Source organism: Rhinoraja longicauda, chromosome 37, assembly GCF_053455715.1.
Source record: "Rhinoraja longicauda isolate Sanriku21f chromosome 37, sRhiLon1.1, whole genome shotgun sequence".
Classification (NCBI taxonomy): Eukaryota; Metazoa; Chordata; class Chondrichthyes; order Rajiformes; family Arhynchobatidae; genus Rhinoraja; species Rhinoraja longicauda.
In genome coordinates this window covers 3,643,913-3,755,753 of record NC_135989.1, presented here as the reverse complement: position 1 = coordinate 3,755,753, position 111,841 = coordinate 3,643,913, and the positions used below count along the sequence as shown (strand labels likewise).

Below are 111,841 nucleotides of genomic sequence, written 5' to 3'. Positions count from 1 at the left end.
TGGGGGAGGGACGGAGAGAGACGGGATGCAGGAGTTACTTGAAATGAGAGAAGTCAATGTTCATACCACTGCCTTGTAAGCTGCCAAGCAAAATAAGAGGTGCTGTTCCTCCAATTTGCGCTGGGCCTCACTCTGACAATGGAGGAGGCCCAGGACAGAAAGTTCAGTGTGGGAATGGGAGGGGGAGTTGAACTGTTCACTAGTCATCGTCTGTTGATCTGAGTAAGTCCGTTTGTTCCCAGGATTTTCTCCAGACTCTCAACCCATGCTGGATTTTGTAATCATAATAATAATACTTTATTAGCCAAGTATGTTATGCAACATTCATTTGCCATTCAGTCATATCAGTCACTGAAAGGAAGCATGCAGGTACAGCAGGCAGTGAAGAAAGCCAATGGAATGTTGGCCTTCATAAGTTGAGTATAGGAGCAAAGAGGTCCTTCTGCAGTTGTACAGGGCCCTAGTGAGACCGCACCTGGAGTACTGTGTGCAGTTTTGGTCTCCAAATTTGAGGAAGGATATTCTTGCTATTTGAGGGCGTGCAGCGTAGGTTTACGAGGTTAATTCCCGGAATGGCGGGACTGTCATATGTTGAAAGACTGGAGCGACTAGGCTTGTATACACTGGAATTTAGAAGGATGAGAGGAGATCTTATCGAAACGTATAGGATTATTAAGGGGTTGGACACGTTAGAGGCAGGAAACATGTTCCCAATGTTGGGGGAGTCCAGAACAAGGGGCCACAGTTTAAGAATAAGGGGTAGGCCATTTAGAACTGAGATGAGGAAAAACTTTTTCAGTCAGAGAGTTGTGAATCTGTAGAATTCTCTGCCTCAGAGGGCAGTGGAGGCCAATTCTCTGAATGCATTCAAGAGAGAGCTAGTTAGAGCTCTTAAGGATAGCGGAGTCAGGGGGTATGGGGAGAAGGCAGGAACGGGGTACTGATTGAGAATGATCAGCCATGATCACGTTGAATGGCGGTGCTGGCTCGAAGGGCCGAATGGCCTCCTCCTGCACCTATTGTCTATTGTCTACCAATAACATAACATAACATAACAACACTTTATTGTCACTCGGCTTTTTACACCGAACGAAATTTCAGCAGTCACACAAAACACAGCAAAAAAGAAAAGAACACAGGACACCCGACCCCAACACAAACATCCATCACAGTGACTCCAAACACCCCCTCACTGTGATGGAGGCAACAAAACTTCCCCTCTCTTCCCCCCGCACCCACGGACAGGCAGCTCGACCCCTACCGAGGCAACCGACACGCACAGCCCCCGCAAGGGGATGGAAGGCCCCGCGGCCGAGCCGCCCCGGGCACTGAAACGTCCCGCGGCCGCACCGGGCGATGTTAAGTCCAGCGGCCGAGCCGCACCGGGCACTGAAACGTCCCGCGGCCGAGCCGCGCTGGCGATGTTAAGTCCAGCGGCCAAGCCACGCCGGGCACTGAAACGTCCAGCGGCCGAGCTGCACCGGGCACTGAAACGTCCCGCGGCCGAGCCGCGCTGGCGATGTTAAGTCCCGCAGCCGTGCTGCGCCGGGTGATGGAAGGCCCCGCGGGCGAGCTGCGCCCCGGGGAAGAGACCTAATAAAAGAAAGGTTTCCCCCGCCCCACCACCCCCCCACACCCCACACCCCCACCACACATACACAGCCAAAAACAGAAACAAAAACCATCCCAACACCGACACAAACAAAAAAAAAGAAAAAAAGACAAACAGACTACCAGAGAGCCGCAGCCGTTAGGCGCAGCCAACTCCTCCCAAAAAGCAACAGGACACACAAAATACATTTTAACATGACCATCCACCACAGTGACTCCTCCACATTCCTCACTGTGATGGAAGGTGAAAGAAAGTTCAATCTCTCCCTTCTTTGTCTTCCAGCGGTCGGGGGCCTCGAATCTTCCGTTGACGGGACGATCCTGACTCCCCTAGCCAGCGATCAAGCTCCTGTATCGGGGGGATCTCAGCTCCCCCCCGCCGGGCGATCTACCCCCGGGGCTGGATTTATTCTCCATTTGTTCCCAAGTGAAGAGGCATCTAAATTCCAGCCACATCGGTGAGTCTGGATCCGAAGTTTGTGGTCATTTGGATCGGTTGAAAATGCGTTTCGTGTGCACGATCGCAAACACAACAGTTTGACCTTGGAGACACGGAACTGCATGTGCTGGAACCTGGAGAAAAACACAAAGTGCTGGAGGAACTTGGGCAAGTACAAGGAGAGGAAAGATTTAGAGATACAAAATGATTATGTATACAAAATCATGATAGGAATAGATCGGATGGATGCACAGAGTCTCTTGCCCAGAGTAAAGGAATCGAGGACCAGAGGACATAGGTTCAAGGTGAAGGGGAAAAGATTTAATAGGAATCCGAGGGGTAACTTTTCCACACAGAGGGTAGTGGGTGTATGGAACAAGCTGCCAGATGAGGTAGTTGCGGCTGGGACTATCCCAACGTTTAAGAAACAGTTGGACAGGTACATAGATAGGACAGGTTTGGAGGGATATGGACCAAGCGCAGGCAAGTGGGACTAGGGTAGCTGGGACATTGTTGGCCGGTGTATGTGAGTTGGGCCGAAGGGCCTGTTTCCACACTGTATGACTTGATGACTCTAGGGATATGGACCAAATGTGGGGAAATGGGAGCAACTTAGGTGGGGCATCTTGGTGGGCATGGACAAGATGGGCCGAAGGGCCTGTTTCCTGCTGCATCACTTCAGCACAACTTGTCCAAGCTGACCAAGATGCCACATCTAAGCTGGTCCCGTTTGCCCACGGTCGGTTGTAGAGTCAAACGGCGCAGTAAGGGGCAAACTCAGCATGGTATAAAATAGACACACAAAGCTGGAGTAACTCAGCGGGTCAGGCAGCATCTCTGGAGAGAAGGAATGGGTGACGTTTCGGGTCGAGATCCTTCTTCGGACCCGAAACATCACCCATTCCTTCTGTCCAGAGATGCTGCCTGTCCCGCTGAGTTACTCCAGCACCTTGTGACTATCGTCAATGTAAACCATCATCTGCCGATCTTCCCTACATGACTCAGTGCGGAAAATGGCGACTCAAACTCAGCGGGTCAAGCAGCATCTGCGGAAGGAATGGACAGGCAGCTGACATTTCACATGGGGAACCTTCTTCAGACTGAACATAGAAACTCTGGTATACTGCCTGATCTGTTGAGTTACTCCAGCACTTTGTGTCTATCTTGAGCATTTCTGGAGAATAGAAACATAGAAAATAGGTGCAGGAGTCGGCCATTCGGCCCTTCGAGCCAGCACCGCCATTCAATATGTAGTGTAAGAAAATAACTGCAGATGCTGGTACAAATTGAAGGTATTTATTCCACAAAGTGCTGGAGTAACTCAGCGGGTCAGGCAGCATCTCAGGAGAGAAGGAATGGGTGACGTTTCGGGTCGAGACCCTTCTTCAATATGATCATCGCTGATCATCTAAAATCAGTACCCCGTTCCTGCTTTCTCCCCATATCCCTTGATTCCATTAGCTTGAAACCATCCAGTGAATTGGTCTCCACTGCCTTCTGAGGCAGAGAATTCCACAGATTCACAACTCTGGGTGAAAAAGTTTCTCCTCATCTCAGTTCTAAATGGCCTACCCCTTATTCTTACACTGTGGCCCCTGGTTCTGGACTCCCCCAACATCAGGAATATTTATCCTGCATCTCGCCTGTCCAATCCCTAAAGAACTTTACATGTTTCGATAAGATTCCCTGGTGTGATCTTGTTGCCCGATGCTCACAGAGTCGCTGTTTATTTGATCAAACTCTAAATCGTCGTCAGGAGGTGGGGCTGAATTACCACTGCTGTCCCTCTGGAATAAGATCCAGCGTCTGATGATGGGAAAGCAACATATTTCCAATTCAGAATGAATGAATGATTAAATGAATGAATGAATGAATGAATGAATGATACCTTATTATCACATGTGACATATCTAGGGTTGCCAACTATCTCACTTCCAAATAAAGGACAAGGTGACGTCACCGCCCCGCGCCCCACGTGACCTCACCCAGCCTGGGGCCACAGTTTAAGAATAAGGGGTAGGCCATTTAGAACGGAGATGAGGAAGAACTTTTTCAGTCAGAGAGTGGTGAAGGTGTGGAATTCTCTGCCTCAGAAGGCAGTGGAGGCCAGTTCGTTGGATGCTTTCAAGAGAGAGCTGGATAGAGCTCTTAAGGATAGCGGAGTGAGGGGGTATGGGGAGAAGGCAGGAACGGGGTACTGATTGAGAGTGATCAGCCATGATCGCATTGAATGGCGGTGCTGGCTCGAAGGGCTGAATGGCCTACTCCTGCACCTATTGTCTATTGTCTATTGTCTATTGAAACACCCGCGTTGGGGCAGTTAAAACTCACGGGTCGGGGCAGTCGAAACTCCCGCGTCTGGGCGATTGAGACTCTTATGTTGGGCGGTCGAAACTCTTGCATTGAGGTGATTGAAACTCTTGCGTTGAGGTGATTGAAACTCTTGCGATGGGCGGTCGAAACTCTTTCGTTGGGCGGTCGAAACTTGCATTGAGGTGATTGAAACTCTTGCGTTGAGGTGATTGCAACTCTTGCATTGAGGTGATTGAAACTCTTGCATTGAGGTGATTGAGACTCTTGCGTTGGGCGGTCGAAACTCTTGCATTGAGGTGATTGAGACTCTTGCGTTGGGCGGTCAAAACTCTTGCATTGAGGTGATTGAAACTCCTGCTTTGGGGGCGATCGAAACTCCCGCATTGGGTCGGTCGAAACTCCCGAGGCTTGGAGTTCCCGAAGTCGGTCTCTGACCAGAGACCGTGGGCTCCGTACACAAAACCCCACCACGCCTGCACTGTTCTGAGTGCCTTCATTCAGGAATCATCAGCACTCTTGAGTGTTCATTGAAAATATACAGCACGGTTTCAAAGAAGGGTTTAGACACATAAAGCTGGAGTAACTCAGCGGGTCAGGCAGCATCACTGGAGAGAAGGAATGGGTGACGTTTCGGGTCGAGACCCTTCTTCAGACCAAAGAGGGTTAATGGTAGTGTACCTGGCAGAATAGGTAACCACTGCTCCACTACACAGTTTCACCAACCTGGACTCAATTCTGGCCCCAGGCCCATGTGTGTGGAGTTTGCATGTTCCCCTGTGACAGTGTGGGTTTCCTCAGATGTCCCAAGGTTTAAGTTTAGGTTGAGTTTAGAGATACAGCGCGGAAACAGGCCCTTCGGCCCACCGGGTCCGCGCCGCCCAGCGATCCCCGCACACTAACACTATCCTACACACACTAGGGACAACTTTTACATTTACTAAGCCAATTAACCTACAGACCTGCACGTCTTTGGAGTGTGGGAGGAAACCGAAGATCTCGGAGAAAACCCACGCAGGTCACGGAGAGAACGAACAAACTCCGTACAGACGGCGCCCGTAGTCGGGATGGAACCCGGGTCTCCGGCGCTGCATTCGCTGTAAGGCGGCAACTCTACCGCTGCAAGTGAAAAGATAACTGGGAAAGATGTCAGGGGATGGGACTTATGAGAGAGTGCTCTGAAAGCCAGCTTACACTCAGTGGGTCAAGCCTATGTGGACTTGTTGAGTTTAGGGAGGGTGGCTTATCGAACTTTGGCCCTGTATCCTGGAATTCATTCCCTAAACCTCTTAATATTTCCATCTTTCTCCTCAAAACCCAATGCATTCAAATCTGTGTAAGAAGGAACTGCAGATGCTGGTTTAAACCGAAGAGAGACACAAAATGCTGGAGTAACTGAGCGGGTCAGGCAGCATCTCTGGAGAGAAGGAATGGGTGACGTTTCGACCCGAAACATTGTATAGATGGTGCCCACTGTGCCAACTGTGTAATGGAGTGGCAGGGGGGAAATCGTAGACGTTGTCTATGTGGACTTCAGGAAGGCATTTGATAAGGTTCCAAATGGTAGGCTACTTTGGAAGGTTAAATCACATGGGATATCGGGACAGCTAGCCAACTGAATAGAGAATTGGCCTCTTGGAAGGAAGATTGGTGGAAGATTTATTTTTGGACTAGGGGGATCAGTGCTTCAGGAATCAGTGTTGGGCCCATTGCTGTTTGTGGTTTATATCAACGATTTAGATGAGAATGAGCAAGGCGTGATTATTAAGTTTGCAGATGTCACTAAAATGATTTATGTTGAAACAAGGAACTGCAAATGCAGAAGGGTCCCAACCCGAAACGTCACCTATCCACGTTCTCCAGAGATGCTGCCTGACCCGCTGAGTTACTCCAACACTCTGTGAAACGTCACCTATCCACGTTCTCCAGAGATGCTGCCTGACCCGCTGAGTTACTCCAGCACTCTGTGAAACGTCACCTATCCATGTTCTCCACAGATGCTGCCTGACCCGCTGAGTTACTCCAGCACTATAATAATAATAATAATAATGCATTTTATTTATATAGCGCCTTTCATATACTCAAAGACGCTTTACAGAGATTTTTGAGAACATAGGGAAATGAATAAATAGATAAATAAGTAAATAAATAAATGAACAGAGAAAGGAGACAGAAGTCAAGTCAAGTCAAGTCAATTTATTTGTATAGCACATTTAAAAACAACCCACGTTGACCAAAGTGCTGCACATCTGACTAGGAAAAAAAAAGAAACATACAGTGGGAGGTGAGGTGACCTTCAGTGGTTGAAGGCAGTACTGAACAGGTGAGACTTCAGCGATGTTTTGAATGTGGTGAGTGTGGAGGAGTCTCTGACGGTTTGGGGTAGTGAGTTCCATAGGGTGGGAGCAGCGATGGAGAAAGCCCTGTCCCCCCAGGATCTGAGTTTGGTCCGGATGTGGGGGGATAGGAGATTGGCAGCGGCAGAGCGGAGGGTGCAGGTGGGAGTGTGCCTGTGGAGGAGGTCGGTCAGGTAGGATGGGGCCAGGTTATGGAGGGCTTTGTAGGTTATGAGGAGGATTTTGTACTGGATTCTCTGGGGGATGGGGAGCCAGTGGAGTTTATAAAGGACGGGGGTGATATGGTCACGGATCGAGGTGTGTGTGAGTAGACGGGCAGCGGAGTTTTGAATGTATTGAAGTTTATTGATGATTTTTGAGGGTGCGCCATAGAGGAGGCTGTTGCAGTAGTCCAGACGGAACGTCACCTATCCATGTTCTCCAGAGATGCTGCCTGACCCGCTGAGTTACTCCAGCACTATGTGAAACGTCACCTATCCATGTTCTCCAGAGATGCTGCCTGACCCGCTGAGTTACTCCAGCACTCTGTGTCTTCGCTGTATGACTTAGTTAGTTTAGACAGCCAGCATGGGAACAGCCTCTTCGGCCAATTAACCCAGTTAAGTCCTTCAGGACTCCCATCCTTAACATTGGTGCCACCGATCATTGCAGGAGAGTTGGCTTGTAGGAGTCACATACCAATATCACGAATCAAGCTGTCATACCAAACACCAAACCAGCTTTAGCCAGAGTTTACAGCAGTTTTATAAATGGAAGACATAGAAACATGGAAAATAGGTGCAGCAGGAGGCTATTCGGCCTTTTGAACCAGCACCGCCATTCATTGTGATCATGGCTGATCGTCCACAATCAGTACCCCGTGCCTGCCTTCTCCCCATACCCCTTGATTCCACTAGCCCCAAGAGCCTTGTCTAACTCTCTCTTAAATCCATCCAGTGAATTGGCCTCCACTGCCCTCTGTGGCAGAGAATTCCACAAATTCACAACTCTCTGAGTGAAAAAGTTTCTTCTCACCTCAGTTTTAAATGGCCTCCCCTTTATTCTTAGACTGTGTGTCCCCTGGTTCTGGACTCCCCCAACATTGGGAACATTTTCCCTGCATCTAGCTTGTCCAGTCCTTTTATAATTTTATACGTCTCTATAAGATCCCCTCTCACCCTTATAAACTCCAGTGAATACAAACCCAGTCTTTCCAATCTTTCCTCATATGACAGTCCCGCAATCCCGGCGATTAACCTTGTGAACCTACGCTGCACTGCCTCAATAGCAAGGACGTCCTTCCTCAAACCAGACGTTTTCTCATCTCTAAATATTATCGTCTTGAACCTGAAAGCTCAACGTCTTGCAACAAGTCTTTAGTGTTACTCATGACCAAAGTAGTTGTGATTGGGTTGAAACAAGCGCACCCATATAATTGTCTGTACACCATGGTGTGTTTTAACAGTGCTAGTCACACTTTAACCATTAGTCTAGAGTTAGGCATGCAAACAGGCCCTTCGGCCCACTGAGTCCATGCAATCACCTGTCCACACTAGTTCTTTGTTATCCTGCTAACGACAACAGGCAGCCTTTGAAGCCTATCCTCCCTAGACAAACCTCATATCAAAAACCTTGGCATGATATTTTACTTCGCTTTTAAGTTTGACAAGCAAGTCAACTTTGTGGTAAAAGCCAGCTTCTTCCAGCTTCGTACCAAAGCTAAAATCAAACCATTCCTCCAATTTGACGACATTGAAAAAATCATCCACCCATTTATTTTCTCCCGCCTAGACTACTGCAACTCCCTATACACTGGGATCAGCGAATCATCCCTGTCCCGCCTGCAATTGGTCCAAAACGCCGCAGCGAGACTCCTGACGGGTGCCCGTAAAAGGGACCACATCACCCCGATTCTGGCCTCTCTCCACTGGCTCCCAGTACAGTACAGAATCAACTTCAAGCTCCTCCTATTCACATATAAAGCCCTAAACGGGCTTGCCCCCCCCATATCAAAAATCTTCTAACCCACCACTCTATCTCCAGGTCCCTCAGGTCGGCCGACTTGGGGCTACTCACTATCCCGCGGTCTAGGCTTAAGCTCAGGGGTGACCGCGCTTTTGCGGTTGCAGCTCCTAGACTGTGGAACAGCATCCCTCTCCCCATCAGAACTGCCCTCTCCATCCACTCCTTTAACTCCAGGCTCAAAACCTATTTCTACCCCCTAGCGTTTGAGGCCCTCTGAGGGGGCGCTGTGAACTGTTTATGTATGTGCTGTTACGTTTGTGTGCCATTGTATGTTCGTTTCTTAGTACCTGAACTGATGTACAGCACTTTGGTCAACGTGGGTTGTGTTTAAATGTGCTGTACAAATAAAATTGACTTGACTTGACTTGATCCCACTTTCCCATCCACTCCTAACACAGGTAAAGGGCTAGTTAACCTACAAACACGCATGTCTTTGGATGGGGGAGGAAACCGGAGCACCCGGAGAAAACCCAGGCTGTCATAGGTAGAATGTGCAAACTCTACACAGTCTGTACGGAGTTTGTACGTTCTCCCCGTGACTGCGTGGGTTTTCTCCGGGTGCTCCGGTTTCCTCCCACACTCCCAAAGACGTACAGGTTTGTAGGGTAATGGGCTTCGTTAAAAATCTAACTTGTCCTTAGTGTGTGTAGGATAGTGCTAGTGCACGGGATCACTGGTCGGTGCGGACTTGATGGGCCGAAGGGCCTGTTTCCGCATTGTATCTCCAAATTAATCTTAATTAGTCAGGATCGAACTCGGGTCTCTGACGCTGTGAGGCAGTGGCTCTAACAGCTGTGCCACCGTGTACACCCTCTGTGTACACCCACTGTGTACACCCACTGTGTACACCCACTGTGTACACCCACTGTGTACACCCTCCCACTGTGTACACCCACCGTGAACACTCACTGTGTACACCCACTGTGTACACTCACTGTGTACACCCACCGTGTACACCAACCGTGTACACCCACCGTGTACACCCACTGTGTACACCCACTGTGTACACCCACTGTGTACACCCACTGTGTACACCCTCCCACTGTGTACACCCACTGTGTACACCCACTGTGTACACCCACCGTGTACACCCACTGTGTACACCCACTGTGTACACCCACTGTGTACACCCACCGTGTACACCCACTGTGTACACTCACTGTGTACACCCACCGTGTACACCCACTGTGTACACTCACTGTGTACACCCTCTGTGTACACCCTCCCACTGTGTATACCCACCGTGAACACTCACTGTGTACACCCACTGTGTACACCCACTGTGTACACTCACTGTGTACACCCTCTGTGTACACCCACTGTGTACACCCACTGTGTACACCCACTGTGTACACCCACTGTGTACACCCTCCCACTGTGTGGGATAGGACAGGTCTGAGGAGGACTATGCTGATGTCTGGACTAGTTGGGTGTCTGGGACACTTCATTCCTTGACCAGCTCACACTTTATTCTTCCATGGACCTTCAAGGAACAGCAGGGTCAGCTTGTGTTGTGCAGGAGAATGGAGTTAGGAGGCAGAGATAGATCAGCCACGATTGAATGGCAGAGTAGACTCGATGGGCCGAATGTCCTAATTCTATTCCTAGAACGTATGGACTTACGAACACCAATTTTGATCTCATTGGCCTGATCCTCATGGCACTTCCTAGCAGTGTGGTAACTAAGGGCATGTAGACACGTACAGGCCAGAGGTGACTGTAGGGTTCCTTCACCATTACAGCATCACACAGGCACGTTAGGGCGGCACGGTGGCGCAGCGGTAGAGTTGCTGCCTTACAGCGAATCCAGCGCCGGAGACCCGGGTTCCATCCCGACTACGGGTGCTGTCTGTACGGAGTTTGTACGTTCTCCCCGTGACCTGCGTGGGTTTTCTCCGAGATCTTCGGTCTCCTCCCACACTCCAAAGACGTGCAGGTTTGTAGGTTAATTGGCTTGGTAAATGTAAAGATTGTCCCTAGTGTGTGTAGGATAGTGTTAGTGTGCGGGGATCGCTGGGCGGCACGGACCCGGTGGGCCGAAGGGCCTGTTTCCGCACTGTATCTCTAAACTAAACTAAATTACCGGCAGTAGCCTTTTCAATTCCACATTTGCTCAATGAACTGCATTTTAATTCCCTCCCTGAGGATGTGATGAAATTTGAACTGACATGGTCTTATCTGGAGGATTATCAGCCTGACAATTACTGCGCTGCAGCATTGTTTTTACTGTAATATCTTTGTGGTGAGAGGCAGTGGCGATGACCACCAGCTTCCCCCTGGGCTGGAACATGCTGGAACTTTCTAAAGGACGTTGCGCTGCGAGGAAGTTGCACCAGCATTCACTCTTTCACGTAAAGAGCTCTTGCTCAAGCGTCTGAGCTTTCATGTTCCAGGCCATGTTGAAAGACTGGAGCGGCTGGGCTTGTACACACTGGAATTTAGAAGGGTGAGAGGGGATCTTATCGAAACGTATAAGATTATTAAAGGGTTGGACACGTTAGAGGCAGGAAACATGTTCCCAATGTCGGGGGAGTCCAGAACCAGGGGCCACACAGTTTAAGAATAAGGGGTTGGCCATTCAGAACGGAGATGAGGAAAAACGTTTTCAGTCAGAGAGTTGTGAATCTGTGGAATTCTCTGCCTCAGAAGGCAGTGGAGGCCAATTCTCTGACTGCATTGAAGAGAGAGCTAGATAGAGCTCTAAAGGATAGCGGAGTCAGGGGGTATGGGGAGAAGGCAGGAACGGGGTACTGATTGAGAATGATCAGCTATGATCACATTGAATGGTGGTGTTGGCTCGAAGGGCCGAATGGCCTCCTCCTGCACCTATTGTCTATTGCCAGCCACACTTTGACAAACTTGGGAACACCTTCGCTCAGTCCGCCTTGGCCTACGCGATCTCCCGCTTGCCAAACACTTTGTCTGAAGGGTCTCGTAGAAAATAGGTGCAGGAGAAGGCCATTTGGCCCTTCGAGCCAGCACTGCCATTCAATGTGATCATGGCTGATCATCCACAATCAGTAACCCGTGCCTGCCTTCTCCCCATATCCCTTGATTCCACTAGCCCCTAGAGCTCTGTCTAACTCTCTTTTAAATCCATCTAGTGAATTGGCCTCCACTGCCCTCTGTGGCAGAGAATTCCACAAATTCACAACTCTCTGGGTGAAAATGTTTCTTCTCACCGCAGTTTTAAATGGCTTCCCATTTATTCTTAGACTGTGTGGCCCCTGGTTCTGGACTCCCCCAACATTGGGAACATTTTTCCTGCATCTAGCTTGTCCAGTCCTTTCATGATTTTATACGTCTCTATAAGATCCCCTCTCATCCTTCTAAACTCCAGTGAATACAAGCTCAGTCTTTCCAATCTTTCCTCATGTGACAGTCCCGCCATCCCGGGGATTAACCTCGTGAACCTACGCTGCACTGCCTCAATAGCAAGGATGTCCTTCCTCAAATTAGGAGACCAGAAACAGCCCCCATTCCTTCTATCCAGAGGTGCTGCCTGCCCCGCTGAGTTACTCCAGCTTTTTGTGTCCATCTTCAGTTTAAACCAGCATCTGCAGTTTTTTCCCGTACTTTAACTCCTCCTCCCATTCGCGTACAGATCTTTCTGTCCTGGGCCTCCTCCATTGTCAAAGTGAGGCCCAGCACAAATTGGAGGAACAGCACCTCATATTCCACTTGGGCAGCTCACACCCCAGCTGGAAAAATGTTGGGTGAGTCCAGAACCAGGGGCCACACAGTCTAAGAATAAAGGGGAGGCCATTTAAAACTGAGATGAGAAGAAACTTTTTCACCCAGAGAGTTGTGAATTTGTGGAATTCTCTGCCACAGAGGGTAGCGGAGGGCAATTCACTGGATGAATTTAAGAGAGAGTTAGATAGAGCTCAAGAGGCTAGTGGAATCAAGGGATATGGGGAGAAGGCAGGCACGGGTTACTGATTGTGGATTGTGGATGATCAGCCATGATCACAATGAATGAGGTCTCTTCCTCACGGCGCGGTGTGCGGCTCGGCCGTGGGGCCTTCCATCACCCGGTGCGGCTCGGCCGCTGGACTTAACATCGCCCGGCGCGGCTCGGCCGCTGGACTTAACAGTGCCCGGTGCGGCTTGGCCGCGGGGCCTTCCATCGCCCGGTGCGGCTCGGCCGCGGGGCCTAACATCGCCCGGTGCGGCTCGGCCGCGGGACTTAGCTGCGCACGGCTCGGTCGCGGGGCCTTCCATCGCCCAGTTCGGCCGCGAGACGTCTCAGCGCCCGGTGCGATTCGGCCGCGGGGACTTCCATCCCCTTGCGGGGACTGTGCGGGTCGGTCGGGGACGAGCTGTCTGTCCGTGGGCGTGGGGAAGAGAGTGGAAGTTTTGTTGCCTCCATCACAGTGAGGGGGTGTTTGGAGTCACTGTGATGGACGTTTGTGTTGGGGTCATGTGTCTTGTGTTCTTTTTTGTGTGTGACTGCTATGTAGTTTCGTTCGGTACCTTGGTACCGAATGACAAATAAAGCTCTGTTGTTGAATGGCGGTGCTGGCTCGAAGGGTCACATGGCCTCCTCCTGCACTTATTTTCTATGTTTCTATAGTATGAATATTCCCTGATCCGCATCTCTTATCTACCTGCACACAATCCACATGTTCTGCTCATCTGTATGCCTATCCTAAAGTCTCTTAAATGCTACTACCATACCTGGCTCAACCAGCACAGCACATTTCAGACATTCACTGCCTGGACAGACACGGAGACCAGGTGCAGTATTTGCTCTCGCTGGCAGTCTGTTTGTCCTTTGTCCTTTTTGTTTGTGTGTTGGTGGTGGGGTGTTTTGTTTTGGTTGTGTATGTGGGGGGGGGGGGGGGGGGGTGGGGGTGGGGGGGGGGTGGTGAGGGTGGGTGGGTGTGTGGGGGGGGGGGTGTGGGGGGGGGGAAATCTTTCTTTTTTTTTTAGGTCTCTTCCGCGGGGCCTTCCATCGCCCGGCGCGGCTCGGCCGCGGGACTGAACAGCGCCCGGTGCGGCTCGGCCGCGGGGCCTTCCATCGCCTGGTGCGGCGCGGCCGCGGGACACCATTCTGCTTTAGTTAAACATTTTGTTCAAGATGGCCGCGCCGTTGTGTTTGGCTGCCTGCCACTGTATGTTTCTTTTTTTTTTTTTCCTAATCAGATGTACAGCACTTTGGTCAACGTGGGTTGTTTTTAAATGTGCTATACAAATAAAATTGACTTGACTTGACTTGACTTGATCTATGCATTGCACAAGGCTTCTTTACCACCCTTGTGCTGCCACTTTCAGGGAGTTGTGGACTTTGTGATCTGACATTTATGTCTGCAACCCTCCCCCTTCCAATAGTGCACCAGCGAGTTGCATTTCACAGCTGCCCTCGAGCAGATATAATGTCAGCTCTCCGGCACTGGATAGAGATATTAATTCAAGTTCACTGCCAGCTCAGTACAATAACTCAGAGCAACTATTTTCATCCCTGCTATTTTAATTGGAACCACTAGCCTCTTTGCTGCGAATGAATTAAACACCCTGATTAAGGAAAGAGAATGGAATTTTATCCCTGCTCACTGAGTCAAAGATAAGCTTCAAGCTTGCACAGCGGTAGAGTTGCTGCCTCACAGCGCCGGAGACCCGGGTTCCATCCTGACCACGGCCGCTGTCTGTATGGAGTTTGTCCGTTCTTGCAGTGAAGAAAGCCAATGGAATGTTGGCCTTCATAACAAGAGGAGTTGAGTATAGGAGCAAAGAGGTCCTTCTGCAGTTGTACAGGGCCCTAGTGAGTCCGCACCTGGAGTACTGAGTGCAGTTCTGGTCTCCAAATTTGAGGAAGGATATTCTTGCTATTGAGGGCGTGCAGCGTAGGTTTACTAGGTTAATTCCCGGAATGGTGGGACTGTCATATGTTGAAAGACTGGAGCGACTAGGCTTGTATACACTGGAATTTAGAAGGATGAGAGGGGATCTTATCGAAACGTATAAGATTATTAATGGGTTGGACACGTTAGAGGCAGGAAACATGTTCCCAATGTTGGGGGAGTCCAGAACCAAGGGCCACATTTTAAGAATAAGGGGTAGGCCATTTAGAACGGAAATGAGGAAAAACTTTTTCAGTCAGAGAGTTGTGAATCTGTGGAATTCTCTGCCTCAGAAGGCAGTGGAGGACAATTCTCTGAATGCATTCAAGAGAGAGCTGGATAGAGCTCTTAAGGATAGCGGAGTCAGGGGGTATGGGGAGAAGGCAGGAACGGGGTACTGATTGAGAATGATCAGCCATGATCACATTGAATGGCGGTGCGTACAGGCTCGAAGGGCCTCCTCCTGCACCTATTGTCTATTGTCTAATAGCACATACAATCATAAACCAACACCAAACAAAAGAAACATCCATCACAGTGAGTCTCCTCCAGTCACCTCCTCACTGTGATGGAAGGCCAGAATGTATTTTTCTCTTCCCCTGCCGTCTTCTCCCGCGGTCAGGCTGTTGGATCAGCAAGGCTTCTGATTTACACTGGAATGCGTGATGTGCTTACTTGAACTATCTTCCACAGAGAGCATGCTATCAGGATACACCACTGCCTGGCTTGGCAACAGCTCTGCCGAAGACCACAAGAAATTGCAGACAGTCGAGGATGTAGCCCAATCCATCACACAGTCCAAACTCCCCACGATTGACACCGCACACTGCCTCAGGAAAGGAGCCAACATAATCAAGGACTACTTACACCCGGGTCATTCCCCGGTCTCATCTCCCCTGTCGGGCAGAAGACACAACAGCTTGAAAGTGCCAACCTCCAGATTCAGGATCAGCTTCTTCCCCGCTGTTATCTGTGTACTGCGATGTCCTTCCATAAGCTGGAAACATAGAAAATAGGTGCAGGAGGAGGCCATTAGGCCCTTCGAGCCAGCACCGCCGTTCATTGCGATCATCCACAATCAGTAGCCCGTGCCTGCCTTCTCCCCATATCCCTTGATTCCGCTAGCCCCTAGAGCTCTATCTAACTCTCTTTTAAATTCATCCAGTGAATTGGCCTCGACTGCCCTCTGTGGCGGAGAATTCCACACATTCACAACTCTCTGGGTGAATTTTTTTTTTCTCACCTCAGTTTTAAATGGCCTCCCCTTTATTCTTAGACTGTGTGGCCCCTGGTTCTGGATTCTTAGACTGTGGCCCCTGGTTCTGGATTCTTAGACTGTGGCCCCTGGTTCTGGATTCTTAGACTGTGGCCCCTGGTTCTGGATTCTTAGACTGTGGCCCCTGGTTCTGGATTCTTAGACTGTGGCCCCTGGTTCTGGAAGTGAGAACCTGGTTCTAGAATGTACTCCTGATCTCCCACCAGTCTCATTCCAGACCTTGGACTTTTCCTCTGTAACTGTACCACAATATTCGGCTGTGTGTTTATCTTTCTCTCTGCACCACCTGCTACACCAGTGTATGGCAGCCCCTAGACTGTGGAACAGCATCCCTCTCCCCATCAGAACTGCCCCCTCCATCGACCTCTTTAAGTCCAGGCTCAAAACCTATTTCTACTCTCTAGCATTTGAGGCCCTCTGAGGGGGCGCTGTGAACTGTTTATGTATGTGCTGTTATGTTTGTGTGCCATTGTATGTTCGTTTCTTAGTACCTGAACTGATGTACAGCACTTTGGTCAACGTGGGTTGTTTTTAAATGTGCTATACATATAAAATTGACTTGACTTGACTTAATTGTCCTTGCATGTAGTATGATTTGACTGGGCAGCACAGTAGCAAGGTGACTGGCAGCACAGTGGCACAGCTGGTAGAGCTGCCGCCTCATGGCGCCAGGCACGGGTTCCTCTGTGCCGTCTGTGTGGAGTTTGCATGCTCTCCCTGTGTGACTGGGTGGGTTTCCTACGGGTGCTCTGTTTTCCTCCCACACCCAAAGAGGTGCAGTTTGTTCATTAATTGGCCTCTGTCAATTGCTCTTTAGCTTGGAAGGAGTGGACGAGAAAGTGGAATAATATAGAACTTGTATGAAGGGGTCTTGGAGCCACACAGCGCGGAAACATGTCCTTCGGCCCAACTTGCCCACACGGAACAACATGCCCCATCTACACGAGTCGCATTTTAGTCCGGCACGGTGGCGCAGCGGTAGAGTTGCCGCCTTACAGCGAATGCAGCGCCGGAGACCCGGGTTCCATCCCGACTACGGGTGCTGTCTGTGCGGAGTTTGTACGTTCTCCCCGTGACCTGCGTGGGATTTCTCAGAGATCTTCGGTTTCCTCCCACACTCCAAAGACGTGCAGGTTTGTGTTCCTTCTCTCCTGAGATGCTGCCTGATCTGCTGAGTTACTCCAGCATTTTGTGAAATAAATACCTTTGATTTGTACCAGTATCTGCAGTTATTTTCTTACACTGCAGTTTTGTAGGTTAATTGGCTTGGTAAATGTAAAAATTGTCCCTAGTGGGTGTAGGATAGTTAATGTGCGGGGATCGCTGGTCGGCGCGGACCCGGTGGGCCGAAGGGGCTGTTTCCGCGCTGTATCTCTAAATGTCCGCATTTAGTCCATATCCCACGAAACCTGTCCTATCCATGTACCTAATTGCTTCTTAAACATTGCAATAGACCCTGCCCCAATTACCTCCGATGGCAGCTCGTTCCATACACCTACCACCCGATGTGCAAAAAAGTTATCCCTCAGATTCCTATAAAATCTTTCCCCCTTCACCTTAAATCTATGCCCTCTGGTTCTCGAATTCCCTTACTCTGAGCAAAGCTGAAGAGCCCACGCCAACTATCGATCACCCGTTCACACTAGTTCTATGTTATCCCACTGTATCATCCACTCCCTACACACCAGGGGGAATCTACAGAGGCCAATTAACGTAGAAACAGAGAAAAATAGATGCAGGGGGAGGCCATTTGGCCCTTCGAGCCAGCACCGCCATTCATTGTGATCATGGCTGATCGTCCACAATCAGTAACCCGTGCCTGCCTTCTCCCCATATCCCTTGATTCCACTGGCCCCTAGAGCTCTATCTAACTCTCTTTTAAATTCATCCAGTGAATTGGCCTCCACTGCCCTCTGTGGCAGAGAATTCCACAAATTCACAACTCTCTGGGTGAAAGTTTTTTTTCACCTGTTTTAAATGGCCTCTCCTTTATTCCTAGACTGTGTGGCCCCTGATTCTAACCCACGAACCTGCACGTCTTTGGGATGTGGGTCCAGACTGGAGCGCCCTGGGGAAACCCACGCGATCACAGGGTAGAATGTGCAAACTCCACGCAGTCAACAGACGTCAGGATCGAACCTGAGTCCCTGATGCTGTGAGGCAGCAGTTCTACCAGCTGCACCACTGTGCCATTCCATCAGACTGAAGCACAACACTAATCCTTAGATGCAGAACGAGTTGGACCTCAAATAAACGAGACAAGAAGATTTACGAGGATGTTGCCCAGAACTCGAGGACCTGAGCTACAGGGAGAGGCTGGGCAGCCTAGGACTTTATTCCGTGGAGCGCAGGAGGCTGAAGGGTGATCTTATAGAGGTGTACAAAATCATGAAGGGAATAGATAGGATGAATACAGAGCCTTTTTCCCAGGGTAGGGGAATGAAGAGCCAGAGGGGAAAGGTTTAAGGTAAGAGGGGAAAGATTTAATACGAACCTGAGGGGCAACTGTTCCATACAGATGGTGTGTGTAGGAAGGAACTACAGATGCTGGTTTATACTGAGGATGGACACAAAATGCGGGAGTAACTCAGCAGGACAGGCAGCAGCTCTGGAGAGAAGGAATGGGTGACGTTTCGGGTCTGAAGAAAGATCCTGACCCGAAACGTCACCCATTCCTTCTATACAGAGATGCTGCCTGTCCCGCTGAGTTACTGCAGCTTTTTGTGTCTTTCCCATAGTGATGGGTATATGGAACACAATAGGGGGTAGATGAGGCCATTTAAGAGACATTTGGATAAGTCCATGGATGGGAAAGGTTGAGAGAGATATGGGCCAAACGCGGGCAAATGCGACTTGGCTGAGATGGGGCATCTTGGTCAGCATGGCGTGACACGATGATAAGCAGAAACCCTGTATGGATCCTCCACCTCCTCCTTTAAGGGATGAGATTCAGCACGTTAAGAGACCATTTCTATTGAACAAGGGCGGCATGGTGGCGCAGCAGTAGAGTTGCTGCCTTACAGCAAATGCAGCGCCGGAGACCCAGGTTCTACTAAGGAGCTGATTGTGCACTTTAGAAGGGCTCAACATCCAAGGACGTACACGCCACTGGATTTAAATGGGTCTACTGTGGATAGGGTGAGCAGCTTTAAATACCTGGGAGTCCACATCAAAGAGGATCTGACATGGACAACGCACATTGCCGCACTGGTGGGTAAGGCAAGGCAGCGCCTTTACCACCTCAGACATCTGAGGAAATTCAGTGTCTCTGAGGATCCTTCAGTGCTTCTACTCTGGGGCTGTAGAAAGCATCCTGTCCGGCAACATCACAGTCTGGTTTGGGAACAGCTCTGCCCAGGACTGGATGGGAACTACACTCGCCCCCCTGCAGGACCTATACATCAGGAGGTGCAGATCCAGAGCCAGCAACATTATGGGGGACCCCTGCCACCCCAGCAACGGACTGTTCCAGCTGCTACGGCCAGGCAAACGCCTCCGCTGTCACGCTGTGAAAACGGAGAGGATGAGACGGAGTTTCTTCCCACAGGCCATCAGGACTGTTAACTAAAGCTCCAGGGACTACATTTTCTTTTCTGTATTAATTTTAATTTTTATGCTGTAATTGTGAATTTTTGCACAATCCGCAGGCGTAGCCACTTTCATTTCACTGCACATCTTGTATGTGTGACAAATAAACTTGACTTGACTTGGGCGCTGTCTGTACGGAGTTTGTACGTTCTCCCCGTGACCTGCGTGGGTTTTCTCCGAGATCTTCAGTTTCCTCCCACACTCCAAAGACGTGCAGGTTTGTAGGTTAATTGGCTTGGTATAAATGTAAAATATTATCCCTTATGTGTGTAGGATAATGTTAATGTACGGGGATCGCTGGTCGGCGCGGACCCGGTGGGCCTGTTTCCGCGCTGTATCTCTAAACTAAAGGACCAAAATGTACCAGTAACAGGAGGCAAAGTTATCTAAATAATGATTTAAGAAACCTGCTCACTTTTCACAAAAATGACCTTGCTCATCAACAATAAATCAGTCTTTAGTTTGCGTCTTTTCTTGTTTCTTCTTTCCTCTGTTCATCAGCTTGTACCTCAGCTTGCGTGGGTCGAGTCCGTACGCATGCAGCCTGGAGCCGCTGAACACCCGGCCTCCCACCTGCACCCGCGAGCCCAATCGCACGTTTCTCCTGCGGAGTTTCTTCCTCTTCCTGACGGGCTGCACCGCCTTTACACGCAGGGCGGCCGGAGTAGCGGGTGGCGTTCCCGGTGCTTGGCTGGCACCCGCTTCCTCTGCCAACCTTGCATTCTGCTTGGGAATCAGGACGGCTTCATCCACTTCAGCATCTGGTCCACCCGCCCCCGCCTCGGTCGGCTTGGCATTCCTGCTCTCCATCTCCGCTCCAACTCCCTCCTCCAGCAGCCTCGCCACCTTCACTTTATCCCTGCCCTTCTTGCCCACCTTGGGTCTGCCGGCAGCCTCGTCATTCTCAGGTGATTCTTCTTCCCTGCAGAGTAAAAAACATTTCTTGTAATATTTAAAAGGGTCAGTAATTAATTAACTATTAATACCGAATATCTCGTGTAGAGAAGTTCAGTGCTTTAACAGCAGAGGCCATTAGCTGCCCGGGAAAAGGCCAGGGTGTGAAAAGCTCGTCAGGAGTGAGAGAGTTTGAGTGACACCAGCTAGAGATGGAGTGAAAAGGCAAGACTGGTGCGACCGCACCTGGAGTACTGTGTGCAGTTGTACAGGGCCCTAGTGAGACCACACCTGGAGTACTGTGTGCAGTTGTACAGGGCCCTAGTGAGACCACACCTGGAGTACTGTGTGCAGTTGTACAGGGCCCTAGTGAGACCACACCTGGAGTACTGTGTGCAGTTGTACAGGGCCCTAGTGAGACCACACCTGGAGTACTGTGTGCAGTTGTACAGGGCCCTAGTGAGACCACACCTGGAGTACTGTGTGCAGTTGTACAGGGCCTGGTGAGACCACACCTGGAGTACTGTGTGCAGTTGTACAGGGCCCTAGTGAGACCGCACCTGGAGTACTGTGTGCAGTTGTACAGGGCCCTAGTGAGACCACACCTGGAGTACTGTGTGCAGTTGTACAGGGCCCTAGTGAGACCGCACCTGGAGTACTGTGTGCAGTTTTGGTCTCCAAATTTGAGGAAGGACATTCTTGCTATTGAGGGCATGAAGCGTAGGTTTACTAAGTTAATTCCCGGAATGGCGGGACTGTTGTATGTTGAAAGACTGGAGCGACTAGGCTTGTATACACTGGAATTTAGAAGGATGAGAGAGGATCTTATCGAAACGTATAAGATTATTAAGGGGTTGGACACATTAGAGGCAGGAAACATGTTCCCAATGTTGGGGGAGTCCAGAAACAGGGGCCACAGTTTAAGAATAAGTGGTAGGCCATTTAGAACGGAGATGAGGAAAAACTTTTTCAGTCAGAGAGTTGTGAATCTGTGGAATTCTCTGCCTCAGAAGGCAGTGGGGGCCAATTCTCTGAATGCATTCAAGAGAGAGCTAGATAGAGCTCTTAAGGATAGCGGAGTCAGGGGGTACGGAGAGAAGGCAGGAACGGGGTACTGACTGAGAATGATCAGCCATGATCACATTGAATGGCGGTGCTGGCTCGAAGGGCCGAATGGCCTCCTCCTGCACCTATTGTCTATTGAAACCTGCAATATTTGCCGAAAAGCTATTTTTAAAGGACCACCAGGTTTTGCCAACAATAAGAACAAGGGAAAACCAAATCACAGAGCATGCTGCTTTGACCAAAGAAATGAAGCACACTCCTTTGAAGGCAGGTCACAGAACTGAGCATCAAGCATAATGGGAGGAGTTGGCTGCGCCTAACGGCTGCGGCTCTCTGGCAGTCTGTTGTCTTTTTTTCTTTTTTCTTTTTGTTTGTGTCGGTGTTGGGATGGTTTATGTTTCTGTTTTTGGCTGTGTATGTGTGGTGGGGGTGTGGGGATGTGGGGTGTGGGGTGGGGTGGGGCGGGGGGAAACCTTTCTTTTATTAGGTCTCTTCCCCGCTCGCCCGCGGGGCCTTCCATCGCCCGGCGCGGCTCGGCTGCGGGACTTAATATCGCCGGCTCGGCCGCGGGACGTTTCAGTGCCCGGTGCGGCTCGGCCGCGGGACGTTTCGGTGCCCGGCGCGGCTCGGCCGCTGGACTTAACATCACTCGGTGCGGCCGCGGGACGTTTCAGTGCCCGTTGCGGCTCGGCCGCGGGACGTTTCAGTGCCCGGCGCGGCTTGGCCGCTGGACTTAACATCGCCAGCGCGGCTCGGCCGCGGGACGTTTCAGTGCCCGGTGTGGCTCGGCCGCTGGACTTAACATCGCCCGGTGCGGCCGCGGGACGTTTCGGTGCCCGGGGCGGCTCGGCCGCGGGGTCTTCCATCCTCTTGCGGGGGCTGTGCGTGTCGGTTGCCTCGGTAGGGGTCGAGCTGCCTGTCCGTGGGTGCGGGGGGAAGAGAGGGGAAGTTTTGTTGCCTCCATCACAGTGAGGGGGTGTTTGGAGTCACTGTGATGGATGTTTGTGTTGGGGTCGGGTGTTCTGTGTTCTTTTCTTTTTGTTTGCTGTGTCTTGTGACTGCTGAAATTTCGTTCGGTGTTGTGCCGAATGGCAATAAAGTGTTGTTATGTTATGTTATGTTATAATGACTCTTTATCCCCCCTCCCGCGAGTCCTGAAAACGCACACCAATGTCGTCATTGTGGTGAACACACAAGAAGCCACTACTTCCTTTCTCTGAGCCGATTCCCGTAATTATCACGAATGCTGATGGTATTTGACACTGTTGACTGTAGACACTTACGGCAGCGCGAGAGACTTAAAGGTCTGCTGCTTTTTCCAGGAATTCTGAGCTTTCTTCTTGTAAGCCTTCAGGTCAAGCACCTCTTCTTTCTCTGTTCTGAGAAAGTAGAAAATTATGTTTTTCACTGGGTTTGCAGTTAAGAAGCGTGCAGATATTGGTGCAGTTTTAGTTCAGACACAGCGCAGAAACAGGCCCTTCGGCCGACCGAGTCCACTCCGACCAGCGATCCGCGTACACGAGCACTACCCTACACACTGGAGACTATTTACAATTTTTACCAAAGCAACATTAGCCTATAAACCTGTATATCTTTGGAGGAAACCAGAACACATGGGGCAAACCTACGGGGAGAACGTATAAACTCCGTACAGACAGCACCTGTAGTCAGGCAGCAACTCTACCGCTGCGCCACCGTGCCGCCCTGTCCACGCAATTGTACATGTAGTTCTCACTGAATTTTATATGCCCAAAGTTAAAAGTACGTGATTGCATTTTACAAGCTCTTCTGCGAAGATATGGCATCACGAAGATCAACTAATTCAGCAAGGACCATGGCTCTTCCTAATCTGTCCGTAACAAAAAACGTAATTACTGGCATTAAAAAGTCACTTATGGGAAATTCCAAGTATGCACAGGAAAATAACTGGGAATGATGCAAGTCTGGACCCTTGCTGAAGTTAGGAATGTGGACATGCAGTTTAGTGGTGCAGCATGGAACTAGGCCCTTCGGCCCACCGGGCCCATGCCGACTAGCAATTGGCATGTTCACACAATTGGCATGTTCATAGCAATTGGCATGTTCACCCGTTCACACTAGTTCTATCCTACACACGTGTGATAATTTACAGAAGCCAATTAATCTATAAACCTGTACATCTTTGGAAAGTGGGGGGAAACCGGAACACACACACAGAACCCATGCAGTCACAGGGAGAACATGCAAACTCCGTACAGACAGCACCCGTGGTCAGGATTGAACCCGAGTCTTTGGTGCTGTGAGGTAGCAACTATTCAGTTTTGTATCGCCCTGTGTTCTGCTTATAACAGAGTTTTTTCTTTTGATGTTGTAATCTGCAGTTAATTTAGTTTAGTTTAGAAATACTGCACGGAAATAGACCCACCGAGTCCGTACTGTCCGGCAATGCCCGCACACTGACACTATCCTACACACACACACACTAGGGACAATTTACAATTTTACCAAGCCAATTAACCTGTAAACCTGCACGTCTTTGGAGTGTGGAAGGAAACTGGCGCACCCGGAGAAAACCCACGCAGGTCACGGGGAGAACGTACAAACTCCGTACAGACAGCACCCGTAGTCAGATTCGAACCCGGGTCTCTGGTGCTGTAAGGCAGCAACTCTACCGCTGCGCCCTATAAAAATAGCATCCAGTACAATAAGTGCTGTTTTCACTGACCTGAACTGACAGGTTTTCTTTAACGAACACCAAGCATTCAGTTCTTTATCATCTGCTGCCAAAATCTGAAATGCAGAGACAAACAGTTATCGTTGCAGATTGGTCACAACGCGAGAGTGCACGGCCCAACTTCCCCATGCCGACCAAGATACCCCATCTACACCAGTCTGACCTGCCCTGTTTGGGTCATATCCCTCTAAACCTGTCCATCCATATGCCTTTTGAAGACACACTGGCCCCAAAGCTTTGTAACAATGTATTGATATTGGATGATTATTGTCAGTCATACAGCATGGAAACAGGCTCTTCGGCCCAACCCATCCATGCTAACCATGGCGCCCCATATAAGTGCCCATGTTTGGCCCATAATTGCTCTACACCTACAGAAAAGAGGTAGTATACCGATACTTTGTTTTGCATGCTATCCAGGCATATCATCTCATATACAAGTACAATCATAGCCTGCACAGACAGCACGAGTAGTGGAAAAAGAGAAAGGAACTGAGTGCAGAATTGCGTTACAGAGAAATTGCAGATAACAAAAGTGCAAGGTTTTCAACGGTAGATTTGGAGATAGGAAATTCCCCCCGAATTTGTTTATATGCATTTGTGACCAGAGAATCCTTGTGTTACTTACTCACACAATAAGGATGATGTCAGCAGCAACTAATTTACTGATCGCCCATCACGACAGAGCAGTGGGTTACAAACAAATGAGAGCCTGGTGGGGATACAGAAGTTGCTATTTAGGCTAATTTAGCATGTAGAGATACAGCATGGAAACAGGCCCTTCGGCCCACCGAGTCCGTGCAGACCTATTCACACACGTTATCTGGAATTTATCTGAAGTTATCTATTCACACTAGCTCTATGTTTCACTGGGGTTTAGAAGGGTGCGAGGGGATCTTATAGAGACGTGTAAAATTATGAAGGGACTGGACAAACTAGATGCAGGAAAAATGTTCCCAATGTTGGGGGAGTCCAGAACCAGGGGCCACACAGTCTAAGAATAAAGGGGAGGCCATTTAAAACTGAGGTGAGAAAAATCTTTTTCACCCAGAGAGTTGTGAATTTGTGGAATTCTCTGCCACAGAGGGCAGTGGAGGCCAATTCACTGGATGAATTTAAAAGAGAGTTAGATAGAGCTCTAGGGGCTAGTGGAATCAAGGGATATGGGGAGAAGGCAGGCACGGGTTACTGATTGTAGATGATCAGCCATGATCACAATGAATGGCGGTGCTGGCTCGAAGGGCCAAATGGCCTCCTCCTGCACCTATTTTCTATGTTTCTATGTTTCTGTCCCACTTTCCCATTGATCCTCGACACACTAGGGGCAATTTGCAGAGGCCGATTAAACCACAAATTCGCACATCTTTGAAATGTGAGGGGGGGGAAACCAGAGGAAACTCATGCGGTCACGTGGAGAAGGTGCAAACTCCACGCAGGCAGCACCCGAAGTCAGGATCAAAGCCGGGCCTCTGGCGCTGTGAGGCAGCAGCTCTACCAGCAATGCCACTGTGCTATCATTTGATGAAGAAATCTGGAATTACATTCTGGACATGCCAAATGTCTTTAAAAATGAAAGTAAAATCCAGCAAGGGTGATAATTTCCAGGATCTTTGGCAGTTCTTCTACCAGCCCACTTATTAAAGGGGAAGCTGAATGCAATATCTGGGGATCTACTACAGCAGTGCACCCACCAGCTACCCCAACAGCTGCTGACGACATTCTACCGCTGCACCATAGAGAGCATCCTAACACATGGCATCCCTGTGTGGTACCTCAGCTGCACGGAGGCAGAGAGGAAAGCTCTTCAGGGGGTAGTCCATAGAGCTAAGAGGACCATCGGAACACAGCTACCAGCCTTGGAGGGCATCTACAACACACGATGCCTCAGAAAAGCCACCAGCATCCACAAAGACTCTTCACACCCCTGCAACAGTCTGTTTGAACTTCTACCATCGGGCAGACGATACAAGGCCTTCTACGCCCGCACCTCCAGACTCAGGAACAGCTTCATCCCCAGGGCCATAGCTGCTATGAACCGGTCCTGCTGAGCCGGATGGTCACATCGCACAGTGATCCGGCACAGATCTACTTGCACTTTATTCTGTTTTAAAACTGTTACAATTTGTTTCATTGGGTTGTTTAAATTAATACTGACTAGCTAATTAAATTATTGCATCGTATGGGAGGCGCATTCCCAATCTCGTTGTACCCCTGTACAATGACAATAAAGATATATTGTTGTTGTTGTTGTAGTATCAACACCCGTCTCAAACTATACACTGATGAGCCAAAACATTATGACCACCTGCCTAATATGCTGTGGGTCCTCCGTGTGCAGCCCCATACGCAGCAGGGTGCGATGCACTGTGTGTTGTGACACATTGAGGTCCCCCCTTCCCCTCTCATCCTTCTACACTCCTGCGAGTTCAGGCCGGGAGACATCAAATGCTCATCATACGTCAACCTTAAGCTCAGCTAAAACATTATGACCACTGACAGGCAAAGTGAATAACATTGATTATCTTGTTACAATGGCACCTGTCAAGGGGTGGGATATATTAGGCAGCAAGTGAACAGTCAGTTCTTGAAGTTGATGTGTTGGATGCAGGAGAAATGGGCAGGAGTAAAGACCTGAGCCACTTTGACAAGGGCCAAATTGTTATGGCCAGACGACTGGGTCAGAGCATTTCTGAAACGGCAAGGCTTGTGGGGTGCTCCCGGTCAGCAGTGGTGAGTACCGACCGACAGTGGTCCGAGGAGGGACAAACCACAAACCGGCGACAGGCAGGGCGTTGGGCGCCCAAGGCTCATCGATGCGCGAGGGCAACGAAGGCTATCCCGTCTGGTCCGAACCGACAGAAGGTCGACTGTGGCACAAGTCACAGAAAATGTTAATGGTGGTCACGGGAGGAATGTGTCACAATACACAGTGCATCGCACCCTGCTGCGTATGGGGCTGCACACGGAGGACCAACAGCATATTAGGCAGGTGGTCATAATGTTTTGGCTCATCAGGTCATAATGTTTTGGCTGATCGGTGTACGTTGGGTGCTTTCCAACCTGCACAGCTAAAGAGCTGTAGGGTTGACAGTTCAAGCATACCTCTTCTGTGCTGAGCCCAAAGTCATTGGGCAACACCCGTCTGTACTTAAACCTGCAGGGCAAGTCATCGATGAGATCTTCATAATCCAGCTGGTAATACTCATCCAAGTACTGCTCAAAGGTCTTGTCCTCTGCAATAAAAAAACTATTTGGTCAAAAGTCAAACACATTAAAAGAGATAAGGTGAATGCCACATCGCCAAATTGACCAAAATGAAAGTGCACAGCACAGCTCCTCTGAGTTGCTAGGTAAATCAAAACTACATGTCTGAACAAGGGTCTCGACCCGAAACGTCACCCATTCCTTCTCTCCCGAGAGACTCTGCCTGACCGCTGAGTTATTCCAGCATTTTGTGTCTCCCTTCAAAACTACACGATCTGCCCTGCTTTTTATATTACGTTAATGTGCTTTTTCCCCCCCATGTATTAGTGATTTATTTTTCTTAGTTAAGCTTAGAAATACAGTCTGGAAACATGACATTATGGTGGCACAGTGATAGAGTTGCTGCCTTATAGTACCAGAGACCGGGGTTCGATCCTGACTGTAGTTTTCCCCAGGTGCTCCGGTTTCTTCCCACATGCCAAAGACGTACAGGTTTGTAAGTTTAATGGCTGCTGTAAATTTTTTTAATTTTCCCTAGTGTGTAGGATAGTGCTCGTGTACGGGGATCGCTGGTCGGCGCGGACTCGGTGGGACTGTTCCCGCGCTGTATCGCTAAACTAAACGAAACATTCAGCAAACCGAGTCCACGCCGACCATCGAGCACCCTAGTTCTATATTATCCCGCTTTCCCATCCACTCCCCACACACTGGGGGGCAATTTACAGAAGCCAATTATCCTACAAACCTGCCTGTCTCTCGGATGTGGGAGGAAATCGGAGACACGCACGCGATCACAGGGAGAGCGTACAAATTTCACATCGAGGTCAGGATCAAACCCGGGTCTCGGGCACTGCGAGGCAGCAACTCTACCAGCTGTGCTGCCGAGACACACAATTCTGCTTGCTACCTTCTTTTCTGGCCTCAGGCCATCCTTTAAATGCACCAAAACACACTCACCAATCCGGAAAGAAAACTTTAAAAAAACACACTAATTATGGGAGACGATAAGGAAGTCTAGAAAATGCAAAGACGCGTTGATGTGAAACAACAGAAAGCAAAGTAATACACGCCTCACCCTATCACAAGTACAGTAAAGGTCTGATAATCCAGCACCCGTGGAACTTTACTGCTGTGGGATAAGCAGATTGAATCTGATTAATACCCCAAGCTCTTTATTGTCTACGTTGTGGTAGAATAAACTCACCCAGTGAGTGTAGAGGGAGCTTGTTTAAAGAAAGTGTGCAAAGCAAGAAATATATGGCAAATAATCAGGCATTTAGTTTAGATTTAGATTAGAGATACAGTGCGGAAACAGGCCCTTCGGCCCACCGGGTCTGCGCCGACCAGCGATCCCCGCACACTAACACTATCCTACACACACTAGGGACAATTTTTACATTTATCAAGCCAATTAACCTACAAACCTGTACGTCTTTGGGTTTTGAACAATGGGACTGGATGATGTGAATTTTACTGTAATCCCATTGCCTGTGCTCTCTGCTCCCACCCTTTCTGCAAATGAAACCTAACCCGTCTTCTCCCTTTCCCAGTTCTGGTGAAAGGCCTGTGACTCAAACGTTAACTTCCTCTTTCCACAGATGCTGAGTGCTTCTACATTTTCATTCTCCTGCCTTCTCCCACTAGCCCTCGACGCCTCGGTGAAGGGCAGTCACGGTGGCGCAGCGGTAGAGTTGCTGCCTTACAGCGAATGCAGCGCCGGAGACCCGGGTTCCATCCCGACTATGGGTGCTGTCTGTACGGAGTTTGTACGTTCTCCCCGTGACCTGCGTGGGTTTTCTCCGAGATCTTCGGTTTCCTCCCACACTCCAAAGACGTACAGGTTTATAGGTTAATTGACTTGGTAAATGTAAAAATTGTCCCTTGTGGGTGTAGGATAGTGTTAGTGTGCGGGGATCTCTGGTCGGCGCGGACCTGGGGGGCCGAAAGGGCCTGTTTCCGCGCTGTATCTCTAAACTAAACCACATCCTCAACACCTTCGCTCAGTCCGCCTTAATCAACCTGATCTCCCGGTGGCTGAGCACTTCAACTCCCCCTCCCACTCCCACTCCCAGTCTGACCTTTCTGTCATGGGCCTCCTCCAGTGCCATAGTGAGGCCCACCGGAAATTGGAGGAACAGCACCTCATATTTCGCTTGGGCAGCTTGCAGCCCAGTGGTATGAACATTGACTTCTCCAACTTTAGATAGTTCCTCTGTCCCTCTCTTCCCCTCCCCCTTCCCAGTTCTCCCTCCATCTTCCTGTCTCCACCTATATCCTTCCTATGTCCCGCCCCCGACATCAGTCTGAAGAAGGGTCTCGACCCGAAACGTCACCCATTCCTTCTCTCCTGAGATGCTGCCTGACCTGCTGAGTTACTCCAGCATTTTGTGAATAAATACCTTCGATTTGTACCAGCATCTGCAGTTCTTTTCTTACACCCCCTCCTCACCCGATCACAGAGCTCCCTGCCCCCACACTGAACCCAGCGGCAGTGGGCTTGCCACCCAAACTCACGGGCCGAGCTCATACCGACCGGGAACCCGATTCGATAATCTGGAGCGACTGGGCTTGTATACACTGGAATTTAGAAGGATGAGAGGGGATCTTATTGAAACATATAAGATTATTAAGGGGTTGGACACGTTAGAGGCAGGAAACATGTTCCCAATGTTGGGGGAGTCCAGAGCCAGGGACCACAGTTTAAGAATAAGGGGTAGGCCATTTAGAACTGAGATGAGGAAAAACTTTTTCAGTCAGAGAGTTGTAAATCTGTGGAATTCTCTGCCTCAGAAGGCAGTGGAGGCCAATTCTCTGAATGTATTCAAGAGAGAGCTAGATAGAGCTCTTAAGGATAGCGGAGTCATTGGGTATGGGGAGAAGGCAGGATCGGGGTACTGATTGAGAATGATCAGCCATGATCACATTGAATGGCAGTGCTGGCTCGAAGGGCCGAATGGCCTCCTCCTGAACCTATTGTCTATTGTCTAACCCCTCCCATGGGAATCTGGGAGAGGTACTATCTATCCATCTTGGACACACAATGCTGGAGTAACTCAGCGGGTCAGGCAGCATCTCTGGAGAGAAGGAATGGGTGACGTTTCGAGTCGAGACCCTTCTTCAGTGTCACTCACAATTTCATAAACCCATACAAAGATCACCCATCAGCATTCTACATTATAGCAAGAATAAACTAGCGAGTTCGGGCGGCACGGTGGCGCAGCGGTAGAGTTGCTGCCTTACAGCAAATGCAGCGCCGGAGGCTCAGGTTCGATCCCGACCACGGGCGGCGTCTGTACGGAGTTTGTACGTTCTCCCCGTGACCTGCGTGGGTTTTCTCCGAGATCTTCATTTTCCTCCCACACTCCAAAGACGTACAGGTATGTAGGTTAATTGACTGGGTAAATGTAAAAAAAATTGTCCCTAGTGTGTGTAGGATAGTGTTAATGTGCGGGGATCGCTGGGCGGCGCGGACCCGGTGGGCCGAAGTGCCTGTTTCCGCGCTGTATCTCTAAACTAAATCTCTAGATAGAGCTCTAGGGGCTAGGGGAATCGAGGGATATGGGGAGAAGGCAGGCACGGGTTACTGATTGTGGATGATCAGCCATGATCATAATGAATGGCGGTGCTGGCTGGAAGGGCCGAATGGCCTCCTCCCGCACCTATTGTCTATGTTTCTATGCTTCTAAACCATCCTGTCCAATCTCTCATCAGTAAAGCCCTGTATTTTCAGGCAACATCTCGGTGATCCTTATCTGCGCTCTTTCAAACCTCACCTCATCCTTCTGCGGTATTGCAACACAACTGCACCCAATACTCCAATGTAGCCAGGCCATTTTTGGACAGCTGCAACCTGATATCCCAACTCTTACACTCAATGCTAGTCGCAAAATGCTGGAGTAACTCAGCGGGACAAGCAGCATTTCTGTAGAGAAGGAACGGGTGACGTTTTGAGTCGAGCCCCTTCTTCAGACTCAATGAACTCAATGCAGAATTAAATGAATTCCTTTCCATTTCTTATACTCAATGCCCTGCCTTTAGTTTAGTTCAGAGATACAGCGTGGAAACAGGCCCTTTCGACCCACCGGGTCCGCGCCGGCCAGCGATCCCCGCACATTAACACTATCCTACACCCACTAGGGACAATTTTTACATTTACCAAGCCAATTAACCTACAAACCTGTACGTCTTTGGAGTGTGGGACCAATCCGAAGATCTCGGAGAAAACGCACGCAGGTCACTGGAAGAACGTACAAACTCCGTACAGGGATGGAACCCGGGTCTCCGGCGCTGCATTCGCTGTAAGGCAACAACTCTACTGCTGCGCCACCGTGACCGCCCTATCCTATGAAGGCAAGCACGCTGACGCCATCTTCACTGTCCACCTGCTTCGCCATTTTGAGTGAGCAAAGAATTTGCATCCCGAGATATCTGTTTTTGACGTTAGTATTTAACTTCCCAACGTGTTTCACAGCTCAGATATTGAAGGTCAAATTCAAGAGACGGCACAACCAAGTGATGGAGTAATAAAGTTGGCGTGCAGGTACAGCAGGCAGTGAAGAAAGCTAATGGCATGTTGGCCTTCATAACGAAAGAATTTGAGTATAGGAGTAAAGAGGTCCTTCTGCAGTTGTACAGGGCCCTGGTGAGAGCACATCTGGAGTATTGTGTGCAGTTTTGGTCTCCAAATTTGAGGAAGGACATCCTTGCTATTGAGGGCGTGCAGCGTAGGTTGACGAGGTTAATCCCCGGGATGGAGGGACTGTCATATGAGGAAAGACTGGGCTTGTATTCACTGGAGTTTATAAGGATGAGAGGGGATCTTATAGAAACGTATAAAATTATAAAAGGACTGGACAAGCTAGATGCAGGAAAAATGTTCCCAATGTTGGGGGAGTCCAGAACCAGGGGCCACACAGTCTAAGAATAAAGGGGGGAGGCCATTTAAAACTGAGATGAGGAAAAACTTTTTCACCCAGAGAGTTGTGAATTTGTGGAATTCTCTGCCACAGAGGGCAGTGGAGGCCAATTCACTGGATGGATTTAAAAGAGAGTTAGATAGAGCTCTAGGGGCTTGTGGAATCAAGGAATATGGGGAGAAGGCAGGCACGGGTTACTGATTGTGGATGATCAGCCGTGATCACAATGAATGGCGGTGCTGGCTCGAAGGGCCCAATGGCCTCCTCCTGCACCTATTTTCTATGTTTCTATTCCTCACATAAGGGATTGAACACAGAACAGTCTAGCAAAGGAACAGGCCATTCACCCACAATATCTGTGCCCGACATGATGCCCAATTAAACTAATCTCACAGGGTGGCACAGCGGTAGAGTTGCTGCCTTTCAGCACCAGAGATCCAGGTTTCATCTTGACCTCCACTGCTGCCTGTATGGAGTTTGTACGTTCTCCCTGTGTCCACGTGGGTTTTTTCCGGGCGCCCCGGTTTCCTCCCACATCCCAAAGACGTGCGGGTTTGTAGGTTAATTGGCCTCTGTAAATTGTCCCTCGTATGCAGGATAGAACTGATGTGTAGGAAGGAACTGTAGACGCTGGTTTACATCGAAGATAGACACAAAAAGCCAGAGTAACTCGGCGGGTCAGAAAGCATCGCCGGAGAATAGGAATGGGAGACGTTTCGGGTTGAGACCCTTCTTCAGAACATTACGTGATCATTGGTCGGCATGGACTCGGTGGGCTGAAGGGCCTATTTCCACGCTGTATCTCTAAACTAAAATGTAAACTAAAACTGAACTCGAATGTAAACTCAACTCATCTACCCTCACATGATCCATATCCCTCCATCCCAGAATCTTACTGCACCATTTTGTTTTAGATGTAGAGATACAGCGCAGAAACAGGCCCTTCGGCCCACCCGGTCCGCGCCGCCCAGCGATCCCCGCACACTAACACTATCCTACACCCACGAGGGACAATTTTTACATTTGCCCAACCAATTACAAACCTGTACGTCTTTGGAGTGTGGGAGGAAACTGAAGATCTCGGAGAAAACCCACGCCTTTACCATGGTGCAAGACATCCTGTGAATATGTTTGGAGAGAAGGAATGGGTGACGTTTCGGGTTGAGACCCTTCCTCAGACATGTCTGAAGGGTCTCGACCTGAAACGTCACCCATTCCTTCTCTCCAGATGCTGCCTGTCCCATTGAGTTACTCCAGCATTTTGTGTCTACCTTCGATTTAAACCAGCACCTGCAGGTTTTTTTTCCCCTGTAAATATCTTTATTCAGTCTGACATTCAGGGTGCTTTTTTTGTTGTTGCTGCAACCTTCTCAGTGAACACTTGCTCAGTTTTAACCGTAAAGACATAATGCACATTCACCAAGGAGCGATCAGCTACTATCAATTATTTATTCACAAAATGCTGGAGTGAATGGGTGACATTTCAGGTCGAGACCCTTCTTTAGACTGATGTCAGGGGGGCGGGACAAAGGAAGGATATAGGTGGAGACAGGAAGATAGAGGGAGAACTGGGAAGGGGGGGAGAGGAAGAGAGGGACAGAGGAACTATCTAAAGTGGGAGAAGTCGATGTTCATACCATTGGGCTTCGATTTGTACCAGCATCTGCAGTTATTGTCTTATTTTAGCTACTATCAGTTGTGTGGTTAGAGGGACCACTCAGACCAGAGTCTTACTTGGATCAAAAGCTGGTTTCATCTTGCAAACTGCCTCTGCAAACTTAGATTTTCGTCTTTTCTTGCCCATGAGCGGAACATCTTGTTTCTTTTTCTTCTTGGAGGGGGCCGCCGGCTGACTGGGATCATAATCTGCATCCATCTGTTAAAGGCATAGGTTTATTGTTGCTACATGTATTGAGGTACAGTGAAAGGTTTAGTAATGCACACTATCCAAGCAGATCAGATACACTATACATAAATATAATCAAACTCAAGTACAGTAGGTAGAGCAAAGGGGAAGATACAGAGTGCAGAATATAGTTCTCAGCATTGTTGCGCATTAGTTTAGTTTAGTTTAGAGATACAGCGCGGAAACAGGCCCTTTCAGCCCACCGGGTCCGCGCCGACCAGCGATCCCCGCACACTAACACTATCCTATACCCACTAGGGACAATTTTTACATTTACCCAGCCAATTAGCCTACAAACCTCTTTGGAGCGAGGGAGGAAACCGAAGATCTTGGAGAAAACCCACGCAGGTCACGGGGAGAACGTACAAACTCCGTACAGACAGCACCCGTAGTCGGGTTGGAACCCGGGTCTACCGGCGCTGCATTCGCTGTAAGGCAGCAACTCTACCGCTGCGCCACCTTAGTTCATTAGTTCCATAGACAAAGTCCAATGTTCACAATAGGGTAGAGGTGAAATAGCCAGTATCCTAGCTAATGGAAGGACTAATCAGAAGCCTGATAACAGAGGGGAAGAAGCTGTTGCTGTCTGGCGGTGCACGCATTCAAGCTTCTGTACTTTCAGACAGGAGGAGGGACCTCCAGTTTAAATTCTATTTGGAATATTTTGGAGGACTAAGAACCAACAGGGAGAAGGAAAGACCGGAATGGGATAAGTCTTTGATTACAGTATGTTGACTGCTTATCGAGGCAGCGTGAGGCCAGACGGAGTCCATGGTGGGAAGTCTGGTCTGTGTCGTGGACTGGGCTACATCGAGAAATGTCTGCAATATCTTGCGGTCTTGGACACAACCGTTTTCACACCAAGCTTTGATGCAACCCACCCAACCGTATGCTTTCCACGGTGCATCTGCAGAAGTTTGAAAGAGTCATTGGCCTACAAACCTCTTTGGAGTGAGGGAGGAAACCGAAGATCTTGGAGAAAACCCACGCAGGTCACGGGGAGAACGTACAAACTCCGTACAGACAGCACCCGTAGTCAGGATGGAACCCGGGTCTCCGGCGCTGCATTCGCTGTAAGGCAGCAACTCTACCGCCACGCGACCCCTTAGTTCATTAGTTCCATAGACAAAGTCCAATGTCCACAATGGGGTAGAGGTGAAATAGCCAGTATCCTAGCTAATGGAAGGACTAATGCCAAATGTCCTCACTCTTCTCAAGAGGTGGAGGAATTGGCGTGCCTTCTTAGCAGCCAGTTTAGTTTAGCTTCGAGGTGCAGCGCGGAAACAGGCTTTTCGACCCACCGAGTCCGCAATGACCGTACACTAGTGCGGCACGGTGGCACATCGGTAGAGTTGCTGCCTCACAGCGCCAGGGACCCAGGTTCCATCCCGACTACGGGCGCTGTCTGTATGGAGTTTGTACGTTCTCCCCGTGACCTGCGTGGGTTTTCTCCGAGACTTTCGGTTTCCTCCCACACTCCAAAGACTTAAAGTTTGTAGGTTAATTGGCTTGGTAAATGTAAAAAGTGTTCCCAGGATAGTGTTAGTGTGCGGGGATCGCTGGGCGGCACGGACCCGGTGGGCCGAAGGGCCTGTTTCCCCGCCTGTATCTCTAAACTAAAATAAACTAGCACTATCCTACACACTAGGGACAATTTACAATAATTTACTGAAGCCAATTAAACTACAAACCTGTACGTCTTTGGAGTGTGGGAGGGAACCAGTCACCTAGGGAAAACCAACATGGTCACGGGGAGAACGTACAAACTCCGTACGGACAGCACCCGTAGTTAGGATCAAACCAGGGTCTCTGGTGCTGTCAGGCAGCAACTCTACCGCTGTGCTACTGTGCTGCCCCAGTGTTTATGCTCTGATCACAGTACAGAGAAAAGAACTCTCCACCACGTTGCACACCTGCAACTTTCCCTCTCTCTTCTGCGACGAGACAGGTTCATGATCCATGAGCTTATTCTTCAGGAGCAATCAGGAATGGCTCATGTTCATAAGTTCTAGAGGTAGAATTAGGCCATTTGGCCCATCAAGTCTACTCCGCCATTCAATCATGGCTGACCTACCTTTCCCTCTCAACCGCATTCTCCTGCCTTCGCCCCATAACCCAACACTAATTGAGAATTAGGGGCGGCACGGTGGCGCAGCGGTAGAGTTGCTGCCTTACAGAGAATGCAGCGCCGGAGACTCAGGTTTGATCCTGACTACGGTGCCGTCTGTACGGAGTTTGTACGTTCTCCCCGTGACCTGCGTGGGTTTTCTCCGAGATCTTCGGTTTCCTCCCACACTCCAAAGACGTGCAGGTTTGTAGGTTAATTGGCTGGGCAAATGTAGAAATTGACCCTAGTGGGTGTAGGATAGTGTTAATGTGCGGGGATCGCTGGGCGGCGCGGACCCTGTGGGCCGAAGGGCCTGTTTCTGCGCTGTATCTCTAAATCTAAAAAAAAATCTAAATCTAGAATCTGTCAATATCCGCCTGAAAAATATCCATTGACTTGGCATCCACACACGTCTGTGGCAATGTGTTGCACAGATTCACTACCCTCTGACTAAAGAAATTCCTCCTCATCTCCTTTCCAAAGGTACGTCCTTTTACATCCTATCTACGAGCTAGATAGAGCTCTTAAGGATAGCAGAGTCAGGGAGTATGGGGAGAAGGCAGGAACGGGGTACTGATTGATAATGATCAGCCATGATCACACTGAATGGCGGTGCTGGCTCGAATGGCCTCCTCCTGCACCTATTGTCTATTGTTTATTCTGAGGCTGTGGGAATGGAGTATCAACGTGGGCAAGCTCAACGCAGAATGAGCTCCGTACCTTACCAGTCTGGGAGCTGCCCAGTCTGTCTGCCACCAGCACAGGAAGCTTCCACGTGCCAGCATCGGGTGAGTGGTTTGACCCTGCTGCCCTGCTCACACACGGGCAGTCTCTCATTGTACAGACGGCTCCTGACAAAGGTTGTCAATCACAGCACAAGTGGAGAGAGCGATCACAATCTCCCTCGTGCTGCTCCTTTGCCAAACGTCGTGCCCAAGGGCTCTCCATGCGGCACCAAGACTGCAAGGGTACAAACCCCAATTTGTACCCTTGCAGGTTTGATCAGTGCAGGTGTCAGGGGTGATGGGGAGAAGGCAGGAGAATGGGGTTCGGAGGGAGAGATAGATCAGCCATGATTGAATGGCGGAGTAGACTTGATGGGCCGAATGGCCTAATTCTACTCCTATCACTTATGAGCTTATCTTTGTAGGAAAAAGTTGCACACACTAGAATCAGCACAATACTTTGCACGAACTACACATTTGCTTTCTACTGCCCAAGAAGGTAAAATTTCTAAAAAAGTTTTTCAAATTCCTACAGAGTTAACGCAATTTTGTGGCAATGTTAATTGATTGAACTGGGAGTTTGGCTTACAATGAAATCTGGGTCATCACAGTGTGGCTCACAACTCTCCTCCTGCCACTGGTCTTCTCCCCCTCTCTCTGGCCAGTCTGCTTCATTTCCCGTCCATGTGTCCCAGTTCCACTCATCTGGTGTAACAATAAACAGCAATTTCAATTAGGTTAGTTTGCCTTTCAAGAGGAAAACAGTGCACTAATAACATCTATGTACTAAAACTCTTGTTTGTTTGTTCCTGAACTACAGCCTAAACGGTACACGATAGCGCGACTATTTTAGGCCCACCTTACTCACCGTCGTCCCTTTGGTGCAAATGGAAGACGTTTCATTGAAATCGGGGTTATATTTTTTAAGTTATTCACATTTTAAAGTTTAAATCTATCTCCTAGGGAGGGAGGGGGTGAAGGGAGGGAGGGACGGAGGGAGGATAAGGGGGGTTGAGGGGGATGTGGTGGGGGGAGGGGAAGGGGGCGAGGGAGAGGGGAGGGGGAGTGGAGGGAGAGAGGGGGGGAAGGTGGAGGGGGGAGTCCTACACCCACTAGGGACAATTTTTACATTTGCCCAGCCAATTAACCTACAAACCTGCACGTTTTTGGAGTGTGGGAGGAAACCGAAGATCTCGGAGAAAACCCACGCAGGTCACGGGGAGAACGTACAAACTCCGTACAGACAGCACCCGTAGTCAGGATCGAACCTGAGTCTCCGGCGTTGCATTCGCTGTAAGGCGGCAACTCTACCGCTGCGCCACTATTGCTGGGCTTGATTTGTCCAGGTCTTTTCTTGCTTCCAGTCCCATCCCCCACCCCCCACTACAATCAGTCTGAACCAGTCCGACCCCTGCAGCTTGCCACCCATATCACGCCATTTTATCTCCTTTTCACCTCCAGCATTTGTCACTTACTCCACCCATTTGCCATCACCTGTATCCCCCCATCACGTTTTTCTGTTCACCCCCAACTCTCTTTTCCAGCTTTCCCCCCCCTCCCCCCATTCCAATCACTCTGAAGATGGGTCCCAACCCAAAACGCAGTCTGCCCATTCCCGCCACAGATGCTGCCTGACCCGCTGAGTTCCTCCAGCATTTCAAACATAGAACATCAAACAGTACAGCACTTGAACAGGTCTACAACATCCATGTCAGTTTAAATTAATCTCCTCTGCCTGCACGTGATCCACATCTTTACAGTCCCTGCGTATGATTTGGACGAGGGAATTATGATTTGGACGAGGGAATTGAATGCAATATCTCTAAGTTTGCGGATGACACGAAGCTGGGTGGCAGTGTTAGCTGCAAGGAGGATGCTAGGAGGCTGCAGAGTGACTTGGATAGATTAGGCGAGTGGGCAAATGCATGGCAGATGCAATATAATGTGGATAAATGTGAGGTTATCCACTTTGGCGGCAAGAACAGGAAAGCAGAGTATTACCTGAATGGTGGCCAATTAGGAAAAGGGACCTGGGTGTCATGGTGCACCAGTCATTGAAAGCAAGCGTGCAGGTGCAGCAGGCAGTGAAGAAAGCGAATGGTATGTTAGCATTCATAGCAAGAGGATTTGAGTATAGGAGCAGGGAGGTTCTGCTGCAATTGTACAGGGCCTTGGTGAGACCGCACCTGGAGTATTGTGTACAGTTTTGGTCTCCTAATCTGAGGAAAGACATTCTAGCCTTAGAGGGATCCAAAGAGAAGGTTCACCAGATTGATCCCTGGGATGGCAGGACTTTCATATGAAGACTGGATAGACTGGGCTTGTACTCGCTGGAATTTAGTAGACTGAGGGGGGATCTTATAGAAACATATAAAATTCTTAAGGGGTTGGAGAGGCTAGATGCGGGAAGATTGTTCCCTATGTTGGGGAAGTCCAGAACCAGGGGTCACAGCTTAAGGATAAGGGGGAGGTCTTTTAGGACCGAGATAAGAAAACATTTCTTCACACAGAGAGTGGTGAATCTGTGGAATTCTCTGCCACAGAAGGTGGTTGAGGCCAGTTCATTGGCTATATTTAAGAGGGAGTTAGATGTGGCCCTTGTGGCTAAAGGGATCAGGGGGTATGGAGAGAAGGCAGGTACGGGATACTGAGTTGGATGATCAGCCATGATCATATTGAATGGCGGTGCAGGCTCGAAGGTCCGAATGGCCTACTCCTGCACCTATTTTCTATGTTTCTATGTATCCATGTGCTTCTCTAATTGTATCTGCAAACCATGCCAACTACATTCACATCCAAATCGTTCATTTTCAAGCAACGAACAACAGTGGAAGCAGCACTGATCCCTGTACGATAGGTTAAGACCCTTCCGTGACTGAAGAAGCGTCTCGACCTGATACCTGGTAAGGGTCACCTGTTCCTTTTCTCTAGAGATGCTGCCTGACCCGCTGAGTTACTCCAGCATTTTGTCTCTATCTTTACTATAAACCAGCATCTGCAGTTTTCTTCTATGCACTTCCAGTCCAGCCTTCCAGGTGCTACCTTGTCAAAAGCCTTGACAGGTCCATGTAGACAACATCAAACATACTGTACTTACCTTCGTCACCTCTTTAAAACAAAACCCTAATTTGTGAGACGTGTTTCCCTACACACAAAACCGTGCTGACTATTTTTCATGAGTCGTTGCCTTTCCAAAGGGCGGCACGGTGGCGCAGCGGTAGAGTTGCTGCCTTACAGCGAATGCAGCGCCGGAGACCCAGGTTCCATCCCGACTACGGGTGCTGTCTGTACTTTCTCCCCGTGACCTGCGTGGGTTTTCTCCGAGATCTTCGGTTTCCTCCCACATTCCAAAGACGTGCAGGTTAATTGGCTTGGTGTAAATGTAAATTGTCCCAAGTGTGTGTAGGATAGTGTTTGTGTGCGGGGATCGCTGGTCGGCACGGACCCAGTGGGCCGAAGGGCCTGTTTCCGCGCTGTAACTCTAAACTAAACTAAACTAAATACATGTCTCTCAATCCTTTCCAATAACGTACCCACCACAGATGTTAGACTCACCAGCCTGTAGCTCTCTGCCTTGAAAAAAAGGCACAACGTTAGTCACCCTCCAGCCTTCAGGACCTTATCCGTGGCTGTTGATGTTACAGACATCTCTGCCAAGAGTCAAGAATTTCTTCTCTAGCTTCCCACAATGTCCCAGGGTACACTTTGTCAAGTAGGCACAAAATGCTGGAGTAACTCAGCGGGACAGGCAGCATCTCGGGAGAGAAGAAATGGGTGACGTTTCAGGTCGAGACCCTTCTTCAGACTGAAGAAGGGTCTCGACCCGAAATGTCACCCATTCCTACTATCCAGCGATGCTGCCTGTCCCGCTGAGTTACTCCAGCATTTTGTGTCTACCTTCCTCTTCTGTAAAGTGGACTCCCCTCAACTCTATTAATTGTCCAGACTTCCCCAGCATCGACGTTGTTCTCCACAGCAAATACAGACGAGAATTGAGACTGAATGCAACTTATCACTCTTTAGTCCTCACCATTATTCCATTCACAGCTGCTCACACCAACAAACGCACAAAAGAATACAAGTGGCTGCATTTAAGTTCGATCTTTCAATTAACTTTCCACTGGAAGATACATTACCACCAAATTCCTCCTCATTCTCAAACTGTGGCTTCTGCTCATCTTCTATTCCGTAATAGTCATTGTTGAAGAATTGCTGCAAGGCAAGAATAAAATAGTTTCCTGGTTACGAAAGCTCGATTTCTTTTTGCGATGTCATCAAGCTGGAACGGGTGCAGAGAAGCTTTACGGGGGTGTTGGCTGGGCTCGAGCGTCTCTGCTACAGGGAGAGGTTGAGGAGGCTCGGACTCTATTCCTTGGAGTGCAGGAGGATGAGAGGTAATCTTATAGAGGTGTACAAAATCATGAGAGGAATAGATCGAGTAAACTACCCTACCAGGGTAGGGGAATAGAGAACCAGAGGACATAGATTTAAGGTGAGGGGGGAAAGGTTTAATAGGAACTTGAGGGGGTTTAGTTTAGAGTTACAGCGCGGAAACAGGCCCTTTCGGCCCACAGGGTCCTCGCCGACCAGCGATCCCCGCTCATTAACACTATCCTATAGATGCCCACTAGGGACAATTATTTTCTTACATTCACCAAGACAATTAACCTACAAACCTGCACGTCTTTGGAGTGTGGGAGGAAACCGAAGATCTCGGGAAAAACTCACGCAGGTCACGGGGAGAACGTACAAACTCCGTACAGACGGCGCCTGTAGTCGGGATGGAACCCGAGTCTCTGGTGCTGCATTCGCTGTAAGGCAGCAACTCTACCGCTGCGCCACCGTGCCACCACATTTTTTTAAACTCAAAGGGTGGTGGGTGTATGGAACGAGCTGCTGGAGGAAGTAGGTGAGGCCGGTACTCAATAGTCAATAATTGATAATAATAAATGTACTATCGTTACATTTGAGAAACGTTTGGACAGGTACATGGATAGGGTAGGCTTGGCGGGATGTGGGGCAAACGCAGGCTGGTGGGACTAGCGTCGAAGGGACTGTTTCCACACAGTCTGACTCCATGAAGCGTGTCCACAAGGCGCGGTTTACTTTGACTGATACAAACCTGCATGAGTTGGTCATGCTTGGCTGGGTTGAAGTCTTCCTCTAGGTGCTCCTCATTGAAGCCAATGGTTTCATTCCCAGTTATCTCCTTTAGGCGGTTGAGTTTGTTCATTATTTCCATCCTCTTCAGCTTCTTCAACTGCTTCAGCTCCTCTTTCTTCTTTTCCTTCTCCTAAAGGACCCATTTACCAATATTAACAGAAGACAAGGTTAGTTCTCGCCGACTGACCGCTGCTCAAATGCTGCAGCCTGAAAGCTCATGAACTTAGACGAGAGTCGGTGACATTGAAAGGAACAAAGTTGCTGCAGAACACCTCGTAGAGCCGCTACCTCACTGCGCCAGAGACCCACGTGTGATCCTGACCTCGGGTGCTGACTGTGTGGAGTTTGCACCTTCTCCCTGTGACCACGTGGGTTTCCTCCGGGTGCTCCGGTTCCCTCCCACATCCCAAAGACGCTAGTCACCCTCCAGCCTTCCAGGACCTTATCCGTGCCTGTTGATGTTACAAGCATCTCTGCCAAGAGTCAAGAATTTCTTCTCTAGTTTCCCAGAATGTCCCAGGGTTCACTTTACCAAGTAGGCACAAAATGCTGGAGTAACTCAGCGGGTCAGGCAGCATCTCGGGAGAGAAGGAATGGGTGACCTTTCGGGTCGAGACCCTTCTTCAGACTGACCTGAAACGTCACCCATTCCTTCTATCCAGGGATGCTGCTTGTCCCGCTGAGTTACTCCAGCATTTTGTGTCTACCTTCCTCTTCTGTGAAGTGGGCTCTCCGTAATAGTCACCGTTTGTGGGCCCTCTGTAAATCGACCCTCACGTGTAAGCAGTGCATGCGAAAGTGGGATAATATAGAAGTGGTGTGAATGGGTGATCGATGGTCGGCGTGGACTCAGTGGGCCAAAGGGCCCATTTTCATGCTGCATCTTTCAATCCAATAACTTGACAGGGTGGTTACAGGGGTGACTGTTCTTCTGGCTGGGCGAGGTGTGCAGAAGTGAATTATAGGCTCAACATGGGGACTTGGCTGTTGAGGACATAGAGCAGAACCTTTCTGATTCTCTACCCAAGAGGGCTGGTGGCTAATTGTTGACCATATTAAAAAGAATCAATACTTTTTGGCTGTGAAGGAAATCAAGCAACATGCAATCCTTGCAGGGAAGTGATGCTGATCAAAAAGTGGTGCTGATCAAAATCAGCCATGATTTCCATCCACCTATTCCTTTTCTCCAGAGATGCTGCCTGACCCGCTGAGTTACTCCAGCACTTTGTGTCCATTTTCAGTTCAAACCAGCATCTGTAGTTCCTTCCTACACGTGGTAAGTGAATGGTGGAATGAGCACAAAGGGCCAATGGCCTACTCCTGTCCTGCTACCTAAGCTCTCATGCAGTCTTTGGACTTCAGAGATACAGCATCGAAAAAGGTCCTTGGACCCAACGAGTCTGCGCCGGCCAGCAATCACCCCGTACACTTGCACTATCCAACATGCCCTGAGGACAATGTACAATTAACAGAAGCCAATTAACGTACAAACCTGGTATTTATTCACAAAATGCTGGAGTAACTCAGCAGGTCAGGCAGCATCTCGGGAGAGAAGGAATGGGCGACGTTTTGGGTCGAGACCCTTCTTCAGACTGATGTCAGGGGGGCGGGACAAAGGAAGGATATAGGTGGAGACAGGAAGATAGAGGGAGATCTGGGAAGGAGGAAGGGAAGAGAGGGACAGAGGAACTATCTAAAGTTGGAGAAGTCGATGTTCATACCACTGAGCTGCAAGCTGCCCAAGCGAAATATGAGGTGCTGTTCCTCCAATTTCCGGTGGGCCTCGCTATGGCACTGGAGGAGGTCCATGACAGAAAGATCAGACTGGGAATGGGAGGGGGAGTTGAAGTGCTCGGCCACCGGGAGATCAGTTTGGTCAATGCGGACCGAGCGCAGGTGTTGAGCGAAGCGATCGCCGAGCCTGCGCTTGGTTTCGCTGATGTAAATAAGTTGACATCTAGAGCAGCGGATGCAATAGATGAGGTTGGAGGAGGTGCAGGTGAACATTTGTCTCACCTGGAAAGACTGTTTGGGTCCTTGGATGGAGTTGAGGGGGGAGGTAAAGGGACAGGTGTTGCATCTCGTGCGGTTGCAGGGGAAAGTGCCCGGGGATGGGGTGGTTTGGGTAGGAAGGGACGAGTGGACCAGGGAGTTACGGAGGAAACGGTCTCTGCGGAACACAGAGAGGGGAGGGAATGGGAAGATATGGCCAGTGGTGGGGTCCCGTTGTAGGTGACGGAAATGTTGGCGGATGATTTGTTGGATCCGCTGGCTGGTGGGGTGAAAGGTGAGAACGAGGGGGATTCTGTCCTTGTTGCGAGTGGGGGGAGGGGGAGCAAGAGCGGAGCTGCGGGATGTAGAAGAGACCCTAGTGAGAGCCTCATCTATAATGGAGGAGGGGAAGCCCCGTTTCCTGAAGAACGAGGACATCTCCAAAGCCCTAGTGTGAAACACCTCATCCCGGGCGCAGATGCGGCGTAGACGGAGGAATTGGGAGTAGGGGATAGACTTTTTGCAGGGGACCGGGTGGTAAGAAGTGTAGTCCAGATAGCTGTGCGAGTCAGTGGGTTTATAGTAAATGTCCGTCACTAGTCTGTCTCCTGTGATGGAGATGGTGAGGTCCAGAAACGGGAGGGAGATGTCGGAGATAGTCCAGGTATATTTAAGGGCAGGATGGAAATTGGAGGTGAAGTGTATGAAGTCAGTGAGTTCTGCATGGGTACAAGAGGTAGCACCAATGCAGTCGTCGATGTAGCGGAGGTAGAGTTCGGGGATGGGGCCAGTGTACGTCTGGAACAGGGATTGTTCGACGTACCCAACAAAGAGGCAGGCATAGCTAGGGCCCATGCGAGTGCCCATAGCTACGCCTCTGGTTTGGAGGAAGTGGGAGGAGTCAAAGGAAGATAGAGGAGTCAAAGAAAGATAGAGGAACTGGCGTGCTGACCTCTACCGGATCTCGCTGACAAGGGAGGTGCTGTGGTAGTCTGGCGTGCTGACCTCTACCGGATCTCGCTGACAAGGGAGGTGCTGTGGTAGTCTGGCATGCTGACCTCTACCGGATCTCCCTAATCTACAACCTACAAACCTGTATGCCTTTAGAGTATGGGAGGAAACCGGAGCACCTGGTGAAAACCCACACAGTCACACGTACAAACTCCGTGTTGACAGCACCCGTAGTTCGGGATGGAACCCGGGTCTCTGGCGCTGCGAGGCAGCAACTCTACCGCTGCGCCACCATGCCAGTCCAGAGTTAATCCCGACATTGATACCACTCCACTTCAATGATTATGTGACACACTTACGTTTTTCTTCCTTTGCTTAATCTCTTCTCTTTTGTGTTTTCTTCGAATGTCCTTCGCTCTGACTGAGGTTATAATGGTCCTTGGGTATGATTTTATCTATAAAAGAGGAAGCAATGCATGTTTTTGTCGTCCACAAAACGAATATATCAACGTTTCCAAGAGCTCTGTTGAGACTTTCAAGTCCTCTTAATGTAAGAAAATAACTGCAGGTGCTGGTACAAATCGAAGGTATTTATTTCACAACATGTTGGAGTAACTCAGCAGGTCAGGCAGTCTGAAGAAGGGTCTCGACCCGAAACATCACCCATTCCTTCTCTCCTGAGATGCTGCCTGACCTGCTGAGTTACTCCAGCATTTTGTGAAAAAAGAGAGTCCTCTTAATTGTATTTGACACCAACCCTGCCCTGTCTGAGGAGAGGTCTTGACCCAAAATGTCACCCATTCCTTCTCTCCAGAGATGCTGCCTGTCCCGCTGAGTTACTCCAGCACTTTGTGTCTGTCTTCAGTGTAAACCAGCATCTGCAGTTTCTTCCTACACACTTTCCTGTTACAATTGACCTATCAGGGAACCACCTTGCCCGAGGTCACCTGTTTTAGATTTTTGTTTCGTTTAGAGTTACAGCGAGGAAACAGGCCCATCGGCCCACCGAGTCCGCGCCGCCCAGCGATCTTCGCACACTAACACTATCGTACACACACTAGGGACAATTTTTACATTTACCGAGCCAATTAACCTACAAACCTGCACGTCTTTGGAGTGTGGGAGGAAACCGAAGATCTTGGAGAAAACCCACGCAGGTCACGGGGAGAACGTACAAACTCCGTACAGTCAGCGCCCGCAGTCGGGATGGAATCTGAGGACATTGTGGGAAGCTAGAGAAGAAATTCTTGACTCTTGGCAGAGATGTTTGTAACATCAACAGCCACGGATAAGGTCCTGAAAGGCTGGAGGGTGACCATCGTTGTGCCTTTGTTCAAGGCAGAGAGCTCCTGGCTGGTGAGTCTAACATCTGTGGTGGGTATGTTTTTGGAAGGGATTGAGGGACATGTATTTAGTTTAGTTTAGAGTTACAGCGCGGAAACAGGCCCTTCGGCCCACCGAGTCCGCGCCGCCCAGCGATCCCCGCACATTAACACTATCCTACACACACTGGGGACAATTTTTATATTTACCCAGTCAATTAACCTACATACCTGTACGTCTTTGGAGTGTGGGAGGAGACCGAAGATCTCGGAGAAAACCCACGCAGGTCACGGGGAGAACGTACAAACTCCGTACAGACGGCGCCCGTAGTCAGGATGGAACCCGAGTCTCCGGCGTTGCATTCGCTGTAAGGCGGCAACTCTACCGCTGCGCCACTATTGCTGGGCTTGATTTGTCCAGGTCTTTTCTTGCTTCCAGTCCCATCCCCCACCCCCCACTACAATCAGTCTGAACCAGTCCGAAACGTCTCCTACCCGTTTTTGCTGCCTGCCCCACTGTGTTACTCCAGCATTTTGTGTCTATCTTCCCTGACACGTTCCGTGTAAGACAGGATCAAAGCAGGTAGTTTACCCACTTCCTCAACATCATGCAGCAGGAACAAGATTAAGAGTAACACTAGGTTCCAGGTGAAGGGGAAAAGATTTCATAGGAATCCGAGGGGTAACCTTTTCACACAGAGGGTGGTGGGTGTATGGAACAAACTGCCAGAGGAGGTAGTTGAGGCTGGGACTATCCCATTGTTTAAGAAACAGTTGGACAGGTACATGGATAGGACAGGTTTGGAGGGATATGGACCAAGCGCAGGCAAGTGGGACTAGGGTAGCTGGGACATTGTTGGGCAAGTTGGGCCGAAAGGCCTGTTTCCACGCTGTATCAATCTATGACTCTATGACTCTACAACACATCAATAAAAATTGGGAGATGCTGTAGATTTTTAGTTTAGATTAGTTTAGAGATACAGCGTGGAAACAGGCCCTTCGGCCCACCGAGTCTGTGCCGACCAGCGATCCCCGTATACTGGCATCATCCTACACACTGGGGACAATTTACAATTTTATCCAAAATCAAATTAACATGCAAACGTGCACGTCTTTGGAGTGTGGGAGGAAACAGGAGCACCCGGAGAAAACCCACGCAGGTCACGGGGAGAACGTGCAAACTCCGTACAGACAGCACCCATAGTCGGGATGGAACCCGGGTCTCCGGCGCTGCATTCGCTGTAAGGCAACAACTCTACCGCTGCGCCACCGTGCCGCCCGTTATGGAGGAACTGTGAATAATTGGACCACTCCTTCATGGAGCTAGCAATAACAAAATGGATCAAATGGCACCCCTGGGCGGCATCAAATGGGCGGCACGGTGGCACAGCGGTAGAGTTGCTGCCTTACAGCGAATGCAGCGGCGGATACTCAGGTTCGATCCCGTCTACGGGCGCCGTCTGTACGGAGTTTGTACGTTCTCCCCGTGACCTGCGTGGGTTTTCTCTGAGATCTTCGGTTTCCTCCCACACTCCAAAGACGTGCAGGTATGTAGGTTAATTGGCTGGGCAAATGTGTGTGTGGGATAGTGTAAATGTGCGGGGATCGCTGGGCGGCGCGTACCCGGTGGGCCGAAGGGCCTGTTTCCGCGCTGTATCTCTAAATCTAAAAGAAAAAATCTAAATCCTGTGCGATATCGTCCTCTTATTTTATGCACTTGTCGAATGTCTGGAGTCGGGAGAGTTTGCGAGCCTTGGTGGAGTCCAGGTAGGCGAGGAATCGAGTGTTGAGGGCGCGGATCCGGCGAAGAATGAAGTACAGTTGGGGCCCGTTGCAGGTGTGGGTTAGTGAGGCCCGGAGCTGTAGGAGAGTCAGAGCCAGGGCCTGCTGGTGCCGGCGCATCCCAGCCAGGGTACAATGCAGGGCACGGAAGGAGAATTGTTCTGAAAAGCGTCAGATAGACTGTTGGAGCCGGTAGTTGGGTCCGAATTGGGAGGTCTGGAACTGGAGCTGGAACCACGAGGCAGAAGATGGAGTCCCAAGAAAGCAGACGTGGCTGTGGTAGCGGGTCTGTCAAAATGTGGTCGTAGAGCAGGAGAAATCACAGAGGTGGAGCAGCGAGAGAGCATGTTGCTAAACTCTCGTCGACAAGACTTTAGCAACATGCTCTCTGATTTTAGGCAGATCATTCCAAGTTTCGGTGGCCAGGTAACTCTGTGCAGCACTTTCCAAATTCCAATCACATTAGAAAAATATCTATATTATTGCTCCATTTAAAAAATGTCTTTTGTTTTTTCCTGTGCCATACAGTCAATCTAAATCATACAGCATCTTTCGTCTCCTTCCCAATCTACCAGCTATTAGTTTTACCGAGGCAGACGTAAGTGCGTCAGTCAGGTGCGTTGCCTGCCTGCGTTATCACCCGGCCCTCATTCCTTCACTGCAACAAAGATTTGAATAGAAACTCAAAAAATAAAAGCACAACATGCTGGAGTAACTCAGTGGGTCAGGCAGCATCTCTGGAGGACATGGATAGGTGACTTTTCGGGCCATAGAAAACATAGAAAATAGGTGCAGGAGGAGGCCATTCGGCCCTTCGAGCCAGCACCGCCATTCATTGTGATCATGGCTGATCATCCACAATCAGTAACACGTGCCTGCCTTCTCCCTATATCCCTTGATTCCACTAGCCCCCAGAGCTCTATCTAACTCTCTTTTAAATTCATCCAGAGAATTGGCCTCCACTGCCCTCTGTGGCAGAGAATTCCACAAATTCACAACTCTCTGGGTGAAAACATTTTTCCTCATCTCAGTTTTAAATGGCCTCCCCTTTATTCTTAGACTGTGTGGCCCCTGGTTCTGGACTCCCCCAACATTGGGAACATTTTTCCTGCATCAGGCGCATCAGGTCACAATGTTTTGGCTGATCGGTTTTGGTTTTGGTTTTGTTTTGGTGATCACCCCTCAGCCTCCTGTTATGAATTACTCAATGACACTTGGACTTGGGAACCATTGCTGATTATCCTCTCTCTCTCTCTCTCCCCGTTTCTCGAGGCTGTTGAATGTTGCTGGGGAAATAATTTCACCACTTATGACCTGCAGCTACCTCAACAGATCGCACATTGAACTTGGGACTCAAACTAAATTACGGCTGTTGGTAATTGGGACCAATAAAGGGAAGTGCAATATCATCTATATTTAACACTAGACCAAGTGGACCCGTTAGGCCCAAACCTCTCCTGCATTGGTGCAGCACCCTCAACTCCCCCCCTTCCCCCTCCCTCCCCTCAACTCCCTTATCCCCCTCCTCCCTCTCCTCCCCATCCCCCCTCCTCCCCTACCCCCTCTTCCCCAACACCCCCCTCTTCCCCATCTCCCTCCCCTCCCCTTCCCCCTCCCTCCACCCCCCTCCCTTCTTCCCTCCCTCCCTAGGAGATAGATTTCAACTTTAAAATGTGAATAACTTTAAATATATAACACCGATTTCAATGAAACTTCTTCCATTAGCACCAAAGGGACGACGGTGAGTAAGGTGGGCCTAAAATTGTTGCGCTATCGGGTGCCGTTTTGGCTGTAGTTCAGGAACAAACAAACAAACAAACAAACAAGAGTTTTAGTATATAGATGGATGTATAGATGTCACTTACAAATTCTGCATCTGGTTCCTCGAATCGGAAATTGTATTTTCTTTCAAAGTCTTCCTGTTTCCTCAGAAATTCCTCACCTTCATCCGAGGAGTCATCCACATCGTCGTGAACGATTTCGTCGTAAGTAGGTATCCTTCAGGATTGTTGCGGGCGGGCAGGAGAGGTGCGCGAGGGAAGGCAGGGAAGGAAACAAAAGCAAAGTGAATGTCCAAGCTGACTAAATGCGATACAATTCTCAGTCTGAAGAAGGGCCTCGACCCGAAACGTCAGCCATTCTCTTCTGTCCAGAGATGCTGCCTGTCCCACTGAGTTACTCCAGCATTTTGCGTATTCTTAGAGGGGCTACACCATTATGGGCTGCAGATCACTAGTGGACAAGTCACGGGGCAGTCATGGTGGTGCAGCGCTAGAGTTGCTGCCTTACAGCAAATGCAGCGCCGGAGACCCGGGTTCCATCCCGACTACGGGCACCGTCTGTTCGGAGTTTGTACGTTCTCCCCGTGGGTTTTCTCCGAGATATTCGGTTTCCTCCCACACTCCAAAGACGTGCAGGTTTGTAGGTTAATTGACTGGGTAAATGTAAAAATTGTCCCTAGTGTGTGTAGGATAGTGTTAGTGTGCGGGGATCGCTGGTCGGTGCGGACTCGGTGGGCCGAAGGGCCTGTTTCCGCGCTGTATCTCTAAATCTAAATCTAAAAATCTTCGGTTTCCTCCCACACTCCAAAGATGTACAGGTATATATGTTAATTGGCTTGGTAAATATAAAAATTGTCCTTAGTGTGTGTAGGATAGTGTTGATGTGCGGGGATCGCTGGTTGGCGCGGACCCGGTGGACCGAAAGGGCCTGATTCCGCGCTGTATCTCTAAACTAAACGAAGAAGTGTCTCGACCCGAAACGTCACCCATCCCTTCTCTCCAGAGATGCTGCCTGACCCGCTGAGTTACTCCAGCATTTTGTCTATTCTCAGAGGGCTACACCATTGTGGCTGCAGCACCGCCATTCAATGTGATCATGGCTGATCATCCACAATCAGTACCCCGTTCCTGCCTTCTCCCAAACCCCCTGACTCCGCTATCCTTAAGAGCTCTATCTAGCTCTCTCTTGAAAGCATCCAGAGAATTGGTCTCCACTGCCTTCTGAGGCAGAGAATTCCAGATTCACAACTCTCTGACTGAAAAAGTTTTTTCCTCATCTCCGTTCTAAATGGCCTACCCCTTATTCTTAAACTGTGGCCCCTTGTTCTGGACTCCCCCAACATTGGGAACATGTTTCCTGCCTCTAACATGTCCAACCCCTTAATAATCTTATATGTCTCGATAAGATCCCCTCTCATCCTTCTAAATTCCAGTGTGTACAAGCCTAGTCGCTCCAGTCTTTCAACATACGACAGTCTCGAAAGTACACACGTCCATAATAATAGACCAAACATTGATAATTAGAATGATTATTGTATAAGGTTCATGAGAAGAAGAGGTTTGGAGCATTGCTACTAGGGAGGAATCTGTGTACGTTGTGAATGTTTTCTTGGTATGTGTTTTCTTGGCACGTCTCTTATGGTAACCGGGGTGTTTTTTTCTGTGGGCTTGTCCTCAGGATCTGGGAGTGAACAGTTATGCCAATGAATAGTTGCAGCAATTCCTATTTACACAATGAATTACATTATTATCAAGCTTAACCTTGTCTTCACAAGCAGCCGACACACTGCCAATGTGGGGAATTATGATTCTCTACATCTCTCTTTCTCCTTAATTTAGCTCGAGGCAAGGATTTCTGCTCCCAGTTCACGAACATCTCCTGTTGATGATAACAAGCATCACCCAAAAGCGAACTGCTTCTTTTCAAAAGTTTCCCTTTACAGGTTTAGTATAGTTTAGTTTAGAGATACAGCGCGGAAACAGGCCCTTTGGCCCACCGAGTGAGTCCGTGCCGACCCGCGATCCCCGTACAATAGCACTATCCCACAAACTAGGGACAACTTACAATTTTACCGAGGCTAATTGACCTACAAACCTGCACGTCTTTGGAGTGCGGGAGGGAATCGGAGCTCCCGGAGAAAACCTACGCAGGTCACGGGGAGAACGTACAAACTCCGTACAGACAGCACCCGTAGTCAGGATGGAACCCGGGTCACTGGTGCTGTGAGGCAGCAACTCTACCGCTGCGCCACCGTGCCGCCCCAAGTGAATAAGAAACAACAATTGCCTCCCCTGTCAAGGAGCACAGAATAGGTTCTTGGCTCCCTGGAATTGTCCCTTTGGAGATGACAGAACTGATAGACAATAGACAATAGGTGCAGGAGGAGGCCATTCGGCCATTCAAGCCTGTACGCACCGCCATTCAATGTGATCATGGCTGATCATTCTCAATCAGTACCCCGTTCCTGCCTTCTCCCCATACTGCCTGACTCTGCTATCCTTAAGAGCTCTATCCAGCTCTCTCTTGAAAGCATTCAGAGAATTGGCCTCCACTGCCTTCTGAGGCAGAGAATTCCACAGATTCACAACTCTCTGACTGAAATCTTTTTTCCTCATCTCAGTTCTAAATGGCCTACCCCTTATTCCTAAACTGTGGCCCCTTGTTCTGGACTCCCCCAACATCGGGAACATGTTTCCTGCCTCTAACGTGTCCAACCCCTTAATAATCTTATATGTTTCGATAAGATCCCCTCTCATTCTTCTAAATTCCAGTGTATACAAGCCTAGTCGCTCCAGTCTTTCAACATATGACAGTCCCGCCATTCTGGGAATTAACTTAGTAAACCTACGCTGCACGCCCTCAATAGCAAGAAGAAGATGGATTCAAGCAGAAATTCCGGGTGATGTGTAGGATAAAATACTACATGGCAGGGTACAATACCACCTGGTGCATTTTATAGAACATAGAACAGTAGAGCATAAGAACAGACCTTTCAGCCCAGAATGTCTGTGCCAAACATGATGGATGCCAAGACCAACTTCTATCTACCTGCACATAATCCATAACCCTCAATTCCCTGCACATCCATATGGCTATTCAAATGTCCCTTAAATGCCACTATCCTATCTCCGTAAAGAGTTTCAGAGAGATAGAAATTTTCAGAGAGTTTCTAAACATTTACAAAGCTGCATGGATGATCAGCGGTGACAAAAACTTGCGTTTAGATCATGTCAAAGCCATTTCAAAGTATGGTTGTTTGAAGAAGGGTTTGAATCTGTAGAAGGGACCCGACGGGATATATCACCAATCCACGTTCTCCAGGGGTGCTGCCTAGGGGTTGCCAACTATCTCACTCCCAAATAAGGGACAAGGTGACGTCCTGTGCCGCACCCCACGTGACCTCACCCAGCCAGCGGCCACGTGCTCCCGCTCCAACAATGGCGGGCGCCCGGGCCGGGAGGCGGGTTGCTACTCAACCTCCGTTAGACGGCACCCGGGCCTCTGGACCTACATTGTCCGGACCTACAGCGCCCCCCCGGGTCTAATACGGGGCAAGGGCGGTCCCATAAGGGCGGACAAACCAATTTAGCCCAAAATACAGGATGTCCCAGCTAAAATGGGACAGTTGGCAACCCTAGTGCTGCCAGACCCACTTGAGTTACACCAGCATTTTGTGTCTATTTTTCCTAGGCTTGCTTGGCATTGGCACCTATGGACAAGTGCTCAAATGTTTGGTCAGAGGTTTAATTTCAATAGAATATCAAAGGGGAAAGAAAAATAGTGGGAAGGAAAGAGAATCAAGAGGGAGTTCCGGAGATTTAGTGCAGGTGCAGTGCATGGTAGTCAGTGGTGGGGAGGTTAAGATTGGGGATGCACAGGAGGCCAGGACTGGAGCTATGGATAGAGTGGATGTGGAGAGAATGTTTCCACGAGTGGGAGAGTCTAGAACTCGAGGTCATAGCTTCAGAATTAAAGGACGTTCTTTTAGGAAGGAGATGAGGAGACATTTCTTTAGTCAGAGGGTGGTGAATGTGTGAAATTCTTTGCCACAGAAGACTGTGGAGGCCGTCAGTGGATAGTTTTAAGGTAGATTCTTGATTAGTGCGGGTGTCAGGGGTTATGGGGAGAAGGCAGGAGAATGGGGTTAGGAGGGAGAGATGGCTCAGCCATGATTGAATGGCGGAGTGTACTTGATGGGCCGAATGGCCCAATTCTACTCCTATTCCTTATGACCTTTTGATGGCAGGGCAAGACGAATGCATGACTGGAGCCGTGCAATGATATACAATTCTCTGGTGTGCAACCACAGAGGAAATAGGCAGGCCACCACAGCCTTCACACCTCCTTCCTGATGTGGTGCAATGAGGCAACTTGGCGAGGGATAAGCGGATTTTTCTTTTTAAATCGTGGTTTCATATTTCCCACTTCTCACCATCTCATAATTAATTGTTCAAGTATACGTTTTCGAATATAACAATTGATGTCAGCCGAATGGATTCTGGAGCGACTAGGCTTGTATACACTGGAATTTAGAAGGATGAGAGGAGATCTTATCGAAACGTATAAGATTATTAAGGGGTTGGACACGTTAGAGGCAGGAAACATGTTCCCAATGTTGGGGGAGTCCAGAACAAGGGGCCACAGTTTAAGAATAAGGGGTAGTCCATTTAGAACTGAGATGAGGAAAAACTTTTTCAGTCAGAGAGTTGTAAATCTGTGGAATTCTCTGCCTCAGAAAGCAGTGGAGGCCAATTCTCTGAATGTATTCAAGAGAGAGCTAGATAGAGCTCTTAAGGATAGCGGAGTCAGGGGGTATGGGGAGAAGGCAGGAACGGGGTACTGATTGAGAATGATCAGCCATGATTACGTTGAATGGCGGTGCGTACAGGCTCGAAGGGCCGAATGGCCTCCTCCTGCACCTGTTGTCTGTTGTCTATTCACTGCCCTTGCTGCGGCTTGTTCAGGATCCATTTTCAGAGGGAAAATTGCTAGTTGTGTAGTTCTACTCTGAAGAGTGGCCGTTTCACAACTCCGGCTCTTTGCCAACTTATATTTTATTCGGTCACGATTTTAAATTGACTCATCCCTGCAATTGGGCAATCGGGCGTCAGCACTGGGCCCTCCCCTTGACCCCAGTTCAACAGGGCAGGAGGGAAAAATATATATATAACTTGGCAAGTTTTGTTTTTCAAAATTTCCCGCTCTTCCCCAACTTGCTTGTCACTGGATGGGAGATCGGAGGATTCGGCCAATGAAATCAGTCGGACGGGTTGGTACGCTGGTATCGGTATCGTTGTAGCTCGTGTTGCAGCAGTTCATGAGCTTGCAACTTTGTAGTTGGCACAAACTATTTCTGCTACTCTGTGCGGCAAGTGTTCCGCACGTTCCCTGCTCCAGGTGGCCGACCTGCCCGTGCCCCCCATGACCCCGATGTACCATAGTTCATGAAAGGTGTCCTTCAAAGATCTGCAGCAGTTTCAAACATCAAATACTGTACAGGGAAAGGGTCAATTTAGTTTGGTTTAGTTTAGAGATACAGCGCGGAAACAGGCCCTTTGGGCCCACCGGGTCCGCGCCGACCAGCGATCCCCGCAAACTAACACTATCCCACACCCACTAGGGACAATTTTTACATTTACCAAGCCAATTAACCTACAAACTTGCACGTCGTTGGAGTGTGGGAGGAAACCGGAGCACCCGGAGAAAACCCACGCAGGTCACGGGGAGAACGTACAAACTCCGTACAGATGGCACCCGTAGTCGGGATGGAACCCGGGTCTCCGGCGTTGCATTCGCTGTAAGGCAGCAACTCTACCGCTGCACCACCGTGCCGCCCCAAAATTCAGCCCATGAAGTCTGCTATTCAATTCTATTAGATCTTAAGAGATACAGCATGGAAACAGGCCCTTCGGCCCACCATGGTCGGCCCCGCCGACCAGCGATTATCCATACACTGGCACTATCACCCATACACTGGAATTTAGAAGGATGAGAGGGGATCTTATCGAAACGTATAAGATTATTAAGGTGTTGGACACGTTAAGGGCAGGAAACATGTTCCCAATGTTGGGGGAGTCCAGAACCAGGAGCCACAGTTTAAGAATAAGGGGTAGGCCATTTAGAACGGAGATGAGGAAAAACTTTTTCAGTCAGAGAGTTGTGAATCTGTGGAATTCTCTGCCTCAGAAGGCAGTGGAGGCCAATTCTCTGAATGCATTCAAGAGAGAGCTAGATAGAGCTCTTAAGGATAGCAGAGTCATGGGGTATGGGGAGAAGGCAGGAACGGGGTACTGATTGAGAATGATCAGCCAGGATCACATTGAATGGTGGTGCTGGCTCGAAGGGCCGAATGGCCTACTCCTGCACCTATTGTCTATTGTCTATCCTGCACACTGGGGACAATTTACATTAATTTTTACTGAAGCCAATTAACCTACAAGCCTGTACCTCCACCTCTTTGGAGTGTGGGAGGAAACCGGTGCACCTGGAGAAAACCCACACGGTCACAGGAAGAATGTACAAACTCAGAACAGACAGCACCCACAGTCAGGAATGGACCCAGGTCTCTGGCGCTGTGAGGCAGCAACACTGCCACTGTGCCACTGTATTAGAGAATGGCTGATCAGTGTCTTAACTGTTTGCTTCCCTTGACTCATGAAAAATCTATTAACCTTAATTTTGTGATTTCCAAACTCCCCCTCCCACAAATGTTTTTATTAATTGGAGGGAAAAATAGAAGTTTCTTGACCCCATCCAGAGTTGACCAAATTTTGGCTCTTTTGATTTTTGTATATTAAATCCACATAAAGCAAAAAAAAAAGCAAAAAACAATTCACACAACACAGTTTTTTAAAAATATACAAGGACAATGTTTCTCCTTTCCAACCACAGCGAATGCAGCGCCGGAGACCCGGGTTCCATCCCGACTACGGGTGCTGTCTGTACGGAGTTTGTACGTTCTCCCCGTGATTTTTCTCTGAGATTATCGGTTTCCTCCCACACTCCAAAGACCAGCAGGTTTGCAGGTTAATTGGCTTGGTAAATGTAAAAATTGTCCCTAGTGGGTATAGGATAGTGTTAAGAAAATAACTGCAGATGCTGGTACAAATCGAAGGTATTTATTTCACAAAATGCTGGAGTAACTCAGCAGGTCAGGCAGGATCTCAGGAGAGAAGGAATGGGTGACGTTTCAGTCTGAAGAAGGGTCTCAACCCGAAACGTCACCCATTCCTTCTCTCCTGAGATCCTGCCTGACCTGCTGAGTTACTCCAGCATTTTGTGAAATAGGATAGCGTTAGTGTGCAGGGATCGCTGGTCGGCGTGGACCCAGTGGGCCGAAAGGGCCTGTTTCTGCGCTGTATCTCTAAACTAAACTAAACTGATTGGGGACCACAGCCAGACAAACTCAGCTGCTGTATATTATCATATTGAGTCTCATTGTCTGTAACTCATTTTTACCAAGACCACAGCTAACAATGGCCAGTCTCCTTTATCATGTAACTTTTAAACATGTTTTTAATTCATTTGTTCTATACATCTCTGTGTATCACTGTCTATATCTCTTGTTTCACTTTCCCCAGACTCTCAGTCTGAAGAAGGGTGTCGACCCGAAACGTCACCCATTCCTTCTATCCAGAGATGCTACCTGTCCCGCTGAGTTACTCCAGCATTTTGTCTATTCTTAGAGGGCTGCAGATCACGAGTGGACAAGTGCACAGAGGTGAAGAGAGTACCTTTCTCTTCCTTTTCTCCAGAGATGCTGTCTGACCGGCTGAGTTACTCCAGCTTTTTGTGTCTATCTGCTGTATACTGTCTGCGGGTTTAAGAGTGAGTAGTGTTGTTCCTGCAGTCCATCGATGCCCAATGAGTCTGCCACAGGCCCACGTCACTGTTCTGCTGGAATTGTCTTCACCAGTTCCTCATCTCCAAGGCAGAAGTTATAATCCGTGACCCACAGATTCTACACACATGTACCCTTAACCTCCGGGAACCTCTGCAACTATGGGCAACCAAGGTGGTGCAGCGGTAGAGTTGCTGCCTCATAGCGCCAGAGTCCCGGGTTCAATCCTGACTACGGGTGGTGTCTGTACCGAGTTTGTACATTCTCCCTGTGATCATAGAAAGATTGAAAATATCTGCAGGAGGAGGCCAATTGGCCCTTCGAGCCAGCACTGCCATTCATTGTGATCACGGCTGATCATCCACAATCAGTAACCCGTGCCTGCCTTCTCCCCATATCCCTTGATTCCGCTAGCCCCTAGAGCTCTATCTAACTCTCTTTTAAATCCATCCAGTGAATTGGCCTCCACTGCCCTCTGTGGCAGAGAATTCCACACATTCACAACGCCCTGGAACGCGTGGGTTTCCTCTCACATTCCAAAGACGTGCAGGTTTGTAGGTTTAGAGTTTAGAGATACAGCGCGGAAAAAGGCCCTTTCGGTCCACCGGGTCTACGCCCACCAGCGATCCCCGCACATTAACACTATCCTATAACCACCAGGGTCAATTTTTACATATACCAAGCCAATTAACCTACAAACCTGCACGTTGTTGGAGTGTGGGAGGAAACCGAAGATCTCGGAGAAAACCCACGCAGGTCACAGGGAGAACGTACAAACTCCGTACAGGCAGCACCCGTAGTCGGGATGGAACCCGGGCCTCCGGCGCTGCATTCGCTGTAAGGCGGCAACTCTACCGCTGCGCCACCGTGACCGCCCTGAGGTGAATTTGTCTCGGGTGGCGGGAAGGAACAGGGCTTCGGGATCATCTACCCGAGGCAGCAACATGGACAGCTCCATCTTGGGGGAACAGCGCCAACCTTTGATCAAAAGGGCTGCGGAGAGTGTGACTGCTGAAATAGCACAGGCAACAAGCCAAGGTATTCCACTTGACCAAGCACGGCATACACAACAAACGCCAGCACCATGCAAGGACGCCACTGGTCTTAAAATTGGATTGTGCAACAAAAATTAGATAAACGTGTTCATAGTTCACCCCTATCGCAAGAAAGCCATTAAAACAGATAAGCACCTTGGCTGTAAAATTTCAAATATCGTCACACACAAATACAACATGGTCCAAAGGATACAGGATATAATACTTCAATATACTTCATCTATATATTAAAACTCTCGTTTGTTGTCTTGTTTGTGACGGAACTTCAGCCAAAACGGTACATGATAGCGCGACAATTTTAGGCCCACCTTACTCACCATCGTCACTTTAGTGATAATGCAAGTAGTTTTATTGAAATCCGTGCTATATTTTTAAAGTTATTCACATTTTAAAGTTTAAAAGGAGGGGAGGGGGAGACGGGAGTGGGGGAGACGGGAGGAAGGGGGTTGAGGAGAGAGGGGAGGGGGGAGAGGTCAGGGTGCTGCACCAATGCAGGAGAGGTTTGGGCCCAACGGGTCCACTTGGTCCAGTATAAAATAAAAGTCCAATGAAATAATAAAAACAAAAAGTACTGTGAATGTAGAAAACACCTGCACTAAATAGAAATGTTCTTACCTGTCTTCCTCCTCTTCATCAAGATATTTTTTATTGAGAACATAGTCCCGCAGAAACTTTTCCCCTTCATCCAATTGAGGATCATTCCAGTAATCTCGTAGGTATTTCTGTAACATGGTCAAAACATTTCCTTTTATGTAAGTCCAGCACAGATACTGACCTCCCCACCATCGAAGAGATCTGCAGGAGTCAATAGACAATAGGTGCAGGAGGAGGCCATTCGGCCCTTCGAGCCAGCACCTCCATTCAATGTGATCATGGCTGATCATTCTCAATTGGTACCCCGACCCTGCCTTCTCCCCATACCCCCTGACTCTGCTATCCTTAAGAGCTCTATCTAGCTCTCTCTTGAAAGCATCCAGCCAATTGGCCTCCACTACCTTCTGAGGCAGTGAATTCCACAGATTTACAACTCTCTGACCGAAAAGGTTTTTCCTCATCTCCGTTCTAAATGGCCTACCCCTTATTCTAAAAAACTGTGGCCCCTGGTTCTGGACTCCCCCAACATTGGGAACATGTTTCATGCCTCTAACGTGTCCAACCCCTTAATAATCTTATACGTTTCAATAAGATCCCCTCTCATCCTTCTAAATTCCAGTGTATACAAACCCAGTCGCTCCAGTCTTTCAACAAATGACAGTCCCGCCATTCTGGGAATTAACCTAGTGAACCTCAAAATGGCAGCCAGCATCATCATAGACCCACACACCCTGGCCACACTCTCATTTAACCCCTGCCATCGGGAAGAAGGTACAGGAGCCTGAAAACTAACATCCAGGGTCAGGAACAGCTTCTTCCCTTCAGCCATCAGTCTATTAAACACTATAACCTCCAAATAAGCTCTGAATTACATAGACTTGGGAGCATTGGTTTTGTCCTTTTGCACCATTATTGTTTGTTGTTGTGCATGTGTATGTGCAGCTGGAGATGAACTGAAAGTGTACACAAACCCTCTGGCACTGCTTGAAAAGCAAGTGAGACACCTACCCTCACGAAGGAAAAGACTCCCTGGTAATCTAATTTTTAGTTTAGTTTAGAGATACAACGCAGAAACAGGCCCTTTCGGCCCACCGGGTCCGCGCCAACCAGCGATCCCCGCACATTAACACTATCCTACACCCACTAGGGACAATTTTTACATTTACCAAGCCAATTAACCTACTAACCTGCACGTCTTTGGAGTGTGGGAGGAAACCTAAGATCTCGGAGAAAACGCACGCAGGTCACGGGGAGAACGTACCAACTCCGTATAGACAGCACCCGTAGTCGGGATGGAACCCGGGTCTCCGGCGCTGCATTCGCTGTAAGGCGGCAACTCTACCGCTGTTCCACCATGAGTAATGGAGACCTCGTATAACAATACTGCAGCATTCCTGTTTTCCACTGACCCAAGACCGCCACAATCCTCTAATAATCTCGGACTGTCTAGAACTATGCAGAAGTACACTTCAAGTTGCTAATTCACAATGTATTTTTTTCTTTAGTTTAAATTTTCATCTAATCATAAATAAATTAATATTCCACGGGGAAGATTCCACTTAAATATATCTGTTCGCCTTTCATGTTAAAGCAGTAGGTGCATTTTTTGGGTTACTGCAGTGCCGGTCTGAAAATGAATAGTCTTATGAATCCCACCAAGTTGATTGTAATACTATCATTCAAAAAAAACTCACACACACACACACACAGCATGGAAACAGGCCCTTTGGCCCACCAGGTACACACCAAACATTGATCACCCGTTCACACTAGTTCTCTGTTATCCCCCTTTCTCATCCATGGACTGCAGACGAGGGGCAAATTTACAGAGGGCCAATTAAACTACTAACCCGCAAGTCTTTGGGATGTGGGAGGAAACAAGAGCACCTGGGGGGAGCCCGCGTGGTCACGGGGAGAACGTGCGGTACCCCCGTAGTCAGGATCGACCCCGGGTCTCTGGCGCTGTTGGCACTGTGCTGCACAGATGCTCCTCAACTTACGGTGCCTCGACTTACGATATTTCGACTTTACGATGGTGCAAACGCTGGGCAAGTATTTTCAGTTTACAATGGGTTTATCAGAACGCAACCCCATGGCAAGTTGAGGACCACCTGCACATCTAAAAAGAAAAAAATCTTGAATTCTCAATCTTCCAATCTACCTTGCTGAAGCCCATGCATTCTTTTCTATCTGCACATTCTCTGTAACAGTAACACTATATTCTGCACGCAATTTTTTTTCTTTGTGCACTACCTGGTATAGTCTTGTATAAATGATTTGCCTGGAAAATACACAAAACAAGGTTTTGCACTGTATCTCAGTACACATCCGATTAATAAACCAATGCCAATAAAAATCATCCACGCGCTGTTGGGAGTGTTGACACTGGTTTATCATTGTCACGTACCGAGATACAGCAAGACGCATTGTTTTGCATGTTAGCCCACTAAATAAAACCAAAGGATTTAAATAAAGCTAGAAGTGAAGGGGAAGGAAATTGATGACATGAATCTAAACCTGTGGCATTCCGACTGGTAATGGAGGGGTCATTGTGGTGGATGTTCATGCTAAAATGTAATTTGTGTGTTCTGTTGCTGTTTATTGGCATGACTGTATTGCAAATTAAATTCCTCATATGTTGCAAAACATACTTGGCTAATAAAGTATGATTATGATTATGATGACTTTTGCAATCCTACACGGTTATCATGTGCAGTAGAATATGCTACCAAAGTACAATCCTCCTTGGAACAGAGTTTATCTGATCTCCAGGTGGTTCCAGATAATAAAAGAGCAGCACCATTTTCACCCATATCATACCACCATACTAACAAAACGATCATTTCTAAAGCAGCTAGAGCTACTGCCTCACAACGCCAGAGATCCGGGTTTCATCCTGACTATGGGTACTGTCTGTACAGTGTTTGTACGTTCTCCCCCTGACCTGCATGGGTTTTCTCCGAGATCTTCAGTTTCCTCCCACACTCCAAAGACGTACAGGTCTGTAGGTTAATTGGATTGGTACAAATTTAAAATTGTCCCTAGTGTGTGTAAGGTAGTGATAGTGTGCAGGGATCGCTGGTCAGTGCGGACTCGGTGGGCTGAAGGGCCTGTTGCCGCCATGTAAATCTCAACTAAACAGCAGTTTTGCGCCACAGACTTGACCATTTTACAAGGCACTCGTTTTGAGTCAAAATACTTTTTCTTTAAAATCTAGAAGCAGGTCACAAAAGCATTTATGGAACATTTTATGGAACATTTATGGACCATTTTACAAGGCACTCGTTTTGAGTCAAAATAATTTTTCTTTAAAATCTAGAAGCAGGTCACAAAAGCATTTATGGAACAAACTGCCAGAGGAAATGGTAAAGGCAGGTGCAATAACAACCTTTAAAATACATTTGGACAGGTACATGGATAGGACAGGTACATGGATAGGAAAGGACTAGAGGAAAACGGATCAAATGTGGGCAACAGAGACCAGGTTTGACGGGGCATTGTGGCAGGTGTGGACGATTTGGGCCGAAGGGCCTGCATCCGTGCTGTATGACTCTGAAGGTCAGTTATGAAATTCATTATTATTATCTTAGATGGCAGTTTTAATTCAGGGAAAAACATCCGAGAAGCTTTACAGAGACATTTCTTGCCTTACAGCGCCAAAGACCCAGATTCGATCCCGACTACGGGTGCTGTCTGTACGGAGTTTGTACGTTCTCCCCATGACCGCGTGGGTTTTCTCCGAAATCTTCCGTTTCCTCCCACACTCCAAGGACGTACAGGTACGTAGGTTAATTGGCTTGGTAAATGTAAAAATTGTCCGTAGTGGGTGTAGGATAGTATTAATATATAGGATAGGGTATAGGATAGTGCGGGGATCGCTGGGCGGCGCAGACCCGGTGGGCCGAAGGGCCTGTTTCTGCGCTGTATCTCTAAATCTAAAAAAGGTTTGTAGGTTAATTGACTTCAGTAAAAATTGTAAATTGGCCCGAGTGAGTGTATGATCGGCGCGGACTCGGTGGGCCAGAGAGCCTGTAACCGCGCTGTATTTCTAAACTAAAGTAGGGGGGAAATGTCACTTCAGTTTGGCACATTCTAGAGGGCTGGGCAAATGGTTCATTTTTAAAATAAGAACTTATTAGTGGACTAAAAGGGTGATGGTTTGTCAGCCGGAATAATAATAGCACTTAATTCAAGGATTAAGATTTGGCCTGAGAATTGATGAAAATCTCTCTGGATTGACCACACATTTAGCCCTGTTGAGTGAATGGCACTTGCTGACAGCGAGATATCCATTGTGATAAAGCCAGTTCAACAGTTCATTAAAGCAGTAGGCAGACACAAAGCCTGATGGCATTAACAATTAGACAATGGAAAAGCTTTGAACACAGGAAATCACAGATCTAATCACTGAAAGTGTTATGCTTTATAAATACCCAAAGTAAATCACACATCTGACCCTGAATAGCTGTGAACAAGACACTATCAGTTCCTGTACCATTGTACAACTGTAAATTAGTTACATTTTCTCCTCAGAAGCATCAATTTGCTGACCATTTATAGACAATAGACAATAGGTGCAGGAGGAGGCCATTCAGCCCTTCGAGCCAGCACCGCCATTCAATGTGATCATTCTCAATCAGTACCCCGTTCCTGCCTTCTCCCCATACCCCCTGACTCCGCTATCCTTAAGAGCTCTATCTAGCTCTCTCTTGAATGCATTCAGCGAATTGGCCTCCACCGCCTTCTGAGGCAGAGAATTCCACAGATTCACAACTCTCCGACTGAAAAAGTTTTTCCTCATCTCCATTCTAAATGGCCTATCCCTTATTCTTAAACTGTGGCCCCTGGTTCTGGATTCTTAAACTGTGGCCCCTGGTTCTGGAGCAGAAATGACCAAATATTGATCAGGAGGGCGGTTCTTTGACGATTAAAACGAACTCCTCCAGATTCAGGGACAGTTTCTTCCCAGCTGCTATCAGGCAAATGAACCATCCTATCACCAACTAGAGAGCAGGACTGAACTACTGTCTACCTCATTAGAGAACCTCGGACTGTCTTTAATCGGACTTTACTGGGCTTGGGTCTGCCTGAGCTTTGTTGACCTCCCAGCGAAGCGAGAGGTCCGTGGGGGAATGTTGCCGACTGGCCCGCTGCAGACTGCAGGAGTACGTGCTGAGGGACGCACTGAAGCTCGGTGCAGCCAACGCCAAGGCTCTGTGGGTGACGGACATTCCCACAAAATAAGGGAAGGGATTCCACGCCAGTGGGCCACATGAGTGGCAAGGGTGGGGAGAAATGTTATGCAATTGGTGCATTGAATGTATGTATAGCCTCCGAGAATGTCGGATTGAGTTTTGGAAGGAACATGTCTTGTATATATTTATTTATTGAATAAGCGACATTTATAATAAGCGACGTCATCCATTTCTTCTCTCCTGAGATGCTGTCCGACCTGCTGAGTTACTCAAGCATTTTGTGAAATACCTTCGATTTGTACCAGCATCTGCAGTTATTTTCTTACACTATTTATTGAATAAAGTATATTTTGATTTAAAAAAAAACTTTACTGGGCTTTATCTTGCACTAAACGTTATTCACATTATTCCCTTTATAATGTATCTGTACACTGTGGATGGCTTGAGTGTATAGGAAGGAACTGCAGATGCTGGTTTACACCGAAGATAGACACAAAATGCTGGAGTAACTCAGCGGGTCAGGCAGCATCACTGTAATCCTGTATTGTCTTTCCGCTGACTGGTTAGCACACAACAAAAGCTTTTCGCTGTACCTCGGCACACGTGACAATCCTGTACTTTACCGGATGGGATCATTGATTAAACTTGAACTCCAATGTGCCACCCAGCCTTGACTCTTACTCAGTGGTGCTCTGACCCAAAGAGTCGCCTATCCATATTCTCCAGAGATGCGTTACCTATTCTTTTCCTTCAGAATTGCTGCCTGACCGGCTGAGTTACTCCAGCATTTTGTGTCTATCTTCGGTATAAACCAGCAGTTCTTTCATACACAGGCTGCCTGACCCGCTGAGTTACTCCAGCACTTTGTGACTACTCCCCAAATTCCTTTCCTTCTTTAAGAAAGTCCTTAAAACTATTCACTTTCAAAAGATTTGGTCTTCTGCCTTCATATAATGTAATTTTATGCTGAATTTGATTGATAATTCTGCAGAGAAGGCCTCAAAATACTTTCTCCACATTAAAAACAGCAATTAAATATGATGTATAAGAAAATAACTCCAGATGCTGGTACAAATCGAAGGTATTTATTCACAAAATGCTGGAGTAACTCAGCAGGTCAGGCAACATCTCAGGAGAGAAGGATTGGGCGACTTTTTGGGTCGTGACCCTTCTTCAGACTGAAGGGTCTTATGTTGGCCGGTGTGGGCAAGTTGGGCCGAAGGGCCTGTTTCCACACTGTATCACTGTAAATATGATAGAGTTTTTAATGTAGTAGAGTCATGGAGTGATACAGTGTGGAAAGAGGCTCTTTGGCCCAATTTGCCCACACCGGCCAACATGTCCCATCTACACTAGTCCCACCTGCCCGCGTTTGGCCCAAACCTGTCCTATCCATGTACCTGTCTAACTGTTTCTTAAACGTTGTGATAGTCCCAGCCTCAACTACTTCCTCTGGCAGCTTGTTCCATGCACCCACCACCCTCTGTGTGAAAATGTTACCCCTTAGATTCCTATTAAATCATTTCCCCTTCACCTTAATAAGGTCAGATATCACAACTCTTTTTGTTGAACTATCAAGAGATATCTTAACCATCAGGATGTGTTCGTAGCAGGTTTTAAATAGAGCAACACAAAAGGTATTGAGCCACTACAATGCACATGAAGTTCTTAGAAAGCTGCAAAGTCTGTGCTCAGTGAATTGCAGCTCACATCTCAGATTTCTACAGGCAATTTTACAGGTGGAAATGTAGTCAATCTCAAGCTGGTCACACACAGAGAAACAGAAGGATGCACGTTTAGTAAGATTGTGGATAGGAAGGAACCTTGCCAAAGTTATGCAACAGGGTATAGATCAGATGTAAAGTTCGGCAGAGCGTTGGCAGTTGGGTTTCTCCAGAACAAAGTCAAACCCTAGTCAAACCGCATGTCGAAAACCTTGGCGTGATATTTGACTCTGCATTAAAGTTTGACAAACAAGTCAACGCTGTGGTAAAAGCCAGCTTCTTCCAGCTTCGTACCACAGCTAAAATCAAACCATTCCTCCAATTTGACGACATTGAAAAAATCATCCACGCATTCATTTCCTCCCGCCTAGACGTCAGCAATTCCCAATACACTGGGATCAGCCAATCATCCCTGTCCCGCCTGCAATTGGTCCAAAACGCCGCAGCGAGACTCCTGACGGGTACCCGTAAAAGGGACCACATCACCCCGATTTTGGCCTCTCTCCACTGGCTCCCAGTACAGTACAGAATCAACTTCAAGCTCCTCCTATTCACATACAAAGCCCCCCCCCATATCAAAAAGCTTCTAACCCACCACTCTATCTCCAGGTCCCTCAGGTCGGCCGACTTGGGGCTACTCACTATCCCGCGGTCCAGGCTTAAGTTCAGGGGTGACTGCGCTTTTGCGGTTGCAGCTCCTAGACTGTGGAACAGCATCCCTCTCCCCATCAGAACTGCCCCCTCCATCCACTCCTTTAAGTCCAGGCTCAAAACCTACTTCTACTCCCTAGTGTTTGAGGCCCTCTGAGGGGGCGCTGTGAACTGTTTATATATGTGTTGTTATGTTTGTGTGCCATTGTATGTTCATTTCTTAGTACCTGAACTGATGTGCAGCACTTTGGTCAACGTGGGTTGTTTTTAAATGTGTTATACAAATAAAATTGACTTGACTTGAAAGAAGGTTGAGAGGAGACCCGATATGGATAGTCAGAGTAGAGACATGAGACTTCAGATGTTGTTCAAAAAACAGATGGATGCAGGCCAGGCCGCATCCTGCATGTTAATGGACAGATGATGTTGCGGGTTGGCACTCTTCTTCAGACTGATGAAGGGTCCCGATCTGAAATGTAGTCTCTATAGATGGTCAGACTCCCACTTTCCCCACAGTGGGGGAACGATCAAAAATAGAACATTTTCGTGAATTTGTGGAATTCTCTGCCACAGAGGGCAGTGGAGGCCAATTCATTGGATGAATTTAAAAGAGAGTTAGATAGAGCTCTAGGGGCGAGTGGAATCAAGGGATATGGGGAGAAGGCAGGCACGGGTTACTGATTGTGGATGATCAGCCATGATCACAATGAACGGCGGTGCTGGCTCGAAGGGCCAAATAGCCTCCTCCTGTACCTATTTTCTATGTTTCTAAGAGGGCATAGATCTAAGGAGTTCAAGGTTCCAAGGTCAGTTTATCGTGTTCTGGGAAGTAACTCTTTTCTTTCAACACTGAGAGTGGATGATATCTGGAACTTGCTGCAAGTGGTGGTGGTGGTGGTGAAACAAGTACTGTGCTTGAGATGCTTTTAGAAAGGCACTTGAATAGGCAAGGCAGAAAAGGATACAGACCGAATGTGAGCGAGTGGGATTATTGCAGATGGGCAAAACGGTCGACACGGACATAGTGTGCCAAAGGATCCATTTCTATGCTCTACAACTCTACAATTTTGACCCAAGTTTGAGATTATCTAGCATCTGTAAAAGAAAATAACCTGGGTTGTTATTTTACTCAAGTATTATTTCCAAATGCAATACAAATCAAATATATGTTACATTTTTTCGCCTTCCACCACAGTGAGGAATGCGGAGGAGTCACTGTGGTGGATGTTCACGTTAAAATGTGTCTTGTGCGTCCTGTTGCTTTTTATTGTTATGACTGTAAGGCAAATGAAATTCCTCGTGCGTTGCAAGACATACTTGGTTAATAATCTATGATTGTGATTGATTGCGATTGTGATAACCACACAGGAAGATCTGACGTCAATTATGCCAAGATAATGGAAAATAAATTGAAAGTACTCACTATATCTTTTAGTTGCTCTTTGTCCTCCAAATCCTTTTGCCCTCTCAGCCAACTGATATAAGACTCTTCTTCTTTTTCCTTTGAAAACGCAACACATGAGTAATCATTAGTATTGGTCGAGTTTAAATCTGGACTCTGTGTATAGCCTGATCAGTGAAAGGAAATGAATATGTGCAACAGGAAATTAAAAGAGAGCTGGGGTATCAGTTGCTTTGGCAGTTCCTAAGCAATACCTGATGTCCTCATGGAGCCTAAAGCAACTCAATGCTATTTTTAGTTTAGTTTAGAGATACAGCGCAGAAACTGGCCCCTTCGGCCCACACTGACCAGCGATCCCGCACACTAACACTATCCAACACACAGTAGGGACAATTTAAATTTACACCAAGCCAATTAACCTGGTTTGGTTAATTAGTACAGGTGTCAGGGATTATGGGGAGAAGGCAGGAGAATGGGGTTAGGATTAGGGTTAGGAGGGAGAGATAGATCAGCCATGATTGAATGGCGGAGTAGAATGGCGTATGTAGGTAAATTGGCTGGGTAAATGTAAAAATTGTCCCTAGTTGGTGCAGGATAGTGTTAATGTGCGGGGATCGCTGGGCGGCACGGACTTGGTGGGCCGAAAAGGCCTGTTTCCGGCTGTATATATATGATATGATATGATATGATATGATAGACTTAGACAATAATAGACAATAGGTGCAGAAGGAGGCCATTCGGCCCTTCGAGCCAGCACCGCCATTCAATGTGATCATGACTGATCATTCTCAATCAGTACCCCGTTCCTGCCTTCTCCCCATACCCCCTGACTCCGCTATCATTAATAGCTCTATCTAGCTCTCTCTTGAATGCACTTGATGGGCCGAATTACCCAATTCTGCTCCTATCACTTATGACCTTATAACCATGAACCTGTACGTCTTTGGAGGGTGCGAGGAAACCAAAGATCTCGGAGAAAACTCTCGGGGTCACGGGGAGAACGTACAAACTCCATACAGACAGGACCCGTAGTCAGATTCTAACCTGGGTTTCTGGTGCTGTGAGGCAGTAGCTCTACTGCTATGCCACTGTGCCATCTGGGTTTTTGCTTCCTTAAGTTTCTACACTGGCTCTCCATTTTCAGTTGAAACGGAAGCATACATTTTAAATTGCAAGCTCTCGATTTGCAAGACAGTTGGGAACTTGAAATCCCAACAAAAGAGCCAATGTACCAAATTCACTGACCCCAAAATCAGTAGAACAGAATATCAACAGTCACGGTATTACGTTGTGAAGGATAAGACTACTCCATTTCCTCATTTTATAGTTTTCCAGTGTTACCAAGTCACCGTCAATAGTTCGTATGGGACACAACATAGAAACATAGAAAATAGGTGCAGGAGGAGGCCATTTTCCAATGTTCTATAGATTCAGGATCAGTTCCTGTGGATTGGAGGGTAGCTAATGTTGTTCCACTTTTTAAGAAAGGAGGGAGAGAGAAAACGGGAAATTATAGACCAGTTAGTCTGACATCAGTGGTGGGGAAGATGCTGGAGTCAATTATAAAAGACGAAATTGCGGAGCATTTGGATAGTAGTAACAGGATTGGTCAGAGTCTGCATGGATTTATGAAGGGGAAATCATGCTTGACTAATCTTCTGGAATTCGTTGAGGATGTAACCAGGAAAATTGACAGGGGAGAGCTGGTGGATGTGGTGTACCTTGACTTTCAGAAAGCATTTGACAAGGTTCCACATAGGAGATTAGTGGGCAAAATTAGAGCACATGGTATTGGAGGTAGGGTACTGACATGGATAGAAAATTGGTTGACAGACAGAAAGCAAAGAGTGGGGATAAATGGGTCACTTTCAGAATGGCAGGCAGTAACTAGTGGGGTACCGCAAGGCTCGGTGCTGGGACCGCAGCTATTTACAATATACATTAATGACTTGGATGAAGGGATTAAAAGTACCATTAGCAAATTTGCAGATGATACAAAGCTGGGTGGTAGTGTGAACTGTGAGGAAGATGCTATGAGGTTGCAGGGTGACTTGGACAGGTTGTGTGAGTGGGCGGATGCATGGCAGATGCAGTTTAATGTGGATAAGTGTGAGGTTATCCACTTTGGTGGTAAGAATAGGAAGGCAGAGTATTATCTGAATGGTGTCAAGTTAGGAACAGGGGACGTACAACGAGATCTGGGTGTCCTAGTGCATCAGTCACTGAAAGGAAGCATGCAGGTACAGCAGGCAGTGAAGAAAGCCAATGGAATGTTGGCCTTCATATCATATCATATCATATCATATCATATATATACAGCCGGAAACAGGCCTTTTCGGCCCACCAAGTCCGTGCCGCCCAGCGATCCCCGTACATTAACACTATCCTACACCCACTAGGGACAATTTTTACATTTACCCAGCCAATTAACCTACATACCTGTACGTCTTTGGAGTGTGGGAGGAAACCGAAGATCTCGGAGAAAACCCACGCAGGTCATGGGGAGAACGTACAAACTCCTTACAGTGCAGCACCCGTAGTCAGGATCGAACCTGAGTCTCCGGCGCTGCATTCGCTGTAAAGCAGCAACTCTACCGCTGCGCTACAAGAGGAGTTGAGTATAGGAGCAAAGAGGTCCTTCTGCAGTTGTACAGGGCCCTAGTGAGACCGCACCTGGAGTACTGTGTGCAGTTTTGGTCTCCAAATTTGAGGAAAGATATTCTTGCTATTGAGGGCGTGCAGCGTAGGTTTACTAGGTTAATTCCCGGAATGGCGGGACTATCATATGTTGAAAGACTGGAGCGACTAGGCTTGTATACACTGGAATTTAGAAGGATGAGAGGAGATCTTATCGAAACATATAAGATTATTAAGGGGTTGGACACGTTAGAGGCAGGAAACATGTTCCCAATGTTGGGGGAGTCCAGAACAAGGGGCCACAGTTTAACAATAAGGGGTAGGCCATTTAGAACTGAGATGAGGAAAAACTTTTTCAGTCAGAGAGTTGTGAATCTGTGGAATTCTCTGCCTCAGAAGGCAGTGGAGGCCAATTCTCTGAATGCATTCAAGAGAGAGCTGGATAGAGCTCTTAAGGATAGCGGAGTCAGTAGGTATGGGGAGAAGGCAGGAACGGGGTACTGATTGAGAATGATCAGCCATGATCACATTGAATGGCGATGTGGTCTCACCAGCGCCCTGTACAACACAACAAATTCCAAGTAAATTGACGTTCAGCATCCATTCGGATATCTGTGGAGCAATAAAGCACTTGACAAGTATGGCTTCAGTCTGTAATAGGTGCAGTGACCTGCGCTGAGCCAAGAACAATTATCTTTCCACATAATAAACGCAGCATGGAAACTAAAAGTGGAATAAAGACCACATCAGGTACCTTTTCTTCTTCAGACTTCGCCCGCAGTTTCAGAAAACCAGTGCCGCCATCCCCACTCTCGCTGTCCTCCTCACTGTCATCAACAAACGTACGGAAGCTGTGGAAAACACAACAGAATAGTTGACTAGTGCGGGTGTCAGGGGTTATGGGGAGAAGGCAGGAGAATGGGGTTAGGAGGGAGTGATAGATCAGCCATTGATAGGCCTAATTCTGCTCCTATCGCTTATGACAATAATGATTATGAAACATGAATAACTATTGCAAAGTTCAATTTCCAAGGCAAACGAGTAGCAGTAGACCCAAGGAACTGCAGATGTTGGTTTATAAAAAAAAAAGACAAAGTGCTGACGTGTCTCAGCTGGCGAACATAATCTCTGGAGATTTAGAACGGAGATGAGGAAAAACTTTTTCAGTCAGAGAGTTGTAAATCTGTGGAATTCTCTGCCTCAGAAGGCAGTGGAGGCCAATTCTCTAAATGCATTCAAGAGAGAGCTGGATAGAGCTCTTAAGGATAGCGGAGTCTGGAGAGACCCTTAAGTCTGAAGGTATTTAAGTTGGAGGAGGTGCAGGTGAACCTCTGTCTCACCTGGAAAGACTAAAGAGACCCTTCTTCAGACTTAAGGATAGCGGAGTCAGGGGGTACGGGGAGAAGGCAGGAACGGGGTACTGATTGAGAATGATCAGCCATGATCACAATGAATGGCGGTGCTGGCTCGAAGGGCCGAATGGCCTACTCCTGCACCTATTGTCTATTGTAGGATGTCCAGTATCATTGGAGAACATTGGGTTTTCCCCATTGAGTTTTCCAACTCATTTCGGGTTGGAACCCCAACTACTGGTTGTAGTAGTGGGCTGTAAGCTGGGGGCAGACCAAAGCCAGGCAAGTCATAGGAGTATACAGATGAAGGGGGTTGATGGGCAGATGATTAGACAAAGGCAAGAAACAAGATAAGAGGGGATCTCATTGAAACTTACTGACTAGTGACAGGCTTGGACAGAGTGGATGTGGAGAAGACTTTTGTACTAGTGGGAGAGTCTAGGACCAGAGGTCACAGCCTTAGAATTAAGATGTGTAGGAAAGAAAACTGCAGATGCTGGTTTAAATCGAAGGAGGACACAAAATGGTGGAGTAACTCAGCAGGTCAGGCAGCATCTCTGGACAGAAGGAATGGGTGACGTTTTGGGTCGAGACCCTTCTTCAGACTGAAGATGGGTCTCGACCCGAAACGTCATCACCCATTCCTTCTCTCCAGAGACGCTGCCTGACCCGCTGAGTTACTCCAGCATTTTGTGTCTGCCTCAGAATTAAAGGGCATTTCTTTTAGGAAGGAGATGAGGAGGAATTTCTTTAGTCAGAGGGTGGTGAATCTGTGGAGTTCTTTGCCACAGAACGGTGTGGAGGCCAAGTCAATGGATATTTTTAAGGCGGAGATAGATAGATTCTTGATTAGTGCGGGTGTCAGGGGTTATGGTGAGAAGGCAGGAGAATGGAGATAGGAGAGATAGCTCAGCCATGATTGAATGGCAGTAGATGATGGGCCGAATGGCTTAATTCTGCTTCTATCACTTATGACCTGATGAAAATGTATGAGATAAGGAGAGAAGGGGATTGAAATGTAAAACCAGAGGAAGGGATATAGATGGAAGGGGATGGTGGTGGTGCAAAGGAAGAGGGGGGCTGGATTGTGGGTGCGTATCGTGGTTAAAGAGTGGATTATTCCAGCCTCTTTCCTCCACTCTTCGCTGAAAGCTGCTCAAGATCAATGACTTGGAAGTCTCCCATTTGGTGGTACAAGCTTCCAGGTAGGACAACAGGCTGAATAGTCTCCTTCAATGTTAAATGACGGCTGTGGAGGCAAAGTCCATGAATATTTTTAAGGCGGAGATCGACAGATTCTTGATTAGCACGGGTGTCAGGGGTTATGGGGCGAAGGCAGTGGAATGGGGCAGAGAGGGGAAGATAGATCAGCCATGGTTGAATGGTGGAATAGACTTGATGGGCCAAATGGCCTAATTCTGCTTCTAGAACTTAGGCCTATGTGATCTCACGGTTGCTAAACACTTGAACTCCCCCTCCCAATCCTATACTGACCTTTCTATCCTGGACCTCCTCCATTGTCAGAGTGAGGCCCAACACAAATTAGAGGAACAGCACCTCATATTTCACTTGGGCAGCTCACACCCCAGCGGTATGAACATTGACTTCTCTAACTTCAACTAATCCTTCCTTTACCTCCCTCCATCCCTCCCCACCCCAGTTCTCCAACTAGTTACAATGTCCTCCTGATTACATTTTACTGATTGTATGCCTTGTTGTCACCTTCCCCCTCAGCTAACAATGATCCATTCTACATTTTCCTTGACCTTCATCCCCTTTGATCTCTCGTTTTCACACCTTACCCTTCCATATCTCTATATCTCCCTCTCCCCTAACTCCAAGTTTGAAGAAGGGTGTCGACCCGAAACGTCACCCATTCCTTCTCTCCACAGATGCTGCCTGACCCGCTGAGTTACTCCAGCATTTTGTGTCTCTTTGGCAGCATGAAATCTATCCAAACTACTCTGCTTGCTCATGACACACTGTGCAAGTCAAGGTTCCCCCTCTGTATTTCATAATTGAAACCAAGATTAACCCAAAACCAGCTAAAGAAAACCAAAAGGGTTTTGGTCAAAAAAAACCCACATTGATTTCAAAGCTGGCGAGCTTGTAGAATTTGTCGAGCTTGTAGAATTTGATACTGCACACTTCAATGCTTATTTAGAAATACCCCCCAAAAAAAATCATTGGTAACATATTGAGAGAAACAGTGCATTTCAGACAAAAGTGCAAACCGTAGCATTTAGCTGACCCAAATCACTTCAGGGTGCTTGTTCTAGATAGAGCTCTTAAGGATAGCGGAGTCAGGGGGAATGGGGAGAAGGCAGGAACGGGGTACTGATTGAGAATGATCAGCCATGATCACAGTGAATGGCGGTGCTGGCTCGAAGGGCCGAATGGCCTCCTCCTGCACCTATTGTCTATTGTCTAACCAGGCACATAGGCAGCATTGCCAGTGCAGTAAAGGAAGGTAGTTCATGGTTGCCTATAGTGGCCCAGAGCTCATTCCGGTCATTTCTGGAAGTTACAGGAGACTGTGCCAAATGTAACCCCACAATCTTCAACAAAAGGAGTGGGTGAAAAAGAATGGTCTCGACCCGAAACGTCACCTTCTCTCCAGAGATGCTGCCTGACCCGCTGAGTTGCTCCAGCATTTTGGGTCTATGGAACGGTTGGTTAATGGTATTGGTTTATAATGCTAATAGAAGTTAGTCAGGCCCAGTCAATGCAGATTACTAAAAATGTTTAGTTTATAGATATTTTTAGATTTAGAGATACAGCGCGGAAACAGGCCCTTCGGCCCACCGAGTCCGCGCCGCCCAGCGATCCCCGCACACTAACACTATCCTACACACACTGGGGACAAATTTTACATTTACCCAGTCATTTAACCTACATACCTGAACGTCTTTGGAGTGTGGGAGGAAACCGAAGAGCTCGGAGAAAACCCACGCAGGTCACGGGGAGAACGTACAAACTCTGTACAGACGGCGCCCGTAGTCAGGATCGAACCTGAGTCTCCGGTGCTGCATTCGCTGTGAGGCAGCAACTCTACTGCTGCGCCACCGTGCCGCCCAATAGAGCAAGGAAACAGGCCCTTCAGCCCACTGAGTCCTTGTGGCCCGTCAATCAGCCATTCACACTAGTGCTATGTTATCCCACCATCGCATCCAGTGCAATTTACAGAGGGCCAATTATCCAAGAAACCAGCACATGTTTGGGATGCGGGAGGAAACGGGAGCAACCGGAAGAAACCCACACATTCACAGGGAGAACATGCAAACTCCACACAACAGCACCCGAGGTCAGGATCAAACCTGGGTTTCTGGCACTGTGAGGCAGCAGCTCCACCAATGTGACGTCTTGACTACACTTATAGCATATAATGAAGACAAAGAAAATGGTATGGATTCAATTCAAAGTAGCAAAACCTGAAATAAAAGAAAGATATCTCGGATGTCCTGTGGTGGAAGGCAACATCTGGAGAACAGATGTGGTGGAGGGAGGGGGAGGGAGGAGAGAGGGGGGGAGGAGAGGGGGGAGAGAGGGGGAGGGGGGAGAGGGGGAGAGGGGGAGAGGGGGAGAGAGGGAGAGAGGGAGAGAGGGAGAGAGGGAGAGAGTCTAGGTACTTAGGGGAAGCAGTGGGTTTGTAATGATTTGTTTCAATGCATTGGAATTGTAAACGTGTACAACAAGGGTAGACTATGATCAGCAACCAGCGTGAGGAATTAAATTTGGCTAGATGGAAGAAGGGCGGCACGGTAGCGCAGCGGTAGAGTTGCGGCTTTACAGCGAATGCAGCGCCGGAGACTCAGGTTCGATCCTGACTACGGGTGCTGCACTGTAAGGAGTTTGTACGTTCTCCCCGTGACCTGTGTGGGTTTTCTCCGAGATCTTCGGTTTCCTCCCACACTCCAAAGATGTACAGGTATGTAGGTTAATTGGCTGGGTAAATGTAAAAAATTGTCCCTAGTGGGTGTAGGATAGTGTTAATGTGCGGGGATCGCTGGGCGGCACGGACTTGGTGGGCCGAAAAAGGCCTGTTTCCGGCTGTATATATATGATATGATATGATATGAAAAGCAGTTTGGACTGGAAGCAGAAATTAGATGAACTAACAAGGAAAAAAAATCAGCGCATTCAAGCAGTGCTTATTGCAGGCATGAGTCTCTCACATACTTACTTTTCTTTCAGTCGTTTTTGTTCTTCTATATAACTGGGAGATGCTGCTCTCTGAAATCAAAATCCCAATAACGTGTCACCATCATAAAAGCACAGTAACAAACCTACTTACAAACCAACACTTCTAGAAGAAAGGCATTTGGTAAGCATCTGAGCTCCATACAATGCTAAAAATCTATTTTTCAGTTCAGTTTTGTTTAAAGATACAGCGCGGAAACAGGCCCTTCGGCCCACCGAGTCCGCGCCGACCAGCGATCCCCGCACATCAACACTATCCTACACACACCAGGGCAATTTACAGTTATACCAAGCCAATTAACCTACAAACCTGTACGTCTTTGGAGTGTGGGAGCAAACAGAAGATCTTGGAGAAAACCCAAGCGGTCACGGGGAGAACGTACAAACTCCGTAGAGAGCACACTGGGTCTCCGGCGCTGCAAGGCGCCATGAGGCAGTAACTCTACCGTGCCGCCCGAAAAACGTTATTGAAATAATCACTAAAACCACTCTTGCTTTTAAAATGGGAAACCTTTAGGTTCTGGCAATGCGAAGTCGTTTTGAAAGACTCAGGTGCACAGTAAGTCAGATATGAAAGATTAGTGCACAAGATGAAGTTGCAACGCCCGATGTTTAGGTGCAGATAAGGAGAGCTCCAACTGTGGGAGTCACAAAGGATAGAGGAAGCTCATTCAAGTGTATCCATGAAACATTTTGTAACATTAATGACAGTATATCAATGTAAACAGTATATCAACGTCAAGCATCTACCTTTGGAAATATAACCAAAGAAAAATAGAAGAGAAAAGAATAGCAACTTTCTTCTCGCTCCAAAGCTCTAATGCAAAGGGATCTGCTGTCTTAGCACATGAAATACAAATGGATTGGCATGTAGATAACATCAAGGAGCTGGCAGTCTCGGGTAGAGACCGACGTTGGGAAGCTCCAAATCGCAGAAGCTTTTCCGCCAGCCCCGACTCGGGGTCCGATCGCCCAGCGCGGGGGAGATGAGATGTGTGTTCCCCACCCCCGATGCAGGAGCTTGATCGCCCCGATGTGAGGGCCCAACCACCGGCTACGGGAGCCAAGATCGCCCCGCCAACGGAAGGCTCGAGGCCCTTGACCGCGGGAGGACGAAGAAGGGAAGAGATTGAACTTTTTTTCGCCTTCCATCACAGTGAGGAATGTGGAGGAGTCACTGTGGTGGATGTTCATGTTAAAATGTATTTTGTGTGACCTGTTGCTTTTTATTGGTGTGACTGAGTGGCAAATGAAATTCCTCGTTTGTTGCAAAACATACTTGGCTGATAAAGCATGATTATGGTTACGATGATTATGATAAAGCAAGCAATTAGAATGGCTAATGGAACATTGGCCGTTATTGAAAGGGGTATGGAGTGTAAAAGTGGTACATTTACTGGATACCTGGACTACTGCAAATAGCTTTGGTCACCATATTTACAGGACATCTTGCATTGTGGAAGATTCGCTGGTTGATTTTTTTAGATGAAGGGGTTGGCATGAAGTTTCTTCTCACCTCTGTTATAAATGGCTTCCCCTTTATTCTTAGACTGTGGCCCCTGGTTCTGGACTTCCCCAACATTGGGAACATTTTTCCTGCATCTAGCTTGTCCAGTCCTTTCATAATTTTATACCTCTCTATAAGATCCCCTCTCATCCTTCTAAACTCCAGTGAATACAAGCCCAGTCTTTCCAATCTTTCCGCATATGACAGTCCCGCCACCCGGGGATTAATCTCGTGAACCTACGCTGCACTGCCTCAAAAGCAAGGATGTCCTGCCTCAAATTAGGAGACCAAAACTGCACAATTTACAATTGTACCAGTGCCAGTTAACCTACAAACCAACATGTCTTTGGAGTGTGGGAGGAAACCGGAGCACCCAGAGAAAACCCGCGCGGTCACAGGAAGAACGTACAAACTCCGTACAGGCAGCATCCGTAGCAAGGCAGCTAGCTGTAAGGCAACTCTATTGCTGTGCCGACCAATGCAGGAATCAAACATGTAACTCATGCCCTAACTACTCAGCAATAGACTGTCTTAGAAAGTAAATCCTACCTCCATTTTAGCTCTTGTTTCTTCGTCATCACTGTCATCATCCTCATATTTTCTTTGTAATGAAGGAAACAATATTTAGGAAAAGGAAAACTATAAGTCTGCCATCACATTACTCCAATTATCAAAATCTTATACAATGTAATGATCAAAACTGAACATGTTTTACTCAATATGAATGAGTTTTTAAAGTAATCAAGTTAAATGTTTACTCTCAATTAGGAACCTTCATCCCAAAGTGCGGACAATAAAAAAACAGTAATGACAAGCTAAAATAAGGCCAAAAAGGGCACAATTCGTCTACTGACACATAAACAAAGACATGAAGTGTCTGAGGGTGGGAATTCATGGCCACAGGAGGCTGTGGAGGCCAAGCCAATAGATATTTTAAAGGCAGAGATAGATAGATTCTTGATTAGTGCGGGTGTCAGGGGTTATGGGGAGAAGGCAGGAGAATGGGGTTAGGAGGAAGAGATAGATCAGACATGATTGAATGGCGGAGCAGGCTTGATGGGCCGAATGGCCTAAATCTGATCCTGTCACGTATGAACACCAATAAACTCCTGGAATCTGCGGCTTTGTATACTGTCAACTTTTTAAGACTATGAATTGTTGAGAACAACAGGGAAAACTCCAACATCTAGAAGTGACTTCAAGCATTAGCCATGTGATAGAAGTCAGGTAAAATATATCTTGCAACTGAAAGATTCTCATTTCCATTTTTTTTTTCTTTAAAAAAAAAATTGTGCAGGAGGAGGCCATTTGGCCCTTCGAATCTGTACGCACCGCCATTCATTGTGATCATGGCTGATCGTCCCCCAATCAGTAACCCGTGCCTGCCTTCTCCCCATATCCCTTGATTCCACTAGCCCCCAGAGCTCTATCTAACTCTCTCTTAAATCCATCCAGTGATTTGGCTTCCACTGCCCTCTGTGGCAGAGAATTCCACAAATTCACAACTCTCTAGGTGAAAAAGTTTTTTCTCACCTCAGTTTTAAATGGCCTCCCCTTTATTCTAAGACTGTGGCCCCTGGTTCTGGACTCGCCCAACATTGGGAACATTTTTCCTGCATCTAGCTTGTCCAGTCCTTTTATAATTTTATACGTCTCTATAAGATCCCCTCTCATCCTTCTAAACACCAGTGAATACTAGCCTAGTCTTTCCAATCTTCCCTCACATGACAGTCCCACCATCCCAGGGATCAATCTCGTGAACCTACGCTGCACTGCCTCAATTACAAGGATGTCCTTCCTCAAATTAGGAGACCAAAACTGTACACAATACTCCAGATGTCCAGGCAGATGTCCGGTCTTACCAGGGCCCTATACAACTGCAGAAGAACCTCTTTACTCCTATACTCAAATCCTCTTGGGGAATGTTCCTACATGACTTACCCCTCTTTCTCAAGAATGACCTTCCGTTCATAATCCTTTAGGTACATTGGTTTTTCCTTTTTCTTTTTGTTTGCAGTTTTCCCCTTGCTGCCTTCATTGCCAACATCTGTTAAAAGATAGTTTGAGATGTTACCATCAAATCCCTTCTCGGTAGCTCAACTTTCTTTCCACCTCTAGATAATTCAAATGGAAAAAAAGTCAACAAGGGGTGGCACGGTGGCGCAGCGGTAGAGCAACTGCCTTACACCAGAGACCCGAGTTGGATCCTGACCACGGGTGCTTGTCCGTACGGAGTTTGTACGTTCTCCCCGTGACCTGCGTGGGTTTTCTCCGGGTGCTCCGGTTTGCTCCCACAATCCAAAGACACAAGGTTAGTAGGTTAATTCACTTCGTAAAATTGTAATTTGTCCCTAGTGTAAATAGGATAGTATTAGTGTTCGGGGATCGCTGGTCGGCGCAGTCTCGGTGGGCCAAAGGGCATGTTAAGCTGGAAACAGGACGAAAACCGGTTGAAATTTGAGGCCTCTCTATCTACAGTTAAAAGAGAACATGCAAATAATGTTGTGCAGAAAACAAAGGATTTGGGTTCACTTACAGCATTCCACACATCCTCTTTGAAATTTAGATTAATTTGAGGAACTTGTTGAATGAATGAATGAATATGTTTATTGGCCAAGTATAAGAAAATAACTGCAGATGCTGGTACAAATCGAAGGTGTTTATTCACAAAATGCTGGAGTAACTCAGCAGGTCAGGCAGCATCTCAGGAGAGAAGGAATGGGTGACGTTTCGGGTCGAGACCCTTCTTCAGACCCTCCTTCTTAGCCTATGGGTTCAAGCCTCCCAAGTATGTTACTCTCTAGGCTTGTATGTTTCAGGCTACCACTGCACTGCAGTACCACGGAAGTGCTAAAACTAGAACTTTCAGATGAGATGTGAAACAAGATTCCCAGAAGGATTCAAAACAAATTTGCGGAACTAATTGTTAGGAATATAGAAAGAAAAAATAGATTACATGGAAAATGAGTGCAGAAATGGCATTGTTCTGTGAACCGGCATAAACTCGATGGGCTGAAATGGTCTTTTAGATCGCAAGGAAAAATGGTCAGGAAAGGATATGGGTATGTGTTTGAAAATGAGACTGCTGCACTCGTGGACTGTGAGTCAGTGTTAATTAGCAACCACAGGTCATGATGGTAAGTTAAGGAATTGCAAAATAGACCATTTGAAAGTCATGCAATAATGGGTGCACAATCCATTTACTAATACTTGCCTGAAGAGAAAAAAAGTCACAACACTTGCGCATTCAAAGTAACAAAATGACCACATAAGTACTATCTGCCACCCAAACCTCAGGTACACTTACCATCTGTTGTATAAAACTGCACATCTTTTTGGTAGATTTTGGGATCCTTCTTCTTCAACAAGGAAAGAGTCTTGTAGAAGTCAATGTCCAATGTGGGGTCAGCTTCCTTTGAAAGAGAGGAGGCCAAGTGTCATTGACTTCAGGAAAAAGATCAGCCACAAATGTGTTCAAGCTAAACTAGATTCCAAGAACCATCTCGGCCTTAAAACAAAAACGGATCATTATTAGATTGGGATTAAAATGTAATCTTTCTGAGAATTATGTTTGCAATGTGTCAGTATTATTTTGCAAGAAGGTGGTAGAGTCATAGAGTGATACAGTGTGGAAACAGGCTCTTCGGCCCAACTTGCCCACACCGGCCAACAATGTCCCAGCTACCCTAGTCCCTCTTGCCTGCACTTGGTCTATAACCCTCCAAACCTGTCCCATCCATGAACCTGTCCAACTGTTTCTTAAACGATGGGATAGTCCCAGCCTCAACTACCTCCTCTGGCAGCTTGTTCTATACACCCACCACCCTCTGTGTGAAAAGGTTATCCCTCGGATTCCTATTAAATCTTTTCCCCTTCACCTTGAACCTATGTCCTCTGGTCCTCGATTCCCCTACTCTGGGCAAGAGGCAATGTGCATCAGCGAAACCAAACGCAGGCTCGGCGATCGTTTCGCTCAACGCCTTCGCCCAGTACGCCTTAACCAACCTGATCTTCCGGTGGCTGAGCACTTCCCCTCCGACTCCCAGTCTGACCTTTCTGTCATGGGCCTCCTCCAGTGCCAATAGTGAGGCCCACCGGAAATTGGAGGAACAGCACCTCATATTTCACTTGGGCAGCTTGCAACCCAGCGGTATGAACATCGACTTCTCCAACTTTAGATAGTTCCTCTGTCCCTCTCTTCCCCTCCTCCTTCCCAGTTCTCCCTCTATCTTCCTGTCTCCACACCTATATCCTTCCTTTGTCCCGCCCCCCTGACATCAGTCTGAAGAAGGGTCTCGACCTGAAACGTCACCCATTCCTTCTCTCCTGAGATGCTTCCTGACCTGCCGAGTTACTCCAGCATTTTGTGAATAAATACCTTCGATGTACATCTACCCGATCTATTCCTCTCATGATTTTGTACATCTCTATGAGATCTCCCCTCATCCTCCTACGCTCCATGGAATAGAGACCCAGCCTACTCATCCTCTCCCTATAGCTCACACCCTTTAGTCCTGGCAACATCCTCGTAAATCTTTTCTGAACCCTTTCATGCTTGACAATATCTTTCCTGTAACATGGTGACCAGAACTGAACACAATATTCTAAACGCGATCTTACCAACGTCTCATACAACTGCAATATTCATCCATAGTTAATAAGCCACTCTTAGCTCACGTAGTTACCTGTAGTTGTTGTGAACAATTCTCTCCAGAAATTATCCTGTGGAATTAACTGAATTGAACTCTAGTTCTCTAGTCTCAGGCTGGGCCAAAGCAGGCATGGTGTAGTGGTTATAGATTTAGTGATACGCATAGACAACTTGACTACAGTAGTTCACCAAATATAACAGCGCCATTTTAGATTTTAGATTTAGATATACAGCGCAGAAACAGGCCCTTCAGCCCACCGGGTCCGCGCCGCCCAGCGATCCCCGCACACTAACACTATCCTGCACCCACTAGGGACAATTTTTTTTTTTTTTAAACATTTGCTCAGCCAATTAACCTACAAACCTGCACGTCTTTGTAGTGTGGGAGGAAACCGAAGATCTCGGGGAAAACCCACGCAGGTCACGGGGAGAACATACAAACTCCGTACAGACGGCGCCCGTAGTCAGGATCGAACCTGAGTCTCCGGCGCTGCATTCGCTGTAAGGCAGCAACTCTACCGCTGCGCCACCGTGCAGCGGCATTTAGACAGGCGAATGAGCAGGTAGAGAACTGATGGATACGAGTGTCATGGTTATCGCAGACAAGGTGATCCAAATGGTCTGTTCCTGTGCTGTACTGAATAAAAGGACGTACCTTTAGAACTCAGAATAAAAGGATGTACCTTTAGAAAGGATATGAAGAGGAATTTCTTTAGTCAGAGGGTGGTGAATCTGTGAAATGAATTGCCACAGATGGCTGTGGAGACCAAGTCATTGGGTATTTTTAAGGCAGATTCTTGATTAGCAAGGTGGTCAAGAGTTATGGGGAGAAGGCAAAAGAATGGGGTTGAGAGAGAAAGATAGATCAGCCATGATCGAATGGCGGAGTAGACTCGACCTAATTCTGCTCTATGAATCTACTGGAACAGGACAGATATTTTGGAGATTAGACAATTAAATTATTCCAGAAAAGTAGCACTCTTTTGCTCAGGATTTAAACATCTGCAGTTTCTTATATCTTCAAGGTAGGACTCTTCTCTCATCTTCCATTCCCCAGCCAATATTCAGTCCTCAACCTCTGGGTCATTCAGTTCATGCATCTGGACCTTCTTGTTGACTGCAGTTACCATATTCAACTGATTAACAACTGCACCCTTCAAAATAATTCAAAGCATCTCAATTGCCTTGCAGATGATCAGAGAATACAAATGGCAGTTCTTTCCTACCAACCTGCTTTTTAGCAGCTTTCCACCATGGGTTTGGGGGAAAGAGGAGGGAAATAAGCAGAAACCATGTATTCTTCTCCATGAGAAACGAGAAAAATAGGGTTTTATACTCCAATCATGGGCTCAATACTTTTTTATAATTCTTTTTGTAAAACAAATTTAGAGTATACACCCACCCCAGCGGTTTGAACATTAACTTCTCCCACTTCAGGTCATCCCTGCTTCCCCTCTCTATCTCCTTCCCCTTCCCAATTCTCCTCCTAGTCTTCCTGTCTCCGACTACATCCTATCTTTGTCCCGCCCCCTCCCCTGACATCAGTCTGAAGAAGGGTCTCGACCCAAAACGTCACCCATTCCTTCTCTCCTGAGATGCTGCCTGACCCGCTGAGTTACTCCAGCATTTTGTGTCTAGCTTAGAGTTAAATTTACTGCCTTTGTGGGCGAGTTTCACACTTCAGTCATGTTATACTTTAGGTTCAGGGTTTATTATTGTACCGAAGTACAGTTAAAGCTTTATTTTTCAAACCATCCAAACAGTTCAAATAATACAGATAAAAACAATCACGTCAAATTGTAGCATAATAGGTAGAGCAATGGGGAAGATAGAGAGTGAAGAATATAGTTCTCAGCATTGTAGCGCACCAGTTCCATAGACAACATCCACGGTACGGTGGCGCAGCGGTAGAGTTGCTGCCTTACAGCGAATGCAGCGCGGAGACTCAGGTTCGATCCTGACTACGGGCGCCGTCTGTACGGAGTTTGTACGTTCTCCCCGTGACCTGCGTGGGTTTTCTCTGAGATCTTCGGTTTCCTCCCACACTCCAAAGACATACAGGTATGTAGGTTAATTTGCTTGGTGTTTGTGTAAAATAGTGTGTGTAGGATAGTGTTAATGTGCGGGGATCGCTGAGCGGCGCGGACTCAATGGACCGAAGGGCCTGTTTCCACGCTGTATCTCTAAATCTAAAATCAAGTCAAATTCTAGCACAATAAGTAGAGCAAAGGGGAAGATAGAGAGTGAAGAATACAGTTCTCAGCATTGTAGCGCACCAGTTCCATAGACAACATCCACCTTTGGGTTAGAGGTGGCTTGGAAGGTACCCAGCTTACGGATGCCTGAAAACAGAGGGGAAGAAGCTGTTGTTGACTATGAAGAGTGACAAGTGAGAAGGCAGGAGCATCTTACCAATTCACTCTCATCAGATTCAGAGCTTGAACTGTCTTCTTCCCCAGCCCCGTCACCATAGCGATCCTTTACTGAGAATCAAAAAGAAAAAAAATAATATGTGCACACACAGATTGCAAATAAATATCCTTACACATATACTTTACATATAGTATAAGAAAATAACTGCAGATGCTGGTACAAATCGAAGGTATTTATTCACCTTCGAAGGGTCTCGACCCGAAACGTCACCCATTCCTTCTCTCCTGAGATGCTGCCTGACCTGCTGAGTTAGTCCAGCATTTTGTGAATAAATATTTTAAATATAGATTACTCATTTCAACCATTAATCAAAAGTCAAGTGTTTAATTATCAAATGTCTTTTAAAGGAACAATGAAACTCTTACTTGCAATAGCAGCAGTACAACAGATTTATAAACAATTGTATATAATTGAGGAGAGGGAAGGAACTGCAAATGCTGGTTTACATCGAAGATAGACACAAAATACTGGAGTACCTCAGCGGGACAGGCAGCATCTCTGGAGAGAAGGAATGGGTGACGTTTCGGGTCGAGACCCTTCCTCACACTTACAAGCCCTGCTTGCGACCGCGGATATCCAGACCAGACCATCCCACACATCGTGAATGACTGCTCACTGAGGCTTTTCCCTGGTGGCATCAAGGCTATCCACCCAGCAACTGATGCTGCCCTGGCCTGGATGTCTACCCTTGACCTAAAACTTTAGGCTGTGCACGCCATACGCCCCCCTGACATCAGTCTGAAGAAGGGTCTCGACCCGAAACGTCACCCATTCCTTCTCGCCCGAGATGCTGCCTGACCTGCTGAGTTACTCCAGAATTTTGTGAATAAATACCTTCGATTTGTACCAGCATCTGCAGTTATTTTCTTATACTATACGCAAGAATACTCTTCATCCCAGGCTGAAGAACCGAAACGTCACCTATTCCTTTTCTCAGATATACTACCTGACCCGCTGAGTTACTCCAGCACTTTGTGTCTATCTTGTTTATAATGGATGATTATTATTATAATAAGGTGATAAGAGTAGAATTAAGCCATTCGGCCCATCAAGTCTACTCTGCCATTCAATCATAGCTGATCTATCTCTCCCGCCGAACCCCATTCTCCTGCCATCTCCCCATAACCTCTGACACCCGTACTAATCAAAAATCTATCTATCTCTGCCTTAAAAATATCCACTGACTTGGCCTCGACAGCCTTCTGTGGCAAAGAATTCCACAGATTCACCGCCCTCTGACTAAAGAAATTTCTCCTCATCTCCTTCTTGAAAGAACGTCCTTTAATTCTGAGCCAATGACCTAGACTCTCCCACTGATGGAGACATCCTCTCCACATCCACTCTATCCAAGGCTTTCACTATTCTATATGTTTCAATGAGGTCCTCCATTTCATCAATTCGGTATGGACATTGTGGGCCGAAGGGCCTGTTCTTTTTCTGTGCTGTCTATGTTCTAGACAATAGACAATAGACAATAGGTGCAGGAGTAGGCCATTCAGCCCTTCGAGCCAGCACCGCCATTCAATGCGATCATGGCTGATCACTATCAATCAGTACCCCGTTCCTGCCTTCTCCCCATACCCCCTCACTCCGCTATCCTTAAGAGCTCTATCCAGCTCTCTCTTGAAAGCATCCAACGAACTGGCCTCCACTGCCTTCTGAGGCAGAGAATTCCACACCTTCACCACCCTCTGACTGAAAAAGTTCTTCCTCATCTCCGTTCTAAATGGCCTACCCCTTATTCTCAAACTGTGGCCCCTTGTTCTGGACTCCCCCAACATTGGGAACATGTTATCTGCCTCTAATTGTTTAATTAAATCATTGTAAAACAATTATTGGTGCTAAGTGCAAACTTTACCTGCATATGTTTTATACTAAGTGTAATTTTGCTTTGTAAAATGACTAGCGTGGAGGAAGGGGGAGTGTAAAGGCCTGCCCCACTTAGGCGATTTTTTAGGCGACTGCCGGCGACTGTCATAGTCATCGCAGGTCGCCGAAAAACAGGCGACTGGACCTCCTCCCCCCACGACAATGTCCACGACAAGCTACAACATCCTACCACCTAGTCGACTTTAAGCTACGGCAAGCTACCGACAACAGGCGACCCAATTGTCGCGACTTAGGACGTACACCTACGACCGCACCTACAACAACCTACGACAACGCAGGCGACAACCTACGACAACTGAAGTCAACTTACGTCCACCCGCGACAAGCTACGACCCCTGTAGGCGACAACTGAAGACAATTCACGTCATTTTGGCCTCCGGTTTTGACGCCGGTACCTGTCGCCAGTTGACGTAGGTCGTCGCCAATGGAATTCACCGAAGTCAGCACCGGCGACAACCTACATCACCTGGTGACAACCTACGACAGCGCCCACGTCAGGAGACGTCAAGCTACGATCATTGGTGTCAAACCCATTGTTGCCGAAAATGTTTAAACATTTGAAAATCCAGCGGCGACCAGAAAAACGCTACGGCTCTTTGGAGACGACTCACGACCGTACAGGTGACACCCCGGCGACCGTGTGGTGACAGCCTAGTCACCTGCAGTCGCCTAAACAATCGCCTAAGTGGGACAGAGGTTTAAGTCGAGAATTAAATGTTCATACGGCTGGGTTATAAGCTACCCAAGCGAAATATGAATTACCGTTCCTCCAATTTGCGACTTCACTGTGGCAATGGAGGTTTTAAAGTGGCACTGGGGATTTTTAGCGTTCGGGGGCATCAGGGGCTCTGAATGGTGTCAAGTTAGGAAATGGGGAAGTACAAAGAGATCTGGGTGTCCATGTTCATCAGTCACTTAAAGTTAGCATGCAGGTACAGCAGGCCGTGAAGAAAGCTAATGGCATGTTGGCCTTTATGACAAGAGGAGTTGAGTATAGGAGCAAAGAGGTCCTTCTGCAGTTGTACAGGGCCCTTGTGAGACCGCACCTGGAGTACTGTGTGCAGTTTTGGTCTCCAAATTTGAGGAAGGATATTCTTGCTATTGAGGGCGTGCAGCGTAGGTTTACTAGGTTAATCCCTGGAATGGCGGGACTGTCATATGTTGAAAGACTGGAGCGACTAGGCTTGTATACACTGGAATTTAGAAGGATGAGAGGGGATCTTATCGAAACGTATAAGATTATTAAGGGGTTGGACACGTTAGAAGCAGGAAACATGTTCCCAATGTTGGGGGAGTCCAGAACCAGGGGCCACAGTTTAAGAATAAGGGGTAGGCCATTTAGAACGGAGATGAGGAAAAACTTTTTCAGTCAGAGAGTTGTGAATCTGTGGAATTCTCTGCCTCAGAAGGCAGTGGAGGACAATTCTCTGAATGCATTCAAGAGAGAGCTAGATAGAGCTCTTAAGGATAGCGGAGTCAGGGGGTATGGGGAGAAGGCAGGAACGGGGTACTGATTGAGAATGATCAGCCATGATCACATTGAATGGCGGTGCGTACAGGCTCGAAGGGCCGAATGGCCTCCTGCTGCACCTATTGTCTATTGTCTAACACATTGAATGGCGGTGCTGGTGTGAAGGGGTCAATGGCCTCCTCCTGCACGTGTTGTCTATTGATTGTCTGCTGGCTGAGGCCTACGCCGGCAGGCTTCCTACTACCACAGCAGCAACATGTCAGGCTCGGAGGCTTCCCGCCCGCCAGCCTCCCCCTCCCCCTCCCCCGCTGCCGCCGCCGCCGCCGCCGCCCCCCCACTCACGCCGCTGCAGCTCCTCCTTCTGCCGGTAGCGCTCGTAGCGGCCGGCGAAGCGCTGGTTGATGGTGAGCGGACGGCCCGTCTCCATGCCGTTGCCATGCACACCGCCCCCGACTGACTGAGGCCTAGTCACAGGACGGCGGCGTCAACGTCGAGACCGCCATTTAAAGGCGCAGTCCCGCCGCCAAGGCTGAGCAGAGATGGCTCTCTGGAGAGGCAGGTCACTTACAGCACAGCTGAAATACAACTTCTGGATACAACAAATGCTCAATTCGTATTTGAAATACAACTTTTGGACAATAAAATGCTCAATTTGTCATTGAAATACTACTTCTGGATAAAACAAATGCACAATTTGTATCTGAACTAGAACTGGACAAAAAAAGATGCTCAATTTGTATCTGAAATACTACTTCTGGATAAAACAAATGCTCAATTTGTATTTGAAATACAACTTCTGGACAATAAAATGCTCAATTTGTCATTGAAATACTACTTCTGGATAAAACAAATGCTCAATTTGTATCTGAAATACTACTTCTGGATAAAACAAATGCTCAATTTGTATCTGAAATACTACTTCTGGACAATAAAATGCTCAATTTGTCATTGAAATACTACTTCTGGACAATAAAATGCTCAATTTGTATCTGAACTAGAACTGGACAAAAAAGATGCTCAATTTGTATCTGAAATACAACTTCTGGACAATAAAATGCTTAATTTGTCGTTGAAATACTACTTCTGGATAAAACAAATGCTCAATTTGTATTTGAAATACAACTTCTGGACAATAAAATACTCAATTGGTCATTGAAATACTACTAGATAAAATAAATGCACAATTTGTATCTGAAATACAACTTCTGGACAATAAAATACTCAATTGGTCATTGAAATACTACTAGATAAAATAAATGCACAATTTGTATCTGAAATACAACTTCTGGACAATAAAATGCTAAATTTGTAGCTGAAATACTACTGGATAAAACAAATGCTCAATTTGTCATTGAAATACTACTTCTGGATAAAACAAATGCTCAATTTGTCATTGAAAGACTACTTCTGGATAAAACAAATGCTCAATTTGTATCTGAAATACAACTTCAAGATAAAACAAATGCTCAATTTGTATCTGAAATTCAACCTCTGGACAATAAAATGCTCAATTTGTCATTGAAATACAACTTCTGTTAACAGTCCAATTAAATGCTCAATTTGTCGTTGAAATACTACTTCTGGATAAAAGAAATGCTCAATGTGTCATTGAAATACCACCTCTGGACAATAAAATGCTCAATTTGTAGCTGAACTAGAACTGGACAAAAAAGTATATACAAGTACTTTATTTGTCCCACAATGGGGAAATTTGCAGGGTTACAGCAGCAAAGTGGATAGCAAAAATAAATAAGCATTCATTAAAAAATTAAAACAGCAGTAACTATCTTTAGTTACTTGTCTGCTGGGAGCAGTGCTGATTGTGCAGTCTGACTGCAGCAGGAAGGAAGGACCTTCGATATTTCTCTTTCACACACACCTGGGGTGAAGGAGTCTGTCACTGAAAGGAGCTGCTCAGTGCAGTGACAGTGCCCTGCATAGGGTGGGAGTCGTTGTCCAGCAGTGATGTTAGCTTTGCCATCATCCTCCTCTCTCCCACCGCCTGCACTGAGTCAAGGGGGCAACCCAGGACAGAGCTGGCCTTCTTGACCAGTTTATCCAGTCTCTTCCTGTCAGCAGTTGAGATGCTGCTGCTCCAGCAGACCACTCCATAGAAAATGGCTGATGCCACCACAGTGTCGAAGATGGTCCTCAGGAGTGCCCCCTGCACTCCAAAGGGCCTGTATCTCCTCAGCAGGTATAGGCTGCTCTGGCCTTTCTTATAAAGTGCATTAATGTTATCAGTCCAGTCCAGTTTATTGTTGAGGTAAACACCCAGGTACTTATAAGAGTCCACTCTCTCAATGTCCATTCCCTGGATGTTCACCGGTGTCGAGGGGGCGTGGCTGCGCCTGCGGAAATCCACCACCATTATATAAGATGATAATAATAATAATAATAATATATCTTTATTGTCATTGTACAAAAACAACGAGATTAAGATTGTTAATCTCTGTATCGATGCTATAAAAATAAGTTAACCTCTGTATCGATGCTATAAAAATAAATAAATAAGGTAAAGAATAAAAATAAAAAATAAGGTAAAAGTATAAATAGGTCCACATACACTGAGGTTAAAAATTACAGCAGCTGTCACTGTTGTGATCAAGTCAGTTGTGCCAGATGATTTTGGAGGCAAAGACAGATTATGGGGGGCGCTTAGCAGACTGATTCAGTGCAGTTCTAGGGAAAAAGCTATTTCTCAGTCTGGAGGTGCGGGTATTGGAGGCCTTATAACGTCTGCTAAATGGACGGTGGCAAGGATGTGTGGAGTCCTTACAGATGCTGGTGGCTTTTCTAAGGCAGTGTACGTTGTAGATGTCCTCCAGGAATGGGAGCTGTATCCCAGTGATCTTCTGTGCTCTGGAGACGACCCGCTGAAGAGCTCTCCTATCCGTGTCTGCAGCTGAGATACCACACAGAGATGCAGTATGTCCGGAGGCTCTCTGTGGTGCAGCGGTAGAAAGTCACCAGCATCTGTTGGGGCAGACCATCTTTTTCCAGCATCCTCAGGAAAAACAGCCGTTGCTGTGCTTTCTTGACAATAGACAATAGGTGCAGGAGGAGGCCATTCGGCCCTTCGTGCCAGCACCGTCATTCAATGTGATCATGGCTGATCATTCACAATCAGTACCCCGTTCCTGCCTTCTCCCCATACCCCCTGACTCCGCTATCATTAAGAGCTCTATCTAGCTCTCTCTTGAAAGCATCCAGAGAATTGGCCTCCATTGCCTTCTGAGGCAGAGAATTCCGCAGATTTACAACTCTCCGACTGAAAAGGTTTTTCCTCATCTCTGTTCTAAATGGCCTACCCCTTATTGTTAAACTGTGGCCCCCGGTTCTGGACTCCCCCAACATTGGGAACATGTTTCCTGCCTCTAACGTGTCCAATCCCTTAATAATCTTAAATGTTTCAATAAGATCCCCTCTCATCCTTCTAAATTCCAGTGTGCACAAGCCTAGTCGTTCTAGTCTTTCAACATATGACAGTCCCGCCATTCCGGGAATTAACCTAGTGAACCTACGCTGCACGCCCTCAATAGCAAGAATGTCCTTCCTCAAATTTGGAGACCAAAACTGCACACAGTACTCCAGGTGCGGTCTCACTAGGGCCCTGTACAACTGCAGAAGGACTTCTATGCTCCTATATTCAGCTCCTCCTGTCATAAAGGCCAACATGCCATTAGCTTTCTTTATTGCCTGCTGTATCTGCATGCTAACTTTAAGTGACTGATGAACAAGGACACCCAGGTCTCTTTGTACTTCCCCATTTCTTAACTTGACACCATTCAGATTATAATCTGCCTTCCTGTTCTTACCACCAAAGTGGATAACCTCACATTTATCCACATTAAACTGCATCTGCCATGCATCTGCTCACTCTGCCCACAACCTGTCCAAGTCACCCTGCAACCTTATAGCATCCTCCTCACAGTTCACACTGCCACCCAGCTTTGTGTCATCCGCAAATTTGCTAATGTTACTTTTAATCCCTTCATCTAAGTCATTAATGTATATTGCAAATAGCAGCAGTCCCAGCACCGAGCCTTGCAGTACCCCACTAGTCACTGCCTGCCATTCTGAAAGGGACCCTTTAATCCCTACTCTATGTTTCCTGTCTGCCTACCAATTTTCTATCCATGTCAGTACCCTACCCCCAATACCAGGTGCTCTAATCTTGCCCACTAATCTCCTATGTGGGACCAGTGCAGTGGTGTTACTGGACCTCGTGAGGTCCTCTGAAATGTGTGTGCCCAGAAACCTGATGCTGGACACTCTCTCCACTCTGTCCCGTTGGTGAAGACTGGAGCATTCTCCTCATCCTGTGACCTTCTAAAGTTGATGATTAGCTCCTGGGTCTTAGCTGGATTTAGGGACAGGTTGTTCTTTGAGCAACTTGTAACTGAAATACAATTTCTGGACCAAACATAAGCTCAACTTGTAGCTGAAATACAACTTCTGGACAATAAAATGCTCAATTTGTCGTTGAAATACTACTTCTGGATAAAACAAATGCTCAATTTGTAGCTGAAATACAATTTCTGGACCAAAAATGCTTGGGGAAAAAATCAGACTAACTTTGAATGGGCTTGCAACAGAAACTCAACATTATTCTTAATTATTATTTTTTTAGATTTAGATTCTACAGCGTGGAAACAGGCCCTTTCGGCACACCAAGTCCGCGCCGACGAGCGATCCCTGCACATTAACACTATCCTACACACATCAGGGACAATTTTTACATTTTTACCCAGTCAATTAACCTACAAACCTGCACGTCTTTGGAGTGTGGGAGGAAACCGAAGATCTCGGAGAAAACCCACGCAGTTCACGGGGAGAACGTACAAACTCCATACAGACGGCGCCCGTAGTCAGGATCGAACCTGAGTCTCCAGCGCTGCATTCGCTATAAGGCAGCAACTCTACCGCTGCGCCACCGTGCCGCCCAGTTAATGTTAATGTCTCTCTCCCCTTTCAATATCACCCATCATCAAACCATTGGGGCGAGGGGGAGCGAGAGTAGAACTATGGGGCCACAGTGAAAATGCGTGGGTGAGGAGTGCATCTATGACAGCAGGGATGGAAACTACATTCCAAAGAAAAAGGACATCTCAGATGTCCTAGAATGGAAAGTCTCATCCTGGGAGCAGTATCGACAGAGACAGAGAAATTGAGAGTATGGGATAGCATCTTTGCACGTGGTGGCTTGGGAGGAGGTATAGTCCAGATCATCAACTCACTGGGTAACAGTAAAGAGCAAAAGGCTTTTCCCCCATTGCCACAGTGAAGTCGCAAGTTGGAGGAACAGCATCTCATATTTCGCATCTCCACTTTTTGACACTGGAGTCGATGATGCCCCCCCGATGATGCCCTCCCTGGAGATGATGGTCCCAAGGAACTTAAATGACTCCACAGATGTGACTGTGGTGTTGTTGATGGTGAGTGGGGGGAGGGGAGGGGGAGCTCTCACATATGGAAATAATTGGATAATCGGTCTTTTAATCACATTGATTGAGGAATAAATATTGATCAATGTGTTGAGGAGAAACCACATTCTCCTTCTTCAACAATGAATGCAGAATTCGAGGGGCTGAGCTATAGGGAGAGGTTGGGCAGTCTAGGACTTTATTCCCTGGAGTGCAGGAGGTCGAGGGGTGATATTGTAGAGCGATATAAAATCGCATTGGGGATTAATAGGGTGAATGCACAAAGTCTTTTTCCCAGGATTGTGGAATCAAAAATAAGAGGACATAGGTTTAAGGTGAGAGGGGCAAGATTTAATACAAACCTGAGGGGCAACTTTTCATTCAGAGGGTGGTGGGTATATGGAACAAGCTGCCAGTGGAGGTAGTTGAGGCAGATACTTCAACAGCATTTGAAAGACACTTGGGCAGCTACATGAAGAGGAAATTATTATTTATATCCCATATATCTGTAATAATTATCCCATTATTAGAGGCAAATGCGGGCATATGGGACTAGCATAGATGGGACAGGAGAAATGTGTGGGAAGGAACTGCAGATGCTGGTTTAAATCGAAGATAGACACAAAAATGTGTAACTCAGCGGGTCAGACTGGAGAAAGGAATAATAGAAACAGAAAATAGGTGCAGTCAGAGGCCATTTGGCCCTTCGTGCCAGCACCGTCATTCAATGTGATCATGGCTGATCATTCACAATCAGTACCCCGTTCCTGCCTTCTCCCCATATCCCTTGATTCCGCTAGCCCTTAGAGCTCTATCTAACTCTCTTTTTAATTCATCCAGTGAATTGGCCTTCACTGCCCTCTGTGGCAGAGAATTCCACAAATTCACAACTCTCTGAGTGAAAAAGTTTTTTCTCACTTCAGTTTTAAATGGCCTCCCCTTTATTCTTAGACTGTGGCCCCTGGTTCTGGACTCCCCCCAAGTCCCAATAATAGGTGACGTTTCGGGTCGAGACCCTTCTTCAGATTGAGAGATAGGGGCCCCCTATTCTTTTTCTCCAGAGATGCTGCTTGAGCCGCTGAGATACTCCAGCTTTCTGTATCTATCTTCAGCGTGGGTGGAGCATCCTGGTTGGCATGAACAAGTTGAGACAATGGGCCTGTTTCTGTGCTGTATGGCTCTAGGATCGTATCATTTACGTGCATCTGAGAAGGCAAACCAGGGATCACTTTAATGTCTCACCCCAAAACTGTCAATGGAAGCACATGAAGCTGACAACTGGAAGTAATATTTTGCAGGCAGGAAGCGTGTGCAGATGCAAGACTTCTTGAAAAAATTATTGCAACAGAATATATATTGCTCGAAACAAGATCAGAAACAAAGTTGTAACAGCAACTTTTGGCACGTCAGAAGCATTCATCTTTTTAAAAGTCAACACTTAACTGTTGTGTAAAAATATGACCTCATTGAGTAATAAGATATTTAACAATACTATACAAAAATGAGATGCACCGATAAATCCAACAGGAAATTCAAACAAAACTTCTTTGCCCACAGAATGTAGAACTTGCTGTGGAGGGAGTGGTTGAAGCCAATAGCAAAGATGGATTCAGGAGGCAAGATAAACGCAAGAGGGGGAAGCATTGGAAAGAGGTTCAGATAGGGTGAGGCAACAAGGGCGAATGAGGCTTGTGGTGTGCATGAGCAACTGCATAGACAGGATGGGCCGAATGGACGCGCGCGTGTGGGTGTGCGTGCGTGTGTGTGCACGCACGCGCATATATACATACACATTCTTAGGCCCCCTCGGTCATGGCTGACCATGGGTGATGCATCCTAGTTGGCTGCTTGCTCCACACCTTGACTAGAGCAGCGTTGCTTGTGGCTGAAGAGACCAATGTGGGAGTGACAGTCTCTGTGGCAAAGGTCACATTTGTGTGTGGTCTCTGGTCTGTTGAAGTTGCTGCGCTCCTTTCTGTGTGCCCGTTTTTCTGCCGTTGCGTTCATCCGTTTCTCTTCCCCCGTTTTGGGATGTTGGTATGTATATCTATATACACATACATACACATATTTGTACATGTACACATATACATATATACATACACATTCACACATATATACACATATGTATGTATATATATATATATATATATATATACATACATACACACACATATATACATACACATATATACATACAGACACGTACACAGTGTAAGAAAATAACTGCAGATGCTGGTACAAATCGAAGGTATTTATTCACAAAATGCCGGAGTAACTCAGCAGGTCAGGCAGCATCTCGGGAGAGAAGGAATGGGTGACGTTTCGGGTCGAGACCCTTCTTCAGACTGATGTCAGGGGGGCGGGACAAAGGAAGGATATAGGTGGAGACAGGAAGATAGAGGGAGATCCGGGAAGGGGGAGGGGAAGAGAGGGACAGAGAAACTATCTAAAGTTGGAGAAGTCAATGTTCATACCGCTGGGCTGCAAGCTGCCCAGGCGAAAGCTCTCTTCCTCTCCTCCTTCCCAGATCTCCCTCTATCTTCCTGATAAGGTGTTTTTATGTCTGGCTGTGGCTGCTTTGACAGTCCCGAGTCGCCTTCCAGAGGGTAATGTTGGAGGCTGTGGAGAGCAGACATAACCATCATGGTTGCATTATGGCCTGGTTCAGTAACTCAGACATCCAGCAATGAAGGAGATGACAGAGGGTAGTGGACACGGCCTGGTCCATCGCGGGTATTGACCTCCCCACATTCAAGGGGATCTATAGGAAACACTGCCTCAAAAAGGCAACTAGTGTCAAAGGACAATAGACAATAGGTGCAGGAGGAGGCCATTCGGCCCTTCGAGCCAGCACCGCCATTCAATGTGATCATGGCTGATCATTCTCAATCATGTCATCAAAGCCCCACACTACCCTGGCCACTCTCTCGTCTTGATGCACCATCGGTAAGAAGGTACAGGAGCTCAAGAACCGTAACCTCCAGACTAGGGCGGTCACGGTGGCGCAGCGGCAGAGTTGCTGCCTTACAGCGAATGCAGCGCCGGAGACTCGGGTTCCATCCTGACTACGGGTGCTGCCTGTACGGAGTTTGTACGTTCTCCCTGTGACCTGCGTGGGTTTTCACCGAGATCTTCGGTTTCCTCCCACACTCCAAAGACGTACAGGTTTGTGGGTTAATTGGCTTGGTAAATGTAAAAATTGTCCCAATGGGTGTAGGATAGTGTTAATGTGCGGGGATCACTGGTTGGTGCGGACCCGGTGGGCCGAAGGGCCTGTTTCCGCACTGTATCTCTAATCTAAACTAAACTTTGTCCCGCCCCCGGCGGCCCCCTCCAAGAAGAAAAAGAAACAAGATGTTCCGCTCATGGGCAAGAAAAGACGAAAATCTAAGTTTGCAGAGGCAGTTTGCAAGATGAAACCAGCTTTTGATCCAAGTAAGACTCTGGTCTGAGTGGTCCCTCTAACCACACAACTGATAGTAGCTAAAATAAGACAATAACTGCAGATGCTGGTACAAATCGAAGCCCAATGGTATGAACATCGACTTCTCCCACTTTAGATAGTTCCTCTGTCCCTCTCTTCCTCTCCCCCCCTTCCCAGTTCTCCCTCTATCTTCCTGTCTCCACCTATATCCTTCCTTTGTCCCGCCCCCCTGACATCAGTCTGAAGAAGGGTCTCGACCCGAAATGTCACCCATTCCTTCTCTCCTGAGATGCTGCCTGACCTGCTGAGTTACTCCAGCTTTTTCTGATAGCTTTGATTTGTACCAGCATCTGCAGTTATTTTCCTACATAAACTAAACTCCAGGTTCAGGAACAACAACTTCCCAGCAATTATCAGGCACTTAAACCACTCTACACACTGTTAACCACAACCCTACCTCAGCACAGAACTGCTGTGAACTTTGCACTACTGAGGTTGCACTTGGCTTTTACGATCATGATCTGGTTTAACTGGTACAACTGACAATATATTGTTCATTTAATTATTGTGTCTGATAAGTTACTGAAGTTGTGGCAAGTAAGAATTTCATTGTTAGTACCGCAGTGTGTATGGCAATAAATCTCTTGACCATTAGGTCACCCCCTGATCTTGTTGAATGGCAGTGGAACACAAAGTGCTGGAGTAATTCAGCGGGTTAGACAGCATCTTTTTTTAGTTTAGGCTAGACCAAGTGGACCCGTTGGGCCACAAACCTCTCCTGCATTGGTGCAGCACCCTCTCCTCCCCTCCTCCCCTCCCTCCCCCCCTCCCCCCTCCTCCTCACCCCCTCCCCATCCTCCTCCCCTCCGCTTCCCCTCCACTACCCCTTCCCCCTTCCCCTCCCCTCCTCCATCCCCCACAAACCCCCTTATTCTCCCTCCACCCCCCTCCCTCTCCGCCTCCCTCCACCCCCCATCCCCCCTCCCCTCCGCTACCCCCTTCCCCTCCCCTCCGCTACCCCTTCCCCTCCCCCATCTCCCTCCCCTCCACTACCCCCTTCCACTTCCCCCCCACCTCCATCCCCCTCAAACCCCCTTAATCTCCCTCCACCCCCTCCCTCCCCGCCTCCCTCCACCCCCCCATCCCCCTCCCCCCACCCCCCTCTCCCTCCCCTCCACTACCTCCCCTCCACTACCCCCCCTTCCCCTCCCCCCCTCCATCCTCCTCACACCCCCTTATTCTCCCTCCTCCCCCTTCCCCCCTCCCTCCCTAGGAGATAGATTTAAACTTTAAAATGTGAATAACTTTAAAAATATAACACCGATTTCAATGAGACTTCTTCCATTAGCACCAAAGGGACGACGGTGAGTAAGGTGGGCCTAAAATTGTCGCGCTATCGTGTACCGTTCTGGCTGTAGTTCAGGAACAAACAAGCGAGAGTTTTAATATATTGATTAGAGAGACAGCATGGAAACACACCCCTCGGCCCACGACGACCAGCGATCCTCGCAAAGTAAAGCGAGGGACGATTTACTATGTTAACGAAGCCAATTAACCTACAAACCTGTACGTCTTTGGAGTGTGGGAGGAAACCGGAGCTCCCGGAGGAAACCCACGCAGGTCACAAGGAGAACGTACAAACTCCGTGCAGACAGCACCCATTGTCAGGATCAAACCTGGGTCCCTGGCGCTGTAAGGCAGCAACTCTACCGCTGCACCACCGTGCCGCCCCATCTTTGGAAGACATGGATACGTGACGGTTAGGATCGGGTCCCTTCAGACATCGAATGGCAGAGCGGTCTCGAGGGGCTGAATGGCCTACTCATGCTACAATCTGCATTTTTATGTTGAGCCCAGAGAAGAGAAAAATAAATCTTATAATCAGCAACTGATGCTAATCGTGTAATAATTGCATACACTATTAGAGCCCTTTATCTGCCGTTTCCCATTGTGGGGGAATCTAGAACTAGAAGGTCACTGTTTAAAAGGCAGTGGTCTAGGGATGCCAACTGTCCCGTATTAGACAGGACATCCCGTATATTGGGCTAAATTGGTTTGTCCTGCCCTTGTCCTGTATTAGGCCCGGGGGGCTCAGTAGGCCGGGACAATGTAGGCCAGGACAGTGTAGGCCCGGAGGCCCGGGCGCAGCCTAACAGAGGTGGCATAGAAAACCGCCTCCTGGTCCGGGCCGCCGCCATTGGTAGAGCGGGAGCACGTGGCCGCTGGCTGGGCAAGGTCACGTGGGGCGGTGATGTCACCGTTTGTCCCTTATTTGGGAGTGAGAAAGTTGGCAACCCTAGTGGTCATCCAAATAAGGCTGAGCTGGTAGACAGTCAGAACCTTTGTCCCAGGATGGAAATGTAAAGGTCTAGAGGGCAAAGGGCCTATAGACTCGGGAAAATGCAGGGAACAGAGGGACATGGATTTTCTGCAGGCAGATAAGAATTGGTCTTGGTATCATGTTCGGCACAGACATCGTGGGCCGAAGGGCCCATTCTTGTGTTGTACTGTTCTATATGTGAGGCTTATATAGATAGGCTAATGGATATAGGTCAAAGTATTGAGTATAGAAGTTGGGAGGTCATGTTGCAGTTGTATAAGACGTTGGTGAGACCGCATTTAGAATATTGTGTTCAGTTCTGGGCACCATGTTATAGGAAAGATATTGTCACACTTGAAAGGGTTCATAAAAGATTTACGAGGATGTTGCCAGGCCTAGAGGGTGTGAGCTACAGGAAGAGGTTGAGTAGGCTGGGTCTCTATTCCATGGAGCGCAGGAGGATGAGGGGAGATCTTATAGAGGTGTACAAAATCATGAGAAGAATAGATCGGGTAGATGCACAGAGTCTCTTGCCCAGAGTAGGGGAATCGAGGACCAGAGGACATAGGTTCAAGGTGAAGGGGAAAAGTTTTAATAGGAATCCGAGGGGTAACCTTTTCACACAGGTGGTGGGTGCATGGAACAAGCTGCCAGAGGAGGTAGTTGAGGCTGGGACTATCCCATCGTTTAAGAAACAGTTAGACAGGTACATGGATAGGACAAGTTTGGAGAGATATGGACCAAGCGCAGGCAGGTGGGACATGTTGGCCTGGGTGGGCAAGTTGGGCCGAAGGGCCTGTTTCCACACTGTATCAATATGACTCTATATGAAGGGATAGGAGGGATTGGGATCACCTTCAGGCAGAGGAGATTAGTGTACCTTGGCATCATGTTCAGCACCAACAATTGAGCTGAAGGATCTGTACAGTTCTACGTTGTGCGTTCTGAGGCAATTCCTTTTCTCGCAAGTCATTAATCTTTGGAAAAGTCTTCCTCTGGGATCAGCACGAGCCGAAACTTCAATGTTTTTAAGGCAGAACCTAGATAAGGAAGTAGGTGAAGATCGTGGGAGCTGGGGGGAAACAGAGAGCTGAGGTTGGAGTCACATCCGATGCGAGTGTCTGGAGGGTCCAGAGGCCAAATGACCTGCTCCTGCTCCAAAGTTGGATATTCCTCAGTATAATTGCATTATTTTGCTTCCATGTGCAGCAGCAAGATTCTTTGGAATGGGAGAGCATGGATCAAGCAGCAACCTGCTTAGTTTAGCTTAGAGATACAGTGCAGAAACAGGTCCTTCGGCCCACCGAGTCCACGCCGACCAGCAGTCCCCGCACACTAACACTGTCCGACACCAGGGGCATGTTTTACCATGATACCAAGCCAATTAACCAACAAACCTGTTCGTCTTTGGAGTGTGGGAGGAAACCAAAGTTGTCGAACTCCAGCACGGTGGCGCAGTGGTAGAGTTGCCACCTTACAGCAAATGCAGCGCCGGAGACCCAGGTTTGATCCCAACTACGGGTGCTGTCTGTACGGAGTTTGTACGTTCTCCCCGTGACCTGCGTGGGTTTTCTCCGAGATCTTCAATTTCCTCCCACACTCCAAAGACGTGCAGGTATATAGGTTAATTGGCTTGGTAAATGTAAAAATTGTCCCTTGTGGGTGTAGGATAGTGTTAGTGTGCGGGGATCGCTGGTCGGCGCGTACCCGGTGGGCCGAAAGGGCCTGTTTCCGCGCTGTATCTCTAAACTAAACTAAAACCCAAGCAGGTCACGTTGAGGACGTACAAATTCCGTACAGACAGCGCCCGTAGCCAGGGTCGAACCCGGGTTTCTGCTTCTATGCCTTGTGCTCTTGATCCCTCATGAGCGCACATCATCTCGACAAGGCTTAGCGGCCAAATCACATTCCCGTGATCTCACACTGGCAGCTACACCAACCAGTCTCAGTGTTGCTCCAAAACAAAAAACACAGGTACTTGTTTAAATTTCCACAAGTCATAATTTATTTGAAATTTTAAAAAATATAATCCACTCAACAATAAATTCAACTTCATAAATATAATTATATGTGCAACATCAACCTATAAAGTCTTCAGAATGTTTCCAACTCATTTTCTCCTCCTCTCTCTGGAGACTCGCTCGGTCTCATGGGATTACCATCAATTGGCAGACAGTCCCAAACCCTGTTCTTAATGTCAGGGACCTTCAAGTTAATAATCTCTGCAAGCCACAAATAGACTTTAAAACTCCAAACTCATGCTGAACAGCAACAACAGCAACACGTTTAAACAGCATTAGTAAAGTTAACAACATCCTAACTCTCCACAGAAAAATAGACAGAAATGAGAATGAGCACCAGCACAGAAATAAATCAATAAGGCGATAAGAAATATGCCTTGAAAAAAGCTTCTAAGAGGGAGAAAAGGTAGAAGACTTCAGCTTCATAGACCCTCTCATGGCTTTTAATTGTCCCTCGACCAACAAGATCACTCCGAAACGTTGTCACTGTGGTAATTTAGGAAGTGCTGCAGGCAAAGACACACACAAAATGCTGGAGTAACTCAGCGAGACAGGCAGAATCTCTAAAGAGAAGGAATGGGTGACGTTTCAGGTCAAGAAGGGTCTCTCCCCTAACCTATCTTAGTTCTACTAGTTTCACTGCCCTACTGATTAATTTTACTGGTTGTACACCTCGTTGTCACCTTCCACTCGCCCCAGCCGACAATGAACCATTGGGCATTTTCTTGAGCATCGTCTGCTTTGATCTGTCCTTTTCTCACCGTAGCATGCTCTTTGCACCCTTCCATATCTCTCGTTTCCCTTCCCCCTGACTCTCAGTCTGAAGAAGGGTTTCAACCTAAAACGTCTCCAGAGATGCTGCCTGACCCACTGAGTTACTCCAGCACTTTGTGTCTAGCGCCGGTGTAAACCAGCATCTGCAGTTCCTTCCTACACAAGTGCAGCAGCCAAATTGGACCCAGCAATCTCCCATGAACAATAAAGGTGGAAATAATTCCCCAAAATCACAGACTGGCTTTACTGTTCTTCAAAGTATTGCCAAGAACCTTTTGTGTTGACCGGTCTACAATTCTTTGGGAGGTACCAGCCACAGTGCAGTGCGCCCCACGGGTGCGTCCATCGAGAGCTTTATGCTCACACACTCGGGTTCATTCTTGAACTGACAGCCCTCTGATTCAGGAGCCTGAGCGTTGTGTTGAAGGGCAAGGCCAGAGTGAGTCAATGCAGCCATGTTACTGATTCCAGGAGAGGCCGTGAACTGCAAGCGGAGTAATTGAGGGAAGAGCGTTTGTTTGCCAAGGATACGTGGGTACAAAAAGTGATGACATCACAGCAGAGTGGGGACAAAAAGTGATGACATCACAGCAGAGTGGGTACAAAAAGTGATGACAGCACAGCAGAGTGGGTACAAAAGGTGATGACATCACAGCAGGGTGGGGACAAAAAGTGATGACATCACAGCAGGGTGGGGACAAAAGGTGATGACATCACAGCAGAGTGGGTACAAAAAGTGATGACAGCACAGCAGAGTGGGGACAAAAGGTGATGACATCACAGCAGAGTGGGGACAAAAGGTGATGACATCACAACAGAACTCCAGGTTCACTCGAATATTCCACCCTCTAACTTTTGTCACTACTACCATCAATAGTTTGATGAAAAAGCTGCACTTGCAAAATGTGGGTTAATTATCCTCCATATTCCTTTCAATATGTTTATTTAGACCTTCTCTCTTCCTCCCCGGGGAATAGTACAGGGGTGGGGAGTCTGTATGATGCCCAGCCACCCCAGTTAAGAGGTGGCAAGGTCACTTTTGTCCTTCATGTGCTTGGTCTTGCCCAAGATCAGATCACTGAACATGTCCAGGGTTCAGAAACAGAGCAACCTTTAAGTAACTCCCCTCCCCTTTTCTCCTATCTTCCCTCTCTTCCTGCTCCCCCTCCCCTGTCCTTTCTCCTCCTTCCTTCTCTCTGCCCCCTCCCCACCCTTGTGCCCCACCTGGACTGTCATCGATTTTACTTTCCTCTTCTGGCTTCACAATTTGCAACTCTTCATTCCTTCTGTCCCACACCGTCTGTTTTAATCTCTGGCCTTTGCTCCAACCATCCGCCTATAAATCCCCAGACCCCCTTGCTTGTTTCTACTCCGACATCCCAGCTTTCTTTCCTTCCCCCCCCTCCATCAGTCTGAAGAAAGGTCCCGACCCAAAACGTCACCGATTCACATTCTCCAGAGATGCTGCTGAGTTACTCCAGCACAACTTTGTGCAAACCAACATCTCCAGTTCCTTCTTTCTACACTCAGAAGCTGGGAGTTCTCCTCAATAGCAGAGCACTCTTAAAGGCAATACATTCCATGAGAAGACACTAGATTCAAGATTCAATTTACTGTCACAGGTACCAATTAAGGTACAGTGAGATTTGAGTTACGGCTAGCTGCTCAGACTACCAACATGTGGGAGCGGGATTGATAACAGAGGGTGGTGGGTGTATGGAACAAGCTGCCAGAGGAGGTAGTTGAGGCTCGTTTAAGAAACAGTTAGACAGGTGCATGGATAGGACAGGTTTGGAGTGATATGGACCAAGCGCAAGCAGGTGGGACTAGTGTACCTGGGATATTGTTGGCCGGTGTGGGCGAGTTGGGCCGAAGGGCCTGTTTCCGCACTGTATCACTCTATGACTAACGAACAAAATACTCAACTTGTTTTTGCATTTTGCACATTCCTTATTTGGAAACTTGGACTGGGAGATAGCTACATCTGTGGCCACACCCATCCATAATACACCTTAGATCCCTATAATTACAGCACTGCTGCTCAGACGAGCTGTTATTGGTCTGAAATGTTAACTGGATTACACTGTCTGTTCTGCAGGGTGTTCCCAACATTTTGTTTATGCTTACAGCATTACTAACAGCATTGAGGGGAATATGACCCACCTCTGTGAAAAAACAGGTAGTGACTTTGACAGCAGATGGACACAAAATGCTGGAGTAACTCAGCGGGACAGGCAGCATCTCTGGAGAGAGGGAATGGGTGACGTTTTTGGTCGAGTCCCTTCTTCAGACTAATGTCAGGGGAGAGGGAGATACATAGATAAGGAAGTGCAGGGTGTGAAAATAGGACAAAGCGTCAGACTGCTGATGCGTGCTGTTTTCTAAGGAAGGCAGAAGGGGAAAAATGTCACCAAGGAGGTTTATTACGTTTAGTTACTGAAACCATTAATACTCCTTCAGTTCCCACAATGCCTCCAGTGGTCCAAAGCTTAACTACTGTACATACTATTTACCAACTGGAGGCAAAGAATAAACAACGGAGTAAGCAGGCTCCTAATTAGAGATGCATAGAGATATAGTGCGGAAACAGGCCCTTCAGCCCACCGGGTCCCTGCTGACCAGTGATCCCCGCACACTAACACTATCCTGGACACTTTAGGGACAATTTCCATTTATACCAAGCCAATTAACCTACAAACCTGTACGTCTTTGGAATGTGGGAGGAAACCGAAGATCACTGAGAAAACCCACGCAGGTCACGGGGAGAACGTACAAACTCCGTACAGACAGCACCCGCAGTCGGGATGGAACCCGGGTCTCCGGCGCTGTTTTCACTGTAAGGCAGCAACTCTACCGCTGCGCCACCGTGCCGCCCTAATCTTCCCAAGACTGCTGTTCACTCAGTAGGGACTATTTCTTCATCATTGCAACTGTGTGAAACTGATCAGGGGATTCCTCCACGTATCTACTCACTCCAGATAAACAAGGTCTGTACTTGTAGAAACGAAGAACTGCAGGTGCTGGTTCATACCAAAGATAGGCGCAAAGTGCCGGAGTAACTCAGCGGGTCAGGCAGCATCTCTGCAGAAGGGTAGGTGAGTGACCCTTCTTCAGACTGAGAGTAGGGGTGGGTGGGGGAAGAGCTGAAGGCAAGAGAGTCTCCACTTTCTCCCTTTACGTAGATCCATGCTTTTTAAGCAGGCACAAGGAATTGCAGATGCTAGTTTACAAAAAAAAAAGACACAAAGTGCTGGAGTAATTTAGGTCTGTACCTGTAGAAACAAAGAACTGCAGGTGCTGGTTCATCCTAAAGATAGACGCAAAGTGCTGGAGTAACTCAGCAGGTCAGTCAGCATCTCTGGAGGACATGGATGGGTGACGTTTAGGGTTCTGACCCCTCATCTAAAGAGGGTCCCAACCCGAAAAGTTGTCTATTCACGTCGTCCAGAGATGCTGCCTGACCCACTGAATTACTCTGGTAAGTTGTGTCGGAAAATAACTGCAGATGCTGGTACAAGTCGAAGGTATCACAAAATGCTGGAGTAACTCAACAGGTCAAAGTCTGAAGAAGGGTCTCGACCCGAAACGTCACCCATTCCTTCTCTCCTAGATCCTAAATTCTGAAGAAGGGTCTCGACCTGAAACGTCACCCATTCCTTCTCTCCAAGATGCTGCCTGACCCGCTGAGTTACTCCAGCATTTTGTGATACCACTGAATTACTCCAGCACTTTGTGTCTTTTAATGATGAAGACCTGCTTGGTTTATAGTGAGTTTCTTGTTATCCAAATGCTGGTCGAATTTACCATCCGATTTAATTATAAGCTTTCGGCTCCTGGAATCTCTGAGCCAAAACATAAAGTGCTGGAGGAACTCAGCGGGTCAGGCAGCATCTGTGGAGGGAATAGACAAGCGACATGCTGGAATCTCGGCCCGAGTCCTGCTAATTACACTGCATCCACACTTTTATCTACTTATCCTGTGAAACCCGAAAACATACAAAGATAGCCTGCACATGTGCAACACTGTTAAACCCAGAACTTTTAAGTGCTTCACGATTTCTTCTGGAAAATTAAGCATGCTCTTTTTCCTTAACATTTAAAAAAAAGGAGCATGTAAAAGCTTCGCCTTTGTACAATGGGAAATCAATTTTCAAATAAAACAATATAAATGAACACACACTCCTTTACAAATTATTAAAGCACCCAGGACTTAAAAGTTCATTGCTACATTAACTGCTTTCTGTTTCCTTTAAAAGAACAAAAAAAGGGAGCAAAAATAACAACAAAACCATTCTAACTTAGAAAAATCTGTAAAGCGCATCTCATTATATATTTTTTACAGTACTTTAAATCAATGTAAACCCACATTGGTTAAGATAAAACATGAACTCTTCGATCTCCAGCTCCCCTGGTACATGGGAAATTCCTTTTTTCGAGACACTATTTTCCCTGAGGTGCTCGTGATTGAGTGAGCAGCAGATTTCAGCTCACCCCACCCACCCCTCCCTCACCTTCCACCCCCTCGTCTCTCCCCACCACCCATTGTCTGAGAGATCTCGTTGTTCAGTGCAGGCATGCAGATGCAACGGCTGAGTAATTGGGAACATCTGCCCATGCTCCTCCCTTCTGGACAGTGCCGCCAAAAGGTGCTTGCTTCCCGAAGACCAAGTCTGTGGAGCTTAGCTGCTCTGTCGATCGTTCCAGCTCTCCTTCAGGGAAGCTCGGCAAAGCCCAGGGCTCCCAAGGCAACGTGCAAAAATCCTCGGTTCAAGGAAGCGCTGCAGAGTTCAAAGCCACTTCTGCTCACTTTCAAATTTACATGAGCAAAAAAAAATGTTTTAATTTTTGTTTTAAGTCATTTGGATACTATTCTTTTGGTCAGATGGCAATCAAATATTTTGAAAAGGAGCTTCCACTCAATTTAAAAAACAAAAATGTAGTCAACAGTGCACCGTGGGAACGAGCAGGGGTTGGCAAGGTTAACGTGAGGAGATGTCAGTGTTTCGGCCACCTGTGAATCAGTGCAGGGATGGGGTTTCCGTTGCTTGCAAGTGCTCCTGCAACCATTCCGCCACCTCAGTTCTACCGCAAGCCCTGGCCAAGTCCAGCGGGGTCTGCCCGCTGGAGTTCTTGTGCCAGGCGCTTGACCTCGGAGCCAGGAACTGGACCAGGCCCAGGTGGCCCTCTTGGGCGGCCAGGTGGATCGGCAGACAGCCCGAAGCATCCTCCACGTTCACGTCCGAGTCGTACTCAACCAGGACCATCATGGTGTCCAGGAAGCCGGTCCGGGCCACGTCGTGGGCTGGGGTGAAGCCGTTCTTATCCTGGATGTTGGTATCCGCCCCATTCTTCAGCAACTCCTCAGCCACGAAGCTGCAGCCCATCATCATCACCTGAGGGGAGAGAGAATGAGAGAGACAGGAGATTAGTGTAGATCCATGTCTGGTTTTACTGTTGCACATCCGGTCCACAATCCAGATCGGGTTTCGTACTGCGTTATATATATCATATATCATATATCATATATATACAGCACGGAAACAGGCCTTTTCGGCCCACCAAGTCCGCGCCGCCCAGCGATCCCCGCACATTAACACTATCCTACACCCACTAGGGACAATTTTTTACATTTACCCAGTCAATTAACCTACATACCTTGTACTGGCCTGCTAGTCACCAGACTAACGTGGGAGCTGGGGGTAACATTAGCCAGCAGCTGTACTGCTAGTGATCTGCTAATAAAGAACTTATAAGAAAATAACTGCAGATGCTGGTACAAATCAAAGGTATTTATTCACAAAATGCTGGAGTAACTCAGCAGGTTGGGCAGCATCTTGGGAGAGAAGGAATGGGTGACGTTTCGGGTCAAGACCCTTCTTCAGACCATGGTGCAGTAATGGGAGATGTTGTTGATTCTGGATTTGTACATATTGACTGACTATCACAAAATGCTGGAGTAACTCAGCAGGTCAGGCAGCATCTCGGGAGAGAAGGAATGGGCGACGTTTCGGGTTGAGACCCTTCTTCAGTCTGAAGAAGGGTCTCGACCCGAAACATCGCCCATTCCTGCTAAAGAACGTGTACAAAGACTTGAGTGACTGAACATATACACCCACAAACAATTAGGATGCCGTGCTTAGGTTTATCAATTCAATCTTATTTGGTTCCGCATCAGAGTCCTTGCACCATTATGCTGGCTTACGTTCATCGTTGTACATATTAGTTTAGTTTAGAGCAAAGATACTAGAGGAGCAAGATAGAGCACTCGAGCCTAAAAACCGTAGTATGTCATGGCCAAAGATACTAGAGGAGCAAGATAGACCGCTCGGCCCTAAAAACCGTAGTATGTCACGGCGCCATTTTAGGCAGAAACTTGCAGGAACATTAAAAAAGAAAAATAACAAAAATCTGTGAATTGATAGATGAGATATATTCTGCATTTGAATGGTCTCATCACACATACTGTTCCCCCACAATACTGATTACACTGCGAGAGGCGGGTTTTGCTTCCTAAAATGGCGGACGTTACGCTCCTTTGCGTACTACACTTCAGTATAGGCTATTTCAACGGAGTGTTCCATCTTGCTCCTCTAGTATCTTCGGTTTAGAGATACAGCGCGGAAACAGGCCCTTCGGCCCACCGGGTCCGTGCCGTTCAGCAATCCCCCCACACTAACACCATCCAATACCCACTAGGGATAATTTTTACATTTACCAAGCCAATTAACCTACAAACCTGCACGTCTTTGGAGTGTGGGAGGAAACCGAAGATCTCGGAAGGAAACCCACGCAGGTCCTGGGGAGAACGTACAAACTCCGTACAGGCAGCACCCGTAGTCGGGATGGAACCCGGGTCTCCGGCGCTGCATTCGCTGTAAGGCGGCAACTCTACCGCTGCGCCACCCTTATATTGTATCAGGACCACTTATACTGCTGCTGTTCGGCCCGCAACGCCTGTGCTGAGCCCGAGCAGGGTTGAAGGATGTGTTTAGAAACTGGAACATCAGGGAGAAACCCACGCAGTTCATGGGGGAACGTGCAAACTCCACGCAGCCAGCACCCGAGGGCAGGTCTAAACCAGAGTCCCCGGTAGCAGTGCCAACAGCCACGCTGAGTTTACATTATTTCAGTCAATAGAAAGACCCAAGTTCAATTCAGTTTAGTTTATTGTCACGTGTACCGAGGTACAGTGAAAAGCTTTTATTGCGTGCTAACCAGTCAGCGGAAAGACAATACATGATTACAAACGAGCCATTTACAATGTACAGATACATGATAAGGGTAAGAAATGTTGCTGTAGTAGAGATTTAAGAGTGTGGAGTACCCCTAAGCCACCACCTCACTACCCTACGACCCCACCACCGAAGACCATCGGGGGGGCATATATGAAGGTCATTAGCACTGACAAAGTCGAGTGCCCATTCATGTAGAGCTCACTGCTTGTGTGAGCAAGTAACTCAGTTACAGTAGGAAAAAACTGCAGACGCTGGTTTAAATCGAAGGTAGACACAAAATGCTGGGGTAACACAGCGGGTCAGGCAGCATCTCTGGAGAGAAGGAATGGGTGACGTTTCGGGTCGAGACCCTTCTTCAGACATGTTTTTGTAGTTTATTGTCACGTGTACCGAGGTACAGTGAAAAGCTTTTGTTGCGTACGTGCTATCCAGTCAGTGGAAAGACAATGCATGGTTACAATCGAGCCGTTTACAGATACATGATAAGGGAATAACGTTTAGTGCAAGGTAAAGCCAGCAAAGTCCGATCAAGGATAGTCCGAGGGTCATCAAAGACGTAGATAGTAGTTCAGCACTGCTCTCTGGTTGTGATGATATTTTGCATGCTATCCAAACAGATCACTCCAAAGATACACATGTCTATAGGCTAATTGGATTGGTATACATAGATACATAGAAAATAGGTGCAGGAGGAGGCCATTTGGCCCTTTGAGCCAGCACCGCCATTCAATATGATCATGGCTGATCATCCACAATCAGTAACCCGTGCCTGCATTCTCCCCATATCCCTTGATTCCACTAGCCCCTAGAGCTCTATCTAACTCTCTTAAATTCATCCAGTGAATTGGCCTCCACTGCCCTCCGTGGCAGAGAATTCCACAAATTCACAAATCTCTGGGTGAAAAAAAAATTCTCACCTCAGTTTTAAATGGCCTCCCCTTTATTCTCAGGCTGTGTTCCCTGGTTCTGGACTCCCCCAACATTGGGAACATTTTTCCTGCATCTAGCTTGTCCAGTCCTTTTATAATTTTATACGTTTCTATAAGATCCCCTCTCATCCTTCTAAATTTCAGTGAATACAAGCCCAGTCTTTCCAATCTTTCCTCATATGACAGTCCCGCCATCCCGGGGATTAACCTCGTGAACCTACGCTGCACTGCCTCAATAGCAAGGACGTCCTTCCTCAAATTAGGGATAAATGTAAAATTGTCCCTAGTGTGTAGGATAGTGTTAATGTGCAGGGACCGCTGATCGATGCGAACTCGGTGGGCCGAAGGGCCTGTTTCTGTGCTGTATCTCCAAACTAAACTAGATCAGATAATACTATATGACTTGATTAACGCGTTTTAATATATATGGGTCTGAAGTATTCCAACCCGAAACGTCACTCATCCTTTTTCTCCAGAGGTGCTGCCTGACCCGCTGAGTTACTCCAGCACACTGAGTCGATCTTCAGATAATACATCAACACAATTAAGCCAATCACGTACAATAGAGGAAGATACAGAGTGCAGAATATAGTTCTCAGCATTGTAGCGCATCAGCTCCACAGACAAAGTCCAATGTCCGCAATGGGATAGAGGTGAATCGGACAGTGCCCTAGCTTATGGAAGGGCCGTTCAGACACCCGATAACAGAGGGGAAGAAGCTGTTTCTGAGTCTGGTGGTCTGTGCTTTCAAGCTTCTGTATCTTCTGCCTGACTAAGAATCTTGCAAACACCACAGATTACCAGGGTTTAAAAAAAATTGACAGCCTGTAAGACATTGACTCCTGACGAGGCCATGTGTGTAGACGATAAATCCTGGCCTTGACAGCCCCACTCACAAATAACGACCCAAAACGTCACCTATCCATGTTCTCCAGAGATGCTGCCTGACCCGCTGAGTTACTCCAGCACTCTGTGAAACGTCACCTATCCATGTTCCCCAGAGATGCTGCCTGACCCGCTGAGTTACTCCAGCACTCTGTGAAACGTCACCTATCCATGTTCTCCACAGATGCTGCCTGACCCACTGAGTTACTCCAGCACTTTGTGCTTATCTTTTGTAGAAACCAACATCAGCAGTTCCTTTTTATTACAAAAAT

The 111,841-nt window shown here is 47.7% G+C and overlaps 2 protein-coding genes across 3 annotated transcripts in view; both read right to left on the bottom strand.

The window, feature by feature from the left end:
- Positions 1-19,699: 19,699 nt before the first annotated feature.
- On the bottom strand, positions 19,700-89,076 carry kri1 (KRI1 homolog). The gene is made up of 19 exons (XM_078429299.1): positions 88,895-89,076; positions 85,171-85,241; positions 81,415-81,520; positions 80,049-80,154; positions 78,657-78,708; positions 76,584-76,633; positions 71,803-71,899; positions 68,433-68,510; positions 59,461-59,567; positions 50,034-50,166; positions 45,424-45,519; positions 42,081-42,251; positions 41,095-41,170; positions 37,548-37,663; positions 33,955-34,096; positions 27,203-27,333; positions 24,092-24,156; positions 22,671-22,766; positions 19,700-20,350 (listed from the first exon to the last, which is right to left on the bottom strand). The coding sequence occupies exons 1-19, from the start codon at positions 88,977-88,979 to the stop codon at positions 19,879-19,881; spliced, it is 2,250 nt and encodes a 749-aa protein (XP_078285425.1). The 5' UTR covers positions 88,980-89,076; the 3' UTR covers positions 19,700-19,878.
- Positions 89,077-107,055: 17,979 nt separating this feature from the next.
- The window catches only part of cdkn2d (cyclin-dependent kinase inhibitor 2D (p19, inhibits CDK4)), a 14,806-nt gene continuing 10,020 nt past the window's right edge, over positions 107,056-111,841 (bottom strand). For both annotated transcript variants that reach the window (XM_078429420.1, XM_078429421.1), the window contains exon 2: positions 107,056-107,913. In XM_078429420.1, coding sequence (XP_078285546.1) covers positions 107,539-107,913 — 375 coding nt within the window. In that variant the 3' untranslated portion in view covers positions 107,056-107,538. The remainder of the gene's footprint in view (positions 107,914-111,841) is intronic.

Excerpts from the sequence above, each read along its gene's own strand:
- kri1 (XM_078429299.1), bottom strand. The coding sequence starts at position 88,979 with ATGGAGACGGGCCGTCCGCTCACCATCAACCAGCGCTTCGCCGGCCGC. Across the intron at positions 27,334-33,954 it reads GAAACCAGCTTTTGATCCAA|AGGACAAGACCTTTGAGCAG; the intron begins GTAAGACTCTGG and ends TTTTTATTGCAG. Across the intron at positions 22,767-24,091 it reads AAGAAAACCTGTCAGTTCAG|AACAGAGAAAGAAGAGGTGC; the intron begins GTCAGTGAAAAC and ends CTACTTTCTCAG.